At 38.2% G+C, this 144,179-nt stretch overlaps 1 protein-coding gene across 1 annotated transcript; it reads left to right on the top strand.

Annotated features, from left to right (window-relative positions):
* Positions 1-23,761: 23,761 nt before the first annotated feature.
* Positions 23,762-139,534, top strand: GLCE (glucuronic acid epimerase). Its single transcript, XM_061181960.1, has 4 exons — positions 23,762-23,905; positions 128,365-128,960; positions 132,240-132,485; positions 137,928-139,534. The coding sequence occupies exons 2-4, from the start codon at positions 128,378-128,380 to the stop codon at positions 138,950-138,952; spliced, it is 1,854 nt and encodes a 617-aa protein (XP_061037943.1). The 5' UTR covers positions 23,762-23,905; positions 128,365-128,377; the 3' UTR covers positions 138,953-139,534.
* Positions 139,535-144,179: the final 4,645 nt, after the last annotated feature.

Genomic DNA, 144,179 nt, shown 5'->3' with positions numbered 1-144,179 from the left:
GGGACATGAGTGGCTTCAAGACAAGTACCAGAGAGTGCCAGCAACAGCAGCAGGGTCCTTGGTGGTGCCCCCGGTGCACCAGGTTTTGGCAGGTACCCTCTGTGGCTGCTGCACAAGATGACTGAAGGTTTCAGCTCAGCAAGGCAGGGCCGATGAGCAGGCTGGTGTCAGGTGCCCTGAGACCCCCATAAACATAGTGTGTCACCCATTGATAACCCTCAGAACTACATGGGAAGAAATTTGAGGTGCCTGAGAATATGGAGGCAGCCAGACAAATATTTTTAAAATAGTATTCCTAGAGCTTGCCTCCAATCGGGCCCCTGGTGATTTAGGAAACTACAGAGCTGGTGTGTGATCTTGAGCCATCATGCATCTTATATTATTTTCTAGCAGTATTCTTTTTATGAGCCTCTGATATAGACACTAGAAACAGTAGCTGGATTTTATGCCTCGTGGTGTCTCAGGTAGTCTCAAGAACAAGCTGGAGTGATAGTAGGCCCTTTAAAAAGGCTGCTCAAGGGAATGAATAAAGGAATCATGGAATGAATTGATGGATGGATAGATGGATGGATGGATGGAGCACCTGGAAGCCAGTATTGGTGGTCCCCTATTACTGATCTCTATTTGCAATTTTTTCGTCCCCACCTCTCTGTCCTTTCCTTCTGCCAATATGTTTCTTACTTCCTTAGTTTTCATCTCCTCCATCTTTGTTTCCATCGTGAGCTTCCTTTCTTATAGTTTCACCCTCCTGAGAGCAGAATGAAAGGCCGGGTCAATTTCCCATCAGTTAATTAATTAATTAATTGAGTCAATAGCTGTTTATTGAGCTCCAGCTGTTCCTTCGTCCATTCATGCAGGCACTTGACAAGATGTTTATTGAGCACCAGTGGTGTGTGTGAAGTGGAGCCAGGAGCTAACTGGTGGGGGAGCAGGAAGATCTAAATAAGCTCCCTGCTCTCTGGGGATCAACAAACTAAAGACAGAACCAACAGAAACCGGAAGCCACTGAGCTCTGCTGTCCCATCACTCCCACCCTAACTAGTTCCCCACACTCAGGTTGTGAGGGGCAGTCCACTGGTCATGCTGCTTTGCTTCTTGCCCACTTGCTAGTTGGTCTAACAGCGCTGCCTGCAGTGGCCATGGGATGAATGAGGCATTTACAGAGGCAGCCAGGCCCTCTCTGCTCATCACCCGCCTTCACCCTGCTCCTCTCATTTTCCCAGCGGTCTTGTCTTCAGCCCCTCCTGCTCCTTCCTTGATTTGAATCCTCAGATCTCAGAATTAAAAGAGATCTTGGATGCATGTGTTTTCCCCTTGCGCCTCCCAAGGCCGTTCCCAGGGCGCAGGCCGGCACCTCCAGCAGCAGCCTGTTCCCTCTGAGTGATGGGCCTCCTGTCCCAGCTCCACTGTGGCAGGTTCACATGTTGAGCGCAAGCTGACCCACTTTGTCTGGACTGCAGAAGTCAGAGCTCAGGATAATCCTGATTCACCTTTTGAGCTGCAGCCCGTCAGATATTGGTATTATAGCTATTCCGTACCTTTTCAGGGTTTTCTTCCTGAGAGTAAATATTTCCAGTTTTCTCAACTTTTCCAAATTCAAATATGAGGTCTCACAATCCTGAAGAGCTTTCTCTGGGCAGACTCTAGCTTTCCTATAGACCCCTCAAAATGTGCCCTTTCCCCTCAAATTGACTGCTATAAAGAGGTCTGCCCAGCAACTGAGGTCAGCTGGGCTACTGCCTTGTCTTAAGTGACCACTATATTCCTACTGTCAACTACTATTTGCATCCTACTGGCTCTTATTGAACTTACAGCCAACTAAAACTACCAAGTCGTCATCTTTTTTTTTTTTTTATTTTATTTATTTATTTATTTATTTATTTATGGCTGCATTGTGTCTTCGTTGCTGCGCGCAGGCTTTCTCTAGTTGTGGCGAGCGGGGGCTACTCTTCGTTGCGGTGCATGGGCTTCTCATTGCAGTGGCTTCTCTTGTAGCGGAGCACGGACTCTAGGTGGGCGGGCTCAGTAGTTGTGGCTCACGGGCTCTAGAGCGCAGGCCCAGTAGTTGCGGCACATGGGCTTAGTTGCTCCATGGCATATGGGATCTTCCCGGACCAGGGCTCGAACCCATGTCCCCTGCATTGGCAGGCATATTCTTAACCACTGCGCCACCAGGGAAGCCCTACCAAGTCTTCCTGACTTGATAAAATGAGAGAGTTATATGTTAAAGTTAATATAAACCATAAGAATTATCTAGTAGTCCAAGCCACTAATTTTATAGGAAAGGATACTGAGGTCCAGAGAGGTTAAGTGACTCACAGCTTATGTAGAGTGAGGACAGAATAGGGACTCCTACTGGTCAGGTACTCTTTCTCTTATGTGAGGCTGCCTTCTGATTGCTTGACATTTCAAAAAGGAAGTGGAAAGCATCTTCTGCTTTTAAGTCAGTTTTTCTCATTCAATATTTTGTGCCCTTGGGTTTTTGAACTCAGTGCATGACCTTGCGTTTAGTTCTTTTGGATTTCATCCTACTCATTTCATTTGATCTGTAAAGGTAATTTCCGGCCTTGATTTGGTGTTGCATTGCTGTGGCAGGTCTTCCCAGCCTGGTGCTGGAACTTCCCATAGCTCTGGATGCCCTTCGTTCTGTACCTTCTGCCAGCCTGTTCTATTGGAAGCTTGGCAGAAAGACGCATTGCCTGAAGCCAGACTCACCATGAGCTTCCTTCTCCCCTCACCCATCTGCTTGGCTGTTGCCTTCCACAGTGAGTCTCTCTCCTCCTACTTGCCTGTCATTCTGCTATTAGGAGCCCCACAAACCCATTTCAGATTCTACTTCCAGTATGGAATTTGGGGGGAAAGCCACAAGCAGCATTTGTTGTATTTTGGGAACTAGCCTTTCCTGAGAGTCTATATGCTGTAGTGAGAAAAATCCCTGGGCCAGGCACTGGTTCCAACACATTATGGGCTCAAATTATTTCTCTCTCCTCAGTTGGCACATCTATATAATGAGAGGCAAAGGAAACTCACAGCTAGTGAGCATCTGCTCTGTGCCATCAGCTACGCTAGGGACTTTGTTTACAATTTGCATTTCATTTAATTGTTACCACAAGCCCGCACAGCAGGCAATATCCCCACTTCAAAGAAGAGAAAGCTGAGGTCAGAGAAGTTAATCTGACAAGGCACATCCAGTTAGTAAGTGGCAGAACTTCTTCACCCCTGTTCTCTCTCTTGCTCAGTAATTGTAAAAATCAAATAATTTAGTAATGAATGTAAAGCTGCTTTGAAAAGTATAAAGCAGCTCCCAGGAGCTGTTAAATGTAAATGTTAGGGGTATTGTTAAAATGCTACTTTTCCTCACTTGCTCTCTCTCCTTCCCCTTTTCTGTCACTTCCCTAAAGTATAAGCAGCTGCCTTTGGTCCAGACCTATCAAAGAAATGTCATAAAACCATTTTTCAGAATGTCAAAGGCTTGTATACTTTAGCCCACAGTAATTAAACCTTTTTATTTTCTCCAAGTCACAATGTAGAACCCTGGGAGCTTCTAGAATGTGCCCTTTCTCCTCCATCCTGAACTGATGGAAATCAAGGCTGAAGGCTGAGCTTGCAGGGGAGTCCACGAGAGCCCTTCAGTGCCACAGAGGCCTGGCCTGACTTTGGCGGGTCTCCAGCCTTGACTACAGAATGCTAAATAATAACAAGGTTGAATTATTTATCCAGGGGCCAAAGACTCATGATGGTTTGGTCCACTGCCAGCAGAGCGCCAGGGGCCCAAGGTCACAGGTGAGTGGATGCCAGAGGCAGGACTGCAATCCTGGTCTCTAGACCACCCCCCCCAGCCCCACTGTCACCCCCACCTCCACCCGTACACACCTCCTAATCAACCCACCTCGTGCACAGCAGGCAGAGCAAGAGCTCAGTGCCCGGAGGGCAACTAACATGTCAATGACACTATAGGGTGTTTACACTGAGCTAGATATTTGTGGGTACATTTTCCCATTTCATCTCCACAGCAATGCTTATTTTCTCTATTTTTCCTAATAAAGACATTGACGCTCATTCTCCAGATCACACAGTTGGCCAGGGGTAGAGCCAGAATGAAAGCCCAGGTCTGATATTTCTAGGATACCATGTGGACTTCCTCTTAGAATTCCTCTTACCTGACAATTAGCTTTATTATTTTTTAATTTTTTTAATTTTTAATTTTTTGGCTGTGCCATGCAGCACGCGAGATCTTAGTTCCCCGGCCAGGGATTGAACCCGTGCCCCCTGCAGTGGAAGTGTGGCGTCCCAATCACTGGACCACCAGGGGAGTCCTGACAATTCGTTTTAAAAGCACAGTCTAAGATGCTTGGGTGGTTCCAAGCACAGTCTTGGGGAGGAATAGATTTTTAGCATGGATTTTAAAGTCCTCCATGACCTAGTCTCATTCTAGCTGCTTCTTATTGTAGACACAGTGCTTTCCATCATCAGAATCACCTGAAAGCTTTAAAATACAGATTCTTGGATCCCATGTCTGGTTTACTGTCATCATCATATTTGTTGCTGGGACCCAGGAATCTGTTTTTAAGCCTCCCAATTGATTATGATGATAAGTTGGGAATCATCATCTTACAAAAGACTTCTCTTTAGTCCCTTTCCAAATTACCACCTATACGCCCATTTCTGTGACTTGGCTCATTGCCATGAACCTCACTTAGGCATGCTATTCTCTATTTCTACCCATCATTCTTTTAACCCATCTCACATTCCATCTATAAGGATCTTGACCATCACGGCTTCCAGGAATGGCCCTCTCATCTGTATTCCATGAACACCTTTGGCCCTCAGCTGGCAAATATATTAGGATGTGAGTTTAGAAGCTGTAACAGAGACCCAAAATAACAGTTTTGCCTCATTTAGCACCTACAAATCTGCTTGTATTCTGTAACAGTGCAAGAATAATCAGTCCAGTGGTGTCTCCAGGGCACCAGGACCCAGACTTCTGCTATCTTCTTGCTCATCCCTAGGATAGTGCCTTTGTTCACGTGGTCCAAGATGGCTCAGCACCACGTCCACATCCCAGTCAGTGGGAAAATGAGTTAAGGGAGAGCAGTGACCTAGGAGTTGCACAGAACAATTCTGAGAACATTGCCCTGTCCACAACTTGATCCCATGGCCACACTTAGCTGCAACAAAGGTTGAGAGATTCAACTTCATTCTGCATGAATACATGCTCAGTTAAAACTGGGGATTCTATGAATTGTGTGAGTGAAAGGGGAGGATAGATGTTGGGGAAGAACCTAGCTGGTTGGTAATTTTCTGTTTGTGTCTGTGTTCCCAGCTAGACTATGAACTCCATAAAAACTGGGCCCCTGACTTATCCCTGCTTGTGATCCTTCTGGATGTCTAGCACATGGAAGGCACTAGATGAGTGCCTGTGATTGGCAAGTTAGACTAGAGGGATAGGCAAAGAGCTGGAATTTAAGTCAGATTTTTATTCTAGTCTGTGTTCTCCATAATTTGGGGACAGTTTCTTAACCTTTCTGGGCTTCAGTTTCATAGAATCATAAAATTTAGTTGGAAGGCACTTAAGATATTATCTAGTCCAACTGTCTCATTTTATAGATGAAAAAGCTGAAAACCAGAAAGGGTAGTGACTTGTCGAGGACACAAAGATTCGTAAATAGAAGAACCAGAGCTCAGGTCTCCTAGCACTCAACCCAGGCACAGCACTAAGGTATCTCCCCATATTTGGAAAATGGGTGCAAGTGACAAGGAGACCTCTAAGTGTCCTTCCAACTCAGAAACTCTGATGCACATATGCACTCACATTTCTACTCCTCAATCAAATTAAATACAAAACTAGCCCTGAACCACTGCATCCTGCTGAATCTTGCTATGTGCTCCAGCAGCATATACAGTCATTTAAGAGGCAGAAAATTTCAGAGCTTTGGGTTCTGAGGTCATCTAAAAAGCAAAACTAACTGAGGAAAGCAAGGGAGAGGGACTTGGATGACCCCTACCACTTGGGCAATATTCCCTGTGATCTTCTTCCGAGAGGACACTGCTCTGGGTGCCAGGGAGCAGCTGGTGCCAGGGAGCAGCTGGCCCCAGGGAATTTGGAATCTAGGTTACACACAGTTAAATAGCAGTGGAAGAGGATGTATGTAACATTCCACAGAAGAAATGTCACAAGGCCAACTGGCCATAATAACAATAACAGCTTCCATTTATTGCTCAAATGCAGCATGTGCCCCACTCTGTGATAAGTATTTATTTTATAGGCTTGATCTCATTAAATTCTCACGACTTCTGATTACTGAAGGTCACGCAGCTGGTAAGTGGTGATTATCAGGGGAGTGGTATGAAGACAATAAAATATGGAGCAGTTCAGGAGAGAAGCCTGTGGATAGAGTGTACTGGGAAGGCTCTGTGAGGGAGGAGAGAGTTAAACTGGACCCTGAAGATGGGTGTGATTTGTGGAAGAAGAGAAAAGGGGGAAAGTGAGTGCGGGTGGCAAGGCAACTTAAGCACAAAGAACACTGAGTAAACAAGTTCCTAGGGAAGGTGTGGGAATAAGTAAACACAAGGACAAACAACTGAACCAGGGAACCTTGGGGCTAGGAGTCATGGGGCAGAATGACACACCCAGTGATCATTCTTGGAGAAGGGGTACAAAGTCAGGCTGAAGTCCCATAGCTCACACATGGCCCACTGCGTAAGAAAAGAGAAAATAAGGTGACTGGAAGAGTGTAAAGGCAATTTGTGTTGAGTGCCTTATAAAAAAGTATAGATCTTTTCCTCCACAAATCTCACTTCTAGGATTTAACATAAAGAAAATTTCAGAGACAGTGTGAAAGCTGGAAACAACTAGATGTCTAATAATAGGGGAACTGTTGAATATACTATGGCACACGTATATGGCTAAATGTGATGTGGCTTCTACAAAACATACTTTTGAAGGATGTGAAATGATCTCACATAATGTCAAATAAAAAAGCATAATGCAAAGCTGTAATGCAAAACTCTTAATTTTAAATTATATATATATATCTATAACATAAAATCGTGTGTGTGTGTGTATGTGTGTGTACACATACTCACAGAAAAAAAGACTGGAAGGAAAGACACCCAGCATGTTTACTGTGATTATCATTGCTGAGTGAGAGTATGGGTGATTTAATTTTTCTTTAGACTTTCTATATTTACTGAGTTTTATTCAGTGAACATGTACTTTTATAGTAATAAAAATGCTTGTTTCTAATCTTTTTAAAATTTAAAATCCCAGTACTCTGCCATGAAACACTATAATAAACATCTTGCTTTGTCTTTCAAGATAATTCATTATCTCTTCTTCGAGTATGCTGACACTAATATTCCAACCAAATGATTGTTCAGTAATTACTACATCCATAGATTTTTTGAAAGTTCATTGAAACCTGATATTCCCTGGTTCCCATGTAAAGCTTCCAGCTCCATGGCTCCCACTGGATCAGAAACACTAAAGTTTCCCATTAATGTTCTCTGTAGTCATTTAGATAAATAGCCTTCCCCGGAGCCATAAATCCTAAATGAATGACACCCTTATTTCAGGGGACAGGCACAAAAGCCTTTTTCAGACTCAATGATTTATGAATCTGTGGCTTTCAGAATGTCAGGGGTCCTTCATCAATACCTCTAGGGCCTTCCCAGGTAGAGGAACGTATCACATCAGATGGAAAGACATTACTGTACTTGGGTCGATAGTTTTCACCTTTATCCTTTCTGCTTGGTTTGGTTTGGGGTTGTTTTTTTTTTTTTTCCTTCCGTTGAAATAGTTGGGATATTTGCTGAGTAGGAGAGGCAGTGAATTAAGTATAACTTGATCAGAATCCCAGCCTGCCTTTGCCCTCACTGCTACTGGGGCAACATAAAGGTTAATAACCGAGAGAGGCTCCCACGCACTCAACCACAGGGCAGCACCCCATCACCAAGTGACAATTAGGAACTCTCCCTGAATGCCAATGACGGGTGATCAGAGCTTCACCCAAACCAGGCAGACCTCTGCATGAGCTCAGATCTCCATTCATCACCAAGCTGACAGCCTGCAGAGCTCTGCGTGGAACATGCAGCTTGGTCTTTCCGTTTTACCCAACGGAATGATCTATGCTACCAGGACTGAGTGGGAGAGGAGCAGGGAGGGGATGAGGGGAATAAAGTAGGCTTGTCTTTGGCATGTTTGGGCAACCGCTCAAAGTGTCTGTTGGAGACTTGTAAAGAAATATCACGCAATGATCTTGCTTGTCCCTGCTTGCAACTTTCTGGCTCTCAGACAAGGATGGTCCTACCTGAAATAGTTCTCTTTTTGGAGGCGGCGTGACAAATTGGAGCAAGCACATAGCCAGTGTGTGACTTTGGACGAGTCACTGTAGGCCTGTTTTCTCATCCATAGAATGAATGGGTTGGATGAGAAGGGTGGTTTTCAAACTGTGTTCCTCAAGGTCTTACCGTTCCATAGTGGTGCCTCTGAACCTACAAGGGCAGGGAGATGGGGAGGTTTGTGAGGCCAGGCACAGCTGCTTCACATCAGGTTATTGAATTTTATTTTATTTTATTTTAAAGTTTTATTTATTTTTGGCCGCGTTGTGTCTTCTTTGCTGTGCGCGGGCTTTCTCTAGTCGAGCGGGGACTACTCTTCCTTGTGGTGCGTGGGCTTCTCATTGCGGTGGCTTCTCTTGTTGCGGAGCATGGGCTCTAGGCACGTGGGCTTCAGTAGTTGTGGCACACGGGCTCAGTAGTTGTAGCTCACAGGCTCTAGAGCACAGGCTCAGTAGTTGTGGCCCACGGGCTTAGTTGCTCCACGGCATGTGGGATCTTCCCAGACCAGGGATCGAACCCATGCCCCCTGCATCTGCAGGCGGGTTCTTAACCACTGAGCCACCAGGAAAGTCCCACTTATTGAATTTTATTGTAGGCTATTTTTAACTATGCAGAGCATGGTCTTACCTACTAATCTCACTTGATCTTCGCAACGTTGTAAGGTAGTCAGGAGAGACATTACCATCTCTTCCAGTTCCTATTGCTGTATAACAAGCCACCCCAAAATTGGATGGCATAAGACAACCATTTTATTATGTTCAGGGATTCTTTGGGTCAGAATTTCAGACAGGCACAGCAGGAAATGCTTTCTCAATTCCATGAGGTCCAGGACCTCAGCTGGGAAGACTCAAAGGCTGGAGATGACTGAATGGCCAAAGGCTAGACTCCCCTGGATGTGTCTCCACTCACAGGTCTGTCTGTTGACTGGGACACCTATATATGGCCTTTCTCTGTGGTCTTGTCACATGGTCTAGTTTGTGCTTCCTCATATAATGGCAGCTGAGTTCAAAGAGCTGGGGTTCCACAAGCAAGGCAGAACTGCATTGCTTTTTATAATCCAGACTCCGAAGTCACACAGTGTTGCTTCTGCTATATTTTATTGGTTGAAGCAGTCCCATGATCAAGGGAAAGAACAAGATGGGACAAGAATCATTATCACACTGTAAGAAGAGATTGTGGAATGAGAGCTAGTGTTGTGGCCATGATTAGAGAATATAGTCTGTCAAGCCCTTTTCATTTTTTTTTTTTTTAATTTTATTTATTTATTTATTTATTTTTGGCTGTGTTGGGTCTTCGTTTCTGTGCGAGGGCTTTCTCCAGTTGCGGCAAGCGGGGGCCACTCCTCATCGCGGTGCACGGGCCTCTCACCGTTGCGGCCTCTCCCGCTGCGGAGCACAGGCTCCAGACGCACAGGCTCAGCAGTTGTGGCTCACGGGCCTAGCTGCTCCGCGGCATGTGGGACCGTCCCAGACCAGGGCTCGAACCCGTGTCCCCTGCACCGGCAGGCAGACTCCCAACCACTGCGCCACCAGGGAAGCCCAAGCCCTTTTCATTTGAGAGGTGAAGAGATAGACAAAGAATCGGTGCCCTTCTACTAAGGTCAGAGCTGGAACTAGAACCAAGTCCTTCAGATGTGAGCTCCTTCTACTTTCCCATGCTGCTTTTGGATCTGGGTTTTATCTTTCTGAATTAACAGGTCATTAATTTAGTGAATAGACTGATTCAAACATGAATCCTCATCATGATGGTGCATGACCGGCCAAGGAGAACAATATCTTTTAGTGGATGGAACATTTTGGTCTTGTCTCTTCTCAGAAAATTGAAGTGTTATTGTGGTGATCATTCTGCAATATATAGAAATAGTGACTCATTATGTTGTACACCTGAGACTAATATAATGTTGTCATCAATTACACCTCAAAAAAAAAAGAAAATTGGAATACAAAATGTATATAAATTCCATTAAAATTGAGGTAAAAGGCTGTTTTCCACTCCAGCATCAGGACCATAATTGGTACTTAGAAAAGGGTTGTTTGGTTGTTTTTTTTTTAAAAGAATCAGCATTTTGTTTTAAATCCTTTCCAGAGTCAAGGCCATATAAACAATTCTTTTAGGTTGCTTTGATGCTTTGATTGTTCCTACTTGGAGTTTACTTCTCTCTTCATCCATTCTCACAACACCTAAGTATATTTACTTCCAATTCACCAATGAGAAAAATGAGAGCTGAGAGACCAAGGGAGAGCTTAGGATACAGGGTAGAGGCTGAGGAAAGAGATGGACTTTGGGAGAAGTTGTGAAGTGGAAAACTTTTTACCGATCAAGTAACCATTGATTGGGAAGTGGCAATGCCTGGTCCTGTGTTGGACACGGGATCCAGAAACAAGTTAACAACAGTCCCTGCCATTGAGGGCTTCACAGCCCAGAGGAGAAGATATCTAACATAACTAGTGCTAAAGGACCAAAGTGCTGATATAACACAGAGGAAGCAGCAGCAGGCACTGCCTGAGAGATTGGCTGGCTTCTCAGGGGAGATAGCATTTAACCTGGACTTGGACAGTAAGAGCTGTCCAGGCAGAGACTGTGTGGTGGAAGAAGTCCCAAGCATGCGGAATACACATGGGAGGCAGAGAAGAAAGGTTACGATGTGTCTTGAGAAAGGCAGACACCTGTCAGTGTTGGAGGATAGGTGTGAAAGGTGAGTAGACAAGCAGGGGAGGAGACTGGAGCAGTAAGTTGAGGTCACCTTGTAAAGGAGTACCAGTAGCATCCCTAGCTATACCCTTTCTGTGAGCTTCCCCTTCCTTATAGTCCCACTTTGCTCCCACTTCTTTGACCCTGTTCTCTGCCTCTCCACAATTAAAATCTACTCTGGAAAGTGTCTGATATCAGTCATTTACACCATAGTGTAAATGAGATTATTCATAGCCTATAAGAAGTGAGTTCTTTCTTGGAAAGTTTTATTATTATAAGGAATTTGATTTCAGCTTATAAAATAAAAGGCTGTGTCCCTCTTGTTTGAAAGAATGTTGTGGAGATCCTTCCTGTGACCAATGAACTCTCAGCCCACAGTGAGTGTCTTGTGGGTAAACATCTACCACTCTTCACCAGAGACAGAATCCTGTGTTCAACTAGCCATTGGTCCAACTCAATGTGCCTGTACCATTCCTGGTCATTTTGAGCTCCCCTGTTCTCTGGATGAGAGCTTAATTATCCCAAGAGAAGCTAACCACGTCTCCCAATAAAATACAGTCCAACTCATAACGATCAACCTGCAGAACCTGTATCCTTCACATACAGCAAGCCAAACTCCTAGGCATGGGGAAGAATGTAAATGTTAACAGTCTCATAGCTCATTGCCTATAAAAACCCTTTTATGAGTGTCTAAGTAACAGGCGATTGTCCAGTGCCTGCAGTTAGAGTGATAATTCCACCTCCTACCAGCTGAATGAGATGGGTGCTGATTCTTTGTGTGAGAACATGTGGGTTATAGTGATGTTTGGGGAAAGCCAGACCTTACCAGCTCATTGACACAGTTCGTTCACAGTGCTGCAAGGGAGGAATGAGGATGCTTCCTTGCGGTGACTGGTTTCCTTTCCTTGTTGATTGGTGTCAGGTACAGCCTGACTTCCTGGCTCATCAGTGCCCCTTCTCATCGCCCACCTGTTACCATCCTTGAAGTCTACTTGACCTGGCATTAGAAGGCAATTGACTGATCATTAAGCTCCATTCTTGCTGCTTTTTCTTGGATTACTCTTTTAACCTCTTATTGTCACCATCTCTCAGCTCCTGACTCCATAGATGGTCTCCTGACTCTTGTCTCACTTCCTGAGCTCTGATTTCCTGATTGCCCACTGTGTGATGGGTTTTTCTCCATGCTCTGCTGTCCTCTGTTGTTGCCAAGGCCACTTTGTACGCTCCTATAAGTACAACTAGACCAGATCGCTCCCTGAGTATTATTACCCCAGGAGACTGACATTGAGTCAGCCATGCTGTAGCTGCCACTTTTGTTCCTCTGACATGTCCCTGGGCCTGGGAAGAAGTTCTTACCTTGTTCTCCTGTGTCCAGGCCTCTGCATCGTGCTGCAATCCCAGTCACCAGGTCTGTGTCTTATCCTTTTGCTCAAACCCCTGCCCTGCCTGATTCCTTCCTAAATGCTTCACTTCATTCCTTTGAAATGTAGGCCCTGTCTTACCCTTACTGTGCAAACTGTGCCCTCAAGGGCCGAAGTCCGGTGGGACCCCCAGTCCTTGGATCCCAAGACTCTCTCTTGTCATTAGCTCAGCTAATGTCAAGCTATGGCTGCTAATACCACCTTGAAGACCCTGATCTGGACTCTGACCATTTTCCTGTCCATTTCACCTCTGGTCACTGCACTTTGTTTCCCTACACAGAGCTCCTGCTGCCATCTGTTGCTGGTTCTGCCCAGAAACCTGCCATATCTCATCCATTAGGCCAGCTGCTGTGACAACCCCCAATGTCAGTAGCTTAACACATAACAGGTTTATTCCTCACTCACAACAGTTCAAGTGTATGACAGTTTACCACACAGTGATTCAGGACCCTCTCCTTCCATCCAGTGGTCCCTCCATCTTCTAGGACCTTGGAATCCTTCACTGGTTTCTCCGTATCCAGCCAGCCAGTAGATGAGGGAGGAGAGATAGCAAAGGATATCTCAGGACATTTTAGGGCCCGGCCAAGAAGTAGTATTCATTGCTTCTGCTCTGACGAGGCAGCAATGATGAGTCCATTGCTTCTGCTAGAACTAGTACTTGGCCGTATCTAGAAAATGAAATCTTCCTGTGTGCTGGGAGAAAATAGAATTGTTTGGTGTACAAGTAGCATTGTCTCTGCTAGACAGTAGAGGCATCTGTCTTCTAAGAGCCCATCGCTCCCACCCCACCCCCAGTTTATCATTCTGTCCAAAGCCTAGAAAGGACTGGACTCCTGAGAAGACATCTCGGAAGTGACAGATACGTAGACCAGGGCTTTTGCCTTCCCATCACCTGAGCAGGAGGTGGATCCCAGTGGGAGGCAGTGGGGCGGTCTACAGAGAACCTCAGGCCCTACATAATCTCACAGATTGGGCTCTTCTAGACAAGTGTCAGCCTTTTATTTCTTCCAAGAAATAGTCTCTTTTCCCTCCTGGGGACTTGTTCAGAGAAGAGATACTCAAGTGATAGGTGCTTTACAAATACCTAGATGGAGAGGAAAAAAATGGCATGAAGAATAATTTAGACAAAACAATGTAGATTGCCATGGAAACAATCTTTAGAACACACTAGGGAGAAGGAATCATTGTTAACATGGTTCATATTTTACAGAGATACCCAATCACCAAACTCAATTCCAGACCCTTCAATCATGCTACTTTCAAAATGCTGGGGTTGTTATAACCACAGAGCACACGCTGGTTTTCAGGGAGCCCTTTTCCTATTTATCTAATAATCTTTAATGAAGATAATGCTTTAATTAAGGCAACTTACTGTTTCCCCGTTGGTTAATTTAAAAGCAGTGAAAGGTCAAGTTACCAAGTAACATGGTGAGTTTACTGAGCTATTCCAGAAGTATTTTTATTCTGACAGCAGAGGCTTATATGGCGAAAATACATATTTAATTGAAATGTGCACAAGGAAAATGGGATGTGTATCTTTTGTATTGCATGGAAAGAAAAAGAGAAACCATCCTTAACTACTCAAAAGCAGTTTTTCTTAGATTTTTCTGTCCCAACTAAAGCCCATAGGTGTGGATGACTCTTGGTCAGTAATAATGATTCAATATGGCTGTTTAAACAAAACCTCTGGGGGTTGCTAATGAACAGTTTGTTCCAGGTGCTACTAAAGAAATGTCAGAAGAAGGGCAGTGGTTTTTGAGAGTGAGGCCTCAGAGATGTAGCATCCCACAGGCCAGATGCTGGGCCTCAACCTTGCAGGCACAGAAATGCAGTGTCTGCCATGGTTTTCTGCCCACTATTCTCACAGGGCTCCATCCCTGCCCATTTCTCAGGCTCCTCACCTTCCTGGGGAAAATTTGGATGTCTTCCTCATTGGAAGACAAACCCATTGTCTTACCTTGTGGTCCCAGGAACCAGCTGAATCACAACTCATGCTCCATGTACCCCGAGGACTTCCGGAGGATGTATTTGTGCTCTCTCCTCTCCTTTCCTTGCCCCTGGTCTTCCTAATACATGACATGTGTGGGATCAGGGAGAAAAGAGCCAATTTGCTTGCCCAAAATAGATGCCAAGTCTTGATAAAACTATGAGATTTCTTTCTTCCTTTCTTCCATTTCTGCCTACAAGTATTTGTTGAGCATGTACTACGTGCTAGGTATTCTCTCTGGTGCCTCCAGTGTTTCTTTCATGTATCCCTTTCCCCTCTCTGTGACTGCTTTCTGTATCAGATTTCCTCCTTTCCTCCACCTCTCTGTGACCTCAAAACCTGTTCTCAGGGCAGTTGAGCTATCAGTCGTTTGCACCTTAGTGCTCCTCTTGCTGGAGAAATCAGCATTTGACATTTGATTTTCCACTTGTTGTATCAAATATTCCATGTTCAATAAATTTTAGACATCAGTTTGCAAGCAGGAGAGATAGTTTCAAAGTAGAGGAACTTCTCCAAAACCTTAGGTCCCACCAACTGGTGACCACCTACTTAGAATATGCACGAGGTTGGTGCCTTCATTGGCTCCTTTTTGTGATCACATCAGAGAATGGAATTGACCAATCTCAGAAAAACATGCTAACATTGCTCTTAGGATAAAGCTCCAAATCCTTTTCCTAGCACATAAGACCTTGCCTAATCCAGCCTCCTACTTAACTCTTTAGACTCTTTCTGCACCATTGGAGGAAAGCCACATTGGAATTTTGTCAGATCTTTGTTAGAAATACCATCTAATCTTAGCATGCTTCTGCTTGGAGTGTACTGCTCATCAACCCCTTTCACCATAATAACTCCTATTCCTGCTTCAGGTCTCATTTTTTTTTTTTTATAAATTTATTTATTTATTTATTATTTTTGGCTGTGTTGGGTCTTTGTTGCTGCATGCGGGCTTTCTCTAGTTGCAGTGAGCGGGGGCTACTCTTCGTTGTGGTGCGTGGCCTTCTCATTGCAGTGGCTTCTCTTGTCGTGGAGCATGGGCTCTAGGCGTGCAGGCTTCAGTAGTTGTGGCATGCGGGCTCAGTAGTTGTGGCTCACGGGCTCTAGAGTGCAGGCTCAGTAGTTGTGGCGCACAGGCTTAGTTGCTCCGCGTCATGTGGGATCTTCCCAGACCAGGGATTGAACCCATGTCCCCGGCATTGGCAGGCAGATTCTTAACCACTGCGCCACCAGGGAAGTCCCCAGGTCTCATTTTAAATGTTACTTCTTCTGGGGGGCCTTCCCTGACTCCTAGTGAGGCTGGGATTAGGTTCCCTGATACATGATCTCATAGTACCCAATAATTTTCAGAGCACTTATCATGGTTGTGTTCAGTTATTTGTTTCATGGATGTATACCTCATCAACATGACTTCACAGCTGTCGTGTTTATTATTATGTACCAAGCATCTGGCAGAGTGCTGGGCTCATAGTAAATATCTGTAGAACGTACCCACGACCAATCATAAGTACTGTACAGGTACTAATCGTAAGTACTTATTAATCTTAAGTACTGGGTCTCTAAGTCAAAACTTCATCAAGAGTTCGCTTACTATTTGGTAATTTAAAAACTGGTTAGGGACTTCCCTGTTGGTCCAGTGGTAAAGAATCCACCTTCCAATGCAAGGGACACAGGTTGGATCCCTGGTTGGGAACTAAGATTCCACATGCCGCAGGGCAACTAGGCCCTTGCACCACAACTACTGAGCTCGTGGGCCTCAACTAGAGAGAGAAAACCCGCACGCCACAACTAGAGAGAAGCCTGGCACCACAATGAAGAGCCTGCGTGCCACAACTAAGACCCAACACAGCCAAAAAAAAACCCAAAAAAACAAAACAAAACAAAAAAAGTGATTAGCTCTGCCCTGCTGAGTGGTTACCTACTGTTTAGGTCCTCTTGTCTTGGGCAGACTCTGTACTTGGATTCTGCCCTCATTGTCTCACACTTGAGCTTTCCCCATTTCAGTCCACCCTGTGAGATCCTACTGGATTAACATTTCCCAAACACTGATTTGACCAGGTGACTCTTCTGCTTAAAAGAGTTGGCTACTGAATAAACTCAGACTTCACCTGACCTTCAAGTCCATCTTTAATCTGATTCTGACCTAAATTTCTGTATTTACTTACTCTCTAAGGTAAATTGTTTGTTTCACCAGACATTTTTATCCACTGACTTTAAGCTTTTGTTTATATTATTTACTCCCCCCAGAAGCGCCACCTTCTCTTCTGTTACCAAACTTCTATCCGACCTAAGAGTACAGCTTATATCCCATTTTCTCTGTAAAACAGTCCCTAGCCACCTGTGTTAGAACCTTTCAGTTGTAAATGATGAGTCCAATCTCAAATTGGTTTAGGTAAAAAATAGAATTTATTGGTTCATGTCATTGATAAGTCCAGAGATAGAGTTTAAATATGACCTTAAGTAAAATATTATCAGTAATCCTTCTCTCCCTTCTGATTCTGCTGATTCTTTTGATCTGCTGATTTCATTCTGAGTTAGTTTTACCAGGGAGTGGGTGACAATATGTTTCACGCGGTAGCCCCATACACTCAAGGCTAAAATCCTACCTGCTTAGCAACCTCAGGAAAAGTGAACTTCTCTTTCTTTAAATTTCCAGCAAAAGTCATAGAGAAGGATGGGTCACATGCCCATCCTGAACCCATTGCTATGGTGCTCTGATTAACCAGGTCTGGGTCATATGTCCACTCCTGGAACCTATGGGTGGAGTAAACCTCTCCAAACTGCTTTAATGGACAGTGGGAGTTGGGTGGCTCCCCAAAGGAAAATTTAGATACTGTTACCAGAAGGGCAACTGGATGGACACCAGGCAGGCAAAAACAACATATATCCATTCTACCACTCCAGATGTAATTGGGCTTTCCTGGCTCTGAATTCCTTTTGCTCTTTTTTGTCTACACTATTTATTTATCACTTAACATCATGGCCTTATTTCCCCATAGTCACTACACCGTAACCACAGCCTCAAACACCAGTATTCCAAGCAGAAAGAAGAAGGGAGCAGGTGGAGAGAGGACTTTCCTACAAAAAGGAAAACTTCCCTAGAGACCATTCAGGAAACTTGGATCACCTGGTGAGGAGGCAAGGAAAGCGAGTATCTGGCAAAGGGGACTGGAAGAGCTGAGACTGGATTAGCTCAAACGAGGTTCATTCCTGGAGCTGAGAACTTTGCTGAACAAAAGCAGGGCTCTGTTAGAAAAACGGAAGGGGTGGTGTTCTTGCTGTTGCCTAGGTAGCCAAGAGTAACTGCCCAGGATGCTTTTTCATCAACTTACCTGCTAGCAATTGAGTACTACATGCAAGGCACAGCATGTTTTAGATTCTCATCTCGTTCATATGATTTTTTTTTTTTTTAATGACAGGGACAGTAGCTTATACTCTGCATCGTCACAATGCCTTGCACTTAGTAGCTATTCAATAAGTATTTGCTGATTAAAAAAATTGGATGGTGAGGGATCGAGAGAAAGGTATAGAATTCAGAGTCTGTTTAGGGCCTTGTTGTTCAAAGACTTAATTTTTGCCCTCACTGCTGCAGGAAATGAAAGATCCCACATCTGTGTTGTGGTCATTTGAATGACGGACCTGCAAATGAATCTCAAGTATATCTTCTTAGTTCTAAGTTATCTTCTGGTTAACTTGTAAAGTATTTGACTCTTTGTATATCTGGCCCATCTAGATGGTTCTTACAGATGTAAGATGAATTTAGACAGGCAATGTATGTAACTCAGTTAACTGGTCTCCTTTTTATGTCTTTTCCTCATTTTTTACTTAATAGGGAAATTGCTCTCCCACTGAATCTTAATTCACAATGTTAAGACTTCAGAAATAGAGTTTTATATGCAAGAAAGAATTTCAATATTCTTGCTGTCAAACATACTCTGCTCTCACATGGGCACTAATGGTGTCAGGATGTCAATTTCATTTTGACAGAATCCCTATAGATGGAATCTTCAACTCTTTATTCTTGGTTAATATGGATGGATAAGAGGATGTTTGAGGTTTTTTCCACCTCTGTTTTCATGGAAATATATACTTTCCCATAAACTTGGATGACAGTAGTACGTTTGTGAAGCACTCTAAGCTTTTGAGGGTGAAAAGTTTCCCTACTGCTCAAGACCTACTATTAACTGCCTCCAAATGGCTCCACGATTGTTGCAATCTCCAAATTGCCCTGATGCTCTTAATAGTCTGAAGGCCTTGGAATCTTTGTTCCCACCAAGAAATGATTTCTTCTACATTCTTTCGGTGCAGCATCGCTTGAATTTTAGATGTAGCCATTATAGCTACAAATCTGTTGTTCCTTGCTCTTTAGGTAATGTTAGTGCCTGATGTGAGTTTTTAGATATCTGCCCAGGAGTAGGAGTAGACTAAACTACTCTCAACACTTTTGTATTAGCTATCTATTGCTGCATAACAAGTGATGCCAAAAGGAAATGGCTTAAAACAATAGACGAGTAACCTTAAACTAACACAACATTGTATATCAACTATACTTCAATAAAAGAAAAAAAAAAACCAGACAGGTATTATCTCACATAGTTTCTGTGTGGAATTTGGGAGAGGCTTAGCTGGGTGGTCCCGGCTCATGAAGTTATGTCAAGGTGTTGGCCTGGGGCTGTAGGCATCTGAAGGCTTAACCGGAGCTGGACTGAGGTTTCCAAGATGGCTCACTCACACAGCTGTTAGCTGGAGGCCTAAGTTTCTTGCCATGTGGGCCTCTGCTTGAATGTCCTTATGGCATGGCAGCTGGCTTCGTCCAGAGTAAGTGATCAAAGAGAGAAACTAAGGAGGAAGCTGCAATGCCTCTTACGACCTAGTCTTAGAAGTCATACACTGTCACTTCTGCCATATTCTCTTTGCTAGAAGTGAATCACTCACTAGGTCAATCCCATACTCAAGGGGAAGAGAATTAAGCTCCACCTCTTGAAGGGAGATGTATCAAAAGTTTTGTGGACATATTTATAAACCACTACAACCCTCTTGATTTCCCCCTTTTGTAACTGGGTATCTTCAAAATAAACCAAACTCAGAGGTTTAGCGTGTGGTCAGCAAATGGACAGACGAATACTGTTCCCTCAATCTTGGGGTAATTCATGCAGAATTTCAGCCTTCTAACCTAACCAAATAGGTGCTCCTCCAAAACTTGAAAAGGGTGGAGTGGAGGTTGGGTCTGAGAGAGCCAGATTTCTTCTTCCAGATTCTCCAACGATACTGTTTTCTATGCCCCTCATGAATATGCAGCAGCCAAGAGGAAGCTTTCCCCAGCACATGCTCATAGAGGGGGACACCAGTAAGGATGGAAGGGCTAGAAAGGAACAGGGATAGAAGTGTTGGATTGTACTTACCTGGACTAACAGGTTAGACACAGGCAGCAGATGGTAAGACCTGAATAAGAAGTTAGCTGGTTCTGTTCTGCTGCTGGTTGGCGAAGACCAGCCACAGATGCTGAGTGAGAGTGTGGCTATGAGTAGATGTTGGTCCTGGGATTAAGGAAGCGTCAGAGCCTCCTGCTGAAATCATCTGCAGCACCACTGAGAGATGTACAGGATCCACGGGCAGAATTCTAGGCTTGGATCCTGAAAACAGAAACCATGGTAGTTCTGGCTCCTTGGCAGCTCTTAACATACAATGTGCTCAAGGGTGTACTTGGTACCAGATGGAGAGGTTGCGAGGACAGAGCATGACTGTCAGGCCACAGAGTGAAGCGTCGTGCCATAAAGACAGATGGTGAGAGGGGTGCCCCCGTCTGTGGTGGCTTATTGCCTTTTTGGTACTCTTCCTGCCTGTGTACTCTTCACATTGGGCCTCTTCAGGAGCTTCTGTTTCCAAAGCATTTTAACTTAGAAGTCAAATGTGAGTGTTCCAAGCTCCACTCCAGGCTAAGAGTGCTTCATAGCTTTTCTGTTTTCTCACATTTAGAGACACCCAGGTTTCTAATACACTGATTAATAAGGGAGTCATAGAATAGTATAATTTGTGAAACCGGGCATTGGAGAGGAGTTGCCACATAAGGAGAGAGTGGAGTCAAGAATAGAGTTTTCTTTCCAGTACATTCCTGCCATTAAGATACCAGTGCAAGGGCTTCCCTGGTGGCGCAGTGGTTGAGACTCTGCCTGCCAATGCAGGGGACACGGGTTCGAGCCCTGGTCTGGGAAGATCCCACATGCCGCGGAGCAACTGGGCCCGTGAGCCACAATTGCTGAGCCTGCGCGTCTGGAGCCTGTGCTCCACAACAAGAGAGGCCGCGATAATGAGAGGCCCGCGCACCGCGATGAAGAGTGGCCCCCACTTGCCACAACTAGAGAAAGCCCTCGCACAAGAAACGAAGACCCAACACAGCCATAAATGGATAAATAAATAAATAAATAAACCCAAAGTTTAAAAAGAAAAAAGCGCAAATTAGCAAAACTTTAAAAAAAAAAAAAAAGATACCAGTGCAAGAGGAGAGGAGGTGGGAAACAGAAAATACACAGATTTATATTTCAAGCTATAGATCTACTATATATGTCATTACCCTACTAAAGACATTCAGGGGCTCTGCTGCTACCTGCTACCACCTTAGATGCAGGTGAGAGGGGCCTACCTTTAAGGGGCTCTGCTCTGGCCCTTCTCCAGCTGCACACCTACGTGGGACGGGAATCCATCAAACCAAAGGAATATGCCCACCTGAAGCTGACTTCACCCCTTCAGACCTCGCTCCAGGTATTGGAAGCCAAAATTCTTTACCTCAATGACCCTGAGCCCACTTCCAGGGCCTTTGTGGGCTTCCCTCCTACAGCCTGAAATATAAACTTCTGGACTTGTGGAGTGGCTAAGAAATTATAGTTTGGTAGAGGGAAAAGTGGGAATGGAGCTTGGACATGTGGGCTGGGGTACCCATAGAGTGGGGGGTGAACTGGCTGTGGGAAGAAAAGGGCGGAAGACTGCTCTGTGTGTGGGCCAGCTCTCTCTGTTCCAAGCAGGGAACTCTGAAAAGTCCCAGAACCCTAAGTTCGAACCTGGCCTTCCAAGTTGTTAGGAAAATTTGTCAAAGCAAAAGGATATCTTTTTTAACTTCACAGTTTGTTAGCTTGTTTTATAACTTTTACATAATATTTAGACATTTGATATGTGGAACTCTATGTGTAGCCTTTTGCGGGCCCTACAAATGCTAGGGTTGGCTCTGGCTTCCCATCTGATACAGAATCAAGTTGAATCAACTTGGCCTGGTTTTTAAGGCCTTTTACTATGGGTTCTTCTCTAAACTTACCTTTTACTGCTCTTCTGCAGGAATCCTCTGTAGACCAATCTGGTGAATCCATAGCCAGGCTTGGCCTACATCCTTTCCTCTGTGCTCAGGTTCACTCTATTTTTTTTCTCTGAAAAGCCTCTGTTTCTGCTCTGCATTTGTATGGGCCAACTACTGTTTTAAGACCCAGCCTTATAGTCATGTCTCCTCCCTCTGGATTCTTCTAACAGCTTTTGTCTGAGCAACTTATTGACACTCAAAGTGTGGAACCATGTGTGGAAACCATTTTTCTTATTACGCACAAGGCATGGCTATAAGATAAGGAGATGCCAATATGCAACAGTTTTCGAATGAGGAAAGAGGATTAAAAAAAAAAAAAAAATCAGAAGAGTAGCTAGAGAATCTGGAGAAAGTAGTTAGGCAGGTACCAAAGGAGGAGATGGCTGGCATTGTCAAAAGGCTGCAATATGGTCATTGGGAAAGATCCCCCAAAATAGAAAGAGAAAGAGGTCTTTTGTGATCACTGAGAGATCAGCCCATTGTGTGGGTGTAAGCAGCATTGCAGTGGGGAAAATAAGAGATGAGAAAGTAAAGACAGCAAATACAGTTTCATGTCTCTTAAGCACTGATTCTGAGAAGAAAGGAGGTAGAGTAGTTTGAAAGGGTGGAGGAGGTTAGTTGTTTTGTTCTGTTCAAAGCATGGAGGAGACTGTGTTTGGGAGAAAAGAGCTAGATTAGAGGGGAAAATTGATAACAAGGAAACGATAGTTGATTCATCAAAATCTGGGAATGGCTGTGATCCAGTGCACAGGTGCAGGGATTAACCTTGATGAGGAGAAAGGACACTTCTTGCTGTGGGACAGGGAACGAATGAAGGCTATAGGATAGGCATAATAATGAAGTGACTGGGCTTAAGGGTGAAAAAAGTTGGCTGTCATTGTAGAGGAAAGGCTAGAAAAGCCCGAATTTTCTGGAGTGGGTTCAGATTTCATACATAGTTGGCCACCATATCTGTGGATTCAACCAATCATGGTATTCAGGAAAAAGAATTCCAGAAAGTTCTAAAAAGTTGCATCGGCAACTATTTACATAGTATTTACATTGTATTAGGTATTATAAATAATCCAGAGATGATTTAAAGGATATGGGAGGTAGGTTATATGCAAATACTACAGCCATTTTACATAAGGGAATTGAGCATCCACTATTTTAGTATCTGCAGGGGTCCTGGAACCAATACCCCAGGATACTGAGAGAGGACTGTATTTAAATATCACGTTCTTCAGTCATTCCTTTTACATTTATTCAGTGCCCTGCGTGTGCCAGACACTGGGGTCCAAAGAGATACAACTTTTCATTTAATTTGGGAATTTGTTATAATGGTGACTGAGATTTACTTTTTACTCTTCTAGAAGGCTTTCAGTAGAAATAAACACGAGTCAGAAGGGTGTCCTTTGTCAGACCAGACGTCCCTAATAGGGGTTGGGAAAACACTGGCATCTCAACAATGGCGCCCTGTTTGAGGTGGAGAGGTAGGAGAGGCCCCGATGGGGGGAAAACAGGTTTAGACCTGGGTAACCCGAGGAGGGTGCGCCTTCAACCAGGAAGAGGCGAACCTCTTGAGCACTTCAGGCCGCGCGGTAACCGAGGGTAACAGCGCCCCAGTCCACGGCGGTGTGAAAACCACCTTCTTCCTTAACCAGGTATATCTACGGAGGCTGACCAGGACCAGACACAAGCCAAAACTCTCCATCCAAGATACCTTCCCTCTGCCCCTGACTACTTAACGTCACTGCTCCTTTCGCCTAGTTTATAGATGAGGGGCGACGGAAAAGAGAAGCGGTAGGCGAATCACCTTTCCTATTTTACGATTGGTAATATTAGGCTCCAAGTCCCGCCTCCTGCCCCGCCGCAGACAGGCTCTCGCGGTTGTCACTCGATCCTCTGCAGCCGCCCCTCGCCGTGGCCCCGCCCCTCGCTGTGGCTGGGATCTCGCGGGAAGAGCGGTGGGCACGGCTGTGGCTCCGTCTCCCGGCTGCGCGCGGAGCGGGAGGGCTCTCCTCACAGAAGCGCTTCCTCGCGGAGGGGTTGGAGCTGCGGCAGACGCAGGCCTGGGCAGCCCCTTCTGTGCCGCCTCCTTCTCTTCCTGAGGGCTCCCCGGTCCTCTTGCCCTCCGACGCTACCCAGGTGAGGAAGCCCGGAGCTCGTCTTCGCTGAGGAGCGGTCGGGGAGCGGGGACACGGAGCAGCCGGGGCAGGCGGGCTCCCGACGGGGGCGGCTCCGCGGACAGCGCGGCGCTGCCTGGTGGGCGCGAGGCTTGGAGGGGTTCGTGAGTGCGGGGGTCGAGGAGGCGGTGGGGTGGGATCCGGGTGCGGGCGCCCAAGGGCGGTGTAGCGGGTGCCAGGGCTCCTCGGAGTGAGGAGGCGGTTTAATGGGGGTCCGGGGTTTTTTCCGGCTTGGGGAGGGGTGGTGGCTGGCAGCGTATTGGGTCCCGGGTCTTCGGGGTCGAAGGAGATTTATCAGGATCCTTCGGTTCCTTGAGGTGGTATAGCGCGGTTCCGGGACAAGGGGTCCTTTTATCGCGGTCTCAGGCTCTTTGGGGGCAGAGGATTCAGTTTAGCAAGGTCCTAGGTCTCTGAAGGGGCAGATCCATGGGGTCTTGGGGGTCCTTTGAGCGAGAGTGGGCGTCTCGTTTCGCCTTCCTGGGATAAAGAAGCAGTGTATTGGGGTTCCGTCTGTTTATCGGGGTCTCCGGGCGAGAGGGAGATGTATCTGCGTCCTGCAGGGGCCGGGACCGCCTTGGTGGGCTGCTGGGGGCGGAAGGGTTTACAGCGGAGACCAGCGTCTTTATTGGGGTTTCTGCTTTGCCCAGAGGGGGGCGGTAACTTGGCACGGCCTCCAGTCTTTTCGGGGGCGACTGGGCGAGTTAGCGGGTCCCCGGGAGATCTCGAAGGGAGGGTGCGGCTCTGCAGGCGCTGGGTCGGCTCGGGGCGGGAAGGGGACTCTGGTGACATCCCGAGCCAGCCTAGTACACAGTCTGTGGCTGGTCAGCATCCTGGAACAGATGTCTTTCTAGATGAGATTTACTCAATGCTCAGTTGAAGGATTGATCCGCGTTGTTGCCTAGTTGGAGAAATAGTGGGTTTGTTCTGCAGTTTTCTTCTCTCTGTCCCGGGATCCCTGTGGAGGCGTGCTGGTCTCCCTGCTCTGGGAGCGGGAGAGTGGCAGGCAGCACCTTAAGTGGGCATGTAGACTGTAGATTCTTAAGGAGGCGAGTGTCCTCCGCGTCAGCGTGGAAGCCGCTGAGGATAGGGAAGGCTATGAGGTTTTGGCTTCCTTTCCTAGGTGGTCTGCTTTGCTGATCCTGCATTATTAGGTCTGTCCTGAAGTCTTGCCCGAGTGTTAGGCAGTCAAGCAGTGCTGGGAAGTGTGTTTTGGCTTCTCTCTGCCCTTTGAAAAGCATTTGTGGAGAGAGGTAACTTCAAGTTCAGCTTCCAAATAACGCATTGGAATTCGAAGTTCCAAAACTAGAGCTCTGCAGAAGCGTCATTTGAGACCTGTAAGCATGGCTAACAGCTCTTTTAGAGAATCCTGCTTAACAGTTTTATTGTAAAGGTACAGTTAGTCTTGACTCCCATGCAGTGTCGTTGGTAACTAGCCCAGACTTAGGTGGAATTCAAATAAAATGACCTGTATATATGTGTATGTGGGTTTTTTTTTTTTTTTTTTTTTAATGTTTAAGTCAGAAAGTCTGTTCCTTTGCTTGACAGTTCTCCTGGTTAGATAGCTCCTTTATCATAGAGGCCCGTAAATGAAGTCTGATATGGCAGGCAGTGGAACCTGTACTCACAGTAATTCTGTAATTTGGGATAAACAGACAAATTTGAGTGTGCCAAAGCAGAGAACTTTGCCTGCCTCATTCTTTTTCTTAGTGACAGTTTTTTTTTTAAATGACATTTCTTTTGATCTTAGAACCAGAAACATTAGTGATAATCTACTTAATACTTGACTTTTGTAATCATTTTAAAAAACAAGGGAATTCTGCATAGCAATGCATAACTCTCTGAAAAGCTTAAGTTTTTTTGGTTTTTGTTTTGGTTATAAATTCCTGGTCAAACCAAAATGCCTGATTGACTTTTATAAGATAGTTTTGACTATCAAAAGTGATCAGTTGAGCAGACATTTGATTGGCACCACAGCCAAAAAAACTCTAAGCAGATCTTTTTTCCTTATTATTTTTGAAAGCCAATGAAAAATTAAGCAGATGTCAGTAACTTTTTAAAAAGTAGCTTTCATAATTTCTAAGTAAACATACTGATCCGTCAAAAAATATTTGATTGTCTGCTAGGTGTCACAGCATGGAGACACAATGATTCCAGCGCTCATGAAACCTATATCAAGAGAGAGAGAAAGACAACAAATAAATAAAATAAATACATAAAATAATTGAGATGCTGATAAGGAAGAAATAAACAGGATAGTTGGGGTTTTGCTCACTTAAAAAAATAATAACCTCTGAATGATAATATGATTGATGTCTGGCATGTTAACCAGAAACCAGGCAAGATAACGATCTACCTTCTGAATTAATAAAGATTAAATTATGATCAGTAGAGTTTGAGTGTTAAATATATTTTGACTCTGAGGATTAGCACCTTCTGTTATATAAGCATAAAAAAAGTCTGTAAGGATAAATATCAGACTTTTAAGTGTTCGGGGGATTCTTCAGGAGAGAGTTGCAAAGGCATGGAAGAGAGTTATTAATTATTAATATATGCTTTTATACTATTTGAATTTATTTCAGTGAGCAGACATTACTTAAGGGTAAATTAGAGAAGTCTAAAAATTAAAATTTTGGTCACTATGCAAATTTGTGAAATGTACTGTATTTATAAGGCATTTTGTCAGTGTTGCCACTTCTACTGTGTGTACTAGTGAAGGAAAAAATGTAAAATTATAGGAATGGGGTAGGGAGAGGAGCACAACAGAATAAGTAAAAGACTGAGGCCCAAGTTAAATCTTAAAATATGGTAAAGATGTTGGATCTTTAATTATACAAAGATAAATTAATCTTAGGCCTTTCTTATTTCAAATTTGTTTCCCGAGTTGAAAAAGGAAGTTTTTAGACTCCCTAGAGAAGAATAGGTTGTGTTTTTGTGGCGGGGCAGGAGGTGTTTTTATTGTGGCACAGATTTCAGGATGGGATTTCTTTTTGTCAGACATATGGACACCTAATAGTTGTTTTTCTTGTGAGGCGTATGAAACAAAAATTGTTTTATAGTTCATTATTACACTGCTGAAAATGACAATACCAGTGTCTTTTGGATTATCATTCAAAATTCTGAAATTATAAATGTGACGTACTAAGCCAATTTCTAGAAAGGAAATCATAAGACATGAATTCCAGTCTTAACTGTGCTGCTAACCATCTGACCTTGGATGATTCCTTAGTCTCTCAGGGCCTCAGTTTCCGTATATATACAATTAAAGAAAGAGAAGTCCCTGTCAGTAATCAATATAAACTCCAATTCCACGGTTTTTATTACATAGGTTTTTATGTTGCGGATCTACAGTATTATATGTACAAAAAGGGATAGATGCCATAAGAGTAGCTAGTTCTCAGGGTACAACTAGTTCCATGTAATTTTTATATATCATACCTAATTTTAGAGCCTCTTCTATTTTAAGATATATAGGAAATATTTAATTCAAGAATATACATTCGGGCTTCCCTGGTGGCGCAGCGGTTGGGAGTCTGCCTGCCAATGCAGGGGACACGGGTTCGAGCCCTGGTCTGGGAGGATCCCACGTGCCGCGGAGCGGCTGGGCCCGTGAGCCACAACTACTGAGCCTGCGCGTCTGGAGCCTGTGCTCCGCAGCAAGAGAGGCCGCGATAGTGAGAGGCCCGCGCACTGCGATGAAGAGTGGCCCCCGCTTGTCACAATTGGAGAGAGCCCTCGCACAGAAATGAAGACCCAACACAGCCAAAAATAAATAATAAATAAATAAAAAAAAAAAAAAAAAAAAAGAATATACATTCATGAAGGTAAATAATTTCCTTTTGGTAATTTAGCTTTATCTGTTAAAGCATTATTATTTTTGCTTCTGATCCCTGGTTCTGTAATAGAGTATCTATATGATAATGTAATGTCCTTATTTAACTCTGTGTGTAGAATGAGGTCTCTAGTGGTTGACCCCCTTTAATCCATCCTTTACACTGCTGCCAATGTGATTTTTCTAAAATGCAAATATGTTCAGTGCTTTTTTCTTAAAACCCATACTTCTCCCTTACCTACAGTATTTAGTTCTATGGTTACAAGGCCCTTCATCATCGGGCTCATCTCCTGCATTTCTCCCACCGTACGTCTCAAGCTCCAACTGTACTAGTAACATCAGTTTACTGAAAGAGCCATACTTTTTCCTGACTCAGAGCCTTCTTATATATTCTCCCTGCTGCTTAGAATGCCTTTCCTTCTCCTCTCTTACTGACAGAGTCTAGTGATTTTTCAAGATACAACTTAAGCGCTATCTGCTTTTTGAATCTTCTGTGTGCTCTGGTCCTTGCTCTTCCAGCCCCACTAGGTTATTCACTCTCTGTATCTTGTTCATTCATTCTCTTATCTTCATTAGTATGCTGTAATTATGTATGTCTCTCTCTTCCTGGACTCAAAAGCCGATGTATATTTGTCTTATTACTTATTGAATATCTATTGCTTAGTTAACACAGTTGGCTCTCATTACGGATTTGAACTCTCAGTGCCAAGATTAATATCTTCATAATGTCTGAGTTAAGCCCAAATCTCAGTCTTGTCCTATTTTTCTAAAACGTTGGGCTTTCTAAATTATCTTATTCTCTTGCCCCTATGACCACAAACTGACATTAGATCTGTAGTTCTTATCCTCTTGTTTAAGAAAAGAGACTATTAGCACTGTAGGAGTTAGGGGTTACTCTGTTAAACTCGCAGAAAAGTCATGCAGAATTTTGAGGCAACCACTAATCCCTGTATCTAAAGTTGTTAGCAGAGTTATGAACTAGTTTGAGTATTTCAGATCTTAGACATCAGTGATTTGGTAGATATTTTACCTTGGCTGCTTTCTGTATGGGAAATGATTGTTGCCAGTGTGTATGGGATTTTATATTGGCTTAATAGTTGCTTTACATAATTACCTTTAATTCTCAAAACAAATCCTGCAAATATAGTAACTTTCTCAGGGTTATTTATCTACTAAGAAGCAGGCTATGTAGATCCAGGTCTGTCTTACTCCAGATTCTATGCTTTTTCAAAATACTACACTGCTTTCTGAATATGAGTTCTTATTCAGTGTATTTAAAATTATTAATAGATATTTTATTCATTTTATAAATTGAAGAAGTAGGTTGTGAGGTTTATCCATTCAGCTTTTTCAAAAAAAGCTAAAGTAGAGGATTTGAGATTGATTGGACTTTAGAGACCACTTAATCCAACTCCTACATTTAGCATATGAGGGAACTGACATACACAAGAATAGTTACATGACTTGCTCAAGATCTTACAGCTTTGTAGTTGGTTAAGATTTGTTGTTGTTATTAAGCTAGTTATGACCATTGGTGTTGTAAAACCATTATTTGAAAGGAAACCAGGTGCCTGATGTTCCCCCCAGGAAAAAAGCCTAGAGTGGCTTTTAGAAAAGTGATGTTGAGGATCTCAGAGTCTTAAGGACATGGCTCAGAGAAAATCCAGACTCTGGATCATGACACATGGAGACGCCTCAGTGCCTCTTCACTCACGTAGCTCCCTAGTCTTGGTTTCTTTCCTTCCTCTTTTTTCTTTTTAAAAATCTATTCACAGTTTACTAATCTTCTGCCTGCTAAAGTTATTAGCAGCAGCCTGACCAGTAACCATTTACATGCCAACCATGGACTAACTAACAGGGATACAAAAAAGCATAAAATCTAGTCACTGCCCTGAAGAGGCTCAGTTTATTGGGAGTGGGAGGCAGTAAGTATTTAATTGCAAGGCAGTATATAAAGATGCTATGAGTGATGCAGCTCCAGGAGCTCAGAAGATAAAGGTAAATGTGGACTGGGCTAGTGGCTGCAGAAGTTTCTATGTAGAAAAGGTTTGATTTAAGTTAGTCTTTAAATGAGGAATTGGAAGGAAAGACTGGGGAAAAGAATATCTGGCCGGGTGTGTGTGTGTGTGTGTGTGTGTGTGTGTGTGTGTGTGTGTGTATTTTTTTTTTAATCTAACCCTTGTTCACTTCCCTTTAGCCGCAGTGGCCTCCTTCCTGTTTTAGAAGGCCTGGAACATGTTCTTCCAGATATCTGTATGTCTCCTTCCCGTCCTTCTTTCAGTTCTGAATTAAAGTATCACCCTTTCTGAAAGGCCTTTACTGATACCTTGTTTAAAATTATAGCATCCCTCCTATACATACTCTTCCTATCCCTCTTCCCTGCTTTGTTTCTTTTTTTGTGCTTTTCTGCAGTCCAACACACTGCTTTTATTATCTTTCTAACCCTACTATAATGTAAGATCCATGAGAGCAGGGATTTTTACCCATTTTATTCAGTGCTATATCCCCAGCACCCAGGGGATACAAAGTAGGTGGTCACATTTTACCTTTTACAAAGTAGGTACTCACATTTTTGTTAAATGAATAAGACAATCGAACTTTAAAACAGAAACTTGAAGATTGTTTGATCTAACCTCTCTCCTTCCTTCCTTCCTTGCTGGCTGGCATGGAGGATGAGGAACTTTCTCTTCTATTTAAAAAAAATTTTGTTTCTAGGACTTAAATTGTATACAGTGCAGAAATCATAAACAGCTCAATGAATTTCTACATATGTAAGCATGTGATCACCAACCACACCAAGATATAGAACACTTCTAGGACCTCAGCATCCTTCCTTACTCGCTGCTAGTCAGTACCTCCCAAAGGTAACCACTATTCTGACCGCCATCACAGTAGATTAGTTTTGCTTTTTCTTAAACTTCATATATTGGGTTGGCCAAAAGTTTCGTTCAGTTTTTTCCGTGAGATGGCTCTAGTAGCACTTAGCTGTCTTTAACTTCATTTGAAACAATTTTGTTAGATTTTATGTGACAGCTGTATATCAGCATGCCTTTAAAAAAAGACATCAAGATTGGTGAATTTTTGTGTAACCATTTTAATATTGAAGATGGAAGAAAAAAAAGCCAACATTTTCGGCCTATTATGCTTTATTATTTCAAGAAAGGTAAAAACACAACTGAAACACAAAAAAAAGATTTGTGCAGTGTATGGAGAAGGTGCTGTGACTGATCAAACATGTCAGAAGTGGTTTGTGAAGTTTCGTGCTGGAGATTTCTCACTGGACGATGCTCCACGATCAGGTAGACCAGTTGAAGTTGATAGCGATCAAATTGAGACATTAATTGAGAACAGTCAACGTTATCCCACGCTGGAGATAGCCAACGTACTCAAAATATCCAAATCAAGTATTGAAAATCACTGCACCAGCTTGGTTATGTTCATCGCTTTGATGTTTGGGTTCCACATAAGTTAAGCAAAGAAAATCTTCTTGACCGTATTTCCACATATGGTTCTCTACTTAATGAAAACGTTCCGTTTTTAAAACAAATTGTGATGGGCAATGAAAAGTGGATACTGTACAATAATGTGGAATGGAAGAGATAGTGGGACAAGCGAAGTGAACCACCACCAACCACACCAAAGGCCGGTTTTCATCCAAAGAAGGTGATGTTGTATATTTGGTGGGATTGGAAGGGAGTCCTCTATTATGAGCTGCTTCCGGAAAACCAAACGATTAATTCCAACAAGTACTGCTCCCAGTTAGACCAACTGAAAGCAGCACTCGATGAAAAGCATCCAGAATTAGTCAACAAAAAAGGCATAATCTTCCATCAGGATAATACAAGACTGCATGTTTCTTTGATGACCAGGCAAAAACTGTTACAGCTTGGCTGGGAAGTTCTGATTTATCCGCCGTATTCACCAGACATTGCACCTTCGGATTTCCATTTATTTAGGTCGTTACAAAATTCTCTTAATGGAAAAAATTTCAATTCCCTGGAAGACTGTAAAAGGCACCTGGAACAGTTCTTTGCTCAAAAAGCTGGAAAGTTTTGGGAAGATGGAATTATGAAGTTGCCTGAAAAATGGCAGAAGGTAGTGGAACAAAAGGGTGAATAGGTTGTTCTATAAAGTTCTTGGTGAAAATGTAAAATGTGTCTTTTAGTTTTACTTAAAAACTGAAGGCACTTTTTGGCCAACCCAATAAATGGAATCAAATCAATTTTTAAGTTAGCAGAAGTTCATTCTTTTTCATTGCTGTATAGTATTCCATTGTGTGAGTATATATTTTTTATTGTACTATTTATAGACATTTGGACCATTTCCAGGTTTTAGCTCTTAGGAACAAAGCTGCTAAGAACAATTTTGTACCTGTCTTTTCGTGGGCCTAAAGATTCATTTCTTGGCTAAAAAACTAGAAGTTAACCTCATCTTCATATAGATATAGATATATAGATACATATACATAATTCTTAATTCCACGTGGTCCTTAGCACATGATAGATGATCATTAAATGACTGAAGATAAATTATTAACTGATCGTGTACGGTGAGATTATCTCAAACTTGTTAAAAATATTGGAGAACAGCTTCTGGTCCGTGCTTTTGTTCTTATATCTGACTTAAAACATGTAGCATTTAACTTTATCCAGGCTATACACATTTCTCTTTCCTCTTGATTAGCCTCTTTTTTAAAAATCATGTTCTTTATTTGTTGGTGCCCCTTCTCCAGAAGATGGGAGAAATATGTCCAGAAAAGAGGAAATTCAAATTAATTAATTCTAAGGTGTGAATTTCAGAACTGGTTGGCTATTTTTCTATATTTTCCCAACTTAAAAAAGTCATTTCTTTTTGACAGTTTGGTTCTACTGTACATTATATATATTTTTTACTGTTCTGTACAGTTTGAAATCATTTATACCAATGCATAAGTTATGTTTTGGGATATGTCAAGCAAAGGCTTTCTTTGATGGTCTTAAGAAATTTTAGAAATGGCTTTAGTTGGTGAAGAATGCAAATGAGAACCCCTACAATAATAGAAGAAATCATGAGAAATATTTTTCTAATTCTGGAAAAGTTTTCAGTTCCCTTTTGAAGTGATTTCTAAGCTAAGACTTGAAAGATGAGTAGTAAACAAGGTGGATGAGATGCCCGGTAGGGAATGGGGTAAAAGCACTGTAGGTGGGGAGCTGTCTTTGCAGAGAGAGAGCAGGGCAGATTTGGGAATCTGCAGGCAATTCAGGAGGGCTAGAGCAGTGGTTTTCAAGCTATAATGTAAATATGAATCTCCCGGTAGGAGTGGGGCTCATGAGTTTGGAGTTCTAACATGTTCACAGGTGGTAGAGATGTCGCTGGTTCAAGGATCACACTTTGCAAACCACTGGGCCAGAGCATAGGAAGCAAGTGAGAAGGAAGGAGTGGGGAGTGAAAGCAAGGACCATATCATGGAGGATCTTACAACTAATGTAAGGAATTTGGATTTAAGGCAGTGGTAACCCACTGAAGGGTGCTAAGCAGAATAGTGACCTTGTGAGATTTGTGATTTTCGAGGGGGCAGTAGTGGTGGAAATAATCTTTAGGGGTAAACTCCATCTACATTTGAAACTGTACCAATTAATGTCTGAGCAATGATAGTTTACCCATTCATTAATAATTATTGTTTTTCCCAGTGGCAGATTCAGTTCATTTAAAGGAAAAGTTTGGTTATGTTTATTAATTTAGATGTTATATGTTAGTTTAATCTTTTTTTTCTTCCAGGGATATTATTGCTTATTATATAATAAGTATTATTACAATTTAACTCATAATTACATTTTTAAAAATTTTTTTATTTTTGGCTGTGTTGGGTCTTCGTTTCCGTGTGAGGGCTTTTTTCTCTAGTTGCGGCGAGCGGGGGCCACTCTTCATCGCGGTGCGCGGGCCTCTCACTGTCGCGGCCTCTCTTGTTGCGGAGCACAAGCTCCAGACGCGCAGGCTCAGTAGTTGTGGCTTACGGGCCTAGTTGCTCCGCGGCATGTGGGATCTTCCCAGACCAGGGCTCGAACCCGTGTCCCCTGCATTGGCAGGCAGATTCTCAACCACTGCGCCACCAGGGAAGCCCCCATAATTACATTTTTAACCCTGTTTGATGGGCTTTAATTTTTGTCCATGTTGTACCATATGATAGTTCAAAGTCTTCTTTTTTATTGTATTGATTAAAAAATAAGCTAGCTGGTAGTGCTTATTATACAGTAGGAATGATCTTAATGATATATAATTGAGTTAGTTTGTCACCAGCTTTTGTAAATGTTATTAATTAGAAGGCTTTAATTTATTTCAGCTGTTTAAATATCACATCAGTTTTCCAATATTATAAACTTAGGAATGTGTGTGTAGCTTGTTTTTCCCCCTTATTTTATAAGTTCTAGGAACTCATTTTAAATACGTGGAGAAATACTAAAGACAAAGATCTAATGCCTCAGCTCAAATATAAGCATTGCTAACATTATGGTACACATTCTTCCTCCTTCCATGAATATATTTATTCATTTGTATACTGTTTATTCTCCCACCATGAATTTATATCATAAAGATTTTCGTACTTTGTCAAAATTGTTTCAAAACCGAATTTTTAATAGCAGCATAATATTCTGTTGAACGGATGTGTAATGATTTAACCATTCCCAATTACTGAATATTTTTTTCCTCTGCAAGTAACACTTGAAGAAAATCTTTGTACGTAAATATTTCTCCATACTTGATTATTTTCTTAGGATAGGAATAAAAATGTTGAGTCAAAAGGTAAGATCTTAAAAAAATTAGGTATTGCCACATTACTTTCTAGAAAGGTTATGCCACTTTACATGCCAATATCAGTATTAGTTTTAAAAACCTTTTCTAGGGAATCCCCTGGTTATCCAGTGGTTAAGCCTCCACACTTCCACTGCAGTGGGCACGGGTTTGATCCCTGGTCGGGGAACTAAGATTCTGCATGCTGTGCGGCACAACCAAAAAAATTAATTAAAAAATTAAAAAAAGAACCCTTTTCTAATTTAATAAGCAAAAATGATCTGACTTTAATTTGTATTTCTTTGATTATAACTGAAGAGCATTGCCAAAATTTTTTTTAAAGTTGCATATGAAAAGAAAAGATTTTTAAAAGAATACCATATGCATTATGTTATAAGGTAAAATGTTTTAACTGGAACTAATGTTTTATTATTGTAGTTTTTTCTTTTAATAGATAAATTAATTTCTTGAATAGTTATTAAAAAAACTGACAAAATTCAAAGACCCAAACAGTTGCCCTAGAGGCAACTACTGTTACCAGTTTCTCATATGTACTTCCAAAGATATTGTAAATCATGTGTGTGTGTGCCAAAACATTAGACGAATTATGGAGAACGTTCATTAAAATACTGTCTAGTTCAGTTGTGGCATTGTGTACTAAACTGTGTACTAAAAATTAGAAAGGGTCTAAAAATGATTAGTATCTGGCTACTGGCCCAGAAGGAAGAAAAGCAGGGTCTGGCAGCATTTGGCAGTAATTTTCTATAAGACAAGTGGCCTTAGCTCTTTTTATTATTGGATCGATTCTTTGACAATAGCACTTCTGTTTATAGTACCGATTCTGTAGTTCTATTCCAAAAAGGAAAGCCAAGTTTTTGAAAATTAGTTGATGCCTGAAAGAAACTCTTTAAAGTACAAAAGCTATTTGGAGGTATTTAGGAACAAGATACTTTCTTCTTAGGTATTTTAGGATTTCTTTGGCAAGTACAGTTGTATCAGAATTTTCATGACTTTGTTGCTTAACAGAGAAAGTTTGAGCTTGAATAATTATAAATGAAATTCATCATTTCCCTAAACTCTTGTTTACCTAATTCAAAAACCAATCAGCCATGATATAAAATATTTTAAAACATATTTTTAAAAGATTTTCATGCTAATAATATAGTAGTAACTTGTCTCATACAATCAAAGATCTTTTAGAGCTTGACTTGGAGGCCACTGCTAAATAAGTAATTTGAACAGTAAGAGTCAGAGGTTTTAATTGGATTCTACAGAGCTTTAATGCTTTAGGGAAAAGATATTTGCTTTGGGGACAGATTTTTTTTTTTAAGCCCATGTTTCCAAAGATAAAATTTGGGGATGACTATTGTTTACTGAATACTAACTCTGTGTGGCCCAGGATAAGTTAGGGGTATTATGAGAGTTCCTATTTGCTGGAATTCATATCTCCTATTCCAGATTAATTATAGGGCTGTAAAGGCTGCTAAAGAATTTGCACCTAATAGTGGTTGGTAATATATGAGTAGTTTTAAGAAAGAATTTACCAGAGGTGGGAAAAGATCCTCTTGACTTTAAAAAAACATTTAATTTTGAAATAGTTATATATTTATAGGAGAATTGCAAAGTACAAAGAATTCCCATATGCCTTTCACCCAGCTTCCCCTAATGTTAACATCTTATATAACCATGGCAAATTTATCAAAACTAAGAAATTAATCCTGATTTTTTTAAAGGGGAATTCAGCAAACTATTTTTTTTTGAACACATATTATGTGTAACAGAGTGTTTTAGCTGCTGATACACAATGTTGGAAAAGAAGTAAAGGTTGCAGATAATAATAATAAAATGGTGAGCTTGGTGTTATTCCTGAACAAACTGTCAGATTATTGAACACATATATTTTTGGTACCCCAAAAAGAAGACAGTAATCACTAGGAGCCAGCATGGGTTCACAGAGGACAAGTCATGCCACACTAGCCTCACTTTTTTTCTTATAGGGTATGTAAACTGGTAGGTACATCAGGAGATGCTCTGGCCATAATATATCTAGAATTATAGCTACATTTATTGGATTTTAAATTTTGTGCTGGGTACTGGGTTAAACACTTTACATAGATTGCCTCATTTAGTCCTGTTTTACAAATGAGGAAAGGGGCCCCAAAGGTTATACAGGTAGCATTTGATAGCCTTTTATTATATCTTTGTAGAAAAGATATAGAAATGTAGTTAATAATTGCATAGGCAGGTGGATTTGTAATTGATTAATGAATGGGCTGATGTTAAAATTGAACTGCAGTTCATTCTTAGTGGTGAGCCTCAAGATGCTATCTTCCCCCATGTCCTTTTAAGATGTTTATCATAAGTTATTCTCAAAATTGTGAGGGAGTGCTAGTATGTTATGTGACAGAATCAGGATCCTCCCCAGACCACTTTATTTTTAATAATTAGAACGGTGGACTGTATCTAAGAGAATATTTGTTATAATAATTTTATTTATTTATTTATTTTTACACTTAAAAAATTAATTTATTTTATTAATTTATTTTTAGCTGTGTTGGGTCTTTGTTGCTGCGCACAGGCCCTCTCTAGTTGTGGTGAGTGGGGGCTACTCTTTGTTGCGGTGCACAGGCTTCTCATTGCGGTGGCCTCTCTTGTTGTGGAGCACGGGCTCTAGGCACGCGGGCTTCAGTAGTTGTGGCTCGTGGGCTCTAGAGCGCAGGCTCAGTAGTTGTGGTGCATGGGCTTAGTTGCTCCGCGGCATGTGGGATCTTCCCGGACCAGGGCTCGAACCCGTGTCCCCTGCATTGGCAGGCGGATTCCTAACCACTGCGCCACCAGGGAAGCCCCAGTGGTAACATTTTAAATAACTATAGTACAATATCAAAACCAGGAAATCGACTTTAGTACAATCCACAGATCTTATTCCTTTTTCACCAGTTTTACATGTGTTCCTTTGTGTGTGTAATTCTTTGCAGTTTTATCAAGTGTAGATTTGTGTAATCAGCATCACAATTGAGATACAGTACTATTCCATCACCAGAAAGATCCCCTAACCTCTGGCAACCACTAATCTGTTCTCCATTACTGCTTTGTCATTTCCAGATATTATATAAATGGAATCATACAGTATGTAACCTTTGAGACTGGCTTTTTAAAAACTCTGCATAATTCCCTTGAAATCCATCCAAGTTGTTACATGTATCAATAGTTCCTTTTTATTGCTGAACAGTATCCCATGGTATAAATGTATGAGAGTTTGTTTAATCTTCACCCACTGATGGATAGTTGAGCAGTTTCATTTTTGGCTATTACAAATACAGCTGCTATCAACATTTGTATACAAGTTTTTGTGTGCACATGAGTTTTCATTTCTCTGGAATGAGTGTCTCGGAGTGTAAATTCCAGGGTAGTATGGTAAATAGATTTAGGAAATTGTTAAGTGTATTTTAAGAAACTATCAAACCATTTTCCAGAGTGGTGTACCAATTTATGTTCCTATCAGCATTGTATTAGAGGTCTAGTTTTTCTGTCTTCGTTATTAGCATTTGGTATTGTCACTGTTTTTTATTTTAGGTGTTCTAATAGGTATGTAGTGGTATCTCATTATGGTTTTAATTTTCATTTCCTGATGACTAGTGATGTTGAACTTATCATATTTGCCATCTGTATATCCATTTTGGTGAAATGTCTCTTCATGTTTTCTGCTCATTTTTACTTGAATCTTTGGTTTTTTACTCTTGAATTTTGAGAGTTATTTATATATTCTAGATATGAGTTCCTTGTCATATATGTGGTTTGCAAATATTTGTCTATTTTATCTAAGTTGTCAGATTTATTGGCATAAAGTTGTTTATCATGGTTTGTTATCCTTTTAGTATCTGTAGAATCTGTAATGATGTCTCTTCTTTCATTCCTGATATTGGTTATTTGCGTATTTCTCTTTTTCCTGATCTTTCTGGTTAGAGGCTTACTAATTTTATTACTCTTCTCAAGAACCAGCTGTCGAGTTCATTGATTTTCTCTATTATTTCTATTTTCTGTTTTGTTGATTTCAGCTCTGATCTTTATTATTTCCTTTCTTCTGTTTACTTTGGGTTTACTTTGCTATTATTTTTCTAGTTTCTAAAAGGTAGAAGCAAGCATTCATTGCTGTCAATTTCTCCTTAAATACCTTTTTAGCACAATCCCACAAATTCTGATGTGTTTTGCTTTTCTTTTCATTCAGTTAATAATTCCTTTTAGTTTACCCCCCCTTTTTTTAAACCCATGAATTATTTAGAAGGGTATTCTTTAATTTCCAGATATTTGAGGATTTGCCTATAATCTTCTTGCTGTTGATATCTAATTTGATTACATTGTGGTCAGAGAACATACTTTGTACGACTTGAATCATTTTTAATTTATTTAGCCTTGTTTTATTTCTTAGAATATGGTCTCTCTTCATAAGGTCTCTGTGTACTCTTGAGAAATATGTGTATTCTTCTGCTATTGGGTAGTAGTGTGTTTTAGAAATGTCAATCAGATAAAGTTCATTGATAGTGTTGTCAAATCTACTATATCCATGCTTTCATTTCTAGTTTTTGTCTTTTTGCCTATTTGTTACATAAGTTTTTGAGAGAGAAGTATTGGATAATTGTGGATTTGTCTATTTTCTTATGCAGTTCTATCAGTTTTTGCTTCATGTATTTTGAAGCTCTGTTATTAGGGGCATAAACATTTAGGATTATTATGTTTTTTTTTTTTAATTTATTTATTTATTTATTTTTGGATGTGTTGGGTCTTAGTTTCTGTGCAAGGGCTTTCTCCAGTTGCGGCGAGCGGGGGCCACTCTTCATCGCGGTGCGCGGGCCTCTCATTATCGCGGCCTCTCCCGTTGCGGAGCACAGGCTCCAGACGCGCAGGCTCAGTAGTTGTGGTTCACGGGCCTAGCCACTCCTCGGCATGTGGGATCTTCCCGGACCGGGGCACGAACCCGTGTCCCCTGCATTGGCAGGCGGATTCCTAACCACTGCGCCACCAGGGAAGCCCCCGGATTATTATGTTTTTATGATGAAATGACTCACCTATCATTATGAAATGACTGTCTTTATTCCTGGTTATAGTCTTTACTCTAAGAATTTGTCTTACATTTATATAGCCACTACAGCTTTTTTTTTTTTTTTTTTCTGGTATATCTTTTCCCATCCTTTTATTTTTAACCTACTTGTGTCTTTATATTTAAAGAGTTTCTTGTAGGCAGCTTCTAGTTGGGTCATGCTTTTAATCCAGTCTGATAACATCTATCTTTTAAATGGAGTGTATAGACCATTTACATTTAATATGATCATTGATGTGATTGTTTGAGTCTGTCATCTTGCTCTTTGTTTTTTATTTGTCCTATTTGTTCTTTGTTCCTTCATTCCTCTTTTTCCTGTCCTCTTTTGTATTAGTTGAGTATTTTCTATGATTCTGTTTGATCACCTCAGTTACCTTATTAGCTATAACTACTTATTTGGTTATTTTAGTGTTTGCTTAGGGTTTATAGTACATAAATGTTTATAGTATACATCTTTATCTGCTTTCAAAGAATATTATACCACTTCATATATAGTATTGAACCTTAGAAAAGTATACTTCCATTTCTCTTTTGTTAGTCTTTATGCTATTGTTATGATACATTTTACTTTTAAATATGTTATAAACCCTCAGTACATTGTTATTTAAGCAGTCAGTTATTTTTAAAGAGATTTAAATATTAATATATATTTATCTTTGAAATCACCATATCTAGTGTTCTTCATTCCTTTATGTAGATCCATATTTGTATCAAGATTTTTCTTCTGTCTGAAGGATTTCATTTAACATTTTTGGTAATGTGGCTCTGCTTGTGATGAATTCTTTTCGTTTTTGAATGTCTGAAAATGTCTTTATTTTGCCTTCATTTTTGTTTGTTTGTTTTTCTCTTTTTTTTAAATTAATTGTTATTGGTGTATGGTTGCTTTACTTTTGCCTTCATTTTTGAAAGATAATTTTTCTGGGTATAGAATTCTATGTTGATTTTTTTTTTCTTTCAGTACTTTAAAGATGTTGCTCCAGTGTCTTCTCACTTACATTGTTTCTGTGAATCTGGTGTTGTCCTTATTCTTATGCCTCTGTACGTAACATGTCCTTTTTCCTCTAGCTACTTTTAAGATTTTCTCTTTATTAGTAGTTTTGGGCAATTTGATTATGATGTATGTTGATGCAGTTTTGTTGATTTGTGTGTGTGTGTGGTTGGGTTTTGTTGAGCTTGTTTATAAGGCCCTTCTTGGCCTTTATGCTATTGTTATTATGAATTTTACTTTTATATATGCTATAAAACCCCAGCTAGCTTTCTAATTTTCATTAAGTTTGAGAAGTTTTGCCATTATTTCTGCAAATTTAAAATATATTTTCCTCCTCCCTTTTGGGGACTCCAGTTACCATATATTTGGCCACTGGAAGTTCAGTGGTTTACCTATGTTCTTTTTTTTTTTTAATTCCTTTTTTCTCTTTCTTTCTTTCAGATAGTTTCTGTTCCTGTGCCTTCAAGTTCACTAATCTTTTCCTCTGTATTGTCTGTTCTGTGCTAATCTCATCTAGTGTATTATTATCTTAATCACTGTACTTTTCATTTCTAAAATTTCTATTTAAAAAATATCTTCCATGTCTCTGCTAAACTTTTTGTACACATGGAATGTGGTTATAACGACGATTTTAGTGTCCTTCTATCTTAATTCTAATATCTGTGGCAGTTCTGGGTCTTTCAAAAAATCATTGTGGTAAAATACACATAACATAAAATTTACAATTTTAATAATTTTAAATGTACAAATCAGTGAAAGTTAATACACTAACAGTGTTGTGCAGCCATCACCATTATCTAGTCCCAGTCATTTTATAACTTCAAAAAGAAGTTTTGTACCCTTTAAACAATCATTCCCCATTCCCCCTATCCCCTCAGCCCCTGTCAACCATTAATCTACTTTCTGTCTCCATGGATTTGCCAATTCTGGATATTTCATATAATAGAATAATGCAACATGTGTCCTTTTATGTCTTCTTTCGCTTATCACATAGTTTTCGAGGTTTATCCATTTTATACCACGTATCACCATGTCATTCCTTTATATGGCTGAACAATACTTCCATGTACGGATATAACACATTTTGTTTATCTGTTTGTTCATTGATGGATATTTGAGTTATTTCCACCTTTTGGGTATGGTGAATACTGCTGTTACAAACTTTTTTTGTAAATTTTTTTGTTTAAACACCTATTTTCAATTTTTGGATGTATTTAGTTAGGAATGAAACTGCTGTGTAATATGAAATTATGATTACCTTATAGAGGAATTACTACACTGTTTTCCATAGCAACTATAACATTTTATCTTCTCACCAGTAATGTATGAAGATTTCACTTTCTCTACATCCTAGCTGTTATTTTTGTTTTTGAAATTATAGCCATCCTAGTGGGTATAAAGTGCTGGCTTACTGGTGGGCGGAGGCAGGGTCCTGAAGACTCTGGAGCTGTTGCGCACCCACTGGCAGGTGAAGCCAGGTCCTGGGGTTAGTGCTGGAGTCTGGCTGCAGAGCCCAGGGATCCCAGAGTTCATTTCAGATTGTTGGGGCAGGGGTCCTGACACAGTTGAGTTTGGGGTCTGGGGTGTCCCGAAGCTTGAGTTGGCCTGCAAGTGGACAGGGCCCAACTGGTTCCAGGGTAGAGTCTGGCCTGCTGTGAGTGGACTGGGTCCACAGGCTGTGGGATCTTAGTTTTCTTGCATCTGTTGTCTGCCCCCTGGTGGGTGAGGTGGGTCTAGAGGTTGGTGCAGGCTTCCTGGAGGGAAGGGACAGTGTCTGCCCACTGATGGGTGGAGCTGGGTCTTGGTCCTCTGGTGGGCAGGGCTATGTCTAGGGGCATTTCTAGAGGTGGCTGTGAGCTCAGGAAGTCTTTAGGCAGCCTGTCTGCTGATGGGTGGGGCTGGGTCCCTGCCCAGTTACTTGTTTGGCCTGAAGCATCCCAGCACTGGCACCTATAGGCTGTTGGGTGGGGCAAGGTCTTAGCAATAATGAGCCAAGATGGCAGCGTTCATGTGGTAGAATGTTCCGAAATATGACTGCCACCAGTGTCTATGTCCCCAGGGTGAGCCACAGCCATCTCCCACTTCTCCAGGAGATTCACCAAGACCCGGAGGTAGGTCTGGCTCAGGCTCCTATTAAATAACTGCTTTTGCCCTGGGTCCTGGTGCATATGAGATTTTGTATAGGCCCTTTAAAAGTGAAGTCTCTTATTTCCCCTAGTCCTGTGGGGCTCCTGAAATTAAAGCCCTGCTGGCCTTCAAAGCCAAATATTCTGGGGGCTCGTCTTCCCAGTGCAGGACCCCTGGGCTGGGGAGCCTGTTGTGGGGCTCAGAACTCTCCTGTGGGAGAACCTCTGCAATAGAATTATCCTCCAGTTTGTGTGTTGCCCACCTGCGGGGTATGGGAATTGATTATATTGTGAGTTCACCCCTCCTACCTACCTATCTCATTGTGGTTCCTTCTTTATGTCTTAAGTTGTAGAAGACCTTTTCTGGTAGGTTCCATTCTTTTTCATCAATGGTTGTTTTGCAGATAGTTGTGATTTTGGTGTGCTTGTGAGAGGAGGTGAGCTCAGGGTCTTTCTCCTCAGCCATCTTTGCCACTCTCCTGTTGGGAGGTCTTTGGTTACTGATTCAATCTCTTGTTATAGTTCTGTTCAGATTTTCTATTTCTTTTTGAGTAAATTTTGGTAGATCATGTCTTTCTAGGAATCCATCCATTTCATCTAGGTTGTCTAATTTGTTCACAATCAGTTGTTCACAGTATTCTCTTATAATCCTGTGTATTTCTTTAAGGTCAGTAGTAATGCCCCATAATAATTTCTAATTTTCATAGTTTGAGTCTTCTCTCTTATTTTCTTAGTTAGTCTAGCTAAAAGTTTGTCGATTTTGTTGATCTTTTCAAGAACCAACTTTTGGTTTTGTTGATTCGCTCTATTGTGTTTCTATCCTGGAAAATGTTCCCCATGGATTTGAGAAGAGTATTCCAGAATGCACTATTCTGCTGTTGTTGAGTGTTCTGTATGTGTCTGTTAGGTCTAGTTGGCTTATTGTGTTGTTCAACAAATCTTCTATTTTCTTATTGGTTATCTGCCTGGTTTTTCTTTTTGAAAGTGGGATATTTTTTAAAGTTTCCAGCTATTATTATAGAACATTTCTCTCATCTATTTTGTTAATTTTTGCTTCATATATTTTGGAGATATATTGTTAGGTTCATATATTTATGTTTGACATATTTTCATGTTGGATTTACCCTTTTATCAATGTATGATGTCCTTATTTGTCTCATAACTATTTTTGACTTAAAGTTTATTTTGTCAGATATGAGTATAGCTACCCCAGCTCTCTTCTAGTTACTGTTTGCATGGACTGTCTTTTTCCATCTTTTCACTATCAACCTATTTGTGTCTTTGGATCCAGAGTGAGTCCCTTGTAGACAGTATATAATTGGATCACTTTTTAAAATCTATTCTACCAATCTCTGCTTTTTGATTGAAGAATTAAAATTAAATAAAATAGTAATTTAAAATAACTATTCATAGGTAAGGTCTTCTTTTTAATAAAAAAAATCTTATATCTTTTTTGTTCTTCATTTCCTCCATTACTGCCCTCTTTTGTGTTTAGTTTATTTTTTCTAGTGTCCTATTTTGATTCCCTCTCGTTTTATTTTTTGTATATTTTTTAGTTCTTTTCCTTAACCCTGAAGATTAAGGCTATATTGATCTCAAACTTATAAGAAACTAGTTTGGATTCATAACAACATAGCTTCAGTATTATTCAAAAACTATTCCTATATAGCTCCAACCTCCCTCTTATTGTTATTGTCAAAAATTACTTATTTATACATTGTGTGTCCATTGACCTAGAGTTATAATTATTTTATACACTTGTCTTTTAAATTATATAGGGAAAAAAGGAGTTAAAAATCACAAATACAACAATGCTGGCTTTTTTATTTATCTATGTAGTTATTTTTACTAGAGTTCTTTTTTGTATGGCTTTGAGTTACTGTCTAGTGTCCTTTCATTTCAGCCTGAAGGACTCTGTTTAACATTTCTCATAAGGCAGGTCTACTGGTGATGCTTTTATTTACCTGAGTATGTGTTAGTTTCTTCTTCTTTTTTTTTTTTTTTTTGGCTGCACCACGTGGTTTGTGGGATTTAAGTTCCCTGACCAGGGATCAAACCTGGGCCCCAGCAGTGAAAGTGCTGAGTTGTAACCACTGGACTGCCAGGGAATTCCCAGTTTCTTCATTTTTTGAAGGAGAGCTTTGCTGAATATAAAATTTTTCATTGATAAAGTTTTTTGAAAAGCACTTTATATCATCCCACCATGGGTTCTGATGAGAAATTAACTGTTATCTTATTGAGGATCCCTTGTATGCGACATGTTGCGTCTCTCTTACTGCTTTCAAGATTGTCTTTTTGTCTTTAACTTTGGACAGATTATATTGGGTTGGCAGTATGAGGATCTCTTTGAGTTTATCCTGCTTGGAGTTCTTTAAGCTTCTTGAATATGTAGATTTACAGCTTTTATAAAATTTGGGAAGTTTTTGGCTAGTATTTTTTCCTGTATTCTTACTGACCCTTTGCCTTTTTTTTCCCCCCCCAGAACTCCCTTTGTGTATACATTGGTGTGTAAGATGATATCCCACTGGTTCTGTTCATTTTTCTTCAAAGTTATTGTACTTTACAGCTCCAAAATTTTTATTTGGTTCTTTTTTATAATTTATATCTCCTTATTAGTGTTCTCTAGTTGATGAGGTCTCATTCCCTTGGTTTCCTTTAGTTCCTTGTCTGTGATTTCCTTTCATTCTTTGAGCATATTTGAGACAGTTGATTTAAAGTCAGTTAGTCTTAAGGCAATGTACAGATTCAAAGCAATCCCTATCAGAATACCAATGGCATTTTTCACAGAACTAGAACAAAAAATTTTAAAATTTGTATGGAAGCACAAAACACCTTGAATAACTAAAACAATCTGGAGCAAGAAGAACAGAGCTGGAGGAATCATGCTCCCTGACTTCAGGCTATACTCCAAAGCTACAGTAAGTGTGGTACTGGCATAAAATCAGACACATAGATCAGTGTAACAGGATAGAGAGCCCAGAAATAAACCCACACACTTATGGTTAATTAATCCACAACAAAGGAGGCAAGAATATACAATGGAGAAAAGACAGTCTCTTCAGTAAGTGGTGTTGGGAAAACTGGACAGCTACATGTAAAAGAATGAAATTAAAACATTCTCTAACACTACATACAAAAATGGACTCAAAATGGATTAAAGACCTAAATGTAAGACTAGATACTATAAAACTCCCTGAGGAAAACATAGGTAGAACACTCTTTGATGTAAATTACAGCAATATTTTTTTGGATCTGTCTCCTAAAGTAAATGAAATAACAGGAAAAATAAACAAATGGGACCTAATTAAACTTAGAAGCTTTTGCACAGAAAAGGAAACCATTGACAAAACGAAAAGACAACCTACTGAATGGGAAAAAAATATTTACAAATTATATGACTGATAAGGGATTAATATCCAACATATATAAGCAGCTCAGTACAACTCAACACAAAAAAACAAACAACCCGATTTAAAAATGGGCAGAAGAAGAGGAAATGTAGATGGGTGACAGGCATTTGAAGACTCTCAACATTGCTAATCATCAGGGAAATGCAAATCAAAACCACAGTGATATATCACCACACACCTGTCAGAATGGCTGTCAACAAATGTTGGCAAGGATGTGGAGAAAAGGGAACCCTCATACACTGTTGGTGGGAATGTCAATTGGTGCAGCCACTGTGGGAAAACAGTATGGAGGATGCTCGAAAAACTAAAAATAGAACTACCATATGACTCAGCAATTCCACTCCTGGGTTTATATCTGAAAAAAACAGCAACAGTAATTCAAAAAGATACATGCACCCCATTGTTCATAGCAGCATTATTTACAATTGCCAAGATATGGCAACAACCTAAGTGTCTATCAACTGATGAATGGATAAAGAAGACGTGGTGTATATGTACAGTGGAATACTACTCAGCCATAAGAAAGAAAGAAGTTTTGCCATTTGCAGCAACATGGATGGACTGGGAGGGCGTTATGCGAAGTGAAATTAAGTCAGACAGAGAAAGATAAATACTGTATGATACCACTTATATGTGGAATCTAAAAAATACAACAAACTAGTGAATATAACAAAAAAGAAGCAGACTCACAGATATAGAGAACAAACTAATGGTTACCAGGGGAAGAGGGAGAGGCAATATAAGGGTGGAGGAGTGGGAGGTACAAACTGTTGGGTGTAATATAGGCTCAAGGATATATTGCACAAGATGGGGAATATAGCCAATATTTTGTAATAACTGTAAATGGAAAGTAACCTTTAAAAAATTAAAAATTAAAAAAAAGTCAGTTAGTCTAATATGTCTGTCTAATGTTAGCCTTCCTTAAGGACAGTTTCTATTTTTTCCTTTCCTGTGAGTAGACCATACTTTCTTGTTACTTTGCATGCCTCATAATTTTTTGTTGAAAACTGGACATTTTTAATATATGGACATTTTTAATAATGTGGTAATTTTAGAGAACAAAGTCTCCCACCATCCCAGTATTTATTGTTGCTGCTTGTTATGGGTTGTAGTTTTTTGTTTTTTAGTTATTTTTCTAAACTATTTTTGCAAAGAGTATTCTTTGTTGTGTATGGTCATCGACATCTCTGTTCCATTAGCTTAGTGGTCAGCTAGTGATTTGACAGATTTCTCTAAACACCTGGAGCCAAAAAGAAAACAAAAACAATATCCAAACAAACAAAAACTTTTCTTCTGGACTTTGTAGACTGACTTTGAGTTGGGGGTGCTCCTTCAGTGCTTAGTGAGGCTGTTTACAGTTCCTCACTTTTTGCTTACATGGAGCCTAAAAATGAGCAAGAGGTGAAAGCTTAGGATCTTTTTAGCTATATTCTGACATGCATCTAGCCCTGGACATGTGTGTGGCCTTCTAGATTCCCCAGTTCATAGGAGAGCTTTTCACAGCTCTGTCTCCTTCCCTACCATCTTCCTAGGCTTCTTGCTCTGTTGGCTGCTTAACCCCTCTGTTGCCCCAGGTAACCACGGATACGCCTTTAAATGTTTTCAACAGATGCTGTATGGGAGGCCACCTCAGCTCTGAGAGAGTTCCAAGGGTGTGCAAAACACAGACAAGCCCCTGAGCCATTCCTTCAGGAAGCCACCAGACACGTTAAAACCCACAACTATACTTTTTGAGAACAAGGTTTTATTGCCCCATCTGGCACCAGCAAGTCACACCAGTAATGTGGGCTGCTATCCACAAGTCTACCTCTGAGCTGGAGAATGGGGGATGGTAGGCTGCTAAACCAAAATGCCACAATGCTTTTGAACTTTTGAATGTCTTATTGAACTATGTAAACTTTTTTCTTCATAAGCACTCCTGTGGTTGTTGTACATTTTTGATTAATTTCCAGAGTTTAAAAAAGTTGATTCTAACAGTTTTTGCCAGTTTACTTGTTGCCTTAGAGGAGGGATGGATCCTTGAGCTGTCTACTCGTCCATTTTCAGTAATACCACTCCTTCTGGGTCAGTTTTGATTATTCTTCTAATGACAGATCATCTTTTTCTATCTTATTTTATGTCTGCTAGTCTTTGGATGGCAGAAAGTGTGAATTTTTCTTTTTTGATGCTGGATAGTTTCATGTTAACATATTTTTGTTAGGTTACTTTCTGTCAAGTAACTTGAAAACAGTTTGAGGCTTTCAGTTCTTGCCTTTGTGATTTGTTAGATGGGCCTGGAGCAGTGCTCAAACAAGAGGCAGTATTCTCCACTGCTGAGTCAAGACTTTCATGAGTAGTCTACCCAATCCATGACTTACGAGTTTTTCCAGTCTGGCTGGTGGGTACAGACACTGTTCCTGACCCCATGTGTGTGCTGGGACTGTTTTGTCTAATCCTTTCAGATGGTTCTTTCCTCATCTTCCAGTAGTTTCCTCACATGCAAGCACTGCTTAGTACTCTGCTGAATGCTTGAGAAGAATCCTTTGCAGATACCTGATGTTCTCTCTGTACTCGCTGTGTACTTCTCTAGTACTCTGTTCTGTTAACTCTAGTTGCCTTGGCCTTTTAGACTTTCAGCTCCATCTTAACTCAAAGAGTGTGCTGTGCTCTGCCTCAGTTCTCCCTCCCTGCACCATGGGTTGGAAACTCTCAAGGCAGGAAGGGAAGATGGGGCTAATAATAGGGCTCATCCTTAATTGTTTCTCACTTCAGGGATCACTGCCCTACATAGCCTGATAGCCAATGTCTTGAAACTATTTAATGTATTTTTTTTTCTATTTTCAGACTAGAGAGTAAATTTGGTCCCTGTTACTCTATTTTGGTTAGAAATGGTAGATTTTAGTTGTTATTTTTTTAACTGTGTCAATACATTTTGACAAGGCAATGAGCCTGAGCCCATGTGAACTGAAAATGTGTTTGTACATATATGTTGTTTACTTGTTTGCTGGTAATGAATTCTATTTCAGGGGCTATACATGGACCTGGATTAAATAAAACAGTAGTTCAGAGTTGCAGTCTTGCTAAATAATGACACATTTACAAAAAGGCCTACTATATATAAAAAAAAGTTGTTCTGAAATTTGCTCAAAATGAGTTACTCTGCTATGTTTATAATATGTTAATTGTATCCCTTGGGTGTAACACATTTGAGTATGTTTTTAAAATTAGAGCTAAAATAGAGAAGTGAAATTCAAAGTAGATCTTTGCAAAACACCTGAAGTACTTCCATAGAATAGTTTAGAAACCACTGATAATCTAGTTTGAACTTTTTATTTTGCACGTGGAGAAAACAATACCTAGGGAGACTGTTGAGTTGCACAAAGTCATACAACTGTAACAACCCAGTTTTCCCAAATACTTTGTTACTGTTTTTCTGATAAACTATAAGAAAGTTCAGTAACAGTTTTCAGTAATGAATGTCCTGATCAAAGGAGTGGGTATGCTAAATTATTCTATCTTAAAAATCCAACATGTTTCAACAGTGATTAAGATCTAACAGTTTATCTTTTCTTTTTGAAAAACCTCAGTGAAAATTCCTTTTATTAAAGAAACAGATTATTTTTTGCCTATGAATTTTGGAGATCGAAAAGACTGAACTTTACAACCTATGTAATGATGTATCTACAGTAAATGTGAATGAAGTAAAAGTGCTCCTTTTGAGGAACTTGTTAAAGGACTGATTTTGAGACCAGTGTGTTTTACTTTATTGAGGAGCCCTAAATTTCTTAATTGAATAAATCTATGCAGCTAAAGTAAATTGCTTTGATTCATGAGAGAATGCTACTATATCACTGCTCTATTTTTAAAATCTGTCTTTAGATCTTTGAGTAACATTGGTCTTGCAGAAGCTTTGAATCTTTTTCCTGCTGTTGGTTCTTCTGCTCCTACCTTTCATAAATACACCTCTGTGATAAAAGGGTAACTTCAAAACATTTTATACCTGTATTAGTTCTTACTTTATAGTACTGATTAATAAGTCTGTTACATTGAATAGTTGCTAGATGCATTGATACACTCATGCCACGGAATTTTTTTAGGTGTATTAGGAAGCATGAAATTCTCTTAAGAATGTTGTAATAGAGTATGTATGTATATGCTTCTCTTATGAATGGGAATGTTATCATTTATTAGTGATAATAGGCAAAACATACCAAAAAAAGACTAGGAACAAAATTAAAACAAAAGAAAAGAATTTTGTCATTTAAGGGGAAGGAAAAGATTTTTTTTTCAAAATTAGTTTTTAGAATGTAGACGCATTTGTGTGAATACTAACTATATAACATTTAAATAACCACACAACATCTGCATGCAATTGAATTAAAGTATTTACATTTTGCCTACTATAACCTCACTTGTTTTTTGCAGTGTTAATCTTATTATCAGTTTACTAGGATATATTTGTAGGACACAAAAATCAGCTGGGGACTTCCCTGGTGGTGCAGTGGTTAAGAATCCGCCTGCCAATGCAGGGGACACGGGTTCGAGCCCTGGTCTGGGAAGATCCCACGTGCCGCGGAGCAACTAGGCCCTTGAGCCACAACTACTGAGCCTGCACTCTAGAGCCCACGAGCCACAACTACTGAGCCCACGTGCCACAACTACTGAAGCCCGCGCGCCTATAGCCCGCGCTCCGCAACAAGAGAAGCCACCGCAATGAGAAGCCTGCACACCGCAACAAAGAGCAGCCCCCGCTCACTGCAACTAGAGAAAGCCCACGTGCAGCAATGAAGACCCGATGCAGCCAAAACTAAATAAATAAAATAAATAATTTAAAAAAAAATCAGCTGTATTTCCTGCCTCCAAAACCAACCACTGTTTACTCTTGGGTTTGTTTTCTTCTATTATTTTTCCTGTGCACTGTCTTTTATCTGTGCGTTTAAACAAACAAAAGTATTATTATGCATGTATAATTTTTTATCCTGCTTTTTACCAGTATTCATGAACATTTTTCCATGTGATAAAACATTTTTGAAAACAAGTTTTTTTTGATGTTTGTCCAATATTCCATTGTCTAAATTTATAGTAAATAAGCCATTTCCCTGCTGTTGAACGAGCAATCTCACCAGTGACCAAGGACTGAAAATAAAATACAGCTGTGCTTCCATGGGGGACATTCAACTAAAGTGAACGATTGTAACTTCTTTCTTTTCTCCTGGTTCCATATGCTCTCTGTCTTTGCGTCTTTCTGCATGCCTGCTTCATTCTTCTTTTTTTCTGCAGTGTAGGTCCCTCTGTATACTCATAGTATCTGTTACCTCATAACTTTGGGTTGTACATGGTTTGATTTGCCATGGCATTAACTCCAACTCTGAATATATTTCCTCTTACTTCCAAGATCACTGTATTTAACTTAGTCATTTTCTTTGTGTCATTTTCCAAATTATAGGGAGAGAGACTGTAGCTCATTGGTTTAGGTGAACCAGGTGACTTGGCACATAGGGCTGTACCATCCAGGGGTTGAGCAGGGTGGGTTCTCTAATATGGGAGTGTAAGCTAAGGGGCAATTATTGGTATATTGACTATAGTCTTTTAAGAAAGGCTGACTATATGCTCCTTGAGGGTAGATTCAGTACCTTGCACTTAGTAAGATCTCTGTAAAAAGATTTAAGGGGGCATTTTTGCTTTGTATCTGGTGGTATAGGGATTTTGCATAGTACTTTATTAATATGGGACTTTAGGTGTATAAGAAGTTACTCTTTAAAGTTGATTATTAAGTTTGTTTCATATAGCTATCTGTGAAAGTTGTGACAGGTATATTAGTTACTACTGTTATAGCCATATAGTTCTGCTTGCTATTGTGACCTTTGGTGTCTGTGTCAATTGACAAGTAAAGTGAACAATGGGAAATGGCTTATTTACTATAAATTTAGACAATGGAATAAGCAGAACCACCAGGCGATATATTTAAGTACATAGTATATTAACATGTGTGTGTATAGTATATGTAGTAGATATACCAGATTGTGTGCGTGTGTGTGTGTAGTGTAGTGTATAGTGTATGTATTGTATATGCTTATTTTATGACTTTTTTGTGTCAGAGATATATGTACTAGGTATCATTTTATGTTGTGGACACCTATGGTACTTTATATTCCTCTTACTGCATGCTATAGACTGAATGTTTGTGTCTCCCCAAAATTCATATGTTGAAACCTAATCCCCAGGGTGAGGATATTTGGAGGTGGGGCATTTCGGAGGTGATTGGGTCATGAGGGAAGAACCCTCATGAATGGCATTAGTGTCCTTATAGAAGAGACCCCTGAGAGATCCCTCACCCCTGTCTGTCATGTGATTGCAAAAGACCATCAGTGAACCAGGAATCAGACCCTCACCAGACATAGAATCTGCTGGTGCCTTAATCTTGGTCTTCCCACCCTCCTGAACTGTGAGAAATAAATATTTGCTGTTTAAGCCACCCAGTCTGTGGTAGTTTGTTATAGCAACCCGGACAGACCAAGACACTGAATTTAACATATGATTTGTATTTTAAGATGTATGAAACCACTAACTGTTATCCCTCCATTTAAGCTTCATCATGGCAGGGACTATGATATATTCATTAAAAAAAATCCTCCCATTTCTTTAGGTACATTTAGGAATTTGTCGGATGAATATTCAAAGATTATTTTGTTGGGTCGTTGGTATCCTTTGTATTTAAATCAAAACAAAACAAATTTAAAAACCTTTATTTTCCCTTTTAGGAAACCTAAGGCTTATAATCTGTTTTGTAAAGTTTTTTTAAAAGGTAAAATGCAAACTTATGTGAACTTCATTTTGCTTTTATGTCTGTTGTTAAATTGCCTTGAATGCATTTTACTAAACATTTACTGTTCTCAGTCCAAACCACCTTCCTGGGAGCAAATCTTTTCTTAAGGAAAAATGTCAGGCTAGGGTCAGATAATAATTGTCTTTCCTTTTCTAAACAGCATTAATATCTGTGATGCCATATGTTGTAGTCTGGAAAATGTGGTATTGATGTTGAACTATGATTTTAAATGATATAATTACATATTATAGAATTTACTATTTTAGAAACAAGGTAAATCAATGTGGCAGTTCTTAGGTAGAGTGCTATAGTTAGCCATCTGATTAGTCATGGGATTATGAAGAACTATAAAATTTAAATTGTAGTGAAATGTGTTCTGGAGTCATTCATTAAATTTTTTAAAAGTGCTGATTCAGTCAGTACTACATTAGAAAATAATAGAAAGTGTAACTTTAGAATGGTTTCCTTGAAAAGTTTGCTTGCAATCACTTTCTTCATAGACTTCTTTGAGAATATTTTAAAAGTTGCAACCCAGAAGGAAATTTTATGTATAATATCAGGGAGTTCACATATTCCCCAAATCCTTTACTTGGACCCCAAGTTAAACACTCATATTGTAGGTTTTAGGTCTATAACTTGTCCATGAATATAATCTGCTAAATCAGTCACGGTCTCTGGTTCTTGGGCCTCAGTATTGTCATAAGCAAAACAGAATAGTTTGCTTCCTAGCACTTGTTTCTGTTTGACTTTCTTACATATTCATTTCAACAAATATTTTGAAACTCTACTGAGAATAAATTACTGTGCTAAATGCTAAAGGTATTAAGATGGAGAAGATGGAGTCCTTGGATGTAAAGAGTATATAGGCTGATGGGGAGATAATAGAGATATACAAACAATCCTGAACAAAGAACAGAACTTGGCAAATAACAAAGGGCAGAACATATTTATTGCTTTGAGAGCTCAGGGTGATCAAAGATTAGAAAAGAGGGATCAGAAAAATCTTTATGGAAACAGCATTAGTATAGTTATTAGTTGAACTAGCTCTAGTTCTAATCCTGCATAAACCAGCTGCTAACTAACTAGATATGTTTAAAATAAGGAAGTTGGGAGAGAGATTTTCATTGGCCCCTTTCAATATAATCTTGATACTGTGGATAATTCGATATCATCCTTGAAGGAGGGAAATGATTTCATTCACTTAGCAAATGTTTGTATGACCACTTTATGCCAGGCACTCCTGTAGGCCCTGGAAATACATCAGTGAACGAAACAGATAAAATTCCCTACCCTCATAAAACTTACATTTTAGATGGGATGATAAAAAAAGATAAGTAAATATACAGCATGTCAGATGATAAATAATAAAGAGAAAAAATAAAGCAAGGAAGGTGGAGTAGAGCATGGGAGGAGTTGCACTTCAAAGTATGGCTAGGAAAATTCACTGCTGAAGGTGACATTTAAATGACAACATGAAGGCAGTCTGTGAATGAGGTATGCAGACCAATGCAAAGATTCTAGGTCCAGGGAAATAGCAAATGCCAAGTCCTTGAGGCTGGGGCATGCCTGAGGTATTTACATTCCAAGAAGTCTCTTTGGCGTGGAGTAAAGGAGTAAATGGAGGATGAAGTCAGAGGGTGGTGGTGGTGGGTGGATGGTGGTTAGATCAAGCAGGGTCTTATATGATATTTTAAGGACCTATGCTTTTAGTCTAAGTGGTATGTGATATAGAAGGACAGTGGGTGGATTTGAACAGAATAGTGATGTGGTTAGACTTTCCTTTTAAAGAATCATTCTGGCTCCTGTCTTGAGAATAGACTGAAGAAGGGCAAGGGCAGAAACCGTAAAGCCACTTAAGAGGCTTTTGCAATAATCTAGGTGAGAGATGGCAACTTAGACCAAAATGGTAACAGTGGAAATGGTAAGTAATTGGTATTTTGAAGGTAGAGTCAACAGGAGTTGTTGCGAGGGGGAGAAAGAGGGAGACAGAGTGAAGGAAGGAAGGAGGTTAAGGATGGTACAGAGTGCTTGGCTTGAGCACCTAAAAGAACAGAATTACCCATTTGCTGTGATGGGTAAAACTGGAGAAAAAGATTTGGGGGGAGAAAAGTTTGATTTTGGACAAGGTAAATGTGAGACATGCAGTAGGTGTCTAAGTGGAGAGACTGCTGAATATATGAGTCTAGAGTTCAAGGGAGATGTATGGGCTAAAGATTTAAGTTTGGGGATTATGTCTAGATGCTGTTTAAAGAAATCAGACCAGATGGCTTCACCAAAGGAGTAAGGATAAATAGGCAAAGGTCCCAGGACAGGTATTTGGGGCACTACAATGTTCAGCCGGTTGAGCTGGTGAAGATCATCCCAAATAGAGGCATAGAAGGTACTAACTTTGGAGAACAGCAAAAATTATAGTGCAGTTTTGGAATTTGAGTTTTACCCCTGTTTGGTGTCTTTGTAGCCTTATCCCTTTTCGTAGTACTTAGAATTTACAAGCATTCTCTGTATTTCAGCATCCAGAAAATTTCAGCCCCAAGACTGAAATCAGCAGGGCCTTGGTTTAATATTTCCTAGGACTCATCCTGAACCATTAACAACGATTTTCGTTGAAGCTTCCCAACCACCTCCTCAATTTAGTCATAGCTCTGGGCATGCAGTGCAGAATAATGACACCTCCCTGGTGAACCCTGCATCCCTTCAAGTTTTTCAGGACTATCCAAATCAGAGAAAAATTATAATTATAAAAAATAAGCATAGAGTTTCCACTTCTTTTCCAGTTCTATAATTTGTTTTATCTATTTTATATTACTACATCTAAATTACCTACTAATAACAGTGTTCTTAAAATCTTTTTAAAAATTCAAGAGCTCATCTTGGTTCTTAGGTATCTTTTGTAGTCCATCAGCTAGGTGTATTAATTTCAATGTCTGTTTCAGTTAGGCTTCTTTCAGCTCTAAGTATCAGAAAGCCCAGTTCAAACAGCTTCACACAATAAGGAAATTTATAGGTTAACGTTAACTGGAAGTCCAGAAGCACAGTTGGCTTCAGAATTAGTTGGTCAGTACCTTAATGAAGACACCAAGGATTCAGATTCTTTCCATTGTTCCACTCTGCACTCCTTAATGCTGGCTTTATACCAGGCAGGATTCTCTTTGTAGTTGTCTTATGGTTGCCAGGAAGGAACCATATGTTCTAAAAATAAGAAACAATCTGGCCTCCTCTTATCAGAAAGGACAAACTTAACCAGAAGCTGCCAGAAAACTTCTTTTCATATCTCATTGGCACAATTTCTCCTCATGTCTGAATCAGTTTCTGGCAGTGGGATAGGCCCATCGTTGAGCTGAAGTCAATTCTCCAGGTTGCTGCCACTTAGAGTCGAATGGCATTGGAATGGATATTGGAGCAGTCACAGTGTCTGCTTTGGTTGTGTCCTAGTGCTCTGAGATTTTTTAATCCATTCTTTTTCTGTTGTACTCCTATAATGAGTCCAAATATGCTAAGTCATCTTTATGGGTATAATTGCCCATGTTAGAGCTTTCTATCACATAAAGCAATATGGCAGTATTAAGCATTTCTGTCTGTAAAAAGAGAAAAAAAAGAGTAGTGAAAAGACTGAAGATAGTTGGCAAATTTGAATCTGTATCTCCTTGTAACCCATAATATTTAACCTCTTTTACTTCCAGGTAATTGACTTAGTTACCATTTACATAGAGACTTTAGTGATTTGATTTGTATCTTCAAAAGTTGCCTGGAGCATTGTGTTAAAGTAGAAAGTGAACTGGGTTATGATTAAGGTTCTATTTAATTCTAACTTCACAACTTTCCAGTTATGTGATTATGGACAAATCACTTCATCTCCCAGACCTTCAACTGCCTTCTCTATAAGCTGAGGTAATAGTACCTATCTTCTCACCAAGTTGTTCTTATGGGAGTTAAATAAAGTGATGTGATTTTCAGTTCAAGGAATTGAAAAGTATAGAGTAGCATACAATTTTAAATGTCTTAATTATTACATTAATGAAAAAGAGTTAAGGGGAGGAGAACTAAATACCACAGGAGATTCTGGTCCTAAAAAGTAAATAATTGATCTTAGATTCTGCGTATTCAAGACGTATCAGTAGATGATAAGGGATGTGTGTAGCTTTTTTCACATTAGGTGCTTAGTGAATAAAATAGGTTTATCATAGAACAGCTATTTGGATACTTGATTCTAGCTAGTGTATCCTACCAGCTACTTTTCAGGTAAGTATTCCCCAGAATTGTTTACTTCAAATTTTTGCTGTTGTTTTTTTTTGGTTAAAGATGTTTTTGAAGATATCAACTATGGAGTAAATTGTAAACTAAAGTGCTTTATGTGGCTTGGAGGGTATGATGGATACATTTATTTATTCCAGTTATCGACTGTTTTCTCATATGCACTTTGTTGTCTTCCTTTTTGGAACATTATTCTTTATAAGAACCCTGAGGCTTCACACAGAAATGTGGGTGGAGTTTTGTTGTTATTACTAAACTGAGAACTCTAAAAAGCAAAACTTTGTATTTAGAGTTGAATGAAGTTAAGATGATGATAAGGAATTTGACTTTTAAAATACTAATTATTTATCATGTCTTAGGTTAATGTACATACTGAACCTGAATGTGTTAATAAACTATAGAGTATTACATAGTTTCTCTTTGTATCTTATCACTATTGGTGAAACAGCATTTGTGCTTCTTCAGTTGATAGCATTCAACTTTTTGTTTTGAGGTAGTTGCTGTTATCATATTAAATTTGGGGCAGTACCCTTTTCTAAACGAGAAGACCAACCTTACAGTATGTCTTCTTTTACATGGGAGATAATGTGTATTGGCTTACACACATAAGAAGGGAACTAACAAATGTTGACCTTGTTACTATGCACAAGTACAACAAGTACATAACATTTATGTCTCCCAATTTTGTGGATGTTTTTTAGAATTGGTATTATTTTGTCCTTAAATTTATGGTAGAATTCACCAATGAAGCCAGTTGGGCCTAGATTTCCTTTATGGGAAGATTTAAAACTATAATTTCAAATTCTTTAATAGATAAAGCATTATTTACTTATATTTTTCTACCTAAGTGAGCTTTGGTAGTTTGTCTTCAAGGAATTTGTCTATTTCATCCGAGTTATTAAATTTATTGACATAAAGTTGTTCATGACAGTCCCTCTTTTTATGTCTGTGATTTCTCTCTCTCATTTCTGATACTGATATTTTGTCCTGCCCGCCCACACCCCACCCACCCCTCCCCAGCTGTAGGTTTATCAATTTTACTGATCTTAAAGAACCAGCTTTTGGTTTCATTGACTTTTTAAAAAAATTTTTAATTTAATTTAATTTTTTTTTTATACAGCAGGTTCTTATTAGTCATCCACTTTATACACATCAGTGTATACATGTCAATCCCAATCTCCCAATTCATCACACCATGACCCCAACCCCCCGCCGCTTTCCCCCCTTGATGTCCATATGTTTTTTCTCCGCTTCTGTGTCTCAATTTCTGCCCTGCAAACCGGTTCATCTGTACCATTTTCTAGGTTCCACATAGATGCGTTAATATACGATATTTGTTTTTCTCTTTCTGACTTACTTCACTCTGTATGACAGTCTCTAGATGCATCCACGTCTCTACAAATGACCCAGTTTTGTTCCTTTCTATGGCTGAATAATATTCCATTGTATATATGTACCACATCTTCTTTATCCATTCATCTGTCGATGGGCATTTGGGTTGCTTCCATAACCTGGCTATTGTAAATAGTGCTGCAGTGAACATTGGGGTGCATGTGTCTTTTTGAATTATGGTTTTCTCTGGGTATATGCCCAGTAGTGGGATTGCTGGGTCATATGGTAATTCTATTTTTAGTTTTTTAAGGAACCTCCATACTGTTCCCCATAGTGGCTGTATCAGTTTACATTCCCACCAACAGTGCAAGAGAGAGCACCCACCCTCTCCAGCATTTGTTGTTTGTAGATTTTCTGATGATGCCCATTCTAACTGGTGTGAGGTGATACCTCATTGTAGTTTTGATTTGCATTTCTCTAATAATCAGTGATGTTGAGCAGCTTTTCATGTGCTTCTTGGCCATCTATATGTCTTCTTTGGAGAAATGTCTATTTAGGTCTTCTGCCCATTTTTGGATTGGGTTGTTTGTTTTTTTCAAATTGAGCTGCATGAGCTGTTTATATATTTTGGAGGTAATCCTTTGTCCATTGATTCATTTGCAAATATTTTCTCCCATTCTGAGGGTTGTCTCTTCGTCTTGTTTATGGTTTCCTTTGCTGTGCAAAAGCTTTTAAGTTTCATTAGGTCCCATTTGTTTATTTTTGTTTTTATTCCCAGTACTCTAGGAGGTGGATCAAAAAAGATCTTGCTGTGATTTATGTCAAAGAGTGTTCTTCCTGTGTTTTCCTCTAAGAGTTTTATAGTGTCCAGTCTTACATTTAGGTCTCTAATCCATTTTGAGTTTATTTTTGTGTATGGTGTTAGGGGGTGTTCTAATTTCATTCTTTTACATGTATCTGTCCAGTTTTCCCAGCACCACTTATTGAAGAGACTGTCTTTTCTCCGTTGTATATCCTTGCCTCCTTTGTCATAGATTAGTTGACCATAGGTGCGTGGGTTTATCTCTGGGCTTTCTATCTTGTTCCATTGATCTATATTTCTGTTTTTGTGCCAGTACCATATTGTCTTGATTACTGTAGCTTTGTAGTATAGTCTGAAGTCAGGGAGTCTGATTCCTCCAGCGACGTTTTTTTCCCTCAAGACTGCTTTGGCTATTCGAGGTCTTTTGTGTCTCCATACAAATTTTAAGATTTTTTGTTCTAGTTCTGTAAAAAATGCCATTGGTAATTTGCTAGGGATTGCATTGAATCTGTAGATTGCTTTGGAGAGTATAGTCATTTTCACAATATTGATTCTTCCAATCCAAGAACATGGTATATCTCTCCATCTGTTGGTATCATCTTTAATTTCTTTCAGCATTGTCTTATAGTTTTCTGCATATAGGTCTTTTGTCTCCCTAGGTAGGTTTATTCCTAGGTATTTTATTCTTTTTGTTGCAGTGGTGAATGGGAGTGTTTCCTTAATTTCTCTTTCAGATTTTTCATCATTAGTGTATAGGAATGCAAGAGATTTCTGTGCATTGATTTTGTATCCTGCTACTTTACCAAATTCATTGATTAGCTCTAGTAGTTTTCTGGTGGCATCTTTAGGATTCTCTGTGTATAGTATCATGTCATCTGCAAACAGTGACAGTTTTACTTCTTCTTTTCCAATTTGTATTCCTTTTATTTCTTTTTCTTCTCTGATTGCCGTGGCTAGGACTTCCAAAACTATGTTGAATAATAGTGGTGAGAGTGGACATCCTTGTCTTGTTCCTGATCTTAGAGGAAATGCTTTCAGTTTTTCACCATTGAGAATGGTGTTTGCTGTGGGTTTGTCATATATGGCCTTTAATATGTTGAGGTAGGTTCCCTCTATGCCCACTATGTGGAGAGTTTTTATCATAAATGGGTGTTGAATTTTGTCAAAAGCTTTTTCTGCATCTATTGAGATGATCACATGGTTTTTATTCTTCAATTTGTTAATATGGTGTATCACATTGATTGATTTGCATATATTGAAGAATCCTTGCATCTCTGGGATAAATCCCACTTGATCATGGTGTATGATCCTTTTAATATGTTGTTGGATTCTGTTTGCTAGTATTTTGTTGAGGATTTTTGCATCTATAGTCATCAGTGATATTGGTCTGTAATTTTCTTTTTTTGTAGTGTCTTTGTCTGGTTTTGGTATCAGGGTGATGGTGGCCTCATAGAATGAGTTTGGGAGTGTTCCTTCCTCTGCAGTTTTTTGGAAGAGTTTGAGAAGGATGGGTGTTAGCTCTTCTCTAAATGTTTGGTAGAATTCACCTGTGAAGCCATCTGGTCCTGGACTTTTGTTTGTTGGAAGATTTTTAATCACAGTTTCAATTTCATTCCTTGTGATTGGTCTGTTCATATTTTCTGTTTCTTCCTGGTTCAGTCTTGGAAGGTTATACCTTTCTAAGAATTTGTCCATTTCTTCCAGGTTGTCCATTTTATTGGCATAGAGTTGCTTGTAGTAGTCTCCTAGGATGCTTTGTATTTCTGCAGTGTCCGTTGTAACTTCTTTTTCATTTCTAATCTTATTGATTTGAATTCTCTCCCTCTTTTTCTTGATGAGTCTGGCTAATGGTTTATCAGTTTTGTTTATCTTCTCAAAGAATCAGCTTTTAGTTTTATTGATCTTTGCTACTGTTTTCTTTGTTTCTATTTCATTTATTTCCGCTTTGATGTTTATGATTTCTTTCCTTCTGCTAACTTTGGGTTTTGTTTGTTCTTCTTTCTCTAGTTCTTTTAGGTGTAAGGTTAGATTGTTTATTTGAGATGTTTGTTGTTTCTTGAGGTAGGATTGTATAGCTATAAACTTCCCTCTTAGAACTGCTTTTGCTGCATCCCATAGGTTTTGGATCGTCGTGTTTTCATTGTCATTTGTCTCTAGGTATTTTTTGATTTCTTCAATGATCTCTTGGTTATTTAGTAATGTATTGTTTAGCCTCCATGTGTTTGTGTTTTTTACGTTTTTTTCCCTGTAATTGATTTCTAATCTCATCGCATTGTGGTCAGAAAAGATGCTTGATATGATTTCAATTTTCTTAAATTAATGAGGCTTGATTTGTGACCCAAGATGTGATCTATCCTGGAGAATGTTCCGTGTGCACTTGAGGAGAAAGTGTAATCTGCTGTTTTTGGATGGAATGTCCTATAAATATCAATTAAATCTATCTGGTCTATTGTGTCATTTAAAGCTTCTGTTTCCTTATTTATTTTCATTTTGGATGATCTGTCCATTGGTGTAAGTGAGGTGTTAAAGTCCCCTTCTATTATTGTGTTACTGTCGATTTCCTCCTTTATAGCTGTTAGCAGTTGCCTTATGTATTGAGGTGCTCCTATGTTTGGTGTATATATATTTATAATTGTTATATCTTCTTGGATTGATCCCTTGATCATTATGTACTGTCCTTCCTTGTCTCTTGTAATATTCTTCATTTTAAAGTTTATTTTCTCTGGTATGAGTATTGCTACTCCAGCTGTCTTTTGATTTCCATTTGCATGGAATATCTTGTTCCAACCCCTCACTTTCAGTCTCTATGTGTCCCTAGGTCTGAAGTGGGTCTCCTGTAGACAGCATATATATGGGTCTTGTTTTTGTATCCATTCCGCAAGCCTGTTTCTTTTGCTTGGAGCATTTAATCCATTCACGTTTAAGGTAATTATCGATATGTATGTTCCTATTACCATTTTCTTAATTTTGGGGGGTTTGTTTTTGTAGGTCCTTTTCTTCTCTTGTGTTTCCCACTTAGAGAAGTTCCTTTAGCATTTGTTGTAGAGCTGGTTTGGTGGTGCTGAATTCTCTTAGCTTTTGCTTGTCTGTAAAGCTTTTGATTTCTCCATTGAATCTGAACGACATCCTTGCCAGGTAGAGTAATCTTGGCTGTAGGTTTTTCCCTTTCATCACTTTAAGTATATCATGCCACTCCCTTCTGGCTTGTAGAGTTTCTGCTGAGAAATCAGCTGTTAACCTTCTGGGAGTTCCCTTGTATGTTATTTTTCATTTTTCCCTTGCTGCTTTCAATAATTTTTCTTTGTCTTTAATTTTTGCCAATTTGATTACTATGTGTCTTGGCATGTTTCTCCTTGTGTTTATTCTGTATGGGACTTGCTGTGCTTCTGGACTTGGGTGGCTATTTCCTTTCCCATGTTAGGGAAATTTTTGACTACAATCTCTTCAAATATTTTCTCAGGTCCTTTCTCTCTCTCTTCTCCTTCTGGGACCCCTATAATGCGAATGTTGCGTTTAACGTTGTCCCTTGAGGTCTCTTAGGCTGTCTTCATTTCTTTTCATTCTTTTTTCTTTATTCTGTTCTGTAGCTGTGAATTCCACCATTCTGTCTTCCAGATCACCTATCCGTTCTTCTGCCTCAGTTATTCTGCTTATTGATTCCTTCTAGTGTAGTTTTCATTTCAGTTATTGTATTGTTCATCTCTGTTTGTTTGTTCTTTAGTTCTTCTAGATCTTTGTTAAACATTTCTTGCATCTTCTCTATCTTTGCCTCCATTGTTTTTCCGAGGTCCTGGATCATCTTCACTATCATTATTCTGAATTCTTTTTCTGGAAGATTGCCTATCTCCACTTCATTTAGTTTTTTTTCTGGGGTTTTATCTTGTTCCTTCATCTGGTACATAGCCCTCTGCCTTTTCATCTTGTCTATCTTTCTGTGAATGTGGTTTTTGTTCCACAGGCTGCAGGATTGTAGTTCTTCTTGCTTCTGCTGTGTGCCCTCTGGTGGATGAGGCTATCTAAGAGGATTGTGGAAGTTTCCTGATGGGAGGGACTGGTGGTCTCATTGACTTCTTAAAACTTTTTTTAAATAGACTTTATTTTTTTAGAGCTTTTTAGTTTTAAGTTCACAGCAAAGTTGAATGTAAAGTATAGAGTTCCCATATACATACCTCCTGCTCCCACACATGCACAGCTTCCCCCACTACCAGCATTCCTCACCAGAGTACTATATCTATTACAATCAATGCAACTACATAATGTGACACATCGTGATAAAACTACACTGGCATATCATTATCAGTCAAAGTCCATAGTTTACAGTAGGGTTCACTCTTCATGTTATACATTCTGTGGGTTTGGACAAATGTGTAATGACATGTACTTGCCATCATACAGAGTAGCTTCACTGCCTTAAAAATCCTGTGCTCTGCCTATTCATCTCTCTCTCCCCCCTAAGCCCTGGCAACCACTGATCTTTACTGTCTTCATAGTTTTTGCCTTTTCCACAATGTCATAGAGCTGGAATCACGATACGTAGCCTTTGCACTTTGGCTTCCTTTACTTAGTAATATGCATTTAAGGTTCCTCCATGTCTTTTCATAGCTTGATAACTCATTTCTTTTTAGCGATGGATAATATTCCATTGTATGGATGTACTACAGCTTATCCATTCACCTACTGAAGGACATCTTGGTTGCTTTCAAGTTTTGACAATTATGAATAAGGCTGCTATAAACATCTATGTGCAGGTTTTTGTGTAGACATAAATTTTCAACTCATTTGGGTCGATACCAGGTAGCATGATTGCTGGATTACATGGTAAGAATATGTTTAATTTTATAAAGAAACTGCCAAACTGTCTTCTAGAATGTCTTTACCATTTTGCATTTTACTGATCTCGAAGAACTAGCTTTTGGTCCTAATGACATTTTTCTGTTTTCTAGTTTGTTGTCCTTATGTCTTTATTTTTCTTCCTCCTCCCCCGCTCTTTTTTTTTTTTTTCCTCTCTTTATTTCTTCTGCTTACTTTTCTTACAGAAAAGGAGGGAACACTTTACTTACTTCTTAGGTTTAATTCGTTCTCCTCTTTCTAGTTTCTGAAGGTAGAAGGTTAGGTCGTTGATTTCAGACTTTTCTTCTTATCTAAGATTTAGAAGTGTATCATTTAGTTTCCAAATGTTTGGGGATTTTTTAGATGTTGTTCTTATTTTAATTTCTAATTTAATTCCATTGTGGTCAGAGAATATACTTTGTATGACTTGAAATCTTTAAAATGTATTGAGAATGGTTTTATGGCTCTGAATATAGTCTATCTTGAGTAATAGTTCTTTGTATAGTTGAAAAGAATGTGTATTCTGCTGTTGTTGGGTGAAATGTTCTATAAATGTCAGATAGATCAAGTTGGTTGGTAGTATTATTCAAGTCTGCTATATCCTTACTAATTTTCTGTTCTGTCAGTTATTGAGAGAGGAATGTTGAAATCTCTGACAATAATTGTGGATTTGTCTATTCTTCCTTGCAATTCTGTCAGTTTTTTCTTTATGTATTTTGAAGCTGTTATTAGTTTCAGATTCTTTTATCCACTTGATGAATTGATTCCTTTTTCATGAAATGACCCTATTTATGCTTGGTAGTAGACTTTGCTGTGAAATATGCTTTATCTGATATTAATATAATTACCCTGCTCTCTTTTTTTTTTTTTAGATTTTTTTTTTTTGATGTGAACCATTTTTAAAGTCTTTATTGAATTTGTTACAATATTGCTTCTGTTTTGGTTTTTTGGCCACGAGGCATGTGAGATCTTAGCTCCCTGACCAGGGATCAAACCTGCACCCCCTGTATTGGAAGGTGAAGTCTTAACCACTGGACCGCCAGGGAAGTCCCACTCTGATCTCTTTTGATTAGTATTAGCCTACAGGATTAGTTACAATCCTTTAATTTTAACCTTTTTATATTTAAGGTGGGTTTCTTGTGGACAGCATTTTATCCAATCCGATAATCTCTCTCTTTCAATCTGGAGTTCAGACCGCTTACATTTAATGTGATTACTGATGTGATTGGGCTTATGTCTGCTGTATTGCTATTTGTTTTCTATTTGTCCCATCTGTTCTTTGCATTTTTTTCTCTTTTCCTGCCTTCTTTTGGATTGAGTACATTTTGGTATTCCATTTTACCTCCATTATTGCCTTATTAACTGTACCTTTTTTTCTTTTCTTTCTTTTTTTAGTGATTGCTGTAGGGTTATAATATGCATCTTTAATTCATCATAGTGTTCCCACAAATAATATTATACCACTTCATGTGTAATGTGTGAGTTTAAGCACAGTATATTTTCATTTCCCTTATCCCATCCTTTGTCCAAATGTCATACATTTTACTTCTGTATATGTTACAAACTCATAATAGATGATTATTATTTTTACTTTAAATAGTTTTCTTTTAAAAGCCTTTAAAAATAAGAAAATGTACATTATTCCACAAATTTTCTCATTTAAGTGCTCTTCATTCTTTTGTATAGATTCACATTTTTGTCTAGTATCATTTTTCTTCTGCAAAAATTCTTCCACAACATTTTTTATTGTGTAGGTCTGCTGGTGGCGCATTCTCTCAGCTTTTATTTGTCTGAAAAAGTATTTCATCAACCTTTCAGAAAGATGTTTTTGCTAGGTACTGAATTTTAGCGTGTCAAGAGTCTCCGGGACTGCCTTCAGATTTGGTCGTTCACTAGGAGGACTCTCAGGACTGAGCATATAGTTGTACTCAAGATTTATTACAGCAAAAGGATGCAAAGCCAAATTAGCAAAGGAAAAAAGTGCATGGTTAAAGTCTGGAGGAAACAAAGCACAAGCTTCCACGAGAGTTCTCCCAGTAGAGTCACAGGGAACATGTTTAATTCCTCCAGCAATGAATTGTGATAGCACTTGTGAAATGTTGTCTAACAGGGAAACTCATTAGAGACTCAGTGCCCAAGGTTTTTATTGAGGACTAGTCACACAGGCATCCTCTCCCTTGCAAGTACCAAAATTCCAGACTCCAGAAGCAAAACTGGTATTTAGCATAAATCATATTGTTATTGTTTGCACAAACACTTTAGGCACAGAAAATGACCCTTATTAGTTAGAGAATGTTAGGAATCTTCCCAAAATCCCAGTTCACAGGCACCAGCCAGGGGCTAACCTTGCAGGCAGTCTTGAGACTGCTATGTTGACTCATTTCTGCATCCTAGGTTGCCTTTTTGTTGTTTGTTTGTTTGTTTGCACTTTAAAGATTTTATTTTGTTGTCTTCTGGCTTGCAGACCTTCTGGGGGAAATCTGTGATGATTCTTATCTCTATTCCATTGTATGTGAAGTACCATTTTTCCTCTTGACTGCTTTTAAGATTTTTCTTTATCACTGTTTTCAGTAATTTGTTTATGATGTGCCTTACCTGCATGTATGAATGTGTGTTTGTGTTTATCCTGCTTTGGATTCCTTGAACTTCTTGGAAATGTGAGTTTGTGGTTTTCACAAATTGAAATTTTCTCAGCCATTATTTTTTCCAGCACTGCCCCACCTCTTTTGTTTTCATGCTTCAGTTAAACATGTTAGATTGCTTACTGTCACACAGGTTACTGAGACTGTTCATTTGGGGGAAGGGGACATCTTTTTTTTACCCTTTATCTCCTCTTTTGAATAGTTTTTTTTTCTGAGTCTTTGGGTTTACTAATCTTTTGCAGTAGCTAATCTGCTATAAATCCTATCCAGTGATATTTTTATTTCAGATAGTGTATTTTTCATCTCTGGAAGTTCCATTTATTTCTTTTTGTAATGGTTCCTTGTCTCATTATGTTCATTATGTTCTGTTATGTCACTGAGCAAACATATTTATTATAGCTGTTTTAACATCTTCATCTTCTAATTTGATCATCTCTTTCACTTCTGGTTCTGTTAATGTTGACTGTTTTTCTAGTTCCTGGGTCACATTTCATTACTTATTCATAGGTCTAATAATTTTTGATTGTATGCTCATGATTGTGAATTTTGTGGTGTTTGCTGGATTTTGTTGTATTAGCTTTAAAGAATGTTGGATTTTTTTCTGGTAAGCTGCTTAGTTACTTGCAGGTAAATTTGCTCCTTTTGTGGTTTATTTTTAAGAGTTTTAGGGCAAACCTATAGTAGTCTTTAGGGCTAATTTAACCTCACTTCTAAGGCATGGCCCTTCTGGGGTCACTGTTGGCTTCTGTATTCAGCAAGATTTTTCTGCTTTGGATAGTGGGAACTTTAACAGTTCCTGGCCTTTTGTGAGCTCTGACAATTGTTTATCTTATAGTCTCCTGGTACAGTTGTCCCTTGGTATCTGTGTGCGATTGGTTTCTTGATCCCCGCCAATGCCAATACCATGGATGCTCAAGTTCCTTGCATAAAATAGTATAATTGAAGGAGAAAAACCATATGATCATCTCAATAGATGCAGAGAAAGCTTTTGACAAAATTCAACACCCATTTATGATAAAAGCCCTGCAGAAAGTAGGCATAGAGGGAACTTTCCTCAACATAATAAAGGCCATATATGACAAACCCACAGCCAACATCATCCTCAATGGTGAAAAACTGAAACCATTTCCACTAAGATCAGGAACAAGACAAGGTTGCCCACTCTCACCACTATTATTCAACATAGTTTTGGAAGTTTTAGCCACAGCAATCAGAGAAGAAAAAGAAATAAAAGGAATCCAAATCGGAAAAGAAGAAGTAAAGCTGTCACTGTTTGCAGATGACATGATACTATACATAGAGAATCCTAAAGATGCTACCAGAAAACTACTAGAGCTAATCAATGAATTTGGTAAAGTAGCAGGATACAAAATTAATGCACAGAAATCTCTTGCATTCTTATACACTAATGATGAAAAATCTGAAAGTGAAATTAAGAAAACACTCCCATTTACCATTGCAACAAAAAGAATAAAATATCTAGGAATAAACCTACCTAAGGAGACAAAAGACCTGTATGCAGAAAATTATAAGACACTGATGAAAGAAATTAAAGATGATACAAATAGATGGAGGGATATACCATGTTCTTGGATTGGAAGAATCAACATTGTGAAAATGACTCTACTACCCAAAGCAATCTACAGATTCAATGCAATCCCTATCAAACTACCACTGGCATTTTTCACAGAACTAGAACAAAAAATTTCACAATTTGTATGGAAACACAAAAGACCCCAAATAGCCAAAGCAATCTTGAGAACGAAAAATGGAGCTGGAGGAATCAGGCTCCCTGACTTCAGACTATACTACAAAGCTACAGTACTCAAGACAGTATGGTACTGGCACAAAAACAGAAACATAGATCAATGGAACAGGATAGAAAGCCCAGAGATAAACCCACGCATATATGGTCACCTTATCTTTGATAAAGGAGGCAAGCATATACAGTGGAGAAAAGACAGCCTCTTCAATAAGTGGTGCTGGGGAAACTGGACAGGTACATGTAAAAGTATGAAATTAGAACACTCCCTAACACCATACACAAAAATAAACTCAAAATGGATTAAAGACCTAAATGTAAGGCCAGACACTATCAAACTCTTAGAGGAAAGCATAGGCAGAACACTCTATGACATAAATCACAGCAAGATCCTTTTTGACCCACCTCCTAGAGAAATGGAAATAGAAACACAAATAAACAAATGGGACCTAATGAAACTTAAAAGCTTTTGCACAGCAAAGGAAACCATAAACAAGACCAAAAGACAACCCTCAGAATGGGAGAAAGTATTTACAAATGAAGCAACTGACAAAGGATTAATCTCCAAAATTTACAAGCAGCTCATGCAGCTCAATAACAAAAAAACAAACAACCCAATCCAAAAATGGGCAGAAGACCTAAATAGACATTTCTGCAAAGAAGATATACAGATTGCCAACAAACACATGAAAGAGTGCGCAACATCATTAATCATTAGAGCAATGCAAATCAAAACTACAATGAGATATCATCTCACACCGGTCAGAATGGCCATCATCAAAAAATCTAGAAACAATAAATGCTGGAGAGGGTGTGGAGAAAAGGGAACTCTCTTGCACTGTTGGTGGGAATGTAAATTGATACAGCCACTATGCAGAACAGTATGGAGGTTCCTTAAAAAACTAAAAATAGAAATACCATACAACCCAGCAATCCCACTACTGGGCATATACCCTGAGAAAACCATAATTCAAAAAGAGTCATGTACCAAAATGTTCATTGCAGCTCTATTTACAATAGCCAGGACATGGAAGCAACCTAAGTGTCCATCATCGAATGAATGGATAAAGAAGATGTGGCACATATATACAATGGAATATTACTCAGCCGTAAAAAGAAACGAAATGGAGTTATTTGTAGTGAGGTGGATGGAGTTAAGAGTCTGTCATACAGAGTGAAGTAAGTGAGAAAGAGAAAAACAAATACAGTATGCTAACACATATAAATGGAATCTAAGGAAAAAAAAAAAGTTCATGAAGAACCTAGTGGCAAGACGGGAATAAAGACACAGACCTACTAGAGAATGGACTTGAGGATATGGGGAGGGGGAAGGGTAAGATGTGACAAAGTGAGAGAGTGGCATGGACATATATACACTACCAAACGTAAAATAGATAGCCAGTGGGAAGCAACCGTATAGCACAGGGAGATCAGCTCTGTGCTTTGTGACCACCTAGAGAGATGGGATAGGGAGGGAGGGAGGGTGCGAGGGAGGGAGATGCAAGAGGGAAGAGATATGGGAACATATGTATATGTATAACTGATTCACTTTGTTATAAAGCAGAAACTAACACACCATTGTAAAGCAATTATACTCCAATAAAGATGTTAAAAAAATAAAATAAAATAAAATATTTAAAATAAATAAATAAATTTTAAAAAAATAGCATAGGGTTTGCATATAACCTACGCATTTCTTCCCATATACTTTATAAATCATCTCGAGATTACTTGTAATACCTAATACAATATAAATAGTAGTAAATACAATAGAAATGCTATGTAAATAGTTACCAGTGCAGGAAATTCAAGTTTTGTTTTTTGGAACTTTCTGGAATTTTTTCCCCCACATATTTTTGATCTGCAGTTCATTGAATTCATGGATGCAGGACCCACAGATACAGAGGGCCGACGGTAATTTTCTTTCCCTAGAGGTTGATTTTGATTTTGCCCTGCCTCTTGGGGTTTCATTCTCCACGTGCGAGAGTTGTTTTGAATCTCTTTCTTTGTGTAGATCTCTCCTCTCAGCTATTCTGCCCCCCCAGTTCTACTCACCTTGGCCTCCCCAAACTCTGATATGTGTCTTTTCAACTCAGAAAGGTTAGTGGGTTCTTTGGAGGTTACCCTTCTCTGTACTGTTGTCTGGAAATTACCTCTAGGCGTAAAGCTGGAGGGCTATCTCATTTATTGCACTTTTAGGGCAATAATCTGGGATCACAGTATTGTGCTGCCTTTGTTCAGCATCAGAAAATAGTTGTTTCCTATATTTTTTCTAATTTTTAGTTGTTTACACAGAAGGGTAATTCCAGACCCTCTTTGTTCTTCACATTCAAAGTGGAAATCTCCCTATAAGCACTATACTTCCATTTTCACTATAAACTTCCTTTTTCTAAGGCAACTTTATTTCAGAATATATGCAAAAATGTCAAGCCTCTCCTATTCTTTTCTTAACTGTGTTCAGAAGATAGCCATGATGAATGTGGTCAGGATCTTAGACTTCAAATTCTGCTCAGGTTCTTGCTGTAGCCATAAAATCTGCTATGCCTTTGAGGAATATATATATCTTGTAGTGGATCAGGGCTCTAAATAGGGTGAGGCAAATGGGGCATTTAGGGTACAAAATTTAAGGAGGCGCTCACTCTCAGGTGCCAGTCCTGCACTTGATCAGCCTTTGGAGTCAGTGCCTCCTTAAATTTTTTTCTCCTACGTACTACCTTGCTTGCCTCACTTTATTTTAGGCTTTGCAGGGGATATTCTAGACAAAGATCATTTTCACTACCTAGGACATTGGTTCCAAATCACTATTAACTCTAGATCATGTATTTCCTTTAGCATAGGTTTAAGTCTTTTTTTTTTTTTTTTTTTTAACCTTCATAGTTAAATTACTTTAACTTGTCTCCAACCACTTATTTTCTTGAAGGAACTGTAATAAAATCTGATGTAACATGTCAGTCCCTTGGTATTGGCTGAGAAATGGAAGAAAGAAAAGAGTATCTGAGGTGGCAAATACTGTTCCACAGAGCCAAACCATGTGTACTGAAGCCTTATCTATTTTTAGGTTAGTCTGTCCTGGCCCTAGAAATGAATGGCTCTCCCCACCTGGGCTAGATTCTATTAATTCCATGTGTGCTATTACCTACTGGGCTTGCAGCCTTATTTGCAGTTTGAGAGTCCCAAGTAAGCTTGACTTGGCTTCAGAAATGAGTCTTGATTTCTACTAGGAGAAATTTTAATATGGGTCAGAGCCACAGTTATGCTCTGATGATGAGAAAATTGAAGCTTTTGATCTCACATGGAATGTACTCTTTTTGAATTCTTTTGACTCTTGACCCACAGTTGGATTGCTTTAGGGTGCAGCTGGAATGAAAAAGAAATCCCTCTTTCTTCATCTTAGAATATTAGAGAAGACCAGGAAGAAATACAGATGAAATGAGTTATGGAGCCATTTGTTTATCTGAAACTGAGCTAAGCCTTGGAGAGAAGGGCAGAAAACATTCATTCTTATATTTTCAGTCCAGCTTTCCAGGGTTATTCAGATAGGAATCTAGTGTGAGTTCTAGTGGTAATAAGTGATTTTACCTGGAATGCTTCTGTTGAATGTCTTCCTCTGTCTGGGTGCAGTGGTATTAGGCATCTGTTTGACAGTTCAGAGGTTCTAAAACATTGATCTTGTATGCAGAGAATAAACATTAATCTCATGTTACTACTGCTTTGGATCCTAAATTTTCTTTACTTGATTTTTATTGACTTCTTGGGCTTTTTTTTCCTTTTTTTTCTCTAAGAATATTAGCACATTTGTACCATCCTCAAAGCATTTTTATAATAGATTGGAATGTAAAAATCCCCAATGTTGAAGGAAGATGCTTTTACAGTCAAGTCTTTGTAAACTTATGCAGTGGTACCTTTCTTTAATCACTGAGTGAGATAATAGGTCATTATGATAGAAAACAGTGGACTTAGGTTTGAAAGAACTCAGTTATAGTCAAGGTTGAACCACTTACAGCTTTGTGACCTTGAACAAGTCAGTTAATCTCTTCGAGACTGAAAATTTTTTCCATCTGTAAAGTGTAAGTATGTGGGAGGTAGGGGAGGTTGTGATAATATCTGTCTGCTTATTGTACTTGTCAGTATGAAGATCATAAATAAAGATGTGAAAGCACTTTGGAAAATGTGTAAAACACTGAATAAAAATGTAAAACTATGTTTATAAAATTTCTTTATCTCAGTTCAATTAAGTCCTCTTCTTTGAGAGACTGTAAATATAGTTTCATCTAAATAGTTTATTTCTTTTATCACTGATAGTTTAGAAAAAGGAAAATGAAGAAGATGTAGGTTAAAAAATGGATGGAAATATATGATGGTGTCTTAGGCAAAGGTTATAAGTTACCTATGAGAAAATTTGTAAGATCTCCTTAAAAGGTTTTTGGTTTTTTGGTACTAATAAAATTTGATTGAAATTTTTACTTATCCTCTTTTCTAGTCCTATGTTTTGTAAATCCTTAACAGTTAGATTCTGTGGAATGTTGCGTGTGGATTTTCCAACTTTGGATTATCTATGGAAAGTTATTTTTTTAAATCAGTCTAATTGTTCCTTTTGTCTAGGATGATTCTGGACTACTCTTCCCTTCCTAATTAATATGTAGTGAGGGCAATTCATACTAATTTAATATAAGCCCAGTGTGAGTATAATTAGTTAAATTCTGTCAGAACGTAATCACAATCAATGTAATATTTTGGTACCTTTGAAATTATTCAAATTACTCCCCTGTATTAGAATGGATCAGTGAGAGAATCCCCTTGGTTGGTTTAGTCTTTCATTAAACAAATAGGAATACAGTGCCTATTATTGCCAGGTACTGTTCTACAACACTATCCAACAGTAAACAAAATAGACAGAAATTCCTGCCCTTATCGAGCTTACATTCTAGCGAAGGGAGACAGATAATAGCAGATTAAATACATAGTATGTCAGATAGCAATAAGTACTGTAGAGAAAAATAAAGCAGGGGTAGGGAATAGGGAGTGTTGGGAGGCGTGGGGATCAGAGGAGCACAGGCCATAGAAAGATGATAACATTTGACCCTAGGCCTGAAGGAGCAATCTATACAGATGAATATCTCAAGGAGGAGCATTCCTGTTTTGAGGTGAAGCAAGTGTGTGGCCCTAAGTGTGTGCCTAGTGTGCTCATGGGCCAAGGAGGAGGCCAGTGTGACTAAAGTGGAGTGAGCTTAGGGGAGAGTAATAGATGAAGTCAGAGGGGTAATGGCATCTAGTTAATGGAACTTTATGAGGACTTTGACTTTTAATCTGAAAAGGGAAGCCATTGGAGACTTTCGAGCAGAGTGATCACATAGCCTGTCTTATTTATTTATTTTTTTAAAGATTACCATTGGTGGGCAAATGGGGGTTTGAGGCAGAAATAGATCATTTAGGAGACTAAATGTGAGCTTGGTAGCAGTGGCAATGGTAATAAATGGTTGGATTCTATATTAAAAGTAAAGCCAACAGGTGTTGCTGATAGATGAGGGTAAGATGGAGAAGGAGAGAGGAAATAGGGCTAACAGGTGATTTTTGGTCTGAGCGACTAGCAGCTTAGAGTTGTCATTTCGCTAAGATGGGAAAGACTGTGGGAGAGGAGCAGGTTTGTGGGTGGGGTTGTGGTGAGGTTAATTGGGAGTTTGGTTTTGAAAAGAAATGTTAAGAAATGTCCAAGTAAAAAATGTTGAGTAGGTAGTTGGTTGTACTAGAGGACAATTATGGAGCGAGGAACTGTTTATCTATATATAAATAATTTTGGGAGTCATCAGTTTGTAGGTGGTACTTAAAGACCTCAGACTGGAGGAGACCACATAGGGAGTAGGTGTAAATGGAAGTACTTTCTGCACCCAATTTCATACTGTGGCTTTTTCCCCACACCAAGCAATTCTTGGACACCAGCTGGGGGTCCTACAGTTCAGCTCAGGTTTTACTGTCTATCTGGAGATAGTATCAGATTCCGCAGGTTAAGGGCTCAGTTCTACAGGACTACCCTTGCTCCCTCTTTAGATGCCAGTTGCAAGCCCAGGTAGTCACCTGTGTTTCTGACCCACCAGCTATAGATCAGGGGTTCCAACACCCTCCTCCTTGGGTTTGGTTAATTTGCTAGAGTGGCTCACAGAATTCAGAGAAACATCTCACTTACTAGATTACTGGTTTATTACAAAAGGATAGAACTCAGGAACAGCCAGATGGAAGTGATGCATAGAGCAAGGTACAGGGAAAGGGCACGGAGCTTCCATGTCCCCTCAGAGTATGCCAGTTTCCCCAAATCTCCACGTGTTCATCAATCCGGAAGTTCTCTGAAACACTTCCTGTTGGGTTTTTATAGAGGCTTCATTACATAGGCACAATCGATTAAATTATTGACGGCTGGCAATTGGTTCAACCTCCAGTGCCTCTTCCCTCCCTGGAGGTCAGGGGATAGGACTGAAAATTCTAACCCTCTAATCACATGGTTTGTTCTCCTGGCAACTAGCCCCCATCTTTAGTGCTTTCCAAGTCACCTTACCTCATTAACATAACAAAAGACACCTTTTATAGCTCTCATCTGTTAGGAAATTCCAAAATTCCAAGAGTTTTAGGAGCTCTGTGTCAGAAACAGGGACCAATACCAAATAAAAATATATATAATATTATTATAAGTCAGAGTATCACAAAAGAGACAGGAGGTCCAAGGACTGAGATCTAGAACACTCTAGAGGGTAGAGAAATGAGGAATCAGCAAAAGAAAATGAATGAGAAAGATGAACACCAGGAGAATGCAGTGTTCTGGGAGCTGTGTATTTCAAGGCAGGAGTTATTGTTTGTGTCAGCTGCTGGTCATAGGTAAAGTAAGAGGAAGACCGAAAATCGGTCATTGTATTTAGCAATGTGGAAGTCAGTTGGTGACTTTAATAAGGGTGAGTTTGGCAGATAGGTAGAGGAAAAAAGCCTGGTTGTTGTGGATACAAGAGAAAATGGGAGGAGATGTGGAGATGGTGAGTACTGACAACACTTCTGGGTTTTATTATAAAGGGGAAGCTATGCATACATGGCATGTAGAGTTAAGGGAGGGGCTTTTTTGCTTGTTTAAAATATGAGATGGGAATGATCCAGTAGAGAGGGGATATTTGACAGTGCAGTAGAGAGAAGAGATAATTGCTGGAGCAATTTCCTTGAATAGGTGGGAGAGAATTGGGATCTAGTATACGGGTAGAAGGGTTGGCCCTGGTCAGATCCTATGTTGGAGTATGGACCAGTTTATTCATAATCAGTGATACAATTCCATAATAAAATGATGATCTGTAATCTAGTGTAGGTTAGGAGTCTACTATACTGATATAACTAAAATTATACTATACACAGTGTTAGAGACCTCTTTGACTCTTATGCTACCTGTAAATGTTTGTACACTTTTGAAGTTGGAAGATGAATAATCATCTCTTCCCTCTATGTTCCAGTCTTACTGGATTACCTATAGTTTCCCAAGCTGACCATTATATTTCCTACTTTTATGCTTATAACTCATATTCCTCTCTTTTAAAGAACTTCAGTGCCTGTGCCCTTCCCGACACAAACCCTTTCTTATGTCCCCACATGCCCTCACGTGTGTACTTCTGTCAAACAGCCTAAAACACTTTATTACATTTATTTACATGTCTCTCACCCATTACTGGATTATTGTTACCTTGAAGCTACTTATTACTCAACTCTTGGTTTCTTCAGTACAGTGTTTTTATTCATTGCTACATGCCTATCTTAGTTACCTATTGCTGCATAATGAATTACATCAAAACTTAGCACAAAATGACATTTATTATCTCACAGTGGGCCAGGAATGCAGGAATGGCCTAGGTGGGTCTCTTCTTACAAGGCAAAAATCAATGTGTTGGCTGAGCTTGCATCATTCTAAAAGCTTGCTGTGGAAGGATCCACTTCCCAGCTCACTTACATGGTTGTTGGCAGAATTCATTTCCCCGATGGGCTGTTGGCCAGAGGCTTCCTGTGGTTCCTTGCCACATGGACCTCTCCATAGAGCATCTCCCTCCAAGCAAGTACACAAGAGGGCAAAAAAGAGTGCCAGTAAAAAAGAATGCTAGCAAGAAGGGCATCACAATTTTGTAACCTAATCGCAGACATGACATCCCATCACTTTTGCCATATTCTATTCTTTAGAAGGAAATCACTAGACTGATCCCACACTCAAAGGAATAGGGAATTACACAAGCATATGAATAGCAGGACGCAGGGATCACTGGAGGTGCATCTTAGAAGTCTGCCACTCAGTCCTCAGCTCCTGGTACTATAAAATGCTTAATGTGTTGAGTGAATTAACCTTTTCCCAAGCACCCTCATAACAGGTAGCATACATTTGTAAGAGGGCTGGCCAAGGATGAGAATTCAGTTTGAGACTATCAAACAATAACTTGCTACTCAGGGATTCTTTTATCCCATGTTCCTGGTGTCATTAATGATATACTTTTATGAAATAAATTAATATTTAGTGAAAAGGTAAAATCATTTTATATTTATGAAACCAGAAATTCTATTTAAGAAAATCAGAATATGTGTAGTATACAATTTAATGGGAATTCAAGAAATAGTCTAATAGCAAGCTACATTTGGAGATAATTCAAGCTTCTCAGTCATTGCCAACACACATGTCATTTTATGACCTGGATAGACATAATGATATATCAAAATCTGTGGGATTAAAGTATAGTTAAATTTGAAACCTACTGTAAAATAATCTTTCCTTACAAAAATAAGCTCCTAATAGATTGGAATAAATATCAGATCATGGGTTTTGATTTTTTTTTTTTTTGCATAGTTTAAATGTTGAAGCAATTTAATCTTTAGAAGAGAACTAAGGAACCTCATCCGAGACTCATAGCATGTTAGATATTAGAAATGAATTTTCCTACCTTAACTTTTTACAGATGAAGAAATGGGTACCCAGTGATGTGCCCAAGTTTGCTGGTAGCAGAGCCAATGCCAGATCCCAGGCCTACTGATTCCATTCAGTGCATTGTACCATGCCACATTGCCAATAATAAATCATACTGGAACCACTAGGGAATCTTTAAAAATACTTATGCCTGTCCCATCCCCAGACATTTTGAGTTAATTGGTATGAGGTGGAACTTGATCCACCTCATTTTTTAAAAGCTCCAAGTTTGGGAACTGTTCCATAAGGAATTAGTGTGCTTAAGCACTTGAAACCAGAGTGAAATCAATAGTATAGACTTCCGTCCATTCTGATTCCTTAATTATATATTTGGCTAGGTTTTATCTGGGCAGTAAGAGAAGTCTTTACATTGAGAAATAGCCAAGAGTTCTGCTAAACAAAGGCTTTCTTTTTTAAATTTTATTTATTTATTTATTTATTTTTGGCTGTGTTGGGTCTTCGTTTCGTGCGAGGGCTTTCTCTAGTTGTGGCAAGCGGAGGCCACTCTTCATCGCGGTGCGTGGGCCTCTCACTATCGCGGCCTCTCTTGTTGCGGAGCACAGGCTCCAGACGCGCAGGCTCAGTAGTTGTGGCTCACGGGCCTAGTCGCTCCGCGGCATGTGGGATCTTCCCGGACCAGGGCTCGAACCCGTGTCCCCTGCATTGGCAGGCAGATTCTCAACCACTGCGCCACCAGGGAAGCCCAAGAAAGGCTTTCTTAATAAAGCTGTTTTTTTTTCACTCACTAGTGTATATTTTGTAAATGAGATAGCCTGTGATAAAATTCTTCTTAATCATGAATAGGAGAACAGTTTTTTGACACTGATCAGGCAAGGAGAAAGTCTTCTGCCATGTGTGTTGTGGCATGCTCTGCTGTTGTTTTAACTAGATAAAATTCTAATTACTGTTAAACAGATTGTTTATGAGGTTGTCTTTAATATTTTAGAGCACGTGTATAAATATCAAGAGGCAAAGAAATGGTTCCAGATTTAAAACACAAAAGACTTGCTTTGAAGTAAGTTAGTCAGGATTTGACACACTACGTAGTTTAATAATACATTTCTGTGTATGTCCTTCGTATTCCATGTTGTAAGGAATGTGAAATTTGCAGTCTGGTTATAATCATTCTGTGGGGCTATCATGTACTCTTTGGTACAATGCTGACCAAACGTAACTAGAAAATACTAATTCATGCTGGGTAAATGACATTTGTTTCAAAATATCCCTTTTCTTAAACAAGATCTTTCCTTCATAATGACAGGTATGAGAATATGGAGTAGAAGAGTTAAGAATAGGAGATTGTGATCAGATTGAAGCATTTAAGAATTTTAGATCTTTTATTGAAGTTGTGTCAGGGTGATGGCAAGAGGCTGTATATTTGGGTTGCTAGAGTAGAGGTTGAAGGGGATATATTAGCTTTCTGTCGCTACCATAGTGAATCACTACAAATTTAGTGGTTTAAACAACAGAAATGTATTATCTTACAGTTCTGTAGGTCGGTAGGACAACACTGGGATCCCACTGGGCTAAAATCAAGATTTTAGCAGGGCGGTGCTCCTTTCTGGAGGCTGTAGGGCAGGTTTCTTTTCCTTGCAGTGGGGGTTTACATGCTAGTCGCCTTGCTGGCTGTCAGATGAGCGCCCTTCCCAGCTCCTAGAGACCACCCTCATTCCTCGGCTTGTGGCCTTCCTTCCTCCACTTTCAAAGCCAGCAACAGCAGGTCAGGTCTCTTTCACACTTCCACTATCTCCTCCTCTTTCTTCAGTCTCATCTCTCTGACCCACCTTCTGTCTTTCTCTTCAACTTCAAAGGACTCATGTGATTAGATTAGACCCACTTGGATAATTCAGGATAATCTCCCCATCTCAATGTCCTTAACCTTAATTATAACTGGAAGTCCTTTTTGCCAAGTAAGGAAAGCTTGGATGAGGGTGGGAGAGGAAAGGGCAAAGACATCTTTGGAGGACCACTATTCTGCCTGTCAGAAGGGAGTAGGTCACTGAAATCAAGGAAGCCAAGTAACAGTATTGACATAGCTGTTGAAAGTCTTCATTTATCCAAAAAATAATTTTTGAATTATTTGTGCTAGGCATCGCAATAGGCACTGGGCTTATTGTGGTGAATGGACAAGACATGACACAGTCCCTGCCCTTATGTATATAGCAGTATACTTACAAAAACAAGCAAAACAGATATAGCAGTGTTTTATAAAGGATTCTTCACATATTTCATAGTTACATAAAGTCTTTGAAAGCAGGTACTAGTGTTCTTTGTTTTGGCCCTTTCCTCACCCTACCACTACAATAGTGTTTTACATGCTCAACAGGTATTGTTCACAGAGGCTTTCTTTGTTTTTCCTTTGCATTGTTAGCAACTTGACTTGTCTCTCTTTTCTACTATTTTCTACTCCAAAAGAAGAGAGGAGTTTTGAGTTCAGCAATCCAGACTCAGATGATAATGTAAGATTTAATCAGATACCTACTGAAAAATTTTTTTTTGTTGTTTTTGTAATTTTATTTATTTATGGCTGTGTTGGGTCTTCGTTTCTGCGCGAGGGCTCTCTCCAGCTGCGGCGAGTGGGGGCCACTCTTCATCGCGGTGCGCGGGCCTCTCACTGTCGCGGCCTCCCTTGTTGTGGAGCACAGGCTCTAGACGCGCAGGCTCAGCAATCGTGGCTCACAGGCCCAGTTGCTCCGCGGCATGTGGGATCCTCCCAGACCAGGGCTCGACCCCATGTCCCCCGAATTGGCAGGCAGATTCTCAACCACTGTGCCACCAGGGAAGCCCCTGAAGAATTTTTAAAAAGGCATTAAGTGTTATCTTGTACTCCATTTTCCTTTTCTTAGTAAAAACACTAAAGTGCTAAAGGCAGCTTTACAAATGTTATCATCGTATTAAGTGGCAAACTTTTGCCTCCCGCCCCCACCCCCGATTCAACAGCCAGAAAGTAGTTATTTACCTAATTTTTTTAAAAAATCAGCAGTTGCTCTAAACCAGTATTCATCAATAAATAGTGAAGAATTGACAACCCAGAAGCACATTGAAGTAAACTTTTCAATATGGCTTTTTTGTGGATGGATAGACTTTTAAAATAACAAAAAAGATGTACTGTCTGTTATTTACTACTCTTAGAGCTCTCTTCCTCATATACAGTTCCCTGTTATGCTCCCACTATGTGCTGGGTGTCAGTTTACTCTTTATGGAAAACCACAGGATTCTTATCAGTTGTTCAAAAACTTCTGAGGACAGTTATTTTTAATTTTTTCAGTGATGGTCAAGGTTACAATTCTGTGTAATGTAGTTTCCGGAAGCAGCAGGGGGGAGCTTTAGTAATAGTGACGGGTTGGAGTAAGTGTATGTGAGATTTATGGATAATATACCCAGGCAGTAACTTCAAAGGAGACAATCACAGAACTTTTTATCAGACCTATTGGTAAGTGGCTAAATATATTTGTTACACAAGTCTGAGCTACAGAGTTTAAGTATCACATGGGGTCTTAGGATACTTTCTAAATTGCAATACATACCAAGCTCTATCCAAAATTCCTTCATGATTCTTTGGCAGTTTAACATTATGGATAATTTCTTATCAACATGACTCTCCAAACAAATAGCCTAAATATATTTATACAAGATTTCATTCCTGGTCAAAGAAATTTTGGAGTGGTAGATGGAAAATTTATTTGACTTGCCTATATAAAGATGGCTATTATATTACATTTGGGTGATATTAACTTGAGTAAAGGAAGGTGATAGCTAGTTTTATTTTATTGAGGTGGTTTAATGTACTGTAATCTTTAAAAGTTTAATGTACTAGATAATGTTGATTTCTGTGGACTTTTTTTTTTTTTGATGCCTCAGTGTCTAGGAATGTGTATCCTGTTGGATTTAGTTCATATGTAAAAATTTTTATTAAATAGAAACTTTGGAAGAAAGCTGGAAGTATAACAGTGAATCGTGCAATAATAAAAATGACTGGGGTTCTCTTATTTTACAAAGAGAGGGAAAAAATCCTCCATGGTTTTCGACATTAAAATATAAGAGTGACTTAAATGTATGCAATGCCATGATAGACAGATGAAATTCACTGGCTTTCTGAAAGCTTTTGACAGGTCCATTGCATCGTTAGAAGTCAGGTTGGAATGATTAAAGTAGCCTTTGTTTAGTACATTGAACATCTACTGAGAAGATTACATGGAGGAATAAGCCTATAGATTTACAGTAGGCATTGTTTTAATGGATGTCAAAACTTAACTGGCCTTACTGAACCATTATAGTGACTGCACACAAATGGCTTCAGTTAGAAAGGGTATGATTCTAGGTGTAAGTCATATATTTTTCCAAATGTGTTTCTGGGGAAAATAAAGCTAAATTCTTAAAGCAGGTCATTTCACTTCTAGTTAAATGTAATATTAGAAAAACAAAGGCCTTAAGGCAAAAACTGTTCCTCATAGAGGTTTTTGTTTTCAATTTGAAATTAGCATGATTGCAGATTGACTTTTTAAAAAAATCCCTGTTTCTTTTCAATAAAGTATAACAATGTGAAATTGTTGCTAAATTTACTAGCATAACTGAGAACAATTATATCCCTAAAAACAAGTAATCATTGTTTCATTTAAATACAAGTAGTTGGCTAAATATGATTTTTTAAAATAACACCTAAGATAAACTTAGGAATCAAATAGATAATATGATAATGATGTTCAAGAGAGGCAGTACCTTTGTACTTAGATTTTTTTAAATTCCTGTATTATGTAAGTTTGAATGTTTTGTGCCATCTGCATGTATAATATAATGGAAGCTTATAGTACTACTATATTAGTTGATGTCAGACAAACTCTTGCAGAAGAGTAGAATTAATTCTGAAATATTATGTTATCTGATTTATATCCTTGCTTCACTTTATCCTACTTATTCAAATAAAACAATTTTTTCCCTGATAATAAAGGTGGAAACAAATGATTGACCTTTTCATTTTTAAGAATGCTGTCTATGCAATTGAAGTGGAACTAATCACATTTTTTCTCTCCCTGGAATTCTCTGACTATAAATCAGTATTCTTAAAAAAAAAAACTTTAATGAAAGATTTTTATGATGCCATTAAGTAGATGTTAGGATTTACTCTTCAATTAGATGGGATTATGATTGTTAGCTGATTAGACTCCTTTGCAGGTGATGCACTGCCTAGAGTAACTGACATTTAGGCTATTGCTTCCCCAGTGATTCTACATGTCAGGACTGAGCCAAGAAATTTGTCACTTGCTATCTTAAAAGTAGCCAAAATAAACAAGAGGATTTTTACAGACTATAAAAATCCAACCTAAATATCCTGGAAAAACTTTGATGACTTAAAGTTTATTTGTTTAAGTGTCAGAAATTTATGTTTTTAAATAAACATGCAGTAAAATCGACTTTTTTCTGTGTACAGTTGATGAATTTTAACGTGTGTGTGGATTCATGTAACCATCATCACAGTCAGTATCCAGACACTTCCATTAGTTCATAAAACTCCCTTGTGCTATCCCTTTGTAGTTGTACCATCCCACACACATTACCCATGGCAACCACCCTGTCATTTTAGTTTTGTCTTCTGAAAAATAGCTATTAAATGGAATCATACAGAATGTAGCCATTTGAGACTGTTACGCATGCATATACTCAGCATAATGCCTTAAGATTTATCTAAGTTGTTTTGTGTAACAGTATTTCCTTCTTTTTCATTGCTGAGTGGTATTCAGTTGTGTGGTTGTAACACTGTTTATCCATTCATTTATTGAGGACTTTGAGTTGTTTCGAGTTTTTAGCTATTTTGCATAGAGATGTTATAAACATTGGTGTACAGGCTTTTGTGTGAATGTGGGTTTTCATTTCTCTTGGGTAAATATATAGTGGTGGGACTGTTGGATCATATGGTAAGTATATAATTTAACTTTATAAGAAATTGCCAAACTTTTCTAAGGTGGCTGTACCATTTTGTATTTTCATCAACAATGTATGTTAGTTCTAGTTGTTCTGTCTACTTGTGGGCACTTGGTATGGTCAGTCTTTTTAATTTTAGCCATTCTAATGCGTTTAGAATGATATCTGATAATAGTTTTAATTTACATTTTCCTAATAGCTAATGATTTTGAATATCTTGCCATGTGCTTTTTTGCTATACACATATTCTCTTTGGTTCAAGTCTTTTGTCCATTTTTTAAAATAATAGAAACTTTATTTTGGAATAACTAGATTTACAGAAAAGTTGCAAAGATAATACAGCTAGTTCCTGTATATCTCTCATCCAGCTTCCCATGATAACATTTTACAAAACTAAAACCAAGTGCATTTATCAAAACCAAGAAACCAGCATTGGTACATTAGTCAAATTCTAAATTCTAAACTCATATTTGGCAGATTTTCCACTAGTCTCCTTTTTCTGTTCAGGATCCAGTCCAGGATTCCACATTGCAACTTTCATGTCTGTTTAGTCTCCTATGGTTTGTGGCAGTTTCTCAGTCTTTCCTTGCTTTTCATGACCTTGATAGTTTTGAGTACTAGTACTAGGCAGGTAGGATGTCCCTCAATTTGTGTTTGTCTGATTTTTTTCTTATGATTAGACTGAAGTTAAGTGTTTTAGGGAAGAATATCAGAGGTGACAGTGAAGTGAAATACCCTTCCCATCACATTATATCAGGGAGTACATGATTACATAGTGTTTGCTAGGTTTCTGCACTGTAAAGTTATTATTTTTGCCTTTCCATCTTCTGTTCTTTGGAAGTGAGTCACTAATTCCAAACTGCATTCAAGGGGTTGGGGTGATTAAGCTTCATTTTATGGATGGGAGTGTATTTACATGTATTATTAGGAATTCTTCTGTAAGGAAGTTTGTCCTTTCTCTTCCATTCATTCAGTCATTCATTGAATCATTTATTTCAACATGTGTACTTATTTTATACATTGACTTATAATCCAATACCATGTTATTTATTTTGTTGCTAAAATTATTCCAGAGTTAACCCTCATGTCTCTTAAACTGTCCCCATCCTTTTTCTTTTTTGAGTACTTTCTTGATTTCTGTTACTGCAAGATGTTCCAGGCTCATCCTATATTTTCTGTGCCCTGCTCCTAGAGTCAGTCATTTCTCTGAGCTCTGGTTTCTTCTACTAGAGAACTCCATTTAGAGACTGATGTTTGGGTTATGAGTTTACTCCTTGCTATTGGGTCATCACTGTTTCTAGAGCTTCTCAGAGGACAGAGCTAGGAATTATTCATCTGTATACTAATCCATGTATCTGTACATATCTGTAGTTATTTCTGTATTTATCCATCTGTATTACGTAATAAGCAGTATATATGTTTAAGTTCATAACAATGTCTGTGACTAATCCACTACCACAGGTTTTACTCTAGCCTTCTCCCCTTTGTTTATTTGTAACTTCTCTGACAGTGAGAAACCTGGCTCCAGTCATCCATTTACTTATTTGTTCGACCCCAATATACATGTAGAGCAAGTTCAGAATTGTTGACCAGTACCCCCATGAGAAATAAATTTACCAACTAGAGTACAGTGTTAATATACAGGTTCTTTTGTAGTTAGCCTTAAAGTTTCCATTCAAAACACTGTTTCCCAAGGTTACTGAACATCAGCTCATTTTTCCCCTACCTTGGAAGCATTTATGGGAACCGAGGACAAGAGCCCAAATATTATAACAAAGGATGCTCCCATTGCTCTTATTGCTCAGGAAATTCCAAGAGTTTTACCACAGATGAAGACCGAATATATATGAGAAATATATTTTAGTCATCTGAATAACCAAGTGTGTATATTTCTTATCAATCACAATATTGCACATGTGCCTCCACTTTGTAGTCAGCCATTCCCGAATTCCCCAATCCCTGACAATCCCTAATCTCTTTTCATATAGTTTTGCCTTTTCCAGTGTGTCATATGAATGCAGGTGTATAATATGTAGCATTTGGATCTGACTTCTTTCAGTTAGCAAAATGCATTAAGATTTATCCATGTCACTGCATGAATCAAATAGTTAATTCATGCAGAGTATTCCATTGTATGGGTGTACCCAGTTGGTTTATCCATTCACCTTGATGAAATAACTTTCTGGGCCCAAGATGGAGCTGCTCCTGCCCCGGGTGCCACATCAGCAAACTGAAACTTCTCAAGTCCCCTATAAATGCTCCGCTTGACCAGAAAGGGTATATCCAGTCAGCCAATCCCCAAACACCAAGCCAACTCTGGGCCTTCTCACCCCAAACAAACTTGACTTTGTGGCCCAAGCCAATCAGGTATTTTCTACTTTTCTCTTCCTTGTTCTTTATTCTTTATCCTATAAAAGCTTCCTGCCTTCCACCCCATTTTGCAGTTCTAGGAGTGGAGACTGTCTACCTCATGAAGTGTTAAATGTTTGTTTGTATCACCTAAATTGTTTTCTTTAATCATTTTTTCTAACAACCTTTGGATTTCATTAGTGAAACCATCTGGACCTGGAGAATTCCTTTTTTTGAAAGTCTTTCACTACAGATTCAATTTATTTGATAGTTATGGGACTATGCGGCTTATCCATATCATTGTAGGTAAGTGTTGGCAGTTTGTGGTTTCAAGGAATTGGTCCATTTAATCTAAGTTGTTGAATTTATGTGCATAGAGTTGTTCACAGTATTTCCCTATTATTCTTTAAATGCATGTAGGGTCTATTTTGAAATCTCATTTATACTGATATTGAGAATTTGTGTCTTGTCCCTTTTTGTCTTTGTCAGTTGCTTGTATTGCTCTTTTCAAAGAACCAGTTTTGGGTTTATTGCTTTTCTGTATTACTTTGTTCTTTTCAATTTCATTGATTCTCTGCTCTTTATTATTTCCTTTCTCCTACTTGCTTTTTAATTTGCTCTTCTTTTTCTAGTCTTTTAAAATGAAAGCTTAGACTATTAATTTTAGACTTTTTTCTAATATAAGCATTTTAGTGCTATAACTTATCCTCTAAGTACTGCTTTAGATGCATCCCACAAATTTTGCTAAGTTGTCTTATTTTTTTTGTTCAGTTCAAAATATTTTCTGTTTCCCCCTGAGACTTCCTCTTTGACCCATGGATTACTTATAAGTGTGTTTTAAAATTTCATGCTGCTTAGAGATTATCCTATTATCTTTCTGTTATTAATATCTAGTCTAATTTTATTATGGTCCAATAACATCCTTTGTATGATTTAAGTTTGTGAAGGTTTGTTTTATGATCCAGTGTATTTGTTTTCTATCACTGCTGTAACAAATTACCATGAACAGTGGCTTAAACAAATGTATTATCTTATTGTTTGGAGTTCAGAAGTTTGAGTCCAGTTTCACTGAGCTAGATTGCAGGTGTCAGCAAGACCACATTCCTTTCTGGATGCTCTATGGGAGAATTTGTTTCCTTGTTCTTCCCACTTTTTAGAGGTACTCATTTTCCTTGGTTCATGGTTCCTTTCAGCAATGGCCTCACTACCTATGGTATTATATTTAAAGAATGTTTCTTTCTACTATTCTTTTTTGACTTTTAATTGGTGTGTTTAGATCTTTTACATTGAATGTAATTATTGATATATTTGGATGTATGTCATTATTTTCTTTTTTTTTTTTTTTCCATTTGTTGCCTGTTTTTTTGTTTCTCTGTTTTCCCTTTCCTGCCTTCTTTTGGATTATTTGAATTTGTTTGTTTTTTGGTTCAGTATTTCATTATAATTTATTGATTGTGTTTTTTACTGTATCTTTGTATAGTTTTGTGTGTGTGTGTGTATGTGTGGGTTTTTTTTTGGTTTTTTTTTTTAGTGGTTGCTCTAAGGATTACAGTGTACTTAACTTTTCACAGTCTACTTCTAATCACTATTTTACTACTTCAGTTGGCACATAGAAACTGTGCTACCATACAAGTCCCTTTACTCCCTCCTCCTTTATGTAGTAGTTTTTTATATATATTGTATATAAATTACATATATATTACAATATACATATTGTATATGTATAAAGCTCCATCAGATAGTGGTTATACATTTTGCTTTCAATTATCAAAAATTTTCAAAGAACTCAAGAGGATAAGAATAGTCTATTATATTTTCTCAGATGTTTAACAGTTGTGTTGCTGTCTCTTCATTTCTGATGTTTCAGAGTTTCCTTATGGTGTCTTTACCGTCTTTTGGAAGAACTTCCTTTAGCAATGCTTTCAAAGCATTTATACTGTCAACACAGTTCTCTTAGTTTTCCTTTATGTCTTTATTTCATCTTCATCTCTGAAGAATATTTTTGCTGGATATAGAATTCTGGGTTGACGGGTTTTTTTTTTCTTTCAGAACTTTAAAAATGTTTCACTTACGAGAAATCCATAGTCATTTGAGCAATTTTATAGGGGTATAGGTAATGTTAAATTTTTCTGGTTACTTTCAGAATTTTATCTTCAGTTTTCTAAAGTTTTATTAGTGTGTATCTGGTCATGGATTTCTTTGTATTTATTCTGTTTGGGGGTTTGCTTCTAGAATCTGTAAGTTTATGTCTATAATTTGGAAACTATTTTCTTAAAATGTTTTATTACACCAAACTCTTCTCTCTTGTTGGGATTCTAGTGTCACAAATGCTGGACCTGAGGTACTCTTCATTTTTTGTTTTCAATCTTTTTCTCTCTGCTGTTCACATTGGATAATTTCTATTCATGTATATTAAGTTCACTTTTTCTTTTGTCATCTCCAATCTACTATTGAGCTCATCTAGTGAGCTTTTAATTTTGGTTGTTATTTTTTTCACTTCTGAGATTTACGTTTGGTTCTTTTTTTATATCTTCTATTTCTTTTCCAAGCCTTTCTATTTTTCCATTTGCTTCAAGAATGTTTGCGCTTACTTGGTGAAGCATTCTATAATAGTTGCTTTAATATTTTCCTCAGATAATTGCAGCATCTGTGTTTTCTTGGTGTAGGCATCTTTTCCCATACAAGTTGAGATTTTCCTGGGTCTTCAAATGCCAAGTAGTTTTCAATTATACCCTGAACATTTCAACTATTATGTTATGAGACTTTAGGTCTTGTTTAAATCCTATGCAGAATGTTGATATATTTGTTTTAGTAAGCAATCAACTCAGTTAGGTTCAGATTGCAAGTTCCTGTGGGTCGTGATTACAACACTGGTTCAATTTTCAAAGCCTTTGCTGTGCTATTTGAATATGTCCCAAATGTGCACCATTGGCCAGTCGGAACTTGGGTAGTGGTCTATCCCATAGTTCAAGTCTCAAAGTCTGTGTATGCTTGTTTGGGTCAAATCTACACATGTGCTGCTGAAGGGTGAGCCCAGGAGTTCATAAACAACTTTGAAGCATTGTTTTCCCAAGCTTCTCCTTCTCTGGGATCTGCCAGTAATTTCGGATTCCCTGGGGCTCCCCTTTACATTCTCTGACCAGAAAGGTAGGGCTTTATTTACCCCTCTCTAATGTGCATTCACTACAACTGTGCCCATAGCCAGGGCCAAGTAGCAGGAGGAAAGAGAAAAGAAAAAAAAGCATCAGGGATTCACCACATCCTCTTGGGAACACAGCTCCTCTTATCAAAGAGGAAGGTGTTCCCCTGCCTCAGACTAAACTTTAGGTTCCTGATGACCTCCATTGCCACAGGAGGGTAAGCTTGAGAGAATCGAGAAAAAAGGGGGTGAGGGATTTCCACACTTTCTTATGAGTGTTGGAAGATCTCTTTCCTTCTGCTAGTACCAGTACTAGAGGGCTTCTCCTGAATAAGAATTCTTTTTTAAATAATGGATGATATAAGTGGGTATTGCTAAAGCTTTTTACCTCTAGCAAGATCATATCTTAAGACATTTTTTTTAAAGCTTCCCTAATTTATGTTTCGGTGTGGTGCTTAAAAGTAGAAGAAGGAGAAATAAGCTTATAGAAAAGTTCACATTTTGATATTTTCCTTCCATATAATTTTCTATACAAACTTAGATTATTTAGATTTTTCTAGGTCAACATAAAATATTTCATTTTAAAGATCAAATACTGAGTCATTGCCAGTTTGACAGTATCATTGAAATTAGATATGTGTGTGTTGAAGACAGGGGCAGGATTTCTTCAAGTTGAATATGCATGTCTTTTAGAGTATATATGGCTGGATAAGAAAGGGCTTAGATGGTTTTGTTTTGGAATTTTTTCTGTTCATATCTTCGAAGGTATGCAGACTAAAAAAGAATGTTGATGTCTTATTCCATTTGGGCTGCTATAACAAAATAACATAAACTGGGTAGCTTATAAACAATAGAAATTTAGTTCTCACAGTTCTGGAGGCTGGGTAGTTTAAGATGAAGGTGCTGGCAGATTTAGGGTCTAGTGAGGACTTGCTTTCTGGTTCATAGATGACTGTCTTTTTGCTGTGTTCTTACATGAAGGGGTAGGGGAGCTCTCTGGGGCCTCTCTTATAAGAGCACTAATCCCATTCATGAGGGCTCTGCAGTGATGACCTAATCACCTCCCAAAGGCCCTACCTTCAAATACCATCACATTGGCGGTTAGGATTTCACCATGAATTTTGAGGTGACACAAACATTCAGTCTATAGCAATCAACTTTTAAATTTTGTAGACCCTGATCAATGTTATTATATAGCCTTTAGGGCAATAAAGAAACTAGTTTGGAAATGAACCTCCAAGGTTTATCCTCACAAGAGATAATGTAAAAATATCTTATTTTAATTGACCGTTATGGGATTTTTCTTAAAGAAACTTTAAGTAATGTATTTTATAAGGCTTTTTTTCAACACAGTCATTTTATTTTCTACCAAATATGTTTTAGAGGGAAAAAACAATTTTATTCATAGAATTTGCTGTCAAGAAAGGTATATACACATTTGAAAGAGAGGAATCAAGGCTATTTTTCTTTTATATTCTTTTAAAGCTTCCTTTTTTTAACAACTTGTTATTTTGGAATAATTTTAATAATACAGATAAGTTCTAAAAATAACACAGAGTTTTTGTATATTCTTCACTCAGCTTTCCCTAGTATTAACATCTTATATAACCTTGGTACAATGATCAAAACTAAAGAATCAGCATTGACTACTAAACTATAGACTATTAGAATTTCACTGATTTTTTCTACTAATGTCCTTTTCTAGGATCCCACATACATTTCTATCCTTCGTCTCCTCTAATTTCTGACAGTTCCCCAGTCTTGCCTTGTCTTTCATCACCTTCACACTTTGGAAAGACAGTTGGTCAGGTATTTTGTAGAATATCATTCAGTTTGGTCTTCTCATAGTTAGACTGAACTTACAGCTTTTGGGAAAGAATACCAGAGGGGTAATGTGTCCTTCTCAGTGCATCGTATCAGGGGTTATATGATGTCAATATGTCTCATTACTGGTGATGTTATTAACCATGATCACTTGATTATGGTGGTGTCTGCCAGATTTCTCCACTGTAAAGTTACTATTTTTCCCTTAATTATTTTTCCCTTAATTTGAGGGAAAATACTTTGAGGTTACATGAATATCCTATTTCTCCTTAAATTTTTGGCCACTAATTTTAGCATTAATTGGTGGATCTTGCCTGCAGCAATTAATACTCTGATGTTCTGATGGTGATTTTCTATTCCAGTCCTTCCTTCTACATTTATTAATTATAATTCTTCTGTAAGAAAGAGATTTCCCCCTTCATATTTATTTATTTAATCATTTATATCAGTGTACACTCACGGATTTTTATTTCATTCTCTGGATTGGAATCAGTACTGTTGCTATTTATTTTGTTGCTCAAATTGTTCCCCTGGGAGCCTTTGAAGTTTGCTTCTGTGTCCTTTCAACATGTCTTCTCTCTTTTTTTTTTTTTTTTTAAAGCAATTTCTTACTTTCTGGCTCCACAAGATACTCCAGGCTCATCTTGTGTTTTCCCTGACCCAGGCCTGGAATCACCCACTTCTCCAAGGAGCCCAGGTCCGTCTTATTGGAGAAATGTATTTAGAGACCAACATCTGGGCGCTAGATTGCTACTGAAGGGTCACTACTTCTACGCCTTTCAGAGGTCAGAGCTAGGAAGTGTATGCATGTATACACACATCTATGTTTATTTCTGTATATACTATCTATCTGTATATACATAAAACAAATTAGTTCATATTGATACCTCCAACTCCAGTCTAACATTGTAGGGACTATTCTAGCATTCCGCTTTTGCTTATTTGTAATTTCTTTCCCTCACAGCGAGAAACCTGACTCTTATTATCTACAACATATTTATGTATTTGCTATACAAGTATAATAGTTTCAGAATTGCTAACCCATACTCCTGTGAGGAACAAATTTACCAAATAGAATACAGTATTTGTATACGTATCTTTTAATCTTTATTCTCACACTACCTAGCTCTTTTCCAAAGTTAGTTAAGTCAGGTCTTTTCTTCCATATCTCCTTCAGTCTGCTATGTCATTCATTTGTAATGCAGTTAGATTCATTTGTCACAGTTTGTATTCCATCTTTGGTTCCCTGACACCCTTGTTTTTTTGTTTTTTGTTTTAATGTATATCCAGTAAAATTCACTCTTTGTGTTATACAGTTCTCTGGGTTTTGAGAAATGCATAGAGTCATGTATCTACTAACAACAGTTCATCACTTCACAGATTCCCTTGGGTTGTGAGTCCCTTTGTAGTCAACTCCTCTTACCACCCCACACCCTGACAACCACTGATGTGTTTCCTGTGCCTTCAGTTAGCCTTAATATGTAGCTTCTTAGGACTGCCTTTTTTCACTTAAAAATGTATTTAATATTCATCCATCTGTTGCATAAATCATTGGTTTGTTCTCTTTTTATTGCCAAGTAGCATTCTTTTATATTACCACAATTTGTTTATCCATTTACCTATTGAGGGACATCTGGTTGTTTTCAGCTTTGGGCAGTTGTGAATAAAGGTACTACAGACATTTACATAAATGTTTTTTTCTGTGTGATTTTTTTTGTCATTGTTGTTTTTTCACTTGGGTAAATATCTAGGAGTGGGCTTATGGACCCTATTTTAAATATGTACTTAACTTTATAAGAAACTGCCAACCTTTTTTCTAAGTGGCTGTACAGTTTTGCATTCTACCACTAGTGTATGAAAGTTTCTACTCTGCATCCTTGTCATCACTTTGGTATTGTCAGTTTGTTTTTGTCTGTTCTAATATTGTGTTGTGGTATCTCGTGGTTTTAATTTTCATTTCCCCAGTGACTAATGATGTTGATATGCCATCCATATGTTTGTGGATGGGCAGCTGGTCTCTCTTATTTCTCTTGATTTTCTCCTTTTATGATCAACTGGGGGGATAGTATCTTTCCCAGCATATTTTTTATTGTACTGGTTGCCATCATCTCTGAATATTTGGCTATATTTTATAATAAAATGCACATTTCCATATACGAGTTTTGGTTTTCTGTACTTATTACAATGGAATGAATGTATAGTTTTTGTATAGCTGAATATTTGAATGATAATTTCATTGTTGTCCAAAGCTAGATTACTTTATAAGAATGCATTCATAGATTACATCTGTGGCTAAAAAGACTTGTAGGGCAAGGTAAAGTGCAATAAACTCTGCTAGTGCTAATGGTTGGCTTTGGATTGACAAATGTCACTTTAGAAAAAGAAATATTAGAGTATTAGGTGAGATCTTTTCCCCTTTGACTATCAAATAAACAAACAAACCTGATATTTTCTTGGAATGTCTGTCAGTTTGTGAAACTTTTGGTATATTCTCAAAACTAATCAGTTAGTGTTAGGTGAAAGAGATTAGAAATGCAGGTTTTACAGAAATATAGATCAGTGGAACAGGATAGAAAGCCCAGAGATGAACCCACGCACCTATGGTCAACTAATCTATGACAAAGGAGGCAAAAATATACAATGGAGAAAAGACAGTCTCTTCAGTAAGTGGTGCTGGGAAAACTGGACAGCTACATGTAAAAGAATGAAGTTGGAACACTCCCTAACACCATACACAAAAATAAACTCAAAATGTATTAAAGACCTAAATGTAAGGCCAGACACTATAAAACTCTTAGAGGAAAACATAGAACACTCTTTGACATAAATCACAGCAACATCTTTTTTGACCCACCTCCTAGGGTAATGAAAATAAAAACAAAAATAAACAAATGGGACCTAATTAAACTTAAAAGCTTTTGCACAACAAGGGAAACCATAAATAAGATGAAAAGACAACCCTCAGAATGGGAGAAGATATTTCCAAACGAAGCAACTGACAAAGGATTAATTTCCAAAATATACAAGCAGCTCGTATAGCTCAATATCAGAAAAACAAACAACCCAATCAAAAAATGGGCAGAAGGGCTTCCCTGGTGGCACAGTGGTTGAGAATCTGCCTGCCAATACAGGGGACACAGGTTCGAGCCCTGGTCTGGGAAGATCCCACATGCCACAGAGCAACTAGGCCTGTGAGCTACAACTACTGAGCCTGCGTGTCCGGAGCCTGTGCTCCACAACAAGAGAGGCCGCGATAGTGAGAGGCCCGCGCACCACGATGAAGAGTGGCCCCCACTTGCCGCAACTAGAGAAAGCCCTCACACAGAAACGAAGACCCAACACAGCCAAAAATAAATAAATTAATTAATTAATTTTAAAAAAAACAAACATTATAAAAAATGGGCAGAAGATCTAAATAGACATTTCTCCAAAGAAGACATACAGATGCTCAACATCACTAATTATTAGAGAATTGCAAATCAAAACTACAATGAGGTATCACCTCAAACCAGTTAGAATGGGCATCATCAGAAAATCTACAAACAACAAATGCTGGAGAGGGTGTGGAGAAAAGGGAACCCTATACTGTTGATGGGAATGTAAATTGATTCAGCCACTATGGAAAACAGTATGGAGGTTCTTCAAAAACCTAAAAATAGAACTACCATATGACCCAACAATCCCACTACTGGGCATATACCCAGAGAAAACCATAATTCAAAAAAACCATGGACCCCCAATGTTCATAGCAGCACTATTTACAATAGTCAAGACATGGAAGCAACCTAAATGTCCATCAACAGAGGAATGGATAAAGAAGATGTGGTACATGTATACAGTGGAATATTACTCAGCCATAAAAATGAATGAAATTGGCTCATTTGTAGAGATGTGGATGGACCTAGAGAGTGTCATACAGAGTGAAATAAGTCAGAAAGAGAAAAGCAAATATCGTATAATAACTCATTTATGTGGAATCTAGAAAAATGATATAGATGATCTTATTTGCAAAGCAGAAATAGAGACACAGACATAGAGAACTAATGTTTGGATACTAAGGGGGAATGAGGTGGGGTGGGAGGAATTGGGAGACTGGGATTGACACATATACATTATTGATACTGTTTATAAAGTAGACAACTGATGGAAACATACTGTGCAGCACAGGGACCTCTACCTAATGCACTGTGGTAACCTAAATGGGAGGGAAGTCCAAAAGGGAGGGGATATCTGTCTGTGTATGGCTGATTCATTTTGTTGAGCAGTGGAGGCTAACACAACATTGTAAAGCAACCATACTCCAATAAAAATTAATTTTAAAAAAATGCATGTTTTAAACTTGGGCCACTTTACGTAAACATTTATATTGACTGACAGCTTAAAAATATATTAATATATTGCTTCATTGATCTGAATTAATAAAAATGTGTGGAATACTCATAACCTACTTTCTGTCATTTCAAAGACTACTGCTAAAAAACCTGAAATTCAGTAACTGAGTTCTTGGCTTACATTTAACTTTTATCAGAATGGAATAAAGTCATATCAAGTTTTAATTTTTAAACTTGAGTGATTTTTTTAGCTTTAGTGAGTGATTTTTACCCTATTTGAGTTTTATATTTACTCTTTCTGTTTTGTAAAGACCTATACTTGATCTTTTAGAATATGTGCAGGGACATCATATTGTTTAAATAGATTTTTCTGTTTGCTGTTTAAACTCCTCTTAAGAACTTAATATATTGCATAAAATATATGCTTAAATTTGGAAAATGCTATATGCCTTAAAGGATAGCATTTCTGTCACATTGTTTGGGTAATTATGATTGATTCTCTTGATACAGATTCTAGTTAACTGAGTAAGTTATCCCATATTTCAGTAGGAGAAAGCCAGCCAAGCAGTATTTTATTTACATAGATTCTGAAAATGATGTTAGGATTAGAAGTTATTACAAATGAGAGGATGACTTCCTTGTATGCTTTAGAATGAGCACATCTCTTTAAATATGGTATTTGACAGTATGATTACATCACTGATATTTCTAGTGGCTAAACCTGGGTGGTTGTTTTTCTTATGATGATGACAGTCTTTGAATTTAAACCTGCAAGTTTTAAATTGGAAAGTGCAGATCTTTCTATGGTGGCTGCTCTGATCACTGTACATAACTTATATTCTTGTATCTTCAAGGCTCTCTTTGTAAATAAGATACAAATAAGACAAACAGTGTTTTCCTAGCCCTGTGAAAGGGGAAAAAAGTACTATTGTGATTTATAGGAAAATTTCTCACCACAATTCCTGGCTCACAGCTCCCAAAACCCTTGGAATTTCCTGAGCAATAAGAGCGGGATAATATTTGGTCTCCTGTCCTCAGTTCCTGAAAACACTTCAGGGAAGGTGACTTTTGGTTCTCACCCAAGGATGAAGACTGGTTGCCAGTAGAACCAACCATGTGATTAGAGGGTTGGAACTTTCAGTCTCACCCCTGACCTCCAGGGAGAGGGGCTGGAGGTTGAATCAGTCACCAATGGCCAATGATTTAATCAAGCATGCCTCTGTAATGAAGCCTCCATAAAAACCCAAAAGGAGAGAGTTCAGAGAGCTTCCAAGTTGGTGAACATGTGGAGATTTAGAGGGAGTGGTGAGCTCAGAGAGAGCATGGAAGCTCTACTCCCTTTCCCCATACCTTGTGCTACTCATCCTTTCCGTCTGAATGTTTATCTGTATCCTTCATCATATCCTTTTATAATAAACTGGCAATCCAGTAAGTAAAGTGTTTCTTTGAGTTCACTGAGCCATCCTAGCAAATTAATCAAACCTGAGGAAGGGGTTGTGTGAACCTCTGATTTATAGCCAGTCAGTCAGAAGTACAGGTAACAACCTGGACTTGATTGGCCTCTGAAGTAGAGGGCCATCTTGTGGGACTGAGCCCACCTGTGGAATTTTATTCTGTCTCCAGGTAGATAGCCGGAATTGAGTTGAATTCTTGGATGCCCTGCTGGTCCTGAGAATTGCTTGGTTGTATGTAGGGGAACCCCCCTCCTCTCTCTCTCTCTCTCTCTCTCTCTCTCTCTCTCTCTCTCTCTCTCTCTCTCTCACACACACACACACACACACACACACACACACACACACACTGGAATTGGTCTCAGAACACCAGAAGAGTTTATATGTATATATATATATATATATTTTTTTTTTTTTTTTTTTTTAGGGGTTTGATGGCAGCCTACTTCCTTATTATATTTAGAAGGCTAGGAAGGTGAACTTTGTGACTTCAGCTGAGTATACTTTAGAGTCTGAGACTATTAAGTAGCAACTACAAGTAGTTGTGCTTGTGTGTCAGTTGACAATATCAGTTTTACCTTCCAGTGTTGAAATCAGCATTCCAAAATTGCAAAATTGAGGAAGGATGGAGTTTAGCTTCTTCTGAGCAGCTGTTCTTTAGTTGACTCCAAGTCAGGTACTTGTTTTCCATATTATTTAATTTAATCCTCACAGTTAGCCTACATGGTATGTCCACATTTCACAAATAGAGAAAATTTATCCAAGGTAACACAGCTAGTAGTGGCACAGTTAGAATCTGAACTTTTGTTTTCTGGCCTAAAAATCTACACGCTTGTCCACTACACTATACTGCTTCTCCTAAGATTAGAAAAGTAATGCAAATTATTAGAAAATCTTTCTAAACTTTTAAGCCTCTGGGAGGGAAACTAATAATTAGATAAGACTGAGATTATCTCAACCTTATATAGTGTTTTCTTCAACCTCAAGGGGCTTCACTTTTGGAAAGCCTATTTTACACATGTTATATGAAAGAACCGCCAGCATAATACTCATTAATGCTAATCATATGACTAAGTTGCCAATTGATGTCTCAGGAAGGATTCTCTAATGATATTAATGATAATAGCTTTCTTGAAAATAAAAATCATCTATAAATCAAACAACACATGCCTGCAGTGGTGTTAGCAGTAAAAATATTCATCTCAAAAATTCAAGACTGGGCTTCCCTGGTGGCACAGTGGTTAAGAATCCTCCTGCCAATGCAGGGGACACGGGTTTGAGCCCTGGTCTGGGAAGATCCCACATGCCGCAGAGCAACTAAGCCCGTGAGGCACAACTACTGAGCCTGCGCGTCTAGAGCCCGTGATCCGCAACAAGAGAGGCCGCGATAGTGAGAGGCCCATGCACCGCGATGAAGAGTAGCCCCCGCTCGCCGCAACTAGAGAAAGCCCGTGCACAGAAACGAAAACCCAACACAGCCAAAAATAAATACATAAATAAATAAATTTATTAAAAAAAAAATTCAAGGTATTGGAGTAACTTTTTCTTTTTTTAATTAATTAATTTATTTATGTATTTATTTTTGGCTGCATTGGGTCTTTGCTGCTGCGCACAGGCTTTCTCTAGCTGCGGTGAGTGGGGGCTACTCTTCGTTGCGGTGTGCGGGCTTCTCATTGCAGTGGCCTCTCTTGTTGCAGAGCACGGGCTCTAGGCGTGCAGGCTTCAGTAGTTGTGGCACATGGACTTAAGTAGTTGTGGCTCGCAGGCTCTAAAGCACAGGCTCAGTAGTTGCGGCATGCAGGCTTAGTTGCTCCACGGCATGTGGGATCTTCCTGGACCAGCCGCGAACCCGTGTTCCCTGCATTGGCAGGCGGATTCTTAACCACTGCGCCACCAGGGAAGTCCCTGCAATAACTTTTTAATAGTCTAATTAAACTCTTAGAAAAATGATTCGTAGTATAACATTTGCAATCAAAGTGTTGTATAGCTGCAAATAATGCTTTAAACTATTTTGTCAATAAGCTCATTTTATGGTAGATCAATAAATTCCATTTGCACATTGATTAAACTGTCTTTATCTTAATGGTATTTTACCCTTGTAGTAATGTCATGCTGTCAGAATTAACAACTATATGTAGAATTGCTGTAAGAGTTTTCCTTAACATTTTTGTTATGTTAGTGGTCTTATTGTACACTTAATGTAAATTTATATATAGGCAGGTCACTAGTTATTTAGTATTTATTTCTAGCTTATTAAAATTCTCAATAAATATAGAAAACATTTCAAGTATGATAAAACTGCATGGAAAATTGTTTCAATATATATATTCTCAGCTCTAGGATTCTTACATCAGAAATTATGTCAGTACTAAACCTAACTTAAAAGGTATAGTTGGTCTACTTTTCTTTTCTGGCTCTTAACTGATAAATACTGATTTTCATTTTGTATTTTGTTTTTAGAATGGGCAGCCCAACACAACTATGCTGGTGAAGTTAGGTGCTTAAAGTACTATATATACCTATAGTAGTACACCATATGTAAAAAGTATGATTCTTACCACTAGAAGTAAAAGACTACAACATTAGCCAAATATATTTTAAGCTTTTTTTTTGCAGGATGGTAGGGAAGGGTTAGACTATTTAGTTCTCTCTAGGACTTGGCATAATGCAGAGTAAACCCTGAGTTATGGGAATGCCTGCAGTACACTAGGCATCCCTACATCAGCTCTCATGGAATTCGCTGTCTTCTTAGTCAGGATTTATGTTCTTTACCACAGAGTTTAGCACTTAATTATATATGGTCTTATATTCTAAATAATTTGTTTGTTAATGATGATTATAAGGTTTTAAGGGGCGGTTGTTATGCCTCTTGTTTTTACATCCCAGTGCCTAATAAATGTTCAATAAATATTTATTGATCAGGTCATCATATATAAAGCATAATATTATTTTGTGGAGTAGTGAAGGTTTTGAAACGTGGGTAGACATTAGGTTGAAAGTGTGTATGGCTTCCTGTGAAGTATGTTTAAATTTTGAACTTTGACTTACATTTTTTATTATTAAAGACTCTTTCTCTCACTTTTTAAAAATTTAGTATGATTATTTTGTATGTGCCTGGCATTGATCAAAACACTTTACATACATTAACTCATTTAATCCTACCCTATGAAGTAGTTATTCTTTAAATCCATATGGTATATGAGGAAACTGAGATGTAAGCAAGTTAAATAACTTTCTTAGAGACACAGTAAGTGATAGAGCCGAGATTCAAACTGAGAAGGAACAGTTAAAAGCCTACATCCTTAACTGTGCTATACAGCTTCCCAGTATTATATATGTGAATTTTCAGATTTTGTCTAACTTAAGGCTCTAAATTCATCAAACTTCAGCTTCCTGCAAACACATACACACACACACCCTATTTCAATTCCTCGTTATTAGGGAGAGTAATAGACTATCTTGTGGTCATGGCATTTTCTATCACTAACATGCTTATCGTTAGTTGAGTTGGATAAGGATGTGTCTTTTGTTCCAAACTATTGACATTTTAGAACCATTCCATGAGTAAGAAACATGATTTTGGCAAAGTTCCAAACACTGCTGTTGTTGGAAGTGTCATGCTAGATAGAATTATGAGTACTGTATTAAGGTAGACATTGCAAATAGAGTATTTTTGCAAATATCTCATAAACCTCCTGGTCTGTATAAGCCTTGCCTGTCTCACAAATGTACAGTTGCAGAAGTTGGGAAAATCTGAGGCAATAATATAGTCAATCGGTCACTGTTTAAATGTAGCATTTTTACTTTTTTGTCCATAGTGTTTATTGCAAAACAGCATAGGAACAATGGGTCTTCAGGGTAAAGCTAAATTGCCAGCAGGAAAGTTTATACTAAAATAAATCCCAACTCCTTAGTGAAAATCAAAATATGGCTATATAGAAACATTATAAGGACTTCATGTTCATGCATATTCCTAATCTGTAAATCAGGACTCTTAATATAGATTTCTGTCTATGGCCAGAGTAAGCCTGCTAAGTAATTAGTATTTTCTTGAGTAGATTTCAGTAGACAAATATATATATATATATATAATTTTTATTTTATAAATACATACATATATATCAATACGTACATACACATACATGTATACAATTATTGCCTACTTAAGTCAATGGTGACTAATTGTTTAAATATAATTTGAGTCATTGGACCCTGTGTGAGCAAGAAATAAATTTGTTTTGCTAAGTCACTAAGAGTGTAGGGAATATTTGTTACTGTCCCAGGCCTTGGATATCCTGACTAAGCTAATTCATATGTTCTATACTATGGGTATCCAATTAATCATTAGAGACCCCTCTTTATATAAAATGATACTTTGGAGAGAGAACACAGAATTAGTGAAGCCCTATAACACACCAAGTCACTAGTCATTGACTGCTCATTGTAGAGTTGATGCTAGAGTAGGTATGTCAGTGGAAGCTTTTGAAAACACAACATTCACTAGAATGAACTCTTAGATAATCAAATCAGGGGAGTCATCAACTTATTTTTTACATGACAGTAAAAAAAAAAACCAGGGTAATCTTTTTTAAGCAAAAGCTTTGGGCCAAACATAAGCCCTGCAAGAAGCATTCTTCTACAAAGAATGTAGAAGGTAGAAAATAAAAGTTAGAGACAAAATTAATAAAGTAAAAACAAAAGTACAAAAGACAGTATCAACAAAATCAGTACTTCTAATAAAAGTGATAACCCTCTGGAGGACTAATGCAGAAAAAAAGAAAAAGGCATAAATTTCCAATTTCAAGAATGAGAAAGGGACATCTTAGCAGGTCCTACAGACATTAAAAAAGATAATAAGAGAATTTAAAAAGTAACTTTATGCTAGAAGATGTGAAAATTTAGATGAAATGGACAAATTCCTAGAAAAAAACAGTTTGCTAAAACTTTACAGAAAATTAAAAATTTGAATAGTTCCATATTTATTAGTGAAATTGAGTCTGTAATTTGGAACTTTTCCACAAAGAAATTTTTAGGTCCAGGTGGCTTCACAAATACATTTTTCCAAGAAATTTTCAGAAAAAATAAGATCAATATTACTAAAACTCAGAGAATAAGAAGAAAATATTTCCCAACCCGTTTTGAGGCTAGCATAACCTTAATATCAACACCTGATAAAGACATCATAAGAAAGGAAAATTTCAAGTCCACTTCTCTTGGGAACATGGGTGAACAAATTCTAAAAATATTAGCAAATCAAATCTAGATAGATAAAGAAATAGATGTCATGACCAAGTTGAATTTACTATAGGAGCATAAGTTTGTTATAACATTCAGAACTCAATGAATGTAACTGACTAAATTAATAGAAAAAGAGAGAGAGAATTACATCATCTCAATTGGTTTTGTCAAATAGTATTTGATAAAATTTACCCACTTACGATTTGTTTAAATGCTTATAGCAAACTATTCCTTCCTTAATCTGATAGGGTGTTTTATCCGCCTCCCCGGCAAACCTCCAGCAAGTATCACATATAGTGGCAAAACGTTGAAGGCATTTATCTTGCAGTCAGGAAAAAACAAAGATCCCTGCCATAACCACGTGTATCACCATTATATTGGAGATCCTAGACCTGAGCTATCCAGTACCATATTTGGCAATTTAAATTTTAATTAGTTAAAATTATAGATCATCAGTCACACTGGCCACCTGTCAGGTTCTCAGTAGGCACATGTGACTAGTAGCTACTATATACCACAAATATAGAACACTTCCATTATCACAGAAAGTTCTATTGGATAGTGCTGACCTAGACAGTACAGTAAGGGAGGAAGCATAATGATTAGAAAGAGAGAAATAAAACTGCAATTATTTACAGGTGACATGATTGTTACAAAGAAAATTCGAAAGAATCTACAAACTGATAGAATTAAAAAGTGAATTTTAATATTGCAAGGTTGCCAGGTACATGATTGGTATACAAAATCAATTTTAGGCCTGTATACTAACAATAAACAAAAAGTAAAAATTTTTAAATAATACCATATTAGTATACAGAAACATCAAATACACAAAATTAATCGAACAAAAGACCTCTATACTGAAAAATTTAAGACATTATTAGGAAAAATTAAGACAAAAAAATAGAAGAAGATAGCAGTTCATGGATTGAAAGAGTCAGTGTTGTGTGGTTTCAGTTCTCCTCACATAGATTCAGTGTAGTCTCAAGCAAAATCCCTGAAGATTTGTTTGTTAGGTTTTGAAATTGACAAGCTGATTCTTAAATTATAAAAATGCAAAGGGCCAAGAATAGCCAAGATAGTCTTGAAGAATAACAAAACTGGAGGATTTTTACTACAGGATAACAAGACCTTTTATAAAGCTACAATAGTAAAGACAGCATGGTTCTGGCACGAGAAAAGACAAATAAGCCAATGAAACAAAATGGAGCCAACGGATGCACGCATATATAGTGACTTGATTTATATCAAAGATAACATTGCAGTGCAGAGAGAAAGGGACATTCTTTTCAATAAATTGTACTAGGTCAATTAGATACCCATGTGGGGGGAAAAAAGATGAATCTTGACCTCAAATCATATAAAGAAATCAGTAGATAAATTATAGATATGCAAAGTAAAACAATAAAGCTTCTGGAAGAAAACATTATCTTTGTGACCCTGAAGTAGGCAAAGAATCTTAAACTGAATACATATAGCATTAACAATAAAAGGAAAAAATGATACATTGAACTGCATTAAAATTAAGAAAGTCTGTTCATTAAAAGGAGCCATTAAGAATGAAAAGGCAGGCCACAGAATGGGAAAGGGTATTTGCAATTTGCATTACATATACCTGATTAAAAGACTGACGATACCAAATGTTGGTGAGATTATGTTGCATCTGCAACACATTTTCCAGAGTTGGTGGGAATATAAATTGCTTTAACCACTCTGGTTAATACCTTTAAAAATTGATTTTTACTAAAGCTTAACTTACTCATACTCAAAACCACGTGACCTTACAATTTCACTCGTAGGTGTATACCCAATAGAAATGCTAATATATGTTCACTAAAACACATGTATAAGCGTGTTCATAGAGCAGTATTCACGTAGCCAAAAACTGGGAACAGTCTAGGTGTTCAACAGCAACAAACTGGATAACTAAATAGTGGTATATTTGTACAATGGAATACTATACAACAATGAGAAGACATGAAGTATTGCAGTACACAACTATCTGGATGAATCTCAGGGACATAATGATCCGTGGAAAAATCCAGTCACAAGAGTATACATTTTATATCATTCCAGTTATATAAAGTTTAGAAACAGGAAAAAATGATTTATTGTGTTAGAAGACAGGAGAGTTGTTACTTTAGGAAGAAGGGTTTTGACAGGGGAATAACATGAGGCAATCTTCTCTGTAGCTGGTTAAGGAAGTTCTGTTCTACTGATAGTTTGCTATAAACATTTAATAAATTCATGACTGGGTAAATCTTATTAAATGCTTCTATATGATAAAATCTATTGAGATGATATGGTTTTTCTCTCTTTTTTCTGTTAATTTGAATTCCGAGTATTAAACCAACCTTGTGTTCTTATAGTATATTTCTTGATCTGGATATGGTTACATGGGTGCATTCACTTTATGAAAATTAATCAATGTGTATTACATTGTGTGTATTACATTGTGATTAAAAGCTTATTTTAAAAGTTTAGGGGCTTCCCTGGTGGCGCAGTGGTTGAGAATCTGCCTGCCAATGCAGGGGACACGGGTTCGAGCCCTGGTCTGGGAAGATCCCACATGCCGCGGAGCAACTAGGCCCGTGAGCCACAATTACTGAGCCTGCGCGTCTGGAGCCTGTGCTCCGCAGCAAGAGAGGCCACGATAGTGAGAGGCCCGCGCACCGCGATGAAGAGTGGCCCCCACTTGCCGCAACTAGAGAAAGCCCTCGCACAGAAACAAAGACCCAACACAGCCATTAAAAAAAAAAAAAAAAAAAAAAATTAATAGAGAGTTCATAAAAGTTTAATATTTAAAAAATGAAAAGTATATTTGGAGTGATGGCCAAAGTTATCATGTTGTTTATAGCACAAGAAGAGACAAAGAAAAATTTACATTTCCATGGAAGATTATCCTTTTCAGTCATGCTTGAGTTAAATGTACTCTTTAGAAGAACTGTATTTTATGAGGTAGTTTAGTAATTAACACTTGCCCCTGTGGAGTCAGCTACAAATGAAGTGAAGCTTTTTAAGTTGCAGCAAAACAATGGCATAATAATTAAATGAAACTTATTAGTGGTAAGAACTGACTTCTCAATTTTACTTCACCTTTCCTAGTTGTTCTTTTTCAGATGTTAGGTAAAAGTCAATACAGGATAATGATCTCTGAGAGAAGAGAAATGAGGTGATCCTACAGTGTTTCCAAGCCACAGTGCAGAGAGAGGGAACCTTAACAGCCCAGGAGTCTCATAGGATTGAGTTTGGGGTTCAGCTATGTGGCAAGGAAGCTAAAATTTTGAGGGTAAAATATTGGAAAGGAGAGGCCTGCAGAAATGTAGAGTTCCAGAGACCTATAGAGGGCCCCTTCAAGTCTTTGGCTAAATATCAATCTGTGCATACATGTGAAATAACTACGAAACACCAGGAAAAGAACCACTAGAAAGAGTAGGAAGAAGAATCCTCAGAGATTACAGAGAGTAAGGTGGCTCTACCAGCCAGAGTGGAAAGACCTCTTAATAGACAGGCATTGGGTAAAGTTGTAAGGGTATTGCCCTAGACTAGAAGCTACTCTGGCCCTACCTAACAAAGTTTAAAAGTAAGCCTTGAAATGATCAAACCGTATCCAAGTAACTTAACTACACACAGGACAAAGCTCAAAAACACTTAAAAGAATGCAAAAAAATCCATACCATGTAATGCAGCAATCCCACTTCTGGGTATTTATCCAAAATCATTGAAATCAGGATCTTGAAGAGATATTTACACTTGAATGTTAATTGAAGCATTATTCAATAGCCAAGAGGTGGAAGCAACCCAAATGTTCATCAGTAGATGAATGAATAAAGAAAATGGTGGTATATACATACAGTGGGATATTACTTAGCCTCAAAAAAGAAGGAATTCTGTCATGCAACAACATGGGAGAACCTTGAGGACGTTATGCTAAGTGAAATAAGCCAGTCACAGAAGGACAAATACTGCATGATTCCACTTGTGTGAGGTATCTAAAATAGTCAAACTCATAGAAGCAGAAAGTAGAATAGTGGTTGCCAGGGGCAGGAGGGAAGAGGAAATGGGGAGTTGCTGTTCAATGAGTATAAATTTCAGTTATGAAAGATGAAAAAGTTCTAGAGATCACCTGTACAACATTGAGGTTGTAGTTAACAGTGCTGTACACTTAAAAATTTGTTGAGGGTAAATAAATAATTAAATAAATTGCACAGATTCATTTGTTCATTCATTTTTGCTATAAATACTGTTTTCTGCTTTTTAAAAATATGCTACATATCCATATAGTGAAGCACAAAAGATAAATATATCCATAACAAATCTGAAAAAAATATCCAATACCCAACAATACAAAATAATGTCTTTATCCTAAAAAATTTACCAGACATGCAAAGAAGCAGGAAAGTATGACCCATAACTGGGACAAAATCAATAAGAAGAGAGAAAGAAATGACACATATGATTGAATTAGCAGACAAGGATATTAAGGCAGCAATTATAAGTATACTCCATATGTTCAGGAAGGTAGAGGGAAACATGAACATGCCAAGAAGAGACATGGAAGTTATTTTTAAAAAGAGAAACCCAAATAGAACTTCTAGAGATGAAAAATACAATATCTGAAATGAAAAATACAGGAGATTGCAGGAGAACAAGATTAGTTAAAACCCAAAGACATAGCAATAGCAATTACCTAAAATGAAACACCAAGAGAAAAAACTACTTGGGGGAAAAAAAAAAAAGAAGAAAACTGACAGTACCAATGAGCTATGGGACAATATCAAGTAGTTTAACGTAAGTGTAACAAGTTTCAGAAGGAGATAGAGAGACAGAAAGACTATTTCAAGAAGTAATGGGCAAATATTTACCAAGTTTGTTGAAAACTATAAACCCAAAGATTGTAGAAGTTCACAAATCTCTAAGCAGAAGAACCAGACACAAAAATTGTTGAAACTAATGACAAAAATCTTGAAAAAAATCCTTAAAAACAGCCGGGGGTGGGGAATCACCTTAAATAACAGACAAGCAAATATATAAAAATTACTGCAGGCTTCTTGTCAGAAACGAAACATGCCAGAAGTGGCATCCTTAACGTGCTGGAAATAAAAATTTTTAAAACAAACAAAAAACCCCACTCAACCTAGAACTCTGTACCTGACAAAAAAGATTTTCCCAAAATGAAGGCAAAATAAAGACTTTTGGGGATAAACAAAGCTTAGAGAATTTGTCACCAACACACCTGCACTGTAAGAAATGCTAAAAGTAGTTCTTCAGGAAGAAAGAAAATGATATCAAATGGAAATTTACATCTATGAAAAGAAATGAGCACTGTGAAGAGTAAACATGTAGGTGGATGTAAAAGCCTCTTCCCCCTCATTTAAGAAATTTTTTTCTTAAGGATAATTGTTTAAATCAAGAATAACAATATATTATGGTATTTACAGTGTAAGTGGAAGAAAAAAAGAGGTATGGCTGATAAGTCAGTGGTAGAGAAAATGGAATCATAAAAAATACTCAGAAAATGGCAGGAAAAAAAAGAAAAGCAAGGCCCACTGGCCTTCAAAGCCAGATGGTCTGAGGGCTCATCTTCCTGGTACAGGATCCCAGGCCTGGGGATCCCAACATGGGCCTCTCAGAAAACCCAGAGGGCTGTGGGAAGTAGAGACTCCACTCTTAAAGAGTGTACACAGAAATCTCACACACTCCGGGACCCAAGGCAGAAGTAATTTTAAAGGAGCCTGGGTCAGACCCACGTGCTGATCTTGGAGAGTTTCCCACAGAGGCGGGAGGCAGCTGGAGCTCACCCTAAGGACACAGACACTGGTGGCTGCCATTTTTGAAAGCTTGTTCTACCATAGACACACTGGTGCTAATGAGCACCATTTTGTAGTCCTCTCTCTAGCTTATTAGGCTCAAGACCTAGCTCCATCACTGCTCACCAGCCTGTAGGTACCAGTACTGGGACACCTCAAGCCAAGCAACTAGCTGAGCACAGCCACGCCCACCAGCAGGCAGGCTGCTTTAAGATCCCCCGAGCCCAGAGCTGCCCCTGACATGGCCCTGTACACCAGAGGGCCCAGGACCTGGCCCTACAGACCAGTGCACAGGCAGTAGACCCAGGACCCCCAAAGCCCTGCAGCCAGAGACCCTAGGACCCAGCTCTGCTGGCCAGTGGGCCGGCACTATCCCCAAGACCCAGGTTCACCCACTGGTGGGCAGGCACCAGCCCTGGGATCTCCTGGACCCCAACTCTGCCCACCAGCAGGCTGACACTGGCCCCGGGACCACTGCCCTATAGTCTGCCTTGTCAGAACCCTGCCAACACATCAGGAGGCCGGCACCAACTCTGAGAGACCTCCTAGGTCCCAGCCCTGCCCACCAGCAGGCCAACTCCAGCTTTGGGACACCTTGGGCCCCTTAGCCAGCAGCTCAAGGATACAGCTCCACCCACAAACAAACTGACACCAGTGTTGGGAACCCTAGGGCCCTGCTCCACTCACCAACGAGCTGGCACTAGCCCAGGAACACCCAGGCCCCAGCCCTACCTACCAGTAGTCAGACACCAGCTCTGAGATACCTTGGACCAACCGGCCCAAGATCCAGCCTCACTCACCAGCAGGCCAGCATGAGCTTTGAGACACCCTGGAATCTGCAACCACCCACCCAGGAACCTGGCTCTGCCTACCAGTGAGCCAGCACTGACCCTCGGGCACCCTGGAAAACAGACTCCTTGTGACCCAGCCCTGCCAACCAGCAGCCAGCAGCCTCTGTTCAAGGCAGGACCTGGCAGCCAACCAGACCAGGGGCCAGCCATGTATACCAGACTGCCCACAGTGGTCAGCCCATTACAACAGAAGGACCCACGTAGCCCACATAGGGGGCACACCTAGAGCATATAGCCCTGGTGACCAGAGGGGAGTATGCTGCTGGGATGCATAGGACATCTCCTAAAAAGACCACTTCTCCAAGATTGGGAAACATAACCAACCTACCAGATACATAGAAATAAAAACAGAAAATTAGGCAAAATGAGGCAACAGAGGAACATGTTCCAAATGAAGGAACAGGATAAAACCCCAGAAGAACTAAGTGAAGTGGAGATAGGCAGTGTACCCAATGAAGAATTCAAGGTAATGATCATAAAGATGACCAATAAACGCAGGAGAAGAATGTACAAACAGAGTGAGGAGTTAGAAGTTTTTAACAAAGAGAAGATATAAAGAGGAGGATGAAGAACACAATAACTGAAATTAAAAGTACATTAGAAGGAATCAACAGTAGATTAAATGATGCAGAGGAACAGGTCAGCAAACTGGAAGAAGGAGTAGTGGAAATCACTGAAGCTGAACAGAAAAAGAGTAAAAAGAAATGAGGAGAGTTTAAGAGACCTCTGAAATAACGTCAAATGTACTAACATTTGCATTAGAGGGGTCCCACAAGAAGAGAGAGAAAAAGGGACAGAGAATATAAAGACATAATAGCTGAAAACTTCCCTAACCTGGGAAAGGAAACAGACATCCATGCCTAGGAAGCACAGAGTTGATCCAAACAGGATCAACCTAAAGAGGACCACACCAAGACACATTATAATTTAAATGGTAAAAATTAAAGAGAGAATATTAAAAGCAGCAAGGAAAAAACAAGTCTTGTACAAGGGAACTCCTATAAGGCTATCAGCTGACTTTTCAGCAGAAACTCTACAGACCAGAAGGAGTGGCACAATATATTTAAAGTGATGAAAGGGAAAATCCTACAGCCAAGAATACTCTGCCCAAGAAGGCTTTCATTCAGATTTAATGGAGAGATCAGAAATTTTACAGACAAAGCAAAAGCTAAAAGAGTTCAGCACCACCAAACCAACTTTACAAGAAATGTTAAAGGGGCTTCTCTAAGCAAAAAAGAAAAGGCCACAACTAGAAAGTTGAAAGGTAAAAGCTCATCAGTAAAAGCAAATACATGGTGAAGATAGTAAATCAACCACATACAAAGCCAGTAGGAAGGTTAAAAGACAAAAGTAGTAAATGTGTATCTGCAATAAGTAGTTAAGGATACACAAAACAAAGAGATGTAAAATATGTCAAAAATAATAATTGGGCGGGGAGGGGAGTAAAAATGCAGAGTTGTCTAAATACCTTTGAATTTAAGAGATTAGCAACTAAAATAATCACATAGATAGCTATATATAAACCTCATGGTAACCAAACACCAAAAATCTATGATAGATACACACACACAAAAAAAAAATAGAAAAGAATCCAAATATAATACTAAAGAGAGTCATCAAATAACAAGGGAAGAGAACAAAAGAAGAAGAAAAGAACAAAAAGAACTACAGAAACAACCCCAAAACAATTTACAAAATGGCAATAAGTACATATATATCTATCAGTAATTACTTTAAATGTAAATGAACTAAATGCTCCAATCAAAAGACCTAGACTGGCTAAATGGATTCAAAAACAAGGTCCAACTAGGTGCTGCCTCCAGGAGACTCATCTAGTTCTAAATACAAACACAGGTTCAAAGTGAAGAGATGGAAGGTGATACTGTAAGTAAATGGCAGGCAAAAGAAAGTGAATGTAGCCATACTCATATCAGACACCATAGACTTCAAGCCATAAAAGGTAACAGGAGACAAAGATGGGCATAATATAATGATAAAGGGAACAATCCATAAAGAAGACACCTAACATAGAAGCACCAAAATATATAAAGCAATTATTAACAAACCAAAAGGGAGAAATTGACAGTAAGGCAATAGTAGGGGACTATAACACCCCACTTAACATCAGTAGATAGCTCATCCAGACAGAACGTCAATAAGGAAACACTGGCCTAAATGACACATTAACAAAATAGAGGACAAAAATCGTATCATCTCAGTAGATGCAGAAAAAGCATTTGACAGGATTCAACACCCATTTATGATATATATCTTTATATATGCTTATGAGCTTTTCCCATTTAGGATATATATGTGTTTCATTTTTTCATATACACCTTTGGATGGAGTAAAACAGAATATTGTCTGAGTGATCATAGTTTCCTTTTATTTGCAGGAAAATAATGTATTTCTAATTATTTAAGCTAGAGGACAATTTCCTGTATGTAGCTAGTATGTTGATGGGTCAAGACAATAGTTTCAGTCTGGTAGAATATGGTTGAATATAGTCATTAGCAGCTCTGGACTGATCCAGCTGTAATATTATATTCTAAATAATCAGTGATACTTCTAGGTAACAGCACCTTCAATGAAATACATAATATTATGTTATATTACAAAATGTTTTTCCAGGAAAACAGATCTTGATTTGTCACTTGGTACGATGGGGTTTGTGTAACTACATAAATCCTCTTTGTGTGTGCGTGTGTGTGTGTATATGTGTACACTCACGTGCCCATTTTCCTTCCTTCCTCCTAGGTTTATTTGTAGTGAAAATAGAAATTGCTGTACTTGTATCTTATTCTGCCATTTGTCTTAAAGATTTCAAATACTTAAAAAAAAAAAATTGAAGCATTGCTCTCTAAATGTTTTTAATTGTTGCAGAGCTTGGGATCCTTTGCACTTCCCAAACTACCTACTTCTCCTTACAGGGAAAAAATAACTCCATGTTTAGGCTAGCAAACTAGAATTTGGGGTGGGAATTATATCCATAGAAATGTATTCAAATGTATTCCAAGAATAATTAGACCATTATATGGAAAGAAAAAAAACAAAAAACAAAACCCCAGTATTGTCCTAGGCACTTCAGGAGGGGGAAAAAAATCCATTTACACATGGTTTCTCTCCTTAAGGAGTTTATTTTCTGATATAAATGCAACAGCGAGGGCATATAAAATTCATCCCAAGAGAGTTAAAAGCTTTAGGTTAGTCTAAAGTCATAGACTAATTGTTAGTGTTTCTGTTTGAGTAGAGGATGTACTATTTGGGGAGGCAGAGCAGACAGTAAGGAATGAGGCAGAGAATATACAAATGAGTAATAATTTCCTAATAATGTAAAGAAATAATTTACTTGGCATTATTAAATATTGTAGAATATCCATATTTAGGTATTTTAGGGTAATTTCTCATTTTCCTGGAAAGGCTGAAGGAAGTTATACTGGCTTAGAATTTGATGAGTCACCTTAAGGGGTTCCTTATAGAAAAGGAGTTCCTTATGTTCAAGTTGGGCATATTTAACTTTAGGGTACTCTATAACCTCCAAGAGTTTTAGTTTCTAAAATATATGAAAAACATGTAAAAGATTCCATATGACCCCCAAAAATCTTGAAACCACCAAATTCCTATGACCTCTGTAGTTACTTCTTATGACTAAAGTGGAGAATGAGAAATAAAAGTTTCACGGACTTTATGTTTGTTTTTAGCTTATAAACAAAGTCCCTTTGTTTGATTTTTGCATTCAGACTGTAAATTTACACCAAGAAACTGCTAGAAGAATTTAGTTTTCAGTCAAGAAATAGACGTCAATAACTTGCTTAAACACCCTTCCCCTTCCTTTCTCCAGGTGATAGTAAAGAGGTGGAAAACATTGGTGCCATGTCTTCAAATTTACTGTATAATGTTAAGCTTCTTTTTAAATTCACTCTGCTTCCTAGAGATGGAGTTTTAGCACCAACAAAAAAGAATGCTCTCTATCCTTATTATAAATGTGCATCACAGAGAAGCTCGATTTATAACCCAGATTCCTATTGGATTGTTTGGAGGCCATAGCTGCTTTGTTTTCGGCTTTATAGAGACGGGAAGATTTGTGTGTCATCTTAATTTCTTATTCCTTAATCAATACTTGCTACATTTTGAAACCTAAAGTTTATGAGATGTGGGATAATACTTTAAATTCTGTTTTAAAGGAGCAATTTTTTAAAAACATGAAGTAGTGTATGGGCTATATGATGGGGCTTGTTGCAGGAACAATGTATGTATATATATATGAAGTATACATGATATACACCTACATATGTAGAGGAAAAGATTTTGATTTGGGAAGAAAAACAGAAGATATAATTTTATCTTTGCCAAATATTTGTAATTCAAGTTTCACCTTTGTAAATAATTCTAGTGCCAAGATCTGAGACTGTTTATTTAAATGTCACTGAAAACTTAGTTTCAACCCTTAGTAAATGTATAGAAATGTATTTCTACACATTAAAAAATTCTATTTTCTATATATTTTATTTCTACTTCAGTCACCTTATTTATTTAGGTAAGTGGAATTTCTGTGTAATTCACATTCATCTCAAATTTTAAAACCCACAGTGTATCTATACCCCTTGCTTAGCATGCAGAAGGGTCTTAAGTACGAGTTAAATGAAAGTTCCTACAGTGCTGAAGTTAATTTAATTTGGTAACCTTCCTATTTGCTTAGAAAATTGTATATCTGGGAAATCTTAGCTTAAATCTTATTTAATTCACATTTATTGCTGATAAAATTTATGTTCCTTACCAATATATCATTCTGTGGAAAGGCAGATTGTATTGTTTCATTCATTCATTCATTCATTCATTTATAGCTGCACTGGGTCTTCGTTGCTGCGCGCGTGGGCCTTCTCCAGTTTTGGAGAACAGGGGCCACTCCTCGTTGCAGTGCGTGGGTTTCTCGTTGCGGTGGCTTCTCTAGTTGCAGAGCACGGGCTCTAGGTGCATGGGCTTCAGTAGTTGTGGCACGCGGGCTTCAGTAGTTGTGGCTCGCGGGCTCTAGAGCGCAGGCTCAGTAGTTGTGGCACACGGGCTTAGTTGCTCTGTGGCATGTGGGATCTTCCCGGACCAGGGCTCGAACCCATGTCCCCTGCATTGGCAGGCGGATTCACAGCCACTGCGCCACCAGGGAAGCCCTGTACTGTTTCTTGATCGCTGTTCTTATCAACTTTTCTGAGATGATAAAAATTACAGAAGCTTAGAGAAAGGTGTTCTTTTCAGGGGACACATGTACTTCTCTTTTTTTGAGATTGCTTATTTGAGAAAATGTTAATATACCATATAATAGATATTTAACAAATATGTGTTGATTAAATGGACTGATACAGATAGAGAGATGAAGATTACTCTTTATTGACTTAAAAAGAGAAATACCACTTCATCCATAGACATTTTCCTTTGTTTGCCTACTATGTGGTAGGAACCAAATTGTTCAATTAATCTTACAACTACTTTATGAAGTAGAAGGTATTATCTCAGCTTTACAGATGAGAAAATTGAGATTTGGAAAGCTTACCTAACTAGTCCAGCATTGTCTAGCTTACCAGTATTCAAATTTAGGCCTATCAGGCTCAAAATTTCAGAATTTTTCCAAAATATACTATCTCTTTTTGCTTATTTGACCTATTTTATTAGTTTCTTCTATGTTTTCATAACATTTATTGCTCAAAAAACCAATGGCAATGCATTTATTCTTGACTAATTTTACAAGTTGTTTTAAAAGTCAGATTTATTGAGGTATAATTTACATACAATAAAATGCACCCCTTTAAAATATTTATTTATTTATTTATTTATTTATCTGTGGCTGCTCCACATGCTTCTTAGTTGCGGCATGCGGTGTGTGGACTCTTAGTTGCAGCATGCATGTGGGATCTCGTACCCTGACCAGAGGTCAAACCCAGGCCCCCTGCATTGGGAGCGCAGAGTCTTACCCACTGGACCACCAGGGAAGTCCCTAAAATGCACCCCTTTTTTTTTTTAATTTTTATTTATTTATTTATGGCTATGTTGGGTCTTAGTTTCTGTGCGAGGGCTTTCTCCAGTTGCGGCAAGCGGGGGCCACTCTTCATCACGGTGCGCGGGCCTCTCACTATCGCGGCCTCTCTTGTTGAGGAGCACAGGCTCCAGACACGCAGGCTCAGTAATTGTGGCTCACGGGCCTAGCTGCTCCGCGGCACGTGGGACCTTCCCAGACCAGGGGTCGAACCCGGGCCCCCTGCATTGGGAGCGCAGAGTCTTACCCACTGGACCACCAGGGAAGTCCCTAAAATGCACCCCTTTTAAAGTGTACAGTTAGATGAGTTGACAGATGTATATACTCATGTATATATAGCAATCAAAATCTAGAACATTTCCATTACCCCCCAAAAGTCCCTCATGCCCCTTTATAGTCATTCCCTTTCTGCCACTACTGACCTTTTATCCCTATAACTTTTTTTTCCATAATGTCATATAAATTGAATCATATTAAGTAACCTTTTGTGTCTGGCTTCTTACTCTTAGCAAATGCTTTTAAGGTTCATCCATGTTGCTGCCGATATCAGGTTTCAGTTTATTGCTGAGTTGTATTCCATTGTATAGATGAACCACAGTTTATTTGCCCAGTCATCAGTTGATGAACATTTGGTTTGTTTCCAGTTTGGGATTATTGTGAATAAACTGCTATACATTCATGTTTATAACCTGTTTAGTTTTAGAATATCTGGGTTAATATGGCATTATCTTGAGGACATGGCATTCTGTTGAGTGACTAGTTCATGGATTCCTTAGTCTTAAATAATCTAAAATATGAGCCCTCTATTAGAAATTAGGAATGAAGAAACTTGTTGACTATTTTCAATGAAAATTTGGAGGGTAGTATGTGACATTTGGGACATACTTTTTTTGTTGTTTAATTTAGCATGCTGTAGTAGTAGAAAGATAAATAATACAAAGTGGAGTACAATGAAAATGTAGTGTAATGGCAAACACTGGACTAAGAGTTTAGGAATTGGGTTCTAGTCATTTAATCTGGTTTCAATCTCCAGTTTTATCTCTTATTAGACTTCTAACACTTCGTGACTTTGAGCAAATTAGTAACATCTCTGCAAGAAAAATGGGGCTAACATTTCCACATTTTTAAGTATATACATTATCTCATTTAGTCCTAAAGATCACCATATGAGGTACCTATGAGGTATATACTACTAGTGGTATTTTACTGGTGAGTAAACTGTGATTCACAGAAGTGAAGCAACTGGCAACGGTGGTTGAGTCAACATTTGACTCCTTACGGTTTCCTTCTGGAAAATGGAGATAATACTCACTTTGTAGTTAATGAGAATCAAATGTGATTATATTAATAAGACTCAAAACTGCTAGTCTCTTGCTTTCCCTGCCCCCCCCCTTTTAAATTGAAGTATAGTTGATTTACAGTGTTGTGTTTCTGGTGTACAGCAAGGTGATTCACTTATACATATGTATAGATTCTTTTCCATTACGGTTTATTACAGGATATTGAATATATTTCCCTTTGCTATACAGTAGGACTTTGTTGTTTATTTATTTTATATATAGTAGTTTGTATGTTCTCCTTCCCTTTTTATAAAGGTCCCCCTTTCCTTGTCTCCTGCCCAGCTATTCTGTTATTTATTAAGAGAATTTAAAACGTGGGAGCTAACCTTACCATGTTTTTTCTTTTAATTGCAAAAGATTATACAATGTCAGTGGGCTGGTATATTAGATTTTTCTTTTTATCATAAACATTAGAAAAACATTATGTTGACTAGCAAATAGAATTTCACCATATAGTCTAACAACCTGACAGATTGTTCTCACGTGATTCCAGTTAGCACGTTCTCCAATCATTTTTTCCAATGTGATGCTTTCTGCATTGCTTTGTGCAGTAGCTCAAAACTGCATTCTACTACTTCTGTGTCAACAGTCAGCCCAGTAATTACTCATATTTGAAAATCAGCTTGGGCACTGATTTCTTCCACATACAGCTTCTTCTGCATGGCCAAGACTCTTATCTTTATGCCCTATGATTGTTTAAAATTACTGTAAGCAAGCAACTTGATGAACCTTTCCCCTTCGGTCATTCCTGTTTTGCAGGATTGCACCAATCTTGATAAAAACTTATTATCAGCAGCTATTCTGTAGAACCTCTTCGGATAGTTCTACCAATTTGTGCTGTAAAGTCCTCCTATGCATGAGCCATGAAGAGTAAACACATCATTAGGTTTTCTTTCTCTTGGCTTTCTTAATGAGGGGAGAAATCTTACACAGCTGAAGAAGCCTGGGATTCCTTTCTGAACTGATATATTTACATAGCATATGCTTAGTTTGACACTTGCTTAGAAGAAGCAGAGAGCTTTTTAAGTTAAGTACTGTATAATACTTCAAAGAACATTTTAGCTACGCTGTAGTTGTTCAGCTTTTCTGGATACAAAGCTGCTCTCTGCTCTTTAAAAAACATTCCTATCCTAGTTCTTTATATTATTGCTTTCAGTGCTAGAGAGAATTAAGCTGAATACATTTGGAAGCTCTTTTCAGAAACAAATTTTAGTTTCAGAAGCTGCTGCATAATGCTAGTAGTTTAAAATGTCTGCACAAACCAAGGGCAATGCATTCTGCTCTTATCTAGTTGGTGAGAAAATAAATAGTGATTTGGAGCCAGATAATATGCTGTTGTGGTCTGATATAAAGAACCTACACTTGGAAGCCAGATAAATCTAGGTTTAAATCCCATTATGTGGTTGCTAACAATTTTTCTTCAGCAGAGTTAAATTTTCTTCGGCACTGTTTCCTCAACTGTATGGTAGTGATAAGAAGAGCTCCTTCTTAGGGTTTGATTTCAGTAACTGAAAGTATGTATAGCACCTGGCAGATGGTAAGACACTCTAAATATTTCCTTTCCCTGTAATCTTTCCCCTACACCCTCAGAAAAAGAATAACTTCCTTTATCACTCAAATGTGACTTGTTGTTGCTAACCTAAATATGTCTCCTGAAGGTTTGAGATAGATGAAGATAGCAGAGTTGACCTACTCATGGAGTGCTGGTAATGATTTTCAGCACAAACTCTGGACTATGGGAAGACTAGGTTAGTTTGAAAATGTACATGGCTGTAAACACTGTGACTGGATACAGACCTCCCGCGTGACTAATGCACATTCCAATTTAATATTTATGGAGTACTTACTACAGTGGATATGGATAAGACATTCTACTGAGAGATGTGCTCGTTTGCCCTTCTGTCTTTCCTCTTCTTTCTGGACTACAACACAGACATGACGGCTGAAGCTTCAGTAACTTCCTTGGGCCATAGTGTGATGTAGAAAGATAGAAAGTGCCTAGGTCCTTGACCATGTAGCTGTATATTAGCTCTAGACTGCCTAATTCTGGGTTTCTTTTGCATAAGTGAAAAATATCAATGGGTGGAACATATAAGGGTTTGTTTCTGGTGTCTGTTACTAGCAGCAGAACCTAATCCAAACTGATTCAGATAGCAGTCTGGATACAGGCATCTGACTCCTTCTAAACCCACCTCTAGTCACCACTAAAATATCTAAAAATAGTACACCAGCACTTAAACATAGAAGAGGCACGTTCATATACCTGAAATATAGAAATGTCAAGAAATTTCTATTAGAAATAACCTAGATATTCCCACTGAAGGCAACTAGAGCTCTTTGAAGAATGGCTGTTTCAGGTCTTTGGTAGAAAGTGTACGTGATGAACCTGGGATACCTTTTCATAGAAGGAAGCTCTCAGAAACTACTTGGGTGGTGTCAAAAGGACTTAGGAATCAACCTGAAGAGATTTGCACTGGCTAAAGATGGGATAATTTGAGCATCAAGAAGTAGTAACTGTGGTGGATTGAAACATATCAAGTATGTTTAAAATTAATGAATTCAGATGTTACCTTTAAAAAGTCATTGTTTATTTTTGGAGGCTATTAGGGAGTCAATTCATTATTTCAAAAATTGGTAAAGGAAAGATTCACGCATTAATTCTGGCTTTCCTGTACAAACTGTATAGGGATAACCAAATAGCTGCTAAGGGCAAGATTTTCTTTAACAGAAATATTTCAGCTACTACATTAAGAAAGGCTGATAGAATGATAATATCACCATTTTGCAGCCCCCCTAATGAAAGAATTATCAGTGGTTGCTAAAACCATTTGATGAATTGCTAATGCAGAACTTTATAATGACTAGATCAGGCTGACAACACCTGAACATACAGATTAATCCTAACAGAAAAAAAAAAAAAAAAAAGAGACTACCAGACATATATTTCCTGATGAAAGTTCACACCTCTACCATAAAGTATTCTTGCTGAAAAATCAAACTCTACTTTTGTCAAGCTGTGGAATCAGCTACTGGTTTATAGGAAGTACCCAGGGTTGGAATCAGAGTTAATACATTGCAGCCACTAAAAGAGAGGAAGTTAGCACTCAATACGAGGCAAAAGCATACTCTTGATATCACAGGTTATTTCAATAACAAGGAAATTTTAGAAATTGGTTTTTATGCTTGGAAATTTTAAAAATTGTGGAGTCTTTGGATTAAGACATGGAAAATGAGTTTACAAGACAGTAGACTGAGGTGAATAGGAGAAAATATTTGCAAATCATATATCTGATAAGGGATTAAAATCCAGAATATATAGAGAAATACTAAAACTCAACAATAAAAAAAAAAATTCGAAAATGGGGGACTTCCCTGGTGGTCCCTGGTGGCTAAGGCTCTGCGCTGGCTTCCACTGCAGGGGGTGTGGGTCCGATCCCTGGTCGGGGAATTAGAATCTTGCATGCCGGCGCAGCCCGGATTAAAAAAAAAAAGCCAAAGATGGGCAAGGGACTTGAAAAAACATTTCTTCAAAGAAGATATACAAATAGCCAATAAGCACATGAAAAGATGCCCAACATCACTAATCATTAGGGAAATGCAAATCAAAACTACAATGAGATACTCACACACATTAGGATGGTTTTATTTAAAAAAATAAAATAAAAAATAACGTGTTGGCGAGGATGTGGAGAAATTGGAACCCTGTGCACTTTTGGTGAGGATGTTAATATGTTACAATCTCTGTGGAAAACAGTATGGAGATTCCTGAAAAACTTAAAAATGGACTTTCCATATGATCCAGCAATTCCATTTTGGGATTTATGTCCAAAAGAATTGAAAACAGGGTCTCAAAAAGATATTTGTACACCCATGTTCATAGTAGCATTATTCACAGCAGCAACCAAAGTGCCCATCAACTGATGAATGAATAAGCGAAATGTGGTAAATACCTATAATGAAATATTATTCGGCCTTAAAAAGGAAGGAAATTTGACATATGCTACAACATGGATGAAACTTGGGTTCATTATGCTAAGTGAAATAGGTCAGTCACAAAAAGACAAATACTATATGATTCCACTTATATGAGATACTTAGACTAGTCAAAATCATAGATGCAGAAAGTGTGGTTGCCAGGGGCTGGTGGGGAGAGAGGAATAGGGAAATGTTATTGTTTAATGGGTATGAGTTTCAGTTTTACAAGATGGGAAGAGTTATGGTGATGAATGGTAGTGATGGCCACACAACATTGTGAATGTATTTAATACCATGTAACTGTACACTTAAAAATGGTTAAGGTAGTAAATTTTATGTTACTTGCATTTTACCACCCAAGAAAAAAAATTGGAAAAAAAATGTGCACTTCTACACTCTGGGCTAATAGAAGACACCAGGTGGTCTCAGGTCTCCTTGCAAATAGAGCACAGACAGAACCACAAGTATACCTTCCCCTAACTCCTGAGTTCTATTTTGAGGCTTTTATTTATACAATTAACATATTCTTCATTAGATGGTTCTCCTTTTAAAAAATTTTTTTATTGAAGTATAGTTGATTTATAATGTGTTAATTGCTGCTGTATACATGGTTCTCCTTTATCTCTATAGTTTGAAGTTTTTCGTTTTTGTTTTGTTTTTTCCTTTCATGACAATGGAAATGTTTGTAAGAGAATGGAAAGCAGAAGTATTGGTTTAAGTTGCTTCTAAGCAGATTTGTGTTGAGTAACCAAGCAGATAAATTTGAGCTTTGATGTCTTGGGTAATTTTCATTCTGAGAGTTATTACAAATAATCTATATCAAAGATTCTATGTTCTTATCAGAAATTAAGCTAAGTAGAAAAAAAAAGTTAAAGCATTTATATTCCGGGTTTTTCTTTGTTTCTCTTTTCTTCCCCCCCCACAGCTAATAAAAATGCAAGCATGGAATAAAAAATTTTTATCTTAAGATTTCTACTTTCTTATACCTGAACTGTTTGTTACTAATTTTAGTTTAGTAATTAGTCCTTATACTAATGTTAGTTACTCTTATAAATACTGCCACTGTGGGGTTTTTAGGACACCAGTACCTTATTTTCAAAGCCTCAAATTAACATGGACTGATGAAACTGTTATTAAGCTCCATTTTTATCTCTGGAGAAAGGTTTTGCGTCAACAAGCTATCCCAGAACATCATTATAATTATTGGCAAAATGAAGCGTTGTAATGAATTTGTAAGCTGTTGCTAGATTTGTAGGGCCAATGGGAATCCTATTTTCAAGAGCTTAATTATTCTAATCCACCTGCAGACCAGGTAGCTTTACTGGGCTATGTATACATAAATATCATAATTATGACTTCCCTTTCTATTCTTTTCTGATAGTAACATGGTTTGTAATTATACTGTTAGATTTGAAGAAAATTCAAAAATAACAGTAGCTTCATTTAGAAATGCTAATACGTTTTTAAAATAACTAGATAACGTTTTCTAAAATTGTACTCTACCTATGTAAACTGTTGATTCAAGGTCACAATTCAGCTTTATCTAGAATAAGATCTGTTAATGTCTGAGTTCAATTCACAATCTGGTAACCTGCTATAAATTAGAGTATCTCCTGGGAAAGGGTGGTATTCAGCTTCTGAAATAAAATATATATCAGCTCAAAGATACCCTGTGAATGTCAGAGCACAGGGTTTGGAGTTCAAATCTCTAGTGAACCATCAAATAATCACATGACCTAGGGTAAATTACTTAACATCACAGAGCCTCAGTTTCATCATCTGTAAAATAGAAATATAATTTTTAATCTTAAATTCTTAGCTATCTTGGCTTTGTCCTTGTCCTCTGTTTTAATGAATCTCTTGTGGGCTATTATACCTTAGTCTCTTCATCTGTAAAATGTGAATAATATAATATACTATAAACCCCCTGCTCAGTTTCTTTGGGATGTTTGCCTAGGAATATAATCTCATTTGAAGCATTGTGAGCCACTTGTATCAAAGATTATTTTAACTTTGTTTTTTTTTTTAATGGACTAGCAGAATTACCTTTTCATTTTGTCCTTTATTTTCAGTAGTTGCTAGGGAATACTACTTGCTTGCATTACTGGAAGAGTCCTGACCACCAAAAGTATTAGGCAGTTCTCCTTTGAGTTGGAGCTATCACAGAATACTTAAACATTTGACTGTGTAATTTAAATCTTGGTCTATCAAGCAGTAAACAGATGGAACATTACTAACAGCAGTACTTAAATTATAAATCCGTTTTAAAGAGTTTGCCAATATACAGCATCACAATCCATATTCTGTTATGTCAGTTATGTTCATTTTTATTTGGATTATGATTTCAGAATACCCAAGTATGGGGAAGGAAACAGAATTGTCTATTTCAAATGTCTATTATTTTTTAAAATTGCATGCTTAACAGTGTTCATTCATTAAATATTTATTGAATGCCTACTTGAACCAGGCACATTTCTAGGCATTGGGGATGCAGCAATGACCAGGAGAAGCAAAATCGCAACCCTTGTGGAACTTACATTCTAGTGGATTGGAGAGGGCTTGTAATCTGAATATGTATAATATCAAGCAGTGATACATGCTATGAAGAAAAGTAAAGCCAAGTAAGGACCTAGAGAATGATGGGGTGAGAGCTGCTATTTAGGATAGGGTGGTCAGAGAGGGCCTCTCTAATAAACTGACCCTTAAGCAGTGACCTGAAGAAGTAAGGGAGCAAGCCAAGTGGATATCTGGGGAAGCAGGTTGCCAAGCAGAGGGAATGGCAAATGCAAACACCCTGATTTCGGAGCATGCTTGACTGTAAGTCTACTCATTCCACCTGGAAGCTTTCACTTAAAACGTTATTGTGTTTCATAACACATTCTACATAACTTTTTTTTTTTTTTTACAGTTTGTGTATCATTGCGTTATTGTTTCTTATGCCCATGTTTCCTACCAATCTGGCCTTTAGGGACAGGGATTGTGCCTTACCTGCCACATGTTAGCTGCCGAATAGATACTGATTGAACCAGTCAGTTTGATTTTCTATTGAGCAACTACTATTCCTTCTATTTACTTGCTACCAAAGGATTATAAGAATATAAATTGTTAGATATATAAATAAAAAAGAGAAAATAATGGGCAAGCAGGCATTGGTCTACATTATTCAGGGGAAGGAAAAAGCCAATAATTTCTTTCACTGAGATCTATTACAAATTTATTTGAAGGTTGTTCTTAACTGAAATATGACCTTCATATTTTAAAAACTCATGGTGATATCCACAGTTTTAATGTTTACTGAATTACTCAGGAAAATGAATTTGAAAAGTAAGGTATCAGGAAAATTTCTTTGAATTGCACATCATTTTAGAAGAGAACAGTTTGCTCTCCCAAAGGAAAACTAAGTTATATTTTGCTTTACTTAATTTTTAACTGTTTGTGCAAAGAACTTATTCCCCAGTTTCTTTATGATGTTTACTGAATGTTATTTCTGTTGTAGATCTCTAAAGTTACTAAAACTAAATTTTATTGGATTATGTTTCTAAAGAAATAAATCTTTAGGATCAGCAATACATGAGCTTTCAAGGTTTTTGAATTTATTTATTTACTTTTTTTTTTTTTTTTTACTTTAACTTGAAAGGTTAATCTAGTTCATGGATGTAGCAAAAGCTTTAAAATGAGTAGGAAGCTTATCACCACTCAGCAGAAAACCCTGGTTTTAGCTTTTAAAGTTACTATCATTTATACTTAGCAAAATGTCAATGTAATTTACTTTTCGAAATTTGAAAGTTTCTATAGTCAGTTTTCTATAATATGAGAAACATAATAAAATTATTGTACTTACCTTTAGATAAGCCTGTTTGGTAGTTAGTACTGCATGTCAATACTCAGAGTTTTCTTTCTCTCCATCCTCCCCTCCAAAAAATGTCAGTGCCTATTTTGAAAACTAAGAATTTTAACTAAAAATTTATATTTCTTTCTTTAAATATTTTAACAAAAGTGACTTTGACCTTCTTAATTTTCTTTTTTTATGGTTTAAAAAACACATTAAACATATTCATGGAAAATTAGAAAATCGTACTATATGTGCTGTTCTGTAACCTCCTTTTTTCAGTTAACAACCTCCATATGTCCTTCCATCTTTCCTTCTTACCAAGTCCATAGTCAGATTTCCCAGCTTAGGACCAAGTCTCACATCTGGTTGTTATATTTCTTAAGTCTCTTTTCAAAAAGTCTAACCCAGTCTCCTTTTTCTTTTCATACCACTAATTTATTAAGGAGATGGGGCCAACTCTCCTGCAGGATGTCTCACCTTCTTGATGTACTGGTTGCATCTGCACTTAACTTGTTCCTCTTTCCCTTGTATTTCCTGTTAACTAGAAATTAAATCGTAGCGCCAGAGAGATCCAAGTTAAACATTTTTGGCTGGGATATACAATAGGTTATGTACTTTTTATTTTAACTCATCAAGAGACACAACATCTGCATGAGTCATCATTAATGAGACTGAATTTGACCACTGAATTAGGGTGCTGAGTGATCCCTTCATTGTAGAGTTTCACCTTTTTCTTCTTGTGACTAGGAAATAATGTATTTGGTGTTACTTTGCACAGTATGAATCACTAAATCCCTATCAAACATATGCCTGAATATAACACTTGCCTAAATTAGTAATTTCATGAGGAATTGCATAATACTAATTTTCTGATTTTAATTTTTTTCTTCCACATTATTAGCCACCCTTTTTCTGTAAAATAGAATTCTTTGTCATCTGGGGCTATTGGTGTGTTCTCCTGCAAAGATAGATAAATAAATTCTTTCATTTAGTTACCAATTTTCGTCAGAAGATGATTTAAGTATTTTTTCTGGCTATCTCCTTTTTTGAATATGATTATAGACTCATGGATCTTTATTGATTCAGTGTGTTTCAGTCAACATCAGTCGTAATTCTCACAGCTTTGACTTAATGGGGAAAGGGACCTATCAGACTGATTTCTCTAAGAAGCCCTGATTGCTTTTATTTATTTTTTTTTCCTGATTGCTTTTAGTAAGGAATGGTATCAGATAACAAAATCTGGACATAAAGGTTATTGAAAGTTTTTAATTTTGACTTTTCTTTATTTTCCCATCACATGCCTCATCATAATGGTAGCCTACTAGTTCCATAAGCAGGTTTACTCTCTTTTGGGTCATGGAGGAAGGGCACGTCTCAAAGGGGGGACAAAAGCTTTATATTTCTGTTTTAACTGGTCTAAATGTTAGTATAGCTGATGGATGATTCAAATGTTGGCACATAAATGTTTTTAACGGAGGGCTTTTTTTGTTTGTTTGTTTAAACATCACTTAGGGGCTTCCTTGGTGGCGCAGTGGTTAAGAATCCGCCTGCCAATGCAGGGAACACGGGTTCGAGCCCTGGTCCGGGAAGATCCCACATGCCGCGGAGCAACTAAGCCCGTGCGCCACAACTACTGAGCCTACACTCTAGAGCCCGCGAGCCACAACTACTGAGCCCGAGCGTCACAACTACTGAAGCCTGCGCGCCTAGAGCCCATGCTCTGCAACAAGAGAAGCCACCCAATGAGAAGCCCGCGCACCGCAACGAAGAGTAGCCTCTGCTCACCGCAACTAGAGAAAAGCCCGCGCGCAGCAACAAAGACCCAACGCAGCCAAAAATAAAAATAAATAAAATTAAAACAAAGAACATCACTTAGTATTATCAATTTGCCCATGCTACTATATAAGGAAATCCTCAACTTATAAATATATGACTTCTGAAGGTTTGCTTTTACCACACTTTTTTTTTTTTAGTGTTCAACACATTTTCTCATAGTAATAATGCAGATGATAAAATATATTATTGGATTCCAGCTCTTACAATCTGTGTATGATTTCCAAGTTGTACCAGACCCATATCTTTGCCTACCTTCCCTCCTGATGCCCCACTGAAATAAAATATATAGAAATAAGAAATGAAGAAGCCAATAACAATAAATAGGAAGATTACCATAGGATGATAATTAAACAGATTTCCGGATCTCTGTTCCAGTACTAGAAGGCATGGCTGTACGCTCTCCTTCCTTCCCCTTATCTCTCTCACCCCTGCACTTGAACTATAGATAGCTGGCGTGAACCCCAGCCAAAACACCAGCCAGATTTTCTTTAGAGAAATTGGGAAAAGCGAAGGCTTCTAGAGTACGAGTTATGTCCCCAGGACAAAAGAAAAAGTCATCTTCATTCTGGTATTTAGAGGGCCTGCTGGCTACCCACCCACACACCCTAAAGGAACACTGTCACTCCGCCTGTACCCAACCCACACAGAGTCCCTCTCAGGAGAACAATCTAGCCAAAAATCAGGCCATCTTCACAATAACAGAGGAAATCTGTGTTGGCTAATGAGTCATTCAAGCCTAAAGATGAATGAGTAAACAAAGATCACAGGCGTGTGAAGAAAGCTAACACCATGAAAGAGACTAAAATAACCAGAAAAATGACCACTAAAGAAAACAGAGATAATCAGAGAGAACTTTACAAAAACAGAACTCTAACATACTCAGAGCTGCAAGAAGATACTACATCCATTAAACAAGAATAAGAGAACACAAGGTTTCAGGTTGAAAGGGCACACCAAGTGCTGAAATAGTGAATCAGATATCATACTGTAACACATTCTCGCAAAACTGCAGAATTCCTAGGGTAAACACAAGATCCAGAGGGAAGTCATGTACAAAATGGCAAGTATCAGACTGAAGTCAAACCTCTCATCAGTAGCCCGTAATGCTTTAAGAAAGTAAAACATTGCCTACAGCATTTAGAAAGAAAATAATATGCAGCCCAAGGATTCTATATCCTGCCAAACTATTAATCAAAGGTGAGAGCAGAATAAAGTTGCTTTCAGACATGCAAGGACTCAGGGTTTACCTCCTCTTGGAATTAAAAGAAATGAGCTTTTAATTGAAAAACACCATCAGCTTTCTTGAAAAACAGAAAATCATTGTGTAATTTTTCATTAAACGTTTTCATTTTACGGTTTGATTTTTTTTAATCTCATTGCTGCCAGAAGGGTTTATTGAGAGGAAAAGGGGGAAGAAGGATTACAACCATAAAATAAGTAGTTTTGGATTTACACCATAAAATAAATTACAGAGCTACTGTAGCAAACAGCAGTAAGCCTACTCTCTTTACTCTCAGTGGGCAGAGATATTCCATATGTTGCACATATAACTAACTAACCCATAATTTTCCATGTTTCCCAGTGACCCCAGCAACAGGCATTCCAGGACGAGCTACAGTACAATCACAACTGGTTGGTACACCACATGGCCAGTAGGGGCAACAACATCAAATTCTTCTCCCATCATGACTGGAAAGATAGGATCTGGCTTATATTTAAAAGCATCATTCTGACTGCTAGGTTGAGAATAGACTTTGGGGTAGAATAGTAGAGCAAGGGTAAAAGCAGGGAGAGCAGGTTAGGCATCACTGTAATATTCCAAGTGAAATATGGCAGTGGCTCTGATGTGTTGGTAACTTGTGTAGTTGGTGAAAAGTGATTAGATTCTGGGTATAATTTGAAGGTAGGGACAACAGGATTTCCTGACTGGTTGGATATGGGGTGAACAAGAAAGGAGTCAATATTTCTGGTCTGAGCAGTAAAGGAGGAACAGATTGAAGAGAAAGATTAGGGATTAAATTTTGAATGCTATGTTTCAGAAGTCCATTTGCCCTTCAAATAAAGATGTCAGTTATTGATACTTGGATTGGCACATAGGTATATGTGCCTGCAGTTCTGAAGAAAGGTCTGGCCTGGAGATAGAATTTTGGGAAAAGTCAACATATAAATTGTATTTAAAGCCATGAGATTGGGTGAGATCACCTGGGAGTGAATAGGGATACAGAAGAGGTCTGAGGACTGGGACCCTACGGCATTTCAACATTAAGGTTCAGAGAGGTGAGAAGGAATGATCAAAGATGACTAGGAGGAGCATCCAGTTGGGGTATAAGGAGAACCAAGAAAGAATGGTGCCCTGGAAGTCCTGGGAAGAAAGTGTTTCAGGAAGGAAAGAGTCGTTTACTATTTTATGCTGCTGAGAAGTAACATAGGATGAGCACTAAAAATTCATTGTTGGATTTGGCAACATGGATGTCAGTGTTTACCTTGACATGACCTGTTATATTTTTTTCAAACAGCTACTCAGTTGTTAGGACAAAAATATGTATTAAGTTGTTTGAGCCCAACTACTTCACAAATGGAAGTAATAGGTTTTTTTTTTTGACCTAGGGGCTTCATGAAAAAATTATTAAGAATCGAAGGAAGCCACAAACAGAGAAAGATTGGGAATCTTTGCTTTAGAGGATCATGCTAACTGAGCATTTTAAGAGGGGGAAGCACCTCTTGCCTTTTCTTTGTCTCTGCTGAAAAGTTTGAGTTAGTAATTTTAAATCTGATCCGATTACATGCAGCTAATAAAATTGCCCTAATGTGGTGGTTCAGTATAAAAAAGTAAATCTTATCCTATGAAATGTCAGTAAGTACATCTTTGTGTGAATTTTTCTTCTTGCCTCCATAGGTATGGTCTGAATATGCGTTGCTTGGCAGCTCGGGTCAACTATAAGACTTTGATTGTCATCTGCGCACTCTTCACTTTGGTCACAGTACTTTTGTGGAATAAGTGTTCCAGCGACAAAGCGATCCAGTTTCCACGGCACTCGAGTAGTGGCTTCAGAGTGGATGCGTTAGAAAAAAGAGCAGCAGCGTCTGAGAGCAACAACGATGTGAACCACATGGCCAAGCACTCTGAGGAGGCATTCCCTCAGGAACAGCAGAAAGCGCCCCCTGTTGTTGGGGGCTTCAATAGCAATGGGGGAAGCAAGGTGTTAGGGCTCAAATATGAAGAAATTGACTGTCTCATAAATGATGAACACACAATTAAAGGGAGACGAGAGGGGAATGAAGTCTTTCTTCCATTCACCTGGGTGGAGAAATATTTTGACGTTTACGGAAAGGTGGTTCAGTACGATGGCTATGATCGGTTTGAATTCTCTCATAGCTATTCCAAAGTCTATGCACAGAGAGCCCCTTATCACCCTGATGGTGTATTTATGTCCTTTGAAGGCTACAATGTGGAAGTCCGAGACAGAGTCAAGTGCATAAGTGGGGTTGAAGGTTGGTATCCATCTACTCCACTGCATTTTTCTGTCCTGATTGTGTTGAGGAATAAGAGACTGTGTTAATTATATAGCAAGTACTTACATAGCTTACTATCAAGAGACCTTTCATCACTCTGACTTAGCAGGGAGGAACAGGTTAAACCTGAACTTTCTAGATGGTGTGATTTAAGGGCTACAATAAGATCATACCTGATTAAATAGGATTATGCCATTAACCTGCCCCAGAAACTAAAATTATCATCAGTAAAGTCAAGGCACAGCATCTCCAGAAATTTTGCATTAAAATATACAGTTATTATCCTGTACGGTTATTATCCTAATAACCTATCGTAATAGGTTATTATCATATCCTATGAGAGGAGATGGGAAAGAGAGACAGACCATCCAGTGGACCCATCAATGTACCAAGTCTTATTACCAGATTAGCCAGGTGTCATCCCTGGATGGAGGTTTACAGTTCTCAGAACAAGATAATACATAATACCATTTTCTCTGAACTTCATGAACTCCTATAGTCTATTACATATTGTCTTTCATTGTCTTTAAAACCTGGGGGTTCCTTATGGGTATAATTAATACATTTTGGAATTTGTATTTCAAACCTAGGATTGATCAGAAAGCCATATTAAATTTGACTTTAAAGTATATCATTTAATCAGAGGAAAGAACTTAGTGTGTTTTAAGGTTGCTTAGTCTGGGTTTTATTTCATTTTTCTCATTTTGTTATAGAAAGTGATTTTAATATCTTAATATTTTAATTTTTGTAATATCTTTACTGAATGTTTAGGAGAAGGAAGGGGGCAAATTCACTTATATTCTTACCATTCAAGATAATTATTACCATTTTTGTATATTCTCAGAAGGTCTTTATACCTAGGTATATGTTTTAACATAGTTATAATGATATTTATTGTGCAGTGTTCAGGAGGGTAATAGTTTTTTAGAGGCTTGAAAGATATCCATCGCCAAACCTTTTTTTTTTCCCAGTAATTTTTAAAAGTGTATAAGCTTAATAGGTGCTTAGATGCTAAAGAAAAAGTAAAAAGCAACCATAACCACTGTTAATGTTTTGACGTCTTTTCCAATCTTTTTGTTGTTTTTGCAGATATACATTTTTAAACAAATTAGAATCATGCTGTATAGTCAATTTTGTATTCTTTTTTCGTTCAACATATTATGATTATTTCCTCTTGTTATTGAATATTTTAATCACTAATATTCATAATAAGGACATGCCATAATAATGTATGGAACCTCTCTCTTTAGTTGGACATTTAGGTCATTTCCACTTTTTTGCCATTATACATAATGGTATAGATATTCATAGTTAATCATTTGCTGGTTTAATTGTATTCTCAGAGTAGTTCCCTAGGAAATAAATTACCATGTCAAATAGTATCAGTAAATCTATTTTACCAAACTACTTTCCAAGAAGGTTGACCCTATTCACGCTTCCAATAGCAGAGTATAAGGGTGCTTCTGTCACCCAACTCCTGCCATCATGAAAGTTTATTTTTTAATCTGTTGTTTACAAAGGGATCTCATAATTTGCTTTCTGTAGCAATTAGTGAGGTCAGATATCTTTTTCATATGCTTTTAACCATTATAGAATGGGCTTGATGTTCTTTCCCCCTTTTTCAATGTGATTAATGTTGTTTTTTAGAAAAATATATTTGTGAGACCTTTTATATATATAGCAAGGGTGGTAGCACCTTGTTGCATTTGTTAAAGATATTTTCTTTAATTTGGCTGTCTCCATTTTATTTATGATTTGTTAGTTTTAGAAATTTTTAGTTCTGTTTACTAAACTTAGGGTTTTTTTTTTAATTCTTCCTTTTATGCTTAGAAAATCATTTGCCATGCCATGATCAGCTGTTCATCTGTATTTTCTCTAATAGTTTTATGGGGGTTTTTTTATATTTAACTTTTTAGTCCAGCTAAACTGATTTATAGTTTGACAAATGGTACAAGGTCAGGGCCTAATTTTAGATTTTTTTTTCCCTTAACGTTTATTGAATAATCTCTTTTCCCCGCTGATCAATGATTCAATCTTTATCGTTATAGTAAAATATTTTGAAACTAGAGTATGTTTCTAAATCTTTACTAGAGTATGTTTCTGGCCTACTATTCTGTTCCATTGATCAGTCTATCACTTCTTAGGCCAATTGCACGTTACTGTAGTTATTACCCATCAAATGAGATAGTATAAACCTTCCTTTTATTAAGTGAAAATAATTCTGTTTGAATTTTGGGAAAAAAAAAAATCTACCCTTGGAGAAAGAATATTGAAGTTAAAAAGCTTATCTGTAGCTAGGTTTCTTAGCCTATATGGGCTCTAATTCCTTAAACTATTTTGAAACTACATCAAAACACATATAGTTTTGTAGGTTCCCAGTTTCTGCCATGCCCATCTGTTGCTTGTTAATTTATTTTAGGACTACAAATAGGAGTTTATCTCTCAACACATACACCATGATGCAATAATACAGTATTCTGTACAGTGTGGTATTATTGTATTTCCCATGTAGGAAATTACTAAAATAAACACTAATGCCAAACATTTAAAAGTTTTGCTTAGAACTTTACAAGAGATAATCCATTAACGAATATATCAAGAATCTATGGTTAAATATACAACTTTAATTCATTCTTTAAAAAAAACACTCTTTGTTCTCAAGAATTACATTTTGATGTGAAGAATATGAAAAAGAATTGCAAACTGTGTTTATACTTTAAGTTGCCTAGTCATAGCTGGCTTCTTAAGCAAATACTTTTAACCATCAGATGATAAAGTTACTAGACCACATCTTGACACCGGAGGGAAAGATTAGTATGTAATTAACTTGACTGTTAAGTACAGATGTTAAGAAAATTTCAGGTTTAATATTCTAGAATAAAGCTGGTAACATTAACTATATGTATTTAAATTGTGTAAAACTTGAATGTATGAAACAGAATTATGAAATATGACATCTGTAGCTATGAGCAAAAGTAGCACACATTAACAATTAGTCCTTAAAAAGATGATCTACAACATTGCATTGCTATCTGTCAACAAATAATGAATGAGAGTGAATGAGCATTTAGTTCTGTTTTTCATTTCTGGTTAATTTGGTACTCGTTTTTAGTAATTATGAAAACAGTGTAATAAGGAAGCTTAAAAGTTGCTGATAACCCTATAACTCCCCCAGAAGTAAAACAGTGAAGAGTGGTATTCAGAATAGGATTATGAATGTCTGGAGATAGTTATTTATTTTGTTTCTCCGTTTTATAGGTGTACCTCTATCTACACAATGGGGACCTCAAGGCTATTTCTACCCAATCCAGATTGCACAGTATGGATTAAGTCATTACAGCAAGAATCTAACTGAGAAACCCCCTCACATAGAGGTATATGAAACAGCAGAAGACAGGGACAAAAATAGCAAGCCCAATGACTGGACCGTGCCAAAGGGCTGCTTTATGGCTAGTGTGGCTGATAAGTCTAGATTCACCAATGTTAAACAGTTCACTGCTCCAGGTAAGTGATGTGTTTTTATATGTGTTTGCTAATTTTATGTCGATTTATGGCACCTGATACTCCCTTAAAACTGTTTTTATGGTTTTTAAAAAACACATTAGCAGATGCTTGATATTACATACATGAAGAAACAAATAGTGTCACCCAAGTGAAATCTAAAAAAGGATCAGCTAAAAAGTTTAAGGTTATATAAGGAATATTTACTGCATGAAGAGCCAAGCCAAAGAACCAGGTTACTGCATGATGTCTTTCTCCTTCCAGGGAACCAGATCCCACAGGAATAAAGTTTCTCAGTTTATTTTAATGTTTCAGCACAGTACTCATCCTCTAATTTTTAAACTATTTTGCATTAAGGTAGAAATTTTTCTTTATAGCGAGAGCCATCCTTTCCTTTGCCTATTTTTTACCAGTAGCTTTTTATTTTTTCAAAGTAATATAGCATTACCAACCAGGCCTGCTTTCTATATTGAATTTTGTTAATGTACTAGATTGTTTCAAACTTCATATAAAGCCATTTCATTTATAAAATCAAATTAACTTTATGCAACATTTCCCCTTTTACTAAGACGGTCCCATTAATTGGGATGTAATGTATTTCTCTCCACTAATCAATATCCATGAGAATTAATGAGTTCATTACTTAAAAAGACAATAGAATAATTTTAGTTAGCACCTCAGGCTTAATTTTCTGCCGCGGAAATGTTGTCAAGAACAGAACTCATCCTCCCTCCCACCAACCTTGCCAGTTGGTAAATAAAAAGAGAGAAAAGGTTATAAGACCTTTTCTGTATTCTGTCCTTGTCCTTTACTGATGACTGTGTAATTCACAGACCTTGAAAACAGCAGTACAAGTCTACTCATTCTAGATGGCCTTAAGTAATGGATTTATGAGGGCTTAATGCAATGCAAATAATGGGTGGTGACCTTTACTATTTATTCTGTGACTAAAACTTCTTTTATCCTATGGCATTCTGTGATATTCCAGTACATAGAGCATCTTTGCTTATTGTAAAACAACAGGCTTGGCTGGGTGAGAAAGTACATGGAGATGTTTAAGAACATTTAGCTTATGATTTATAGCGGGAAATTATTAGACTAAAAAGGACATTTGATTTTGGTTGCATCTAGAGGGCTGATTTTCACACTGATTAATAATGTAGTCTGGATTAGGGTGGAAAACAGCAGCCCTCATCTCGATCTCCTCAAGTGCTGGGAGGTTTTCTAGAACCATCTCTTGAACTCTGCCCTATTCAGAGCAATAGATTTCATTGTGCACTTTTGGGTACCCTGGTTAATACAAACAATAGGTCTCGTCATACTAAGTGAAGGGCCTTCACTTTAGCCCTTCATTCTGCAGCCAGCAACCAGAGATGAAACTACTTCCCAAGGTGGGTTTAAGCATAGGGAGGAGAGAACTGTCTGTGACAGACATTCCGCCAGTGGCACGCCAGCTACTCACAACTGGAACTCTCTGTTGGTAGGAGTGTGCTACCTAAGAATGTGCTGCTTGTTCTGATATCTTGGATGTGTCTGGAGTTGCGTTTGATACAAGTATATGAGGGAGAGTTAGTTGGAGTTGTTGCTCAGAGCAGGAGAAGGAAATCAAAAAGGTGAGACGTTTATTGAAACGTAGGAATGGGAAATGAGGCTTTTTAGATGATATAGTCTTCTTGGGAGATAAATTCAGAGAATCATTGATGAGAAGAAATTGGAACTTGTGCATAAAAGCATAGGCCTAAGTGAAGTGAGGCTCTGGAAGACCAGAGGCTGCATGCTGTTGGTCTTTTTCCTTTTTGGCCTTGAATTTTTTTCCCTGAAAGGAAATAAGATTATCTAGAGGGAAAAACCATAACATGGGTGTGCAGCATATTTTTTATTGTTTTGTTTGTTGAAGAATGTTTTTTTTCCTTCTACCTAATTTTAAAATTGAATGAATTGAAACTTTATACCTGTCCTGCTTTATTAAATTAGCTTTCCCTTTCCCAAAGCACTCTCTTCGCTTCATTTCCATGACCTCACTTTCCCCTCTCTGTGTAGCCATTCCTTCTGAGGCTTCTTATGAACTTTTCTTCTGCCTGACCCTTGTCTCTCTGTTCCTTGAGGTTCTGAGTAAGGCCTCTTCTCACTCCACATAGTAAACCTGTTGATTAATAACAGTTCATGTTATGTGTGAAAACATTAATTTAAAGACTATTCTTAAATGTTTATCATCCTTTGTTGCCTAAAATACATTTATATGTACCACATATACCAAAAATAGACACTTATAGTGACTCCTGGGAATAACCGGTCAGAGAGAGGAGTCATGGATTTCAAGCGACAGGAAGCTCGAAACTTTCTATTAGTAGATTTAAAGCGCAGGCCTCCAGATAGCTTAGGACTCTCCAGTAGAGCTCAAAATTTTGCGTGGTATATTTCCAAAGTGGTTGCCACAACCACAGTCATGTCCCAGTTGCTACCATTCAGACCCTTCTGAGTGACGCAGACAGGATATTTAACCTCTCTGTACATCTATAAAATAGGAATTAAAAGACCTGTCTCATATGATTGTGGATTGATTTAAACTGGGGATTGTGACTTGTCACTTCTCCTCTGTGGCTCAATAACCCCCTCTGGTGGTGTTAAATGACATCATTCATTACTGAGTTCTTTGAACTACATAATCTGTTATATTGAAACAGAAGGTGATTGATCGAACTATATCATTTCATTAGATTTGTATACATAAAGTGAAAATTAGAATGGAATTCTGAGAAGAAAATATAATTCTTCAACTTTCTCCCGTTCGGACTTCTGAAGATGGTGGTGAGAATGGATGCCATAGTTAACAGTGTTGTCTCATTAATGAGGCATTACCATAAGAATAAAAAAATAAGTAGCACTCAAGATAGCCTCTGCTGAATATAATTTAATCTTGAGTAATTCATAAGTCAATTCAGAATCCTGCGAAACATCCTGAAACATCAAGTACGTTGTACTGAGCATCAGATTCCATTTACTATAGATACAGGAAAATGCCAGCTAAGAGAGAGGTTGCATGTTGACATTTCTCCAGATAAAATAGATTTTTACTGTGTTAGAAATATACTTCTGAAATCACTTTTTAAAAAGTCACTCAAAGCATCATGCGTCTAGCAAGATGTTCTCATTCTCAGTACAACTTCCACAATTGTCTATTCCATCAAATGAAGTAATTAAGAGCCTTGGGTCAGTTATATCCACACTGGTAGAGTCCAGTGTTGGAAGAGTTAAATGATCAGCTCAACATGGTGATAATACTGTCCAGGCTAATCACACTGTATACACTATCATCAGTTCACATTCCCAATCATTGCTCCAATAAGGAGCACCCAAGATTTCCTCAAGGACGCCTTAAAGTAGATCTGATTCTATAGCTATGTTTAACAGAAATAATTCTTCCACTGGTTATTCTCATGAGGATGGTATTTCCAATATCATGTCTTTTTCACAATCTTTGAGCTTAGACCCAGGAACCCTGGTTTCTAGTCCCTGCTCTACCACTAGTTAGCATTTGGCTTTGGGCAAACCTTTTACCCTTGCAAAGCCTCCATATCTTCATCTCTAAAATGGAAGCAGTAATTCCTGCTCTACCAGCCTCAGAAGATTATTGTTAAGGATCAAATGAGACAATACATGTGAATGTGTTTTTAAGATTTAAGCTCTGATGGTGCAGTGGTTAAGAATCCGCCTGCCAATGCAGGGGACACGGGTTCGAGCCCTGTTCCGGGAAGATCCCACATACCACTGAGCAACTAAACCCGTGCGCCACAACTACTGAGCGTACGGGCCGCAACTACTGAAGCCCACGCGCCTAGAGCCCGTGCTCCACAACAAGAGAAGCCACTGCAATGGAAAAAAAAGCCCGCGCACCGCAACGAAGAGTAGCCCCTGCTCATCGCAACTAGAGAAAGCCCACGTGCAGCAACGAAGGCCAACGCAGCCCAAATAAATTAATTAATTAAATAAATTTTAAAAAGATTTAAGCTCTGTATAGACCAAGATATTCACATTTACCTTTAATGTTATAAAATTTGTGCTACATATATTTTTGTTGTTTTTCTTTCTCTTTTTCTTCTTCTTCCTCTTCCTCTTCATCTTCCTGCTGCTGCTACTGTTTGGTTTTAATATGCTCAGTTTCTTTTCTTGGTAGAAGTCAACTTTCTGAGAGTCAGCCATCATCATACTGTAGACATGCAAGAGAAATTTCCTATTTGACGATTTGCCAAATAAAACAGCTCTGCTATTTTATCAGCCTCTGAAACCATTGGCTTCAGAATCATCATCATCATCATCATCATCATCATCATCATTTTATACTATGTTCCAAGCCACTATCCTTTTTTTTTAATCCTCACAGTTACCTTGCAAAGTAATATTATTTCTACTTAACACGTGAAGAAACTGAGGCTCAAATAGGTGTATCTTGTTGAACATCTCAAAGCTAGTAAGTGGTGAAGTGAGAATCCAAACAAAGTTTGTTTGTTTTAACTCCAGAGCCTCCCCCAGTATTCCTCACTTTTTGTTGACTACATGAGCCGATTGCTTAATTTCCAGAATTTATTCACAATTCCAATGAATATCTGAAAACAAACCTATCATTTTCAACATCGATTGGTGATTCAGAGCATGTATCATACAGCCAGACTAGACAACCTGTGTTCAACTCTTTGTACCTTAGGCAAGTTACTTAACTTCTGTGTCTCTGTTCATCATTCATAAAGTAAGAGTAATAATAGCACTACTCTTGTAAGTGTTATAATGACTAAATGAGTTAATATGTGTAAAGCACTTAGAACATAGTAAATACTTACTAAATATTAAGTAAATAAAAATTTTTTAGGGAATTCCCTGGTGGTCCAGTGGTTAGGACTCCATGCTTCCACAGCTGGTGGCCCAGGTTCTATTCCTGGTTGGTGAGCTAAGATCCCGCAAGCCACGCAGCACAGCCAAAAAAAAAAAAAAAATTTTTTTTTTAATTCATGTCTAACCGTTCTTTTCTTCTAGGCTCTTTCTTGTAATACTATGTGCTGAGCCAGCTTTTGGCTATATTTCTTCTTTTTGTAGAATGGGTATACTAGACAGTCATTGATTATTGATCAGCCAGTATTTGATCGAGAAAAGGCAGTTTGACCACAGTACCTTAGCTATCTGCTAAGGCCATTAACCCCTCTAATGTAAACTAGACAGGCCAAAAGGTAAGAGCTTTGCCCTGATGCTCACAAGCCATCACGGACTCAACAATTGTCATCTGTTTATGGTTAACTTAGTAAAAATAAAACTTTTTTTAAAAATCTGACATATAAAATATTGAAGTATTAATTTTGTATGGTCAGTGATTGTCAAGGATGAATTGCAAGTAACTTTTAAATACAAAGAGCTTCTATTCTAACCAGTCTTTTTCGGTATATTTTCCCCCTACAGAAACCAGTGATGGTGTATCCTTGCAACTGGGGAACACAAAAGATTTTATTATTTCATTTGACCTCAAGTTCTTAACAAACGGAAGTGTGTCTGTGGTTCTGGAGACCACAGAAAAGAATCAGCTCTTCACTGTACATTATGTCTCAAATACCCAGCTAATTGCTTTTAAAGAAAGAGACATATACTATGGCATTGGGCCCAGAACTTCATGGAGCACGGTTACCAGGGACCTGGTCACTGACCTCCGGAAAGGAGTGGGTCTTTCCAACACAAAAGCTGTCAAGCCAACCAAAATAATGCCCAAGAAAGTAGTTAGGTTGATTGCAAAAGGGAAAGGCTTCCTCGACAACATTACCATCTCTACCACAGCCCACATGGCCGCATTCTTTGCTGCCAGTGATTGGTTGGTGAGGAACCAGGATGAGAAAGGTGGCTGGCCAATTATGGTGACCCGTAAGTTAGGGGAAGGGTTCAAGTCTTTAGAGCCAGGGTGGTACTCTGCCATGGCCCAAGGGCAAGCCATTTCTACATTAGTCAGGGCCTATCTCTTAACAAAAGACCATGTATTCCTCAATTCAGCTTTAAGGGCAACAGCCCCTTACAAATTTCTATCAGAGCAGCATGGAGTTAAAGCTGTGTTTATGAATAAACACGACTGGTATGAAGAATATCCAACCACACCTAGCTCTTTTGTTTTAAATGGCTTTATGTATTCTTTAATTGGGCTGTATGACTTAAAAGAAACTGCTGGGGAAAAACTTGGGAAAGAAGCGAGGTCCTTGTATGAGCGTGGCATGGAATCCCTTAAAGCCATGCTCCCCTTGTACGACACTGGCTCAGGAACCATCTATGACCTCCGGCACTTCATGCTTGGCATTGCCCCCAACCTGGCCCGCTGGGACTATCACACCACCCACATCAATCAACTGCAGCTACTCAGCACCATTGATGAGTCCCCAATCTTCAAAGAATTTGTCAAGAGGTGGAAAAGCTACCTTAAAGGCAGCAGGGCAAAGCACAACTAGAGCTCAGAACCAAAATCATATTTCAGCCTCTGCTGTACACAAAAACTACGGGCTCTCTGTCAGCAGAGCATAGGCACATTTTAAAAGGTTGTATACTAGGTTTTTGTGGATTACATCAAAGTGATAAATGATCCTTAAAACCAGTCTTCTGAGATAATTGCATTCCATGAGTTGGGTGTTTAGAAATGGAGGTGGTATTTAGAGCAGAAAAGTGTTTAGTCAATGGGTGAATGAAAATGTTTAACTTGGCCTTGCTTATCACCCTATACAGATAGTTCCACAGATAGTCCAGTCCTCTCGGTTTGGGAAAGACAATGGTAAGTAGCTCTTACTGGCCAACTGTCCAGCACTTGCCTGCAAACTTAGTATGGGGCTCTTTTAAAATGTGGTTATTTATGTTTATGTTGAAAGCAGACTTTAAAAAAATAATGTGCTGTAATACAGTAAATATGTACTTGTAGCCTGAATAGTGGACTGTGCAACTTTAAAAATGATGTTTCTTTTCTATATATTAATTTCTTGGGAGTGAATGAACATTTGTTGCATTTGTTCAATTTGTTATATATGGAGAATATTTTGAATTTACGGTTTTCTTGAAACGTGTAAATTAAAAACACAACCAGTGTTCAGGCTTCACAGTTATATAATGTAAGCACAACTAAAATGAAACTTGTTGACTGCACAAGAAATTACAGAAATGTTATCTGTTTTATGAAACTTGATCTACAATCAGTAAAGGTTTGATAATCATTCTATCCCTCCTCTACCCCCATTGTGGTGGTTTCTTTTTGTCACTATCTAGAATTTTGTATTTCATTTCAGACTATGCTAGAGAGTTTTTTCTATGTTGGGGGGGACATTTGGGAATTTTTATTATAAACCTAAATTTGGAGAGGAGGTAGTAATTTTGATAAATCCACTACCACTGTCTTTTTAAGATTTTTTTTCCCCTTTAAAGAAAATTACTAGGTCAGATATTATAAGGTTTGTAGCAGGTTTTTTTTTTTTCTACTTAGATCATTCTTGGTTGACAACTTTCCAAACTATTGCCTTTTGTGCATCAGTGTTTTTCCTTTGCAATTTTAACTTTAAATTATTTCAGCTATTGGATAAAAGTGATGCTACTGCATTAGCTGTATGTGTGTAATCAGACCTTTATTTTGGTTTTATACCTCACATAAATAGGTATCATAGCCCTCATACCCTGGGTAGTGTCTGCTATAAGACTTCAGGCAGTAGGTCAGAACTGAGGGAGGCTGATTTTGCTGTCTTTGTTTTAGTGTATGACAATACACTAAATCAATACAATAACTTATACAGAATGGAAACATGAGACCCCATATTTTCAGGGGACTGAGTCTGACACACACCATGCAGTGTGTGTGTGACCTGTATGAAATGCACATCAAGAGCCAGGTGGGCACCTGCCTGCACACTACATCTTGACTGAACTCAGCCTACCAACACCACTTAGAAACCAGACAATACATACATATCTATGTACAAAATATATGTATCAGTGGCAAAGGGGGCAGGAACGAAGATCTATAACTGAAGACAATATTAAACTGGCCATGGAAAAGTAAGTTTAAACTCCCAATTTATGTGACCACAAGTCGATTTTGCCCACAAGAAAACAGTTGTGGGTTATTAGGTTTCCCCCTAGCCGTTGACCTTTGTAGTTCTTATACATTAGATGTCTCAACAAGAATATCTGGACTCCTGCTTTTTTTATTTCAGGGCTCAAAAATAAACCTTCTCCAATCTGGAAATCGTTTTTACTCCATCGTATTTGTTATTATTTAGAGCAGTCCAGACTTCTGCCTTGTGTTTGCATACTGGTACTTCAGATTGAGGGAATCAATGAAAACAGTATGGTACTGCTTCTGTGACAAATATCAGTGCCTTAACAATGTGGCTGTCTTTTTCCACTGAAAAAAGAAAGACATTTTGATCTAGAAATGGCATTGCTATTTCATTGCTGTTGGTTTCACACTGCCTTCCACGTTGCAACAGCAACTCGATTTTTCCTGTGATCCCAGAATTTTCGAAGAGGGTGAGTTGACCCTGTAGCAGCACTGGCAGTACAAACCAGTGGTTCTCAAACTAATGCCTCAGAATCACCCGGGAGCTTTCTGAAATACAGATTCCAGATATTCAGTAAATCTGCCTGTGAAGCATGATAATCTGCATTTTTTAAAAAAGTGTTCAGGTAATTCTGATGCAAGTGAACCGGGGGACATATGGGGAGAAACACTGCCCAAGACCATCCATCATATTTTTCTTCCTAAACACCTGTGGAGTTTTCTAGGATTTTAAATCATGCAAAATGTTTATTTAGTCTGAGCTTTGCGAGAATGGGGAAGGTATTTTAAAGTTTTGTTTTATTTCTTTAAATGTTTCTTTGTTCCAAGAATATGGGTATTAGTTGTTTACACTTACCTTGAGTTGGCTTTGATATTAAATTAAACCTATTGCCACTTCAGTTATAAAACCAGCCAAAAGTTTCCAGATGAAGGTCAGGTTTGACCCTTTCAGAGTTATTGTACATAAAGGCTTCATCCAAAAACCATGCAGTGTATGTGAGCAAGTACAAAAATGACACACAAGCACAACTCTACAGATGTGGCAGACCTTTTTCTTTGTCGGTGTGCAAACTTTCACTGAAAGCTGCTATTTTCATCCTCCTTTTAATTGTTTTTCTTGTTTCTCTTCCATTGTACCATGTGGGTTATAGACCATGTGTTAAATATGCAATAAAGTGTTTACTGGATGCCCTTCTGAAGGGTAGTCCTTTGTAAAGCTGTACAGACTTTGCAGTTTAAGCACAATGTGCACATGTTAGTTTTATATACAGCAAAACTTGATTTTTTGCAGATGAAAAGGTATTTTGTTTCTATACAAAGTAAATGGATTGTTTGTGCTTAATGTAAAGCAGCTTTATATAATTGTAAAATAAAGTTTTTATCTTAAAAGGAACATACCTGGATGTTTCTCTTTCTTCTCTGATTATTCTAAGATTACTTGAGCCCCGCAGGCATATTTCTGACCATTTTCTGTTCAGCTGGTGACAACTAGTCAGGCAACAAATGTTCGTTAAAGGTGTGTCAGGCCCTTTAAGACAAAGTGGGGAATATCATATGGGCCTTCATCCTAAGGAGGTTTAGTCTATAGGGGGAACACAATGTCCACAAAACAGTTTCAGAAAAATAAAATGCCAAATTGTGTGGTCAGTCAGGGTAGGTGTTACAGAGGAGATAGCCTAAGCAGGGGCTTCAGGCCTGGGTACCAGGTGGAAGAAGAAGAAGGGGTAACGTGAGCAAAAGCAAGGTGCTGTGACAGTTGTGAGGTGCCCTTTCCCATGCTAATTCAGGCTGGTAACCACTTTTGTCTGATTCCAATTTATTTGAAAGTTTGTTCTTGCTGTATTTCCCATACATAACCTCTTCTCCAGAACAAAAAGCATTATTTAATCTCCGCCCCCTCTTCCTCTCAGAAAGTAATGATTTTACTTTCCCTAATATGTATGAAACCAGAGACTAGTCTGGCTTCCTGTTATGTTTCATTGCACATTATTTTTTAGATTATAAACGTTCTGCACCATTTCTATAATGGAATTCCAATTGATCACCAATCAACTTTTTCTACCTGATGAGTGCACATACTTTGACAGGCTGCTAATCAACATTGTTGTCATCTCTTCTTTCTCTCATCCTCAGTTGGGAAACAGCCATAAGACTGCAAGCAGTCCTTGGTCTGAATGAGGTCTTGCACTGCTCTTGCCTTAATTTTGCTATCTGTAGCCAAACTGTTAATACATCGGCCATTCTGCTTTAGCACACTGAGCATCACATATTTGCCTCCCCATTGCCCCTGAGAGGAGACAGACCCTCCATGCTGCACAGGACTTATTCCATAGTCTGGTGAGCTCCTTTCCTGAGAACGCCTCCTTTGTCTCCACAGGGCTTTTTTATTTTTATTTTTATTTATTTTTGGCTGCATTGGGTCTTTGTTGCTGCACACAGGCTTTCTCTAGTTGCGGCAAGCGGGGGCTACTCTTCGTTGTAGTGCATGGGCTTCTCGTTGCAGTGGCTTCTCTTGTTGCGGAGCACGGGCTCTAGGCCTGTGGGCTTCAGCAGTTGTGGCTTGCGGGCTCTAGAGCGCAGACTCAGTAGTTGTGGCGCACGGGCTTAGTTGCTCCGCGGCATGTGGGATCTTCCCGGACCAGGGCTTGAACCCGTGTGCCCTGCATTGGCAGGTGGATTCTTAACCGCTGTGCCACCAGGGAAGCCCTCCACAGGGCTGTGAGGGCCACGGTGTGCCATGTGACTCTGCCTCCCTCTAACAGTCATTTCTAACATGACTCTTAGACCAGGGGTGAGTCCCTCACTCAAGCTGGGCCAATCATTCTCTCCCCCAGGAATTGGAAATTGGGATGGATTTAAAAAACAAAACAAAATGAAACTGAAGCAGATACACAGTGAAAAGCAGAGATGAAAACAGAATCTTGACAGTGCTCCAGGCCCTGGGTCCAATGCATTTCTTTTTTTTAATAAATTTATTTATTTATTTTTGGCTGCATTGGGTCTTTGTTGCGGTGCGCGGGCTTCTCATTGTGCTGGCTTCTGTTGTTGCGGAGCACGGGCTCTAGGTGCACAGGTTTCAGTAGTTGTGGCATGTGGGCTCAGTAGTTGTGGCTCGTGGGCTCTAGAGCTCAGGCTCAGTAGTTGTGGCGCATGGGCTTAGTTGCTCCGCGGCATGTGAGATCTTCCCGGACCAGGGCTCAAACCCGTGTCCCCTGCATTGGCAGGTGGATTCTTAACCGCTGTGCCACCAGGGAAGCCCTCCACAGGGCTGTGAGGGCCACGGTGTGCCATGTGACTCTGCCTCCCTCTAACAGTCATTTCTAACATGACTCTTAGACCAGGGGTGAGTCCCTCACTCAAGCTGGGCCAATCATTCTCTCCCCCAGGAATTGGAAATTGGGATGGATTTAAAAAACAAAACAAAATGAAACTGAAGCAGATACACAGTGAAAAGCAGAGATGAAAACAGAATCTTGACAGTGCTCCAGGCCCTGGGTCCAATGCATTTCTTTTTTTTAATAAATTTATTTATTTATTTTTGGCTGCATTGGGTCTTTGTTGCGGTGCGCGGGCTTCTCATTGTGCTGGCTTCTGTTGTTGCGGAGCACGGGCTCTAGGTGCACAGGTTTCAGTAGTTGTGG

The sequence above is a fragment of the Eubalaena glacialis genome, chromosome 2, assembly GCF_028564815.1.
Source record: "Eubalaena glacialis isolate mEubGla1 chromosome 2, mEubGla1.1.hap2.+ XY, whole genome shotgun sequence".
Lineage (NCBI taxonomy): Eukaryota > Metazoa > Chordata > Mammalia > Artiodactyla > Balaenidae > Eubalaena > Eubalaena glacialis.
The sequence above is the reverse complement of the archived record's forward strand: the minus strand, read 5'-3'. Positions and strand labels throughout refer to the sequence as shown.

Bases quoted from the DNA above. Each gene is read 5' to 3' on its own strand.
- GLCE (XM_061181960.1), top strand. From the start codon at position 128,378: ATGCGTTGCTTGGCAGCTCGGGTCAACTATAAGACTTTGATTGTCATC. The intron at 128,961-132,239 runs GTTGGTATCCAT...TCCGTTTTATAG, and splicing joins GTGCATAAGTGGGGTTGAAG to GTGTACCTCTATCTACACAA. The intron at 132,486-137,927 runs GTAAGTGATGTG...TTCCCCCTACAG, and splicing joins TAAACAGTTCACTGCTCCAG to AAACCAGTGATGGTGTATCC.